This window comes from Cetorhinus maximus, chromosome 13, assembly GCF_964194155.1.
Source record: "Cetorhinus maximus chromosome 13, sCetMax3.hap1.1, whole genome shotgun sequence".
NCBI lineage: Eukaryota > Metazoa > Chordata > Chondrichthyes > Lamniformes > Cetorhinidae > Cetorhinus > Cetorhinus maximus.
The window spans coordinates 107,377,174-107,521,352 of NC_135891.1; the positions used below are offsets into that span (position 1 = coordinate 107,377,174).

The following is a 144,179-nucleotide window of genomic DNA, read 5'->3' on the forward strand; positions in this document are numbered from 1 at the left end:
ATTTTTAAAATAAGTCCAACTTCCAATCATCTTACAAATTAAACAAACCATTTCATTTGGCTTGGAAATTATTCTTAAATCTTTATTCTATCGTTGTTGGCTTAGTTAATTCATGATTAGCAAACTTCAACCAATAAGGATGCTACAAATAAAATGTATTGAAATGAATGCTCATTGTGTATGCTCATTACCAGCACAAAGTGGTGGCTGACTAATTTACAAATATTAGAAACTGTGAACTCAGTAGTAATGGAGAACTACCATTCTGAATGTTTTGAGACAGGGATTTACATCATTAGCTTCACTGCAAACTGATTCCTTAATTGAGCTGTTTTACACCAAGTATGAATAATTACAATAAAGTATACAGCTTAAATCCTCCAAATGAGGATTTCTTTCATTACCTATGGCCAACATCATACATTCTTCCATGTCACACATAAGCTGCCTATTGATTTAACATTTTTTTGTTAAGGTTTCTTCCCAGGCCAGATCCCATTGTTGAGAACCGTGAATGAATGGCATTCTATTTTTAATGTAGCACAGCTTATAACTAATAACAAGGCAGGTGGCAACATCTTATAGATTACTGAGGACAGTACCATAATGGCATTGTGTTACTGCACAAGTTGTGAAAGACTGTCAATTCCTAGTACTCTATGGAAGCACTAGAAGAAAGCTAAAACATTTATTGCATAAAAGCTCCTAAAAGTCAATTATAGGAAGGAGCATTTATGCTGCCAACAATACACCATTCTAAGGAAGGAAAGATGGCTGAAGCTTCATTTTCAAATATTGAGCAATCTTTGCCCATTTTCATTTATACATTCAACAAAAGTACCAGTTACTTTTTTCTACACTAAAGATATGGCTGCAATGATTATAGACTCTTTAGTTGAGAGAGATAAGCAAATATGATCATAATTTTTGATAAAAAATATAACTACATTTTCAATAAGGGCCATGATAGTTCGGCAAGATTACAAGCTACAATTTCTCAGTGTATTAAATCTCTCATCAGAAGCCAGGAATACCTAAATACTTCCCAGAAAGGTTTTATTTCCTTTCTGTTGGAAGGAAATTGTTCTGTTTTCCTTTCAAAGAAAGTAATTGATTCTGGATCTCATAAGCTCTTGAAGTATTGAAAGGTTTTTCCATGTTTTTTTTTAAAAATACTCCTAGTTCCTTTCGCACTATAAAGAATGTAATGAAGCACAACCAGAAACATCAAAATTTCTTAATACATATATTTATGATTAATAGATACACCCAAATGTTGTAATTTGGAGTAATTGCAATCCTCGATGAGCTAACTATGATGATGTTCATCTTGTCAAAAAAAAAAGAATTGATCAAACCTTACCAGAAATGATCTTAAAGGACTATACTGGACAACCAAAGCACATATCTATTTTCTAATGCTCCAAACACTGGGTATTTGAAGTGATAGTAACCCACCATTGCAGTTGTGCTCTGCATTTGACTCTAACTCTGTATAGAATGACAATGTCATACAAACTTTGCGATGCCAGTCACAAGCTTCATGGGAAGTATTTGTGAATTTAGTCAAAATTCTTATTGCAGTGATGTGTGCAATTCAACCAATAGATACAAAAGGGATGACTCAGCTAATTGATTCAGTTGCTACTATTGCGTGTTAAAGTAAGAGAAGATATCAAGTTATCATTAGTACTTGATGGTTATATCTCTCTTAAACCACAACTGACGGGATCAACAACATTAGCGCCCCATGGTCATCATGCACTCAATCAAGAAGGAAAATTTTGGTGGCTTGTAGAGTACAGGCTGCTCTTTAAAATCCACCATTGCAACTTTTTAATGTAGTTTCATGTAGAACTACTTTTGGTCCTGATGGTATATACATAATCTATGTTTCAGTGCCCAGTTCCAGTAACTAATCATTTCCATTTATAGTAACACTAGACAATGTTTTTAATTATATAGGAATCCATCCACTATTAAGATACTAATTATATTCAAAAATATTCAACAGAAAATGATTAGTTGATTTTGATTCCTATAGTCTGGGATAAACCAGCAGATTGCATTATTGTATAGTTCTGCTACATCACACAAGGAAAAGCATAGCGGAAACACTCCTCATTTTTTAGTATTAAAATAAAAACGTCTTCTAGCATAAACACCCTAAAAAAATGGAGGTTAAAAGCTGGTTGTTTCGTTGTTTTATGGTGTAGCAGCAATTTCTTAAGACATTAAAATCGTTTGCATTGGGTAACCATAGATGTCTAACGATACAATACATAACAACACGATCACACCAAATACCACAGTAAGATCTTTTTCTGAAGAAAATCACATATTGCGTTTAAATACTTCTAATGCATCTATTACAGACAAATTGATAAAAGAAATAAAAGCTGATAAGGTCAGCATCCTTTGATATAGTAGTGTACGTCTCCATTTGTCAGACATTTGACATTTGAACTCTTGCACAAGTTTGGAATTTCTGTAGATGGTAATTAAGGGCAGAATGTGCAGTTAATTTAGGATGTGCAGGAATCAGCAGCAATTCTTTTTTCGATCGCACAACCAACTATTGACTCTTCTTCAACTGTAATCCTCTTCTTATTTCCCACAAAAGAGCACAGTGCCCCAAATATCACAAGTTGGAGGAAAGCCTTGATTTGCCTGTGTCCGTATCTGTAACACATACAACAGAATCCTTCTTGGGAACACCCGTGTCCTGTTGTGCACCGGCCATTGCTGGCACTTGAAACATCGCACCTGTGGACATTTGGTGCGTCAGGGCCATCCTTGGTGGGACAGGTCCTCGGATCGAGCCTTGCAGACCTCCTGTACTTGGTTGCACAGACATCTGACCCCCTATTGATGATGTTGATTCTCTGGTTGATTGTGGTGGACTTGAGGTTACTGTCTGGGAAATATTATGAGGCAATGAGGGTTGTGAAGCAGACAGTGGTCTTGCCTCCTGGGATAAACTGCTAGTATGCAACGCCTGTGTACTCTTATGAGCTGCGGGACGCTGGGGAGGACTGGGTGCCTTTTGCTGTGTTAGTGACAGCTGCGAACCTGATTGAGCCTGCGATCCATATTGGAAAGTTCGGTTTGTTAGTGGGCTTTGGTTTGGAGGACTGGAAACAGCAGAAGGATATGGTGAAATAGAAGCCACTTGTTGTTGTGTCTGTGATTGTTGACCAGGGGACACTGAAAGTGGGCTTGCTGCACTCTGAACAGGCTGCAACCGCCTGACTGTCCTGGGTGATTGCACACCTACAGACCCAATAAAAAGGCCTGTAGATGGAGGACAGAAGCTCATAGCTACAGCCTGTTGGAGAGTAGCAATTGCCGAATTGTTAGCAAGTTGGCCTTGGGAATTGAACATGGGGCCTCCATGAAATGGAGGCGTGTGAGACATGGCAAGAGGCCTTTGAAGTTCCACTTGCTGAACCATCTCTCTATCATACTTCACAATCTCCTGTATAATCTCATTCTCACGGTTGTTGAAGACACCAGAGTTTAAATCATGCTGGACTTTGTGCAGCAAAATAGAGTTTTTCTTCCCTATAGAGAAACAACAAATTACATTTTAGAACAGTTTAACTGCACTAATTGTGGATAATCTAAAAGGTTTCTTATAAATTAATTAAGCTGAACAATACACCCTTATGCCAGACAGAACTTAAGTCGACTTCTGGGAAAACATAGGGAGTGGGGGGTGGGGGGTGGTGGGATGCGGTGGGGCTGAATTCCAACATCTGCCCAAAACTGATGCCAGGGTGGGAAAGCTGAACCATTTTCAAATTCAGGCACCATTGTCATAAGTTAGGCAAGCTGCCTTCAATAACAATTAGTACTTTACACTGAGGGGGGAAGTGGGGCAGGGGCTGGTGTGAAGCAGGACATCTGGCGGCAGTATGGGTGAGCTGAGCTATAAGTGATTAGTAAGATCAGAGAGAAGTGTCCCAGGAGTTGTGGACCGTAGCATCTGCAGGGCCAAGGGGAACATTCCCACCCTTCCTAGCCCAACAAAACCCATTCCCCCCCACCAGCCCCCACTCTCACCCGAAACATTTCTGAGAATTGTCATTAGGAGCCTCCAGTAGGCCACTTAGGATTAAGAAGGACCACCATTACACCACCCAACATCTACTACAAATGAGCAGCGTATGCTCATGAAAATTGCAAATTGGTCCTGCAACTAGCATAGGACGCTGACTATAAGTAGCTGCTTATCTTTTTCACACAACAATGCTCTATGTTCATTTAGAGGCCTGCCTGAAAATTGCAACAGTTGGACTTTGAGTGTCCAACTGGTGGCTAAATTGTCACGCCCCTTCCCCTCCCTTGCACCAGGTGAGAAAAGGGGTGGTCAGAAGTTGAAAATCACCTTGATTTTTTCTTAAGACAGGATATAGGAAAGTTCCTCTTGTCTGCCTTACTGTGTTGGGGATTGTAATAAATTGTAGAATTTTTTTTGGGTTATTTTTCATTTTCTTTATTTTAAAATGAACTTCGTACTTATGGAGGTGAGGGATGTTAGTGTTGGGAAATGGAATGTCTTCACCACACACTCCCAGGTCACCTACAATATAGTCAGCTGGAAACAATTACTTTGACCCAAATTCCAAAGAACAGCTCGGATGCAATGTGACATTTCCCAATTTCCCACACAGAGGCACAGGAGTAGGCAACTCAGTCCCTCGAGCCAGTTCCAGCATTCAATCATGGTTGACCTGTACCTAAACTTACCATACCTTAGGCCTCCCTGGATAAAATGACCAATTCAGCATTAACTGGGGCCAAATTATTTGCATTTTTCGCTGTTCCCACTAATAACTGGGTTAAGAATGCCCCAACTTAAGTTTCATAAGGCCCAGACATATAGAGGAAACTTTCAGCCCATTAGTATGACTTGATTCAAATCCAGGTTCCAGAGGTGGAAAAATCATTGAATTATCCAACTTTCAATTTTCAGTCACAAAAACAAAACATTGTAGATGATGGATATCTGAAATAAAAACGGAAAATGCTGGAAATACACAGCAAGTCAGGCAGAATCTGTGGGGAGAGAAGCAGGGTTAAGGTTTCAGGTCAATGACTTATCTTTCGTCGGTGTGTTCTCCCTGTAAGCTCAGCTGAGTATTCCAGCATTTTCTGTTTTTATTCTCATTTTCACTACAATTGGAAAGATTCAGGGCAAACTTAACAAAAAGTGATAATGGCATCTCTAAAAATATAGTCATCTGAAAGCAATGACCAGAATGCAAGGCTCTATTTTTCAGGCATACGGTGAATTATTCTGACATGAATATATAGATTCTGCAGTTTAAAAAAAAAACGCCACAGGAGTTTTTAATATTAGACCTCGGTTCTCTTGTGCAGTTGGACAAAAACAGAAACAAACTATAAAGTCAAGCAATCGTTAAGGGTACTTAATAACATTAACAGTGAATGGCTTTATAAATATTTTAGTGTAATAAACGTGTTTATAATGGGACAGAATTGGCTGGCCACATTAATATAATTGCATACATCATAAATATACCAAACTATGTTTCATCAGTGCCTTTCCTGTCACACAGCACAGAATTTAATGCTCCCCACCGGAGACAGGCTGGGAAGAAGGGAGGCTGTATAAACGGGCAGGAAAATGAGGGGCGGAGATCCCGTCGGCTTCCCGAATGCCCCACACCCTGATTAAGTCCAGGGAAGGGCTTTTCTACCTGGAGGCCAATTGAGGGCCACTTAAGGGCTTCATCCCATCGCCGTTGGTATTCAACCAGCTGAGCGTCTGATTGGCATTAAATCAGGTTGGGGAGGTTTGGAGTGGTCATAGCAGGATTGCCAGCAGCTCTCCAGCCAGTGGATGGTACCACGACTGTCACCATTAAAATCCACCTATAGTATGCACACTATATTATATCTACAATATGTTAAAAATATCCTTCACACACATGTTTCTTGTCTATTAAACCTTACTTGCAATTATCACTTTCTTGTTTCAACTTTTCTCATTGTAAGTTCTTAAGTCCACATTTAAAATGGAAAGTGCCTATGTAAACTTTTCACACTGTAATTACACCTTCCAAAGAATGCCCAGTAAATCCTGTCAGTTTTGTCAGCAGCCTCCTGGTGAGGGGGGAGGGGGGGGGGCCTCATTATTAGACATTCCTTATGGATGCGGGACCCAGCATCAGGAGAGATGGGCCACTGAAAGCCATTCCACTGCCCTTGCCTCCAACCCCACTGTAACCCCTGCCATGACTCCTACCCCATGATCCCCATCCCCCCCCCTCACTCACCTTTGGCCTGGGATCATATGGTGATCCTGGGCCTCTGGTGGATGCATTTTTGGCAGCAGTCACCCCTCCTGGTGGTGCTGACAGCAATGAAGAGCCGCCAGACTCTAATTGGCCGGCAGCCATCAGTGGGCGGGACTTCTACCTCCAGGGTCCTGAATCCCAGGGATGACCCAACAGTGGCCACTAAAATGCCTGAAGGGCACTTAATACCGTCAGGCTTCCCCCATGGAACTGATGGCGGTTCCCTGACTGCTGGGCAAGACCCCTGTCAGGCCAATTAACTCCTGCCCCAAATCTCTTGTAAAAATAAGGACAGATTGTATGAATTTAAAATGGGACTGGACTATGTATAAATACTCTGGTGCAATTATCTTGCCACCTTCAAACTAGCTTCTTCTGAGAATCCATTTAGGGCAGGATATTGCATTTTGAGTTGGTGCCCTGACACCAGGATCAAATGGGGCTCCAACCCTGCACTATGAGAGCAGCAGTCCCCAGGCAGTGATTTCCATTGATTGGATAGTTAATGGCTGGAGGGCATGCTCGCCATCCAAGTGTTAGTTCTCCAGAATGGTAGGAACTGCAGTCTGCCATTGTAGGTAAGGGAGAGAGAGGGCACCTCAGTCTCGGAGGTGCACTCTCAGCAACTTTAACAAATTTGAATTTTTAAATGGCCATAGCCGCCGAGCCACCATTGTGGAGGGGGAAAACGTCTCCATAGAGCGGCCTGTGGCCACAGCCATTGTCAGGTCGGCAGTGGGACCACAAAACCAACCTGGAGCGCTGACCACCCTGCCTGCTACCAGGAGGTTGCTCTCCAGGCAGCTGGCCTGTGCCCTCCACCAGTTGGCCTCTGACAATTGGCCTTAATTGATTTTTAACTGACCTCGAATGGCCACCCGTTGCTTGCGGGCAGGTAGCCCTGCAGCCCCTGATCCCACCACTGCGAGTAAGGTTCGGGGGCGGGTTGGTGCCAGCAAACCGGCAGGCCAGTGAAATAAGTATATCTATATTAAACAACCTCCCAGGGCACAACACAGGGGGAATCAAGGCCAAGGGGTATTGCCGGGTGAAGCAGGTTTAGTGGGTGGTGCACACTTGGACGGGGGTGTGCAGACATAATTCAGTCCCAGTTTGAAGTCAAACATTCTGTCATTTCTATTCACTATTTTGTCACAACTTACAACAATTTTGGAGAAGTAGGTTTTGGCAGAAGCACAGAAGTTTTTCAGGAGTACATACGAAGAACCTGGGAATTCGAAATTGATGTACTTCTACATCACAGCTGTTAGGAGGATACCATCACAATACAGCATGTTTCTATAATGGGTACCTTTCATTATAGATTTGACATAGGATTTTCTAATGCAAGTGCTAACTGATGCATATATATGAATATATATGCACATTTGTATCACCAATGATTCAAATATGTATTTCTTCAGGACTAGTTTCATTGGCTAAAGAGGAATTGTCCAGAATTTTCCCGCAGATTGACCTGGATTTTTGGTTTTTTTTTGCCCTGTCAGGAGATCACACGGTTTCAGGTAATTTGAAGAGTGTATACATTGTGATGCAGAAGCCAAGTACGATGGTATGGGTCAGGCTGTGTGGAGCCAAGGATCTTTTCCTTTTCATCATGAATGTCACAAGACTGCCAGGATTCTCCTACATCTCATGAGCAAATCAGTGATTATGGGCAACTCCACCACCACCACCATCTATGCTTCAAGACTATTTCCTGCTTTTGTTAAGAAACCACCAAGAAAAATTGGTCCTAGTCAATAGAGAGCAGGGCGCTGAACAAAGGAGAGCAGGGCGCTGAACAATAGAGAGCAGGGCGCTGAACAAGGGAGAGCAGGGCACTGAACAAGAGACAGCAGGGCGCTGAACAATGGAGTGCAGAGCGCTGAACAATGGAGTGCGGGACACTGCACAATGGAGAGCAGGGCGCTGAACAAGGGAGAGCAGGGCACTGAACAAGGGAGAGCAGGGCACTGAAGAAGAGAGAGCAGGGCGCTGAACAATGGAGACCAGGGCGCTGAACAAGGGAGAGCAGGGCACTGAACAAGAGACAGCAGGGCGCTGAACAATGGAGTGCAGGGCGCTGAACAATGGAGAGCGGGACACTGCACAATGGAGAGCAGGGCGCAGAACAAGGGAGAAAATGGCTTAAAATCACTTTGGCTACAAATTAATAAAATGACTTGTACCTTTTTGTAAACGTTCCCAGTTACCATGTTGAAGTTCAAAGATTTCTTTTAGCATAATGCAAAATAGTGTTGCATGTTTGCAGGTCATGTTGCCTCTCTGCACATGTATGATGCTATCTGGTCTTATTAAAGAAAATCTGAATCTAAATTAGCCTGAATTTCGCCTTTTCCGAACACCTGAATTTTTGCCTAGCTTGGGTTTGATGTTCATCTCTATTCTACACAATTTCAGATGCACGGTGATAACGTGGAGGCAGTTAAATACATTGGAAAACTTGTTAATGCCCTTTTATTAACCCCTTCTTAAACTTATATGAAAAATGATTTCCTGTTAACCCTCAGTAAAACAATCAAGTCAGAGGGAGTACAGCTGCAATAAGCTTCAAGGGAGTAAGGCAAGGCTGGATGGCCTCTACTTTAATGCCAGGAGTATTACAGGTAAAATGGATGAGTTAAGGGTGAGGATTGACATGTGGAATTGTGATATAATAGCCGTCACTGAGACGTGGTTGAGGGAAGGGCAGGATTGGCAGCTGAACATTCCAGCAATCTTCAGGCAAGACAGGGGAGGGGGTAAAAGAGGAGGAGGCGTTGCATTATTAGTTAAGGAGTCAGTTACTGCAGTAAGGAGAGATGATATCTTGGAGGAGGCATTGAAAGAAGCTTTGTGGGTAGAGCTTAGAAATAAAAAAGGGGCAACCACATTATTAGGTGTTTATTATAGACCTCCAGATAGTCAGCGGGAAATTGAGGAGCAAATATGTGCACAATTTGTGGAGGTGTGTAAAAACAATAACAATAGGGTAATTATATTAGGTGATTTCAACTTTCCCAGCATTAATTGGGATAGACATAGTGTTAAAGGCTTGGATGGAGTGGATTTCTTGAAATGTCTACAGGAGAACTTTTTAGGTCAATATGTAGAGAGTCTAACAAGGGACGGCGCAGTGCTGGACCTAATTCTGGGGAATGAAGCCGGACAGGTGGCTGAGGTGGTGGTGGGCGAGCATTTTAGTGAAAGCGACCACAACATGGTACAGTTTAAGTTTGTTATGGACAAAGAAATTGACAAGTCGCAAAAAAATGTTTTGGATTGGGGGAGAGTGGATTTTAGTAAAATAAGGCAGGATCTGGCCAAGGTAGACTGGGAACAGCTACTTGTGGGGAAATCTACAGAGGAAATCTACAGTGGGGGGTGGGGGGCGTTCAAAAAGGAAATGGGGAGGGTACGGGCTCAACATGTTCCCTCTAGGGTGATAGGAAGGAGTAACAAGCCCAGAGAACCATGGATGACCAGAAATATTCAGGTTGCGATGAGAAGGAAAAGAGAGGCTTTTAGCAGGTACAAGGGAAGCAAATCAGCAGAGGCATTAGTGGAGTACAGAAAGTGCAGGGTGGAGCTTAAGAAAGCAATTCGGAGAGCAAAGAGAAAGCTCCGGCTGGTAGAAGTAGGGAAAATCCCAAGATATTCTATAAGTATATCAATGGGAAGAGGATAACCAGGGAAAGAGTAGGGCCCATAGGGACCAAGGGGGCAATCTATGGGTGGAGCCAGAGGACATCACTAGATTGTTGAATGAATACTTCATGTCCGTCTTCACCCAAGAGAATGAGGATGAAGGTATCGAACTCGGGGAGAGAGACTGTGAGGTTCTTAAGCAAATTGATATAGGGAATGACAAGGTATTGGCAGACTTAAAAGTGGACAAATCTCCAGGTCCAGATGATTTGTGTCCCAGGCTGCTGAGGGAGGCAAGGGAGGAGATCGCAGGGGCTCTGACACAAATTTTTAATTCCTCTCTGGCCATGGGGGAGGTGCCAGAGGACTGGAGAACAGCTAATGTGGTTCCACTATTTAAGAAGGGTTGTAGAGATAAGCCAGGGAACTACAGGCCAGTGAGTCTCACGTCACTGGTAGGGAAATTCTGAAGGAGAGTATCTATCTCCACTTGGAGATGCAAGGTTTGATCAGGGATAGTCAGCATGGCTTTGTCAGAGGGAGGTTATGGCTAACAAATTTGATTGAATTTTTTGAGGAGGTGACCAGGTTTGTAGATGAGGGTAGTGCAGTTGATGTAGTTTATATGGATTTCAGCAAAGCCTTTGACAAGGTCCCACATGGGAGACTTATAAAGAAGGCAAAGGCACATGGGATACAGGGTAATTTGAGAAGGTGGATTCAAAATTGCCTTAGTTGTAGGAGACAGAGAGTGATGACAGAAGGATGCTTTAGTGACTGGGAGCCTGTGTCCAGTGGCGTACCACAGGGATCTGTGCTGGGTCCCCTATTATTTGTCATTTATATAAACGACATAGATGACTATGTGGGGGGTAGGATTAGTAAGTTTGCGGATGACACAAAGATTGGTCGGGTGGTTAACAGTGAGGTTGAGTGTCATGGGCTATAGGAAGATACAGACGGGATGGTCAAATGGGCAGATAAGTAGCAGATGGAATTTAACCCTGAAAAGTGTGAGGTGATACACTTTGGAAGGAGTAATTTGACAAGGAAGTATTCAATGAACGGCATGACACTAGGAGGTTCTGAGGAACAAAGGGACCTTGGCGTGTGTGTCCATAGATCTCTGAAGGCAGAGGGGCATGTTAGTGGGGTGGTGAATAAGGCATATGGGACACTTGCCTTTATCAATCGAGGCATAGATTACAAAAGTAGGGAGGTCATGTTGGAGTTGTATAGAACCTTGGTGAGGTCACAGCTGGGGTACTGTGTGCAGTTCTGGTCGCCACATTATAGGAAGGATGTGATTGCACTGGAGGGGGTGCAGAGGAGATTCACCAGGATGTTGCCTGGGATGAAACATTTAAGTTATGAAGGGAGGTTGGATAGACTTGGGTTGTTTTCGTTGGAAGAGAGAAGACTGAGGGGGCGACCTGATCGAGGTGTACAAGATTATGAGGGGCATGGACAGGATGGATAGGGAGCAGCTGTTGCCTTAGTTGAAGGGTCAGTCACAAAGGGGCATAAGTTCAAGGTGAGGGACAGGAGGTTTAGGGGGGGGGTGTGAGGAAAAACCTTTTTACCCAGAGGGTGATGACGGTCTGGAATGCACTGCCTGGGAGGGTGGTGGAGGTGGGTTGCCTCACATCCTTTAAAAAGTACCTGGATGAGCACTTGGCACGTCATAACATTCAAGGCTATGGGCCAAGTGCTGGCAAATGGGATTAGGTAGGTAGATAGGTCAGGTGTTTCTCACATGTCAGTGCAGGCTCGATGGGCCAAAGGGCCTCTTCTGCACTGTGATTCTGTGATCCCTCATCAACTCCATGCAGGGACATGCCTTGTCTCCCTGCTTGACACTTCATTTGACTAGCATGCTGGGATTGACAGCCTAGCCTGCAAACAAGTGAAGCACACCAACCTATCATTTTGTGTCACAGAAGCAACTCTGTTACAGTTTTATATTATTTTTCAAGTGATTGCCGATTGCCTAATTTGCACCCGTGACAGCTATATCCTCTCCACAATTAATCAATATTTTGCAGAGTACTGTCAGATTATAAAAGAGGATCCTATATTGAACCCTTCACAACCGCTGCACAGGACACTCTGTCCTGATCATTTCCTCAATATTTCTTGTCAGTTTATGACAAATCTCATGGAGAAAATATTAACAATTGTGGCACAAGGTCATGATGTAGGAATGTAAAGTAGGCTATAATCGCTTGCATACGGTTTGTGATATATACTCAGAATCCACTCAAACCATTTTAATTTTCCTGCTTTGTCATTCATCAGCCTGTGCAAAAGGCATGGGGCAGAATTTCATGCCTCGCGGGCGCGCGCCAGACCCGATCGGGCATAAAATAGCGCGAGATGATGTCGGGCGAAAGCCCCGACATCACCCCGCGGGCGCGCTTATCTTCAGGTCGGTGGGCATACGTGGGTGTCGGGGCCACACCCGCCATCAATTAAAAGGCCATTATAAACACAACTGAACACGATTTTGTTGCCCGTGCAATTTGGTGCTCGTCAAAAGGGCAAAACGGGCAGGCGGGCAGCCCGCATTTTGCAAAAACCTCATCCAAGGGCAGGATGAAAAGCGTCAGCAGCTTCGCCAGTGTGAGTAGCGGGGAGTTTAGGAGATAGCTGGCTGCTGGTTGCTTATTTTAACTTAGCAGCTTCATCTCAGTTCTGAGCTTTGTTCTTAGCATTTCCAGGCTTCATTTCAGGACTCATTGGCGTCTCCAAGGCCCCCGGAGGAGTTTGACCATGTGGACCCTTCCAGCTATCAGACAGCCTTCTGTTACCCTGGTAATGGGGATTGTGGTCTCCGCTGGTGGCACCTCCTCTGAGGAGGAAGAGAGGGGCAAAAGGGAGAGGAGGCCACATGTCCCAATGCAGCGTCCAGGGGAGAGACCTGTGGGAGGAGAGACGCAGGCACAAGGGGTCCAGGGTCAACAGGTAGTCTAAGGTGGAAGGAGCTGCAGAAGATGCCACTATCCTGCTGCCAGGGTTTACAGGCAATGATGCAGCTACCTTGATGTGTCCGAGGTGCAATGCTGAAGGAGTCTCCTCCTCCCCAGGGAGACCGTGACCTCCATCTGTCAGATGATTGGGCCTGAGATCAGCTCTGACTGTGTGGGTGGACACCCCATGCCAGTGGCTCCGAAGGTCACAGTGGCCCTCAACTTCTATGCCTCTGGCTCTTTCCAGGGGTCAGTGGGGGATCTTTGTGGAGTCTCCCAATCAGGACCACAGCAGCCACAGTTGCGTCAGGCTGGTGACTGATGCTCTGTTCAGGTGGGTAATGACATTTATCAATTTCCGTATGGACGAGGCCAGCTAGGCTGAGCGAGCCAGAGGGTCCTCAGCAATTGCTGGGTTCCCCGCATCCAGGATGCAATCAGCTACATGTGGCCATCAAGGTGCCAACGGTTCAGCCGGGTGCCTTCATGAGCATCCAGACAGTGTGTGACCACAGGATGCAAATTCTGCAAGTCTGTGCAAGGTACCCTGGCAGCTCCCATGACGCATATATCCTGAGACACTCCCAGGTGCTGAGGCTCTTCAGTGCTCCAGCCCGACTGGATGGGTGGCTGCTGGGTAACAAAGGCTATCCGTTGAAAAGGTGGCTTATGATGTCTCTCCGCCACCCAAGAACAGAGGCAAAGCAGCATTATAATAGAAGATAGGTCTCCACAAGGGCGGTGATAGAGAGGACCATAGGTCTTCCGAAGATGGGCTTCCGACGTCTGGGCCATTCAGGGGGAGAACTACAATACCCCCAGAGCGGGTGTCACTGATAGTGGTGGCATGCTGCACTCTCCACAGTCTGGCACTGGCAAGGGGGGACCCACTGGAGGAAGAGGATCTTGTCACAGCTCCACAGGCCACAGAGGATGAATCCAGTAGTGAGTCAGAAGGGTAGCACGGTGAGGAGAACATTGAGGGCGTGGAGGCAGACCTCTGGTTCCTTCAGGGAGGCAGGGACGCCAGGGACACCTTGCTCCAACGCTCTTTCAGCTAGGCTGCCAAAGATCTGCTTCCACCTCATGTTAGGGCTGCTACCTCCATCTCAGTTGTCTGAAATGACCCTTTCATTTGAACCCAAAGTCCCTTAAGTGCCTGTGCAATAAGGTTTAGAGCCCCTCACATCCAGCATTACATACTGGTGTACCCTGCACCAAAAAAATAAAAAGGTGAGGCAGACTGAGGCCATTATGACAAAAGCAAAATTGATGTCATTTTCACAATCCAAACAAATTAATATAACCTCCTCTAGTCTTAATTCCCAGACCAGTAATCACAAACAAAACATTGCAGAACTGAAGATCAGTGTGTGACCAGTCCCTCTTGTGCACGTGGTGCCTTAAACTTATGTTTGCGACTGATATCTTGGTGCCCCCCCACCCCTTGCTGGCATTGGAGGCAGCTGCTGACTCTGGTGTCTTGTGGGCCTTGATGACCTTGGCGGTTGTCCTCTGGCCAATGGAGCCTGTGCTGATCCTGCCTGGGAGGGAGCAGCCAGTGCCACGGCTGGTATCTCCCCAGGCATCGCAGCCTCATCAGATGCCACGGTCACTGGCAGAGGAGCTGCTGCCGTCATCCAGAGTGCCCTGAAAGGAGTCCGCAGAGATGACAAGCAGCCCATGCGCCACAGTGAGGTCGCTCTGGAACATCCTGCTCGTCATTGATGGACGGGCACCTAGCTGGCATACTGGGTGCCTCATCCATCTCCCAAACTGGAACTGACCACCTGAAGTTACTGCCTGTGTGAGGCCTTGCAGGTCCAAGTGCAACCCCAGGTACACCTGATTTTGTTCTTGGAGTAGCCTCTTCATGAGAATCGCCACTCTCTCAATGGAGCTCGGCCATGAGGGTCAACGCAGTGCTTATGCTTTGCATGGACTCTTCCACGACAGAGACCATGACACACGTACCCTCATGGATCTCTGCCAGATCCTCCCGCACATCCCACTGGACATCCAGCATCTGCCACCTAATGGACAACTCCAGAGGCTCATCCTCTGCCTTTGACTCAGCATTGTCGTGGTCTCCAGCAGTCCTCCGACTGCCGCTGCCCTGGGCGCACTCTGCCTCCGTCTGCTCCTCAAGCGAGTGTGAAGTGCCCTCACCAATGTGCACTGACATTCTAGCCGAAGATCTAACGCCCACTGAGGTGCTGCTATCTGCGCTGGTGCCTGCTTCAGGGTGCAGCTGAAGCCCAGCGGTCCTCGAGATTCAGGGGTGGCCCTTCGGGGTCCTGAGAATGAGTGCGTGTTGGCAAATCTAAGGGAGAACAACGACATATCATTAAAGTCATCACACTGTCACTGTGCATGCCAGGCACCCTGGTGAGTCAATGGAGATCTGCATCATGGTGCCATCGTCTTTCAATGATCCATGGGGAATCCAGTTTTGAGGCTCTCATCAATGGTGAGACTACACAAGAATGTTTGCACCATCCAAAACTCTCACCTTTGGTGTGCTGCACTCTTACCTTCGTCTGACACCCCCGCCTCTCCAGCTCCAAGGGGTCCCGCTCAAATCTTGTAAGGATTAGCTGCTTTAGGGTGTCTCCTCCTGTCCGAGACCCCTCTGATTGGTTATGGCTCGTCTTCTCTGGAAAGGACAGAGGAGCATTCTTCCACTTTCTACCTGCAGCGCCATCGCAGCCTGGCCGACCCCACCTGAGGAACACCTTGCAGGGCACATCCGAGTCGTGGCCCTCGAGCTGCAAGGCACTCAGTCCAAGCAGCCAGGGCTCACCCCCTTGGCCTGCTCCGGCATCAATGACAATCAGACTCTAACCAAAGCTCTATGGGAGGACGGCCAGACCGTAACACTTCAAGACACTGATCCATGCCAACATGGTACTCACCCTTGCCGAGCGCAGCAGGTCATTAAACGTTTTGTGGCACTGCGCCCATGTGCGCTGCACAATGTTGTGGCTGCTGACCTCAGCTGCCACCTCCTGCCAAGCTCTTTGTGTCAGATGCGGGGGACCACCCCCTGTCATCTCTGTGAATGAGTGTCTCTCCTGGCAGCCACCTCCTCCAGGAGTATGGCGAGGCACTCATCCGAAAAGGGAGGCGGGGGAGGAAAGGTGCCCACCCAACCTGCCCTCCCTCCTGGCGTCTCCAGCTGCATTTGAGGCCATAGCTTCAGTCTCCAGCACACAGACAACACGTTCTTCCCTGGCAGCCTTCAAGGAGCTGCCCGTGTTGTTTTGAAACCGTCCGCAGGGTCGCCATTGGACCCGGCACCTTACAGGCCCCCACCCGGCCCTTCCCAACCATTGGGTAGGCGTGTTTCACGCTGGGTGGGCCTTAATTGAAGCCGCGGTCCGGGGCCCGATCGTGAGCGGTGGCCCGCTTCCCGGCTGGTCCCACCAATCGCGCGCGCCCGCCAAGGGTAAAATTAAGGCTATGGTACATGTGTTGCCTGAATTGTAAGATTTTTTTTGTGACATTTCAAAAACCAAGCCTAAAATTGCTGATCAGAAATGACTCCTGGCCCCAGCTCACAATAGAGCCGCATCCCAAGGTTTGGAAATTCTTTCAGTTTGTCTCCCATTTAGATGATCCATGGCCCATAATGAGATTGGTTCTCACCTCAATCCTTCCCTCAGAAACGTTAGGGCAGAGAGAATCACTTTGACAACCACCTGAACTTCTGTTTACCTTAAACCGGTTCTTGCATAAGTTTTATCGTTATTTCAGCCAGGGTTCCATTGGTAACACTTCACCTCTGTGTTTGAAGGTTGTGGGTTCTAAGTCCCACTCCCCGACAGCAGCACAATTAAAACAAGGCTGACACTCCAGTGTAGTATTGAAGGAGTGTTGGAGGTGCTGTCTTTCAAGTGAGATGTTAAACCTGTCCGCCTTCTGAGGTGAATATAAGAGATCTCATGGCACTATTTTGAACAAGAGCAGAAGAGTTATCCCTAGTGTCCTGGTCAATATTTATCCATCAATCAATATCACCAATAAAAAAAAAACCTGGCCATTATCACACTTCTGTTCGTGGGAGCTTGCTGTGCACAAATTGGCTGCTGCATTTCCAACATTATAACAGTATCTACAATTCAAAAAAAAGTACTTTATTGGCTGTAAAACACTTTGGAATGCCCAGTGGCCATGCAAGGTGCTATAAAAATGTAAACCTTTTTATTCCATACCTCAAGTATCATTTTAGTATTTTTTATTTCAATGCTTATTTTTATTTCCAATGACAGGCCCATTGTTTATGCTGACATTTTGGAAACCGTGACGCATTTGCAATTATGCTTAACGGTTATAAGAATACCAGGTTTGCTGATCATTTTGAATAGAAGATAGTTAAAAAGGAGCCATTAATTTAAGAGAATGTTATGCAATATGTTTAAGGTTAGAGCTGACTGCAAGAAAGGGAATTATATCACACAAACCCCTCAAAACTCCTTGGGGTGCGTGTTTACACACAAAAACATTTGCTGGCCCTCTATTTAATAAATGGACTAAAATTCATTCTGATCATTTTTTTCATTTGATTTTGAAATGTAATAGAAAATAATGGAGTGCAGAAATGATCCTTTAAATGAATAACGAAGGAAAACAACCATTGCTGCTGTTAAGTGAAGAATACATTTTAGTTGGATTGTTGTTTCAGAAGGATAGTCAATTCAGGGCAACTCAGGGTTAAGGAAATCAATATGATTCTGTGGTTCTCAACTCCTTCAGCTGCTGTTCACAGTCATTAGGATGGTCCCATGCCCACTGCAGTTGCTAGGCATTGGCTTTGTCTTCACAGCAGTCTAACAAGCACAGATGTATTTCAACCCACAGACCAGCTAAAATCCTACTTAATTTCGCTGAGGTATGAGATCCCATATCCCAATCAGAAAAGCCGCATCTGGATACAATAGGTGGCGGGGATGGGTGGGGTGGGGGTGGTTGCTGAATTTAACACTAAAAATCAGGTGGGTTTGAGTCGGGTGGGGGGTTCAAATCATAAAAATCTGAAATTCAACCCCAAACCTGAACCTGCTCACTTCCAGTTTGAGGCTACATTGCCCCTATTTATGGGCCACTTCAGATTTAGCTCTGAATGGCCTGGATTCCTGGACCTTGGAAAATCCGGCGCCCAGAGCTGAGAACTTTTGGACCTGGCAGATAAGTGCCTTTCTACTTGCCTATTGGGTCGAACTTGCTGTCTCATCGACCCCTCGTGAGCAGACAAGCCCCTGCCAACCTTTTTGACCTCCCCTGATTCCCCGCAACGGAGCCTCCGATTCCCCCCAACACCACCCCCCCTGCCTCCCCCCCGCACCCCTCCGAAGAACTTCACCAGAAGCACTTACACAGGGCCATTCACGTCCTCACAATACCCCAAAGCACTTCAGCAGCCAGTGAATAATTTCATTCAAGTGCAGCCACTGCTGTTATGTAGAGTCAACTTGTGCACAGCAAGGTCCCACAAATGTTAACTGTCCAATTGGTCTACTTTCAATAGAGGGAGGAAAATTGGTTGAGACACTGGGAGAATTCACTGCTTTCTTCAAATAATGGCACCTCAACAGGTAGACAGGATGCCAGGTTAACATCTCAGGTGAAAACTGGCTGTCTGTTAATGCAGCACTTCCTCTGTACTCTTTAGCCTGTATTATATGTCCAAATCCTGGAGCGGAGCTGCAGTGCTACCACTTAACCAAGCTGACACCAGCTCATTAAAGCATTGATATGTAAATATAACACGGCTTGATTTCATCCTCTATGGTACAGACATTTTTCTAAGTATAAAACAGCTGTAATATAATATTTAAAAATCCATGTTAATAACCTTTTGTTTGCGAATGGATTTAAATGAGTGAACTATTTAAATGAATGCAATGCGTGCCAAATAAAATCACCTTGCATTGTAAATTAATAATCTTGATAAATAATGAGCCATTAACTAGACATCAGAAACAAGTGCAGAGATTTGGAGAGTCAATTAGTAACGAAATAGGCTAAAAAAGCTAACCTTACGCAAGATATCGTTGGCTAATCAATGAATATCACTATTTACTTTACCTTCTCTCTTTTATTTCTATGAAAAATAATTAAACTAATAGTTTTTTTCAATTTATCAGCAGTTCATATTGTATTAAATGGAAAAATATTCAGAACCAAAGTAATTACATGGGGCTCCCATCATGCAGTTTAATATTCAATGTTATGCAATACTGAATAATGTAGATAAATTCTATAATTTATTGAAAAATTATGTGGTATAAGAGGATTATTTCCTCGTAAAGAATTGTAATGTATTTATACAAGACTGTCTGTTGCTAGGATACATGGAATTTTGAAGGACATATTTGAGAACACATATTCAACTGTACCAAGTGATTACTTATCTTCCACTACAATATGAAAACATATTCTGTCACTTCAGGAAGAATTATATTTAGAAGGTAAGGGAGGAGACATTTAATAGTGTTATAAGGATATCATGTGGTACCTATCCTATCCAGTCTGTCGATGGCCACAGTCTCAAAGGCTCTTCGCATCATGGGGTATTCTTCTAACACCTCATTAAAATGATCCACAGAGAGGGAATACAGACGACAGTAGGTATCAGCACGCACGCTGGCAGTTCGCCTGCCTCTTGTCAACAAACAGATTTCTGCAAATTAGAAAGTTGTAAGTTGAGCACAGTTGTAGCTTGCAGATCCAACCATAACCCATTCATTGCCCAACTCTGTGTTACGAAAAGGTACAACAGTAAACTTTTTCGTAATTGTACCATTGTCCTTGGATGACCATTGATTACTGTTGGCAGTGTGATCTTGGGGACAAAGGAACAGGAATAAACCATTCAGCCCCTCAAGCTTGTTCAACCATTCAATTTGACCATGGTTGATCTGTATTTAAAATCCATCTGATTCTGATAAAGGAGGAGAAGGAATTATTTGCATTTATGTGGCAACATGATGTTCTGGTTGCATGCAGGTTGAGACCAAAGACAGACAATGCTCTTTTGTAAATTTTCTCTCTGTTAAGCAATCAGTAACAACCTTCCAGGAGTCACTGGTCTAGTGCTTGTGGCACCATTGTGACAAAGCTGACTCTTTATTTTTTTGGCAAACTCATCAGCCAAACGATAATATGAAAATGTATCAGCTTTGGCAAGATTTTCTATGCTTGTGAAATAGTTGTTTTCTTTTCAGCACCAGTAGATATAGGAAAGGGAAACTTCTTATTAGATTGTTTCAATTTATTTCATCTCAAATGGACGGGAAGCTGATCCTTTGAGAATTAACTTCAGTTTGTCAGCTACTGATGGACATACCACACGAGCTCTGATACAGCTGTTTATAACTAATCATGTCTGTTGATTTAAAATACGTGGGGCAGGATTTTATGGTCCCCCCTCCCCCCCCACAACCCCGCCAGTCATTTTGCAGATGGGGGGAGCCCGTACAATTCCTCAGATGGCCCTCCCACTGCCTTCCCGCCTGACCCGACCTTTCTATAATGTCACAGTGGGATGGGCGACTGGCCCACCTATACCATAATTGAGGCCCTTGAATGGGCAAGTAATGACAACTTAAGAGCCATTTCCCACCCAGCCTCAATTCTGAGGTGGGCAGGAGTCCAGCAGGAAGGTGGGAAGCCCAGAAAGTGACCTTGCTGAGGCCTCGGGTGGGTAGTGGGGGTAGCCTCCTTCAACGGCCTCCTTTCCACTGGGAACCGCTTCCCCAAACAAGGTCTTCCCCTGGCCTGTGCTCCGTCTCCCACCCCCAGCCTCTCCATCAAGACCCCCATGCCCTCTCGCCACCCCTTTGGGCCTCAACTCCCCTTCCCCACTGTGAGACCCCTTGTACTTACCTGGTCCTGGACTCCAGGACTTAGAATCTGGGGACGGCTCCAGTCCTGGCCACTGGCGCTGATGGGACTACTGAGCAACTGGTCAGCAACTCTCCGAGGTGGGTCTTCCACCTGAGTGAGGGATGGAAGTCCCATCTCCAGCCAATTAATGCTTCTTGGGAGCGTTAAATGGTCCCAAGCAACCAGTATCAGTGAAGATGCATCCCCTGCTGACTCTTTGGGTGGGGGGGGCAGAAAACTCTGCCATCCAAAAAAATTCAAACCCTAACTCAAAAGATTATTAAAATCTGAAACAAAAACAAAAATTACTGGAAAAACTCAGCAGGTCTGACAGCATCTGCGGAGAGGGATACAGTTAACGTTTCGAGTCCGTATGACTCTTCATCAGAACTAAAGAAATATAGAAATGAGGTGGAATATAAGCTGGTTGAGGGGGGGGGGGGGGTGGGACAGGTAGAGCTGGATAGAAGGCCAGTGATAGGTGGAAGCAAAGAAGAGATTGCCAAAGATGTCATAGACGTCATAAACAAAAGGACAAAGGGGTGTTGACGGTGGTGATATTAGCTAATGGATGTGCTAATGGTGACATTAAGGGTAGAAAGCAGGATGAGCAAGTGACAGATGGCCCTAGTGGGGATGGGGTGGAGGGAAGGGATCGAAATAGGCTAAAAGGTGGAGATAAAACGATAGATCGAAATAAATTTAAAAACAGGTGGGAAAAGAAAAATATATTAAAAAAATTATAAATTACTGGAAAAAAGGGGATCAGGAAGGGGGTGGGGATGGAGGACAGAGTTCATGGTCTGAAATTGTTGAACTCAATGTTAAGTCCAGAAGGCTGTAAAGTGCCTAGTCGGAAGATGAGGTGCTGTTCCTCCAGTTTGCGTTGAGCTTCACTGGAACATTGCAGCAGGCCAAGGACGGACATGTGGGCATGAGAGCAGGGTGGAGTGTTGAAATGGCAAGCGACAGGAAGGTCTGGATTATGTTTGCGGACAGACCGAAGGTGTTCCACAAAGTGGTCACCCAGTCTGCGTTTGGTCTCTCCAATGTAGAGGAGACCGCATTGGGAGCAACGAATGCAGTAGACTAAATTGAGGGAAGTGCAAGTGAAGTGCTGCTTCACTTGAAAGGAGTGTTTGGGCCCTTGGACGGTGAGGAGGGGGGAAGTAAAGGGGCAGGTGTTACACCTTCTGCGGTTGCATGTGAAGGTACCGTGGGAGGGGGTGATGGAGGAGTGGACCAGGGTGTCCCGGAGGGAACGATCCCTGTGGAATGCCGCCGGGGGGGGGGGGGGGTGGTGAAGGGAAGATGCGTTTGGTGGCATCATGCTGGAATTGGCGGAAATGGCGGAGGATGATCCTTTGAATGTGGAGGCTGGTGGGGTGATACGTGAGGACAAGGTGAACCCTATCATGTTTCTGGGAGGGAGAGGAAGGTGTGAGGGTGGATGTGCGGGAAATGGGCCAGTTGAGGGCCCTGTCAACCACCGTGGGTGGAAAACCTCGGTTGAGGAAGAAGGAAGACATGTCAGAGAAACTTTTTTGGAAAGTGGCACCAGCAGAACAGATGCGATGGAGGCGAAGGAACTGAGCGAATGGGATGGAGTCCTTACAGGAAGCGGGGTGTGAGGAGCTGTAGTCAAGGTAGCTGTGGGAGTCGGTGGGCTTGTAATGAATATTGGTGGACAGTCTATCACCAGAAATTGAGACAGAGAGGTCAAGGAAGGGGAGGCAAGTGTCAGTGATGGACCATGTGAAAATGATTGGGGGGTGGAAATTGGAAGCAAAATTAATAACTTTTTCCAGGTCCAGACGAGAGCATGAAGCAGCACCGAAGCAATCATCGATGTACCAGAGAAAGAGTTGTGGGAGGGTGCCTGAGTAGGACTGGAACAAGGAGTGTTCCACATACCCCATAAAAAGACAGGCATAACTGGGGCCCATACGGGTACCCATAGCCACACCTTTTATTTGGAGGAAGTGAGAGGAGTTTAAGGAGAAATTGTTCAGTGAGAGAACAAGTTCAGCCAGACGGAGGAGAGTAGTGGTGGATGGGGACTGTTTGGGCCTCTGTTCAAGGAAGAAGCGGAGACCCCTCAGACCATCCCGGTGGAGGATGGAGGTGTAGAGGGATTGGACGTCCATGGTGAAGAGGAGGCAGTTGGGGCCAGGGAACTGGAAATTGTTAATATGATATAGGGCATCAGAGGAATCGTGGATGTAGGTGGGAAGAGACTGGACAAGGGGAGAGAGAACAGAGTCAAGATAGGAAGAAATGAGTTCCGTGGGCAGGAACAGGCTGACACAATCGGTCTGCCGGGACAGTCCTGTTTGTGGATTTTGGGTAGGAAGTAGAAGCGGGCCGTCCGAGGTTGGGAGACTATGAGGTTGGAAGCTGTGGAGGGAAGATCACCAGAGGACAATGAGGTCAGTGACAGTCCTGGAAACAATGGCTTGATGTTCAGTGGGGGGGTCATGGTCCAGGGGGAGGTAGGAGGAAGTGTCCGCAAGTTGACGCTCAGCCTCTGCGAGGTAGAGGTCAGTGCGCCAGACAACAACAGCACCACCCTTGTCAGCAGGTTTGATGACAAAGTCAGGGTTGGAATTGAGAGAACGGAGTGCAGCAAGTTCAGAAAGAGACAGGTTAGAGTGGGTGAGAGGTGCAGAGAAATTGAGACGACTAATGTCACGCCGACAATTCTCAATGAAAAGATCAAGAGAAGGTAAGAATCCAGAGATGGGATCCAGGTGGAGGGAGAATATTGGAGGTGGGTAAAAGGATCCGTTGAACGGGGAGAGGACTCCTGCCCAAAGAAGTGAGCATGGAGATGAAGGCGGCGGAAGAAGAGTTCAGCATTGTGCCGAGCCCGAAATTCATTGAGATGAGGGCGTAAGGGTATGAAACTAAGTCCTTTGCTCAGCACTGAATGTTCAGCATTAGAGAGAGGAAGGTCAGGGGGTATGGTGAAAACACGGACAGGGCTGGGATTGGAAGACGGGGCGGGGTCAATGGGACGGGCAGGGGTGGAGGGTCCTGGATGGGCGCTCAGGTTAAAATCTGAATGTTGGTGTAATTCCATTGCACAATATTAGAATCTGAATGACATATGTTATTGTGGTTGGTGTATTAGAAAGAGTACAGTGATATTGGGCTTTCTTAATGGATCCAAAGGCAGCTGATATGGAATAGATGAAACCTGAATTGAGAGGTTACACTTATCAGGAAAGATTGGACAGACCGGAATTTGTTTCTCTAGAAGAGAGAAGACTGAGGAGTGATCTAATAGAGGTCTTGAGGAATACAGAAGAGTTTGATGGGGTAGACATAGAAAAGTTGTTTCCACTTGCAGGTAAGAACAAAACTAGGGGCCATAAATATAAGAGGCCCAGAATAAATCCAATATAGAATTCAGGAGAAACTTCTTTACCCAATGAGTGTCTAGGATGTGGAACTCACTACCACAGGGAGTAGTTGAGGCAAACAACTAAATGCATTTAAGAGGAAACTAGTTAGACACATGAGGGAGAAAGGAGTGGAAGGATATGCTGACAGGGTTAGTTAAAGAGGAGTGGGAATAGGCTTGTGTGGAGCATAAATACAAGCATGGGCCTGATGGATAGAATGGCTGTTTCACTGTTGTAAATACTTTGTACTTTGTAAAAAAAAGAGATGAATTATTATTAGCCTGAATGCAATACTGAATACTGTTCTTTATATGGAGGAAATTAATGAACTGGTAGCATACTTTGTACTGAAGTTATTAACCTGGCCTGGCAGTAGGATTATGAAATCGTACTGATTGGTATGCAAATTTAAACCAGCAAGTCAATAATCCTTAATACATCAATAACCATCAGTAGTTGCAATAACCATCAGTAGTTGAAACTAAATATGTAACGGTCTAATTCCACCTTTTGAATTTGAAGACACGGTTCTTTGTTTTCAGGCAGCGTATTGGAAGACTTGAGGAATTGGAAGTAGGTCACAAATAACAATGAGACATATTATTCCTCAGCTTCACTATGGGCATCAACACCTGATTTAGGGCAGTGAAAGTGGACAGCACCAAGTTACACTGCCCCACTAACCTGCGTCTCTACTCAGGGGAGAGCACAACTCTGCACGTGTACTGAAATCCTGTGCAAAGGCCTCCACATGAGCTGTATCATTTTCAAAATGAGTCAAATGGACTGTGAGGAATTTATTTATTACATTTTTAAAGTTGGAAATGTTGGCTTTGCTCCAATTACAACTATATGGTAGCCAGTGCCAAGCTGAATAAGGGGACAATCATAAAGCACAAGCTGACTGAACATGGGGGGCAGCTGCTTTTGCACTGTTTAATGTTGAGTGTGCATCGCTATACCAGGCATATGACTCATTTACTTGTCAGCGCTGGCTTGAGGCACCGACTTGGAATAAATCAAAATTTCTGACACCAACAAAAGTCAGATAAAATGTGCATGTTTCCAAAAAAGCATTGTAATTATCAGAAATACAGAGACTCATGTCTAACACCTTAAGAACCAAAGATGAATGTTTTTCACAAATGATTTTCACTGTATGGAGGTGATACGCAGAGTGCTTGATATGTCATGTTAAATTACTTTTGAAAGCTTTTTGACTTATTTTGCACTCACAGATTAGGTTTATTTTAAGCAATATTTTCGTCAGAACCGACACCCTCAGGCTGGATTGACAAAGTTGACGAAACAGTTCCTTTCAAAGCACTTTAGGCAGAATCTGCTTAAAAGTACCTGCAGTCACAAGGGGCACATGACCAGTGAGGAATTCAGTAAAACTTGAATTGCACTGCATCTCAGTCCCAATGAGAAAGAAACTTGAGCAACTAATTGAGGTAGGTCTCCTCTCTCACATTGGTACAAAAAATCCCTTAAAATGAAGTTGGTTAAGATTGCCCAATTGCAAAATTTGATTGGAACCAAAAAGTCAACCACAAAGAGTGGGACTAAGTACAGTCCAAGAAATTCATTAGTGCAGTGCAGTGCAGACACTGGCTTGCTCTGATCAGCATAGCCTAGTTTACATGGGATCCAACTGGCAGCCCTTAGAGACTATTAGAGGCTGCCACCAAAAATATTATATTCACTTCATGAGGAGCCAGGAGGACCAAGACCGTTCTTCTCAATTCTACAGCATAAAACCTATTCAAACTGTGCTCAGTTGGTTAAATTGCTTATTAATGGCCTTGTATTGATTTAGTATTTGGTGAATATTGAGTAATTATCCCAATTTTTCTCCTTGTCCATCATTAACAAGGAACCTGAATCCATTGTGTTCTTGTTTCTTTTTTGTCCCTTATTTCATATTTATTGATATTAAATTCCATCCCTACTTATTTGGACTACTGAATTTAATCAAATCCTTTTCAAATAGATCAAATTACCCTATAATGGTCAACTGGTCACACAGTTTGATGTAAAACCACATTTGGTATGCAGTGTTTAATTTCGTTACATTCACAAATTTCAAGTGCCAATATTGGCATTGTTTTGTTTCAGCAAGTTGGACAATCGCTAGTTTCTATGGATGATTATTTTTTCATCATTCGATATTATCATTTACCAGATTTGTCATTGTCGCTGGTCTATTCAAGATACATCAGAAATGAAAATGTCCCTGCTTGGTCTTTCACCAGTAACAAAACAAAAACCAATGGATTTATTGTCTTCACCACCTGAGCACAGGAAGAAAAATCCAAGACGATATATGTTAGGCTTCTGTAAACCTCCATGTCATATTTTCCTTCCTGTGCTCTACCGATGCAGTGCACAACACCCATGTGGTTAAGATGAAAGCCTAAACCACTGTAACTTAAAGAGTTTCAAAAGCCATTTCTGCTGCTGTTGAGAAGGAACAAAAAGAGAACATGATATAGGAATTATTCTCCGGTAAGTTCATGTTTTGGGGGGGATACATTTTGTTTAAGGGATTAAAAAAAACTCCAAAGAGATGTTCACAAGATGATTTTGTGTTTTCTTTAAGAAAATCCATGCTTTCCTTTACATAATGAAAATTTTGCTTCAACAATAAGTATTAGGCACTATTTAATTGGCCTAAACTTGCACCCTTTTTCTGTGAAATTGTAACACATGAAGTGATGGAAACATGGACAAATTATTGATTCAGTGCCATTTACGTGACTTAACCATTGAGCAACAGTGGAATACTGCCTGTGAGAACACAAGTTCACATCTGCATGTGACCAGGGCCGCCACCTTACATTATCACACCAATAACATATCGGTCAGCCGGCTGTCCGTAATGAGCATGAATTGAATTTAGACACAGACCTCCAAAGTATGAGCCATCCGAGAGTTTCATTTCCTTGTTGCCCTTCGTGTGGACACTAACGACCCCATGCTGGATAAAGTACATCTTTTTTCCTATTGTCCCCTCACGGATTATGTAATCTCCAGGCTGGAACACTTCAAACTTCAGTTTGGTCAGCATGGCAGTCACAAAAATTGGGTCCGCGTTGGCAAAAAGTGGCATTGAGGCTACCAGCTTCCGGCAGTTAAAATTCACTATTTCCTGAATTTAAAAATAAAGTACAATAAGTCTTACTGGTCCCAGCATAAGAATGGTGACAGTTAAATCAAAAGATCACGTGCTTGGTGTTCCACAGAAATAACATGAATACACAGAGAATCACCCCACCAATAGATCTACTCTATACTTGATGTTGTTTTTAATTTGTGCTGCTGTTCCCTGAGGAGGCACTGGCCTACATGTCCAACAGCCATCTTGATTAGCCTATGTTGCCTTGGAGATGGTCTATAGTAGTGAACAGATTAGCAGATAAGAGTTTACACACAAGCGCTGCAAACCATCCTCCATATTCTGTTTTTTTTTTAAATAGACATCACTTTTATTTAATTTAAACCTGACAATGAAAGTTTATTTTCTTGAGTGCATAGCATTGTTTTTATTCAGTCACACAGAATCTGCAACCCTCATGTTCTCAGTGTTTTTCTGAGTTTTGTCTTTGTGAAAGTCGTACATATGGTGGAGTTGATTTCCGTTAACATTGGTCAGGGCTCCCACGGGGACGCCTGGGAGGAAAGTTCTGTAGCTCCCATCGGGCAGTTAATTCCATGCTTTTGGCTCCACTCTGGTGGTCAAATAGCAATCCGGAGCTTGCCATGTTGAAAACCAATGGTGTAACACCACAACAACTCCTTGGTATGGTGATTTGGCATGATCATGCATTACACGACATGGGAACCAAATATTTGGTTCATTTAGCTTCAGGGTTTTAGAGTTTAACCTGAAAAAAGATTTCTGAATATTTTCACACCAAGCTTAAGGAGAACATCAATAATGACATATATTGTCATGCAAATAGTGTATCCACACAATTTCTCTTCATTGCAACTAAACCTACATACTGGGGTTTACTGAGGTGACTGATCATGTGTATTCATCGAGGTTGATTTTCCAGATATGTTATTTTAAAACAGTTCATCCATTATTCAATCAAATGCATCTTATTTTCTGTGGAATTTTGCTCACACTCATACTTAAACTTCTAGTTAAACAGTGAATATTGGAGAAATACACAGTAAGTCAATAAGTGCGTAGAGAAAAAAAATTAGGTTGACTTCTCTTCCTCTTTCAGATGTTGATCATCCATATGCATTTCCACCAAGCAAGTACAAACTTTCACCTCTCGTTTGTTATTATTACTTTTATGTCTGAAAAAAGAATGCTATTTTAACCTTCCTGATCATACTCGTGTAAAAGCTAGCACAGCTGGGAACATTGGATTGAGAACTAAAGGATCCTGCTCAGAATCTGGCAGAAATGGCTGAGTATTTTATGCTTCCTTGATAGATAAAAGTAGGAATATGTTGTGGGAGATTACAGAGAACAGGGGACCCCAGGGATCTTGCGCAGGTCTTGTTAAGTTGTCACAACCGCTATTTTAGAACATTCCTGACTGTCAGAATTTGAAATGAACAGCAGCACTGCCTCATGCTAGCACCTGGTCCTGATAGGGCAAGTTTCTTTCTCAATTTATCTGCAGATTGGTCTCATAAGAAACTTATACAATATTCAATTGAGCATGCTAACAGATTACAGTAATGAGCTGGCCCAAAATGAAAATACACAACATGTAGGCGCTTATAAGTTTCAACTTACCTCTCTAAGTGGTTCATTTAGCTCTCCCAGTATATTGTCCTCATCAAACATTTTCCCCTGGTAACGATGTTCGTAATAGTCATGAATTTTTTGCCGGAAATCAGCAGGTAACTTGTGAAAAGACATGTACTGCTCCACTTGCTTGTACTGTACAGAAAGAAAGCCTGTCATTGGATACAGCATAGTTTCAGTCAAGTAGAAAATAGCGCTAATTGGAAATGTAAAGTTACTGAGCATGAAACACTCTTACTGGGGACAAGTATGTATCAAATCAGGAATAAAGATGGCCTTATGACAGGAGTGATTTGCTGTCAGCAGATGTGTAATAAACAACTCACTTGCTAATATCTTGGAGAATATAAATCAAGGTCATAATTCAATATCAATACCAAACTATAATAATCTAATGCAGGTAATGCATTATTGTAGACAGAATAGAGGTAGTGAACACATTCATATTTAAGCATTTAGAATAATTCATCATAATTTACCTTTGATATATTAAGCATTTGTATACTGGAGTTCACTTTCCACGGTCCTGTCATAAATCACAATAGTTCTTTATGTTGGAAATTATTTCTGGACTGCAGGAGTCAACACTTACTCCAATATTATATTTCTGATGTGTATTGCACAACATTAAGTCCTAAGGCTCCTGTAATTTGCCCCAGCATGATTCCAATTAAATTTTTGCACTGGTATTTCCCATCTCTGTTGTTGTATTTTTCAAAGGGTGGCAGATTATTACCAACAAGATAATGTTATCATCCTCTGATAATCTCATGAAGTAATGGGCAAAACAAGGGTAATTTGCCAAGTCTATAGTGCCAGTAAGGGATCTTGACCACTGGACATGCCTAACTAGTAATGACTTTTCCAGTAAGGGTTTCTAATAGAAAACGCACCCCTACCCATAAATTGGCTCTAAACTTTATTCATAATGTAGATAACACAAATAGAGGAGCACACGAAAAATGTACCGGCATTCTGAAAATGGACTGAACTTCGGAATAATCATAAAACCCAGTTCTTGTAAAATGAGAAAGCTGTTTACTGTGATTTTCTATTATGCATCAGGAATTCAATATTGGTAAGAATTCTCTGCATATTTTTTCTTCCAAAATGTATGCATGTGTAACATATAATTTGGGTCTTGGTAACAGCAAAATTATGTGGAGAAAATGTCCAGTTAATCAGAATTTATAGCTAAATTATTCAGTTAATAGAAATGTATAAAATTGGTGTATGACTTTTAGCCAGGTAGCCCATGATAATCCGATCAGATGGGCAAATCTGAACAACTCAAACAGAGATTGATTGATTGACATTTTCGGACAAAGTTTGATAAGTAACATTCCAGGTATGGAGCCTCACCCAATAAGGCAGAAGATTGAACATTTAACAACTACAAAATTGAGTAGATGGGCCCCAAATCAAGTGTGCTGACTTCTGTATCTGATTTGCCAATCTGTCCTCCAATTGATGAAAAGGAAGGGTTAACAAACTCTGGTATCGCTGGGGGTATGCAAGACATCCCTGGGAGGTACACAGGAGAAATTATCTAATGTAGATTTTGCTTGTTATTTTATTTATTTATTGCATTTTTATAATAGGCTACTCAGACAAAGCTTTGAAACTTCCAGGATTTGTTATATAAAATAATTAATTTACTTCAAGGTGTACCAATCAGAACACAGACACAATGATGTACCCTCACCTCCGATCACCGTTCACTACAGCTTGATGTTAGTTGTCCAGCTACCATCTAGAGCTCAGATTTAAGTTGGGATTTTTTTTTGGTTGTATGTGTCATACTGTAACTATGTTTGCCAATATGTATCACATACCACTCCAACCATTATCAGCCTTTCTTGAACATTCTACCTCACAGGTCAGATCTCAGAATTGTCATGGCACACAAAGAGGCTATTCAGCCTATCATGTCTTCACCAGCTCTCTAAATGAGCATTATGCCTTAGTGCCATTTTCCCACCTTTTCTCTGTACCCTTGTACATTGTTTCTACCCAAATAATCATCTAAAGTCCTTGAATGCCTCGAATGAACCTGCCTCCACCACAATCCCAGGCACTGCATTCCAGACTTGAATTACTCGCTGTCTAAAAAAATTTTCTCTCACATCACATTTGCTTCTTTTGCACATCACTTTAAATCTGTCCCCTCTCATTCTCAATCCTTTACGAACGAGAACAGTTTCTCCCTCTCTACTCTATCCAGCAGCCCCCCACCATGATTTTGAACACCTCTATCAAATCTCCTCTTAGCCTTCTCCTCTCCAAGGAGAACAGTCCCAACCTATATTCATAGCTGAATTTTCTCATCCCTAGAACCATTCTTGTAAACCTCTTTTGCATTCTTTCCAATGTGTTCACTATAGTGTGGCACCCAGAATTGTACACAATGCCCCAATTGAGGTCTAACTGGTGTCTTACATAAGCTGAACATAACCTCCTTGCTCTTGTACTCCATGCCCCTATTAATAAAGCCCAGGATACTGTGTGCCTTATTAACTGCTTTCCCCACCTGTCCTGCACCTTCAATGGTCTATGCACATATACACCAGATCCCTCTGCTCCTGCGCCCCTTAAGAATTGTATCCCTATATAAAGCACAAGTCAGAAAATTAGACATTATTTCTATTCTTTCATATTTATTCAATTTTGCAATGAAGTTGAAATTCCAATTATAACAAAAAGAGCAAGGCTTTTTTTCTCCTCTATAATTAATGGCTGTCATTTAATCATTGGAACAATCAGCTTTCAAACCTGTGATTTTGTTAGCCTGGTGTTAATTATGAACAGAAGGGGATGTTCATCCTTCTTTGTTAAAGAAATTTCACGTGTACAGTGGAAGACGATCTCTCAGGCCTGCTTTTTGGTGAACATTTATTTCAGATGGTGTCACCCATGACTGCAAGTAGGACTTTTGCCTCTGGAGTTGGCTGGTCTTGGGTTCAAGCCCCACTCCAGGACTTGAGCACAGAATCTAAGTTGGCTCTACAGCGCAGTACAGAGGGAGTGCTGGATTGTTGGAGTTGTCATCTTGCACATGAGGCATTAAATAGAGTTCCCATCTGGTCTCTTGGGTGGATGCAAAATATCCCGCTGAACTGTTCAAAGAATGGCAGGGGAATTTTCCTGGTGTCTTGACCAACACTTATCCCCCAGCCAACACCATAACATGACCTGGGCATTTGTTTCAATGATTCTGGCTGGGGCCATGTCGTGTGCAAATTGGCTGGTTTGCGTTCCACATTACAACAGTGACTACACATCAGGAGTGCTTCATTGGCTGGTTAGCTCTCTAGGATGTCCTGAGACCATGAAAGGCGTTATATAAATGCAGCTTTCTTTCTTCATGGTGATAAGTACATGGGTCTTCTCTGGTAACATCAGGCATTGCTACCTTGCTGTCTATCCTTCAGTCCCAGGTAACAATGGCCGCCACTGTCCAGTTAAATCTCTTTCCATTTCAAAAGAAGTTTGGATCCCAATTACTGGTGCTATAGGTGGTGATAATGAAACTGTGCAGCAAAAACCATTTTTCATATGAATGGAGAATGGGGTGAGCACAGGCCCACAGCAGCCCTCAATATTGCAGTGGTGCCAGGAAGCTCCGCTTCAGCGAGCAAAGACGGCCAGGATTTTTCAGATGGCAGAGTTTCCCTTCCCGCCATCCGAGGAGTTGGCGGCGAATGCATTGCTGCCGACACTGGCTGCCCTGCAAGCCATTTAACGCTCCAAGTGTTAATTGGCTGGAGGCAGGACTTCAGCCCCCACATTCGGGAGGAAATCCCGCCTCAGAGCGCTACCGGCCAACCCGATTGGCTGGTAGCTCTCTAGTCCCAGCAGCGCCGGAAGCTGCTGTGGACTGGAGTGGGACTGCAAGCAGACCCCAGAGTCTAAGCCCAGGACCAGGTAAGTTTTGTAGGTCTCAGAGCAGGGAGAGAGGTGAGGCCTGGGGTGAGGTGGGCAGAAGGGTGCAGGGGTGTGGCTGGAGAAGCTGGGAGTTGGGGGGTGGGGTGGCGATTGGCAGGGAAAGGAAGAACCTTTTGCCAGACTTTTTGGGGCAGCGTCCAATGTTAACAGGAGGCCACTAATGGAGGTGCCCCCCCACCTCACTCCAACCCCCACCATCCTGCTCAAGGCCTGAACAGGGTCACTTTTTGGGCTTCCCGCCTGGCCCTAAACTCCTCCCACCAGCCTGAAAATTGAGGTTGGGTGGGAAATGGCCCTTAAGTGGTCATTAACTTGCCACTTAAGGGTCTCAACTGGGACAAGGACAGTCCCAGCCCTAGGCCTCACCCATCCCATCATAAAGTTGTGGAGGGGTCGGGGTGGGTGAGAACCCAGTGAGAAGGCCATCGGAAGAATTTTACGGCCACCCACTGCCTACAAACCTGCCGGAGGTGGAATGTAAAATTCTGACTCAGATAAGAATTTTCCACTGTGTGTTAGGGAGGTCACAGAGGAAACCTTGTTTTGTCACTCATGCTCTTGTGCTTCAGCAGGGTACTTACACAGCTAGAATTTTAGCAAATTACTCATTAACACAGAACATCATTTGACTGTACCTTTATAACCATTTGTATGTCTATCAATAATCCTAAATAGGAAGCAATATTCTTCGACTAACGTGTGCCAAAGGAGAAAAGGATACAAATCAACAGATGCTTCTCCAGGTATATGCTTTATGTTTTGATTTTAAAATGAGTAGGAAGGATATACCTCTGCCTCCTTGGAGATATGGTGCAGCCATGATGACAGTAGCCTAGTGGATCAACTCCTTGGTACAACTGGTTAGATGCTGATCTTTTCATCTCTGGAACCTGGTTGCTATGGAGAATGCCTACTCTGTTTGCTGGCTGTAATGAATGGCCTCATGTCTGAATTCAATACCTCATGGGTATGGGCCAACACAACAACACTCTCTAATTTGGCAGTAATTAGCAACCTCACTCAGAGGTGACAGATTGTCTGCTTTGGGGATGAAAAAAATGTCACACTAGTGCATTGTCTCAGGTTGGAGTTGAGGCATATTGTCAGAGGGAGGAGATGGGCCTTTACATCTGCTTGTGCTTACACAATGCTTAAACGTTTGAGAGTGCTTAAATGTTTGAGAATGCTTAATGCTGACACTGGCTGCTTAAAATGGGAAGAGCTCCACTAACATCCCTCACCTTGATGAGCCCAATAACCCAGTGGAGATCAAAGGATAGAAATGCAACTTGCTGTCCATTGTAAAACTGAATTTGCAGATTGGTCAATCGTCTAATATTTATTTCTATTACCTGTTCAATGGCATCGGCGGTCTGAAAATCTTACATTTATGGCTGACTCACACTGTCCTATTTCTATTTTCATAATGGTGAAAACCATGGGTCTACCAATATCATCACCTAGTGAGCTGACCTGGGCAATCAGGTCAGTTGCCCAATTGTATCTTCAACATCTCTGAAGATGAACCAAGGAAACACTGATGAGAGAATGTTTTCTGTAAGTACATGACTTGCTTTATTTCAAGGTAACACACAGAACGGCTGTTATAATTATTGTAAGATCCCACCGCTAAGACCATGTTGTATGTCAGTTGTGACTGGCTGAGGAACAATTGTAGAGATATTGATATGTCTGAACAATAACTGGTTTATTGGATGAACACAACTATTTACAGATATACAAGACTGCAGGTGTTACTCAGTCTAAGCCATAAGCCCTTCTACTTCGCACTTCCTAGCCATGAGTCTCTCTCTCTCTCACGTCATCATGTGGACAGTACTGTTTCTCCGGTCCCACGAATTAACCCTTACAGCCTTGAATATCCTAATAATACAATAATCAAACTCACTTAATTCAGACGGTACAACCTAACTTTTCATAATGATAGAAAATAAAGAACACCCTTGGCTTTCCTCATGGCTGAATAACCTTACTTGACAAATGAGATGACTTCTAGCTATACCTAAATAATTTCTGACCTCTTAGCCAAGACTTAGGAAACATCTTTGCAGCTCTCTCTTTAAAACTTCAATGGTCTGTGCAGCATCCTTGATCAAAGAGCTTCAGTGCCTACTTGTGTCCTGATCTCTGTTTTATATCACTCACTGCCATACCCACAATTAGAGATCAAAGCTTTTTTAATACAGTGGGTGCGAGGTGTTTAAGCAATTAATGAGCTAACATTAATCAAGCTAACTATTGCTTATTGTCTATGAGGAAACAACATCAAAGAAATACCATTAACCTTTTAACTATCTAATGTACTAGCTTTTAAGAACATTGTCCGGATTCCCCATGCTTTGAAAAAGTCCTCACTGTCGGAATTAAAACAGAAAATGCTGGAAATACTCAACAGGTCAGGCAGCATCTGTGGAGAGAGAAAGAAACTTAACAGGCTGAACTTTTCCGGCCCCTTGCTTGCAGGCTTGGAGATGGGGTGGGGGCTTGTGGCAATCTGAGGTGCAATACACCTTTAAGAGAATGTAAGTGGATTGATCATGTGACTGTATTACCCAATGGCTGTGTAGGGTGGTCTACAATGTTAAATCAGTAGTTTAGAATAGGGTCTGGTTGGAGAAGCACACATTGTGTTAGTGCTCTGTGACTTGTGTTAAACAAATAGCATGTGCTTCATCTGATATTGGTCTCTGCATCTGCTGTATATTGTTTGCCAACTCACCAACCAGTAGATAGGTGTGCAATTGCGTTTGCAAGCAAAGCGACCCGACAGAAGGAACACAGCAGGGCTGGAGAGGGGGAAAGGGTGCGGGAAAATAGTGTAGTCAGGGAATTTTCAGAGACAGCTTGGCAAATGGATCAACTGCCCACTGCATGGAAGAGGGCAGCAATTAACACGGTTAAGACCCCAAAACTGTTGCCTCACCAACATTTTGTCATTGTCAGAGTGGCCCCTCTAGCTCAACAGAAGTGGCCTCTGCATGATGCAGACTAGTGGGTCACTGGAACGGGAGGCTCCATGTCCCAATGATGGGGCTGTGGGCAGGAAAGGCCACACCAATGGCTCAAAAAAATCTAGCTGGAGGGGCCCCCTACCGGCTTCGCCCCTCTGAGTTATTTATTGACCTCTATTTGAGGCACCCTCATGGGCCCTGACCAGCCTCAGCTGCACCCACCTCTCCTGGTGGGGCTTCTGAAGCTCCAGTGCTGCTGGCCCTCTTATTGGGCTGGCAGCATTGGGAGCCTGCCCACCATCCTTATTTGGATGGTGTACTCTGAGGGGGCCAATTGGGAGGCAGTCTCCAGGATGACTGAGAAGCCAGCCTTGCTGCCAGAAAGTGCAGGCTTGGGTCCCTGGACCCAACGTCAAAGTCCCAAAGCCCGAGTCAAAATCCAGCCCAACCTTCCATACCGATGACCTTACGGAAGAATGTGCTGATGAAAGGATATCATCCTGAAACATTAACTTTATTTCTCTCTCTACAAATGTTACCTAACCTGGAGTATTTCTAGCATTTTCTGTCATTATTTCACTTTTCCAGCATTCACAGTATTTTGCTCTTGAATTAGCCCCTGTTGGAAACTGGCTAAGAAATTTCAAAATATATGATATCTTTGCTACACAGTAACTATTGTGCTGATCTGTCTTCTTCAGCAGAAATAACAACACAAAGCCACTAGTTTGCTCTGGTGGTGGTGCCTGGGAGATCGAGCCAATGTGGTTAGGACTGTGAGAACTGTTGTCAGTTTCATGTAATACCAGAAGGCAAGAGAATGACACAGGGTTCACACTGCATGCCGGTACAGATCTAACTCCTGCAGATCACTGCACAACATATTGATGAATAAATATAATCTGTGTCTAGATAGGATAATTCTGGTCCCATGCACTAGACACTCGTTTCATGTGAAATACTCAAAAGAACCATGAACACAGTGTCCAATGTGCCTGCACAGTAGCTGTCTGAGACAGAGCACACTGTTGTGTGCATTGAGCATAAACTGGCTGACATTAATGAAGGTGACATTACTGTCTCATGTAGGCCACACTAACCTAACAATAGCATTAAGAACACATAGGAGAAGTTGACCATATTGCCTCTCGGTCTGGATGATTTTTCTATCTTAACCGCACTTACCCACCAGCTCCCCATATCCCTCGATTCCCCGAGGGATCAAAAATATATCTTAGCCTTAAATATATTCAACCATGAAGGATCCACAGTTCTCTGTGGTAGGCAATTCTAAAGGTTCACAAGCCTCCAAGTGAAGAAATTTTCCCTAATCTCAGTCCTAAATAATTGACGCCGTATCCCGAGACTGTGTTCCAGATTTCCCAGCCGTGGGAAACAACCCCTCAGTGTCTACCCTGGCCCTTCAGAATCTTGTATGTTGCTATGAAATCACCTCTTATTCTTATAAACTCCAGTGAACATAGGCCAAGTTTACTCAGCCCACTTGGCACAGGAACCAACCTAGTGAATTAAAAAGCAAAACTCAAACAACAATTTTATGCGATCTGAGTTCATTGTCTGCACAGCAAAATCATTTGATCCTTGTAGGAGATCATTTCTGACTAGTTTTATTGACATTGAGCTACTTGTATCTTACTCTGTACAGAAAGGCAGCTTTTATAAATGCGTTCTTGGCACAGAGTTGCACCCACCCCAAGGGGATGTGGGGTATCTTGTCCCATCAGGTTAGCAGGGCCATGCGGGAATTTTCCATACATTAAAATGAACTGGTGGATAGCTGTGCCGGATACAACGACCATCAAGTGCTCCCAGTAAATGAAGCTCCTTGCTGTGGTCTTGAGTACATAAAATCTATCTATCTACACAGTTCAGGTTTGGAAAGTAAGATGATCTGATGTGGCCAGAATTTTTGCTCCCGATTCGAGAGCACAGGGCCAGGAAATTCCCAGCTCCGCAAATCCGATTCAGGAGAAAAAGTGCCCCCGACAGTCAGATTTTTGCTTGGGGGTAGGTATTAACTGGAGTTGGGCCCGTTGCCCCTGGAAAGAGTTCAGAGGGCTGCCGGGTGCAGAGGCGGTGGTGCTCTGAAACTTTGCCCTAGCTGTAAAAAAACACACAATCAAACAAAAAACAGTCCTCTAGCCCTCACACTCCTTCATCACTCCCCACACACTCCCCATGCCCCTTACATGCCAACCCATACCACCTCGTGCCCTTGTACCCATCTCCGTGGCTCCTCATACACTCCATGCCAATCTATGCCCCTCCACCCACCCCATGATCCTTTTTTAAAGCCTCTCTGCCAACAGTGCCAACTCATAACCCCCCCCCACCCACCACCCTTTTTTCTTTACACCGACCAAGCTAACTTACCCAATATCTACCATGTGCAGACGTCAGGATCCATGCTGAGAGGAAAGGAAATAAAATTATTTGTCTATTGATGAATGAATTCACTACTTAAAAAATACACTCGCATTGATATAAACCCATTCACTAGATTTAACTTCCTTCACTATTTAATACCTTAACAAGCATTTGTATTTATAGCCCCACTTTAAAAACTTTATAAGCACTTAGAGCTGCCAATCAAACTGTAAACTGACAGACACCCCACTCTGAAACTGATAGGTTGTGAAAATCTTATCATGATAGTCCTCAGGCTTATGCCAATAGACAGAGTGAAATAGCAAGCATTGATTTTTTAAACTGCAGACAATAATTTCAAAAGTCTAAAGGCCAAGAGATTTAAATGCCTTGACAACTTGACAGTTCCCTTGACAGCTTAACAGTTCCAATGAGTTTATCCACTTTCAAGTCTACTTTTAACAAACTCAAAGGGCACTTGACCTCTCCCAAAGGGCACCTGACCTCTCCCAAATTGCAAATTACCTCCCTCAAAGATGTCCCTGGACCTACCCAAAAGGATACCCCAACTCTTCAAAGAATACCAACAGCTTTAGGTCATCTCCAGAAAAGACTAAAGCCCACAAGTCATGTTTTGGGCATCCCACTAGCGAAAATTGGATCGGACTGACAACAGCTGCACTTTAACTTTTGTGAAATTTGTAGGTGCCAGGTTTGGGGGCAGGACTTCTGGCTTTGGGCCTCCAGCGCTATTTTGGACAAGCCAGAGATGCTGTCCGTCATGGTGAAAATTTAGGCCTATGTTTAAACAATACAGATCATTTTAACTTCATTCCCCCTTCCTCCCCCCAGCCCAGGCAGGAAACTGACAGGCTCATGGCCATTTTACACCTCACTTGATTTTGTTCTCCATTGAAGTCCATTGAAAGTAAAATCAGTTGGGATGTAAAGCAAACATCTGATCCAATCCTGATGGTTTCCCAATGGGTAGGACAGATTAAAATGACCCCTAATGACTGTAATCACTGCAGTAATATGATTGTACCTTTGTGCAATCACTTGCCTATATGACAATGTTCAATTGTCGTGAGATGTACAATAATACCAAAGTATCTTACTGCTCATGTCACTCTTCCCCATCTAATTAACAGTGAGGAAAAACAAGCACACCAGCATTAAAACACTCAACTAAATCGAAATTTGTTAAAAAAAAACCCTATATAAATTATTTTGTAATTGGGAGGATTAGGCACTTCCAGTCCAAATACGATCAGTTTCACCATTAACAATTTTTCTTTAAAGGTTTTCACTATCCACCTACCTTCAAACAAATGTGTGACTTAAAAACATTAATTTGCTACTGCAGTTATTCCAAATTAAAAGACTCAAAATACACAAAAGTCAGAAATATTAAATAATGTCAAAATTATTTCCATGATTCCTACATTTTTTTTAAGAGATAATTTTAAAACATATTTTTATGGGATATAGGCATCACTGGCAAGACCAATATTTGTTGTCCATCCCAAATTGCCCTTGAACTGGGAGGTTGGTTGGCCATTTCAGAGGGCAGCTACATTGCTATGGGTCTGGAGTTCACATGTAGGCCAGGCCAGGCAAGGATGACAGATTTCCTTCCTGGCGCGAAATAATATTATTTAGTTGTTGCAAAAACCCAGTCGATGATAGTTGTCATGGTCACCATTACTGAAGCTAGCGTTATATTCCAGATTTATGAATTGAATTTAAATTCCAATCAGCTGCTGTGGTGGGATTTGAACCCATATCTCTAGGGCACTAGCCTGAGCCTCTGGATTATTGGTGCAGTGACATTATTATTCAACACTCCAGTGAACAAAATGGATCTTGCCAATGAAAATCAAACTAAAAAATATATATTGGGCTGCAGTGTGAGCTTTCATAGTAAAAGTCAATAATCCACAATACAATTATTAAACCAAAATATTTCCTTCTTTTCCAACGTTTCTGCAACTGGTCATGTTGGTATCAAAGTCTCCCGTTCCAAAACCTTAGACACACTTACTGTCTTGACTTGATCGAGGGTAAAATCCTGCTTGGGTTTCCCTTTTTTAAATTAACCCTTGTGTGTTCTCTCTCAAATAAACACTAATGCACATTAATAATCAAGACTGTACCCCCTTCCCCACAATCACTTGAAATGCATTGTAGAATTTCTCCGTTAAAAAGCAAAAAAATCATCGCACAGCATAGACTATTTCTACACACACCAAGGAATAATGAAAATTAATCAAAATAACATCCCTTCAAGAGCCACTTTCAAACCCATTACTCATAATTCCTCATGCTTCAAATCTGCCTTGACTGCGTAATCATCACAAGCTGTGGAGCTCAATGAATTTTTTTCTTTGTTGAAGTTGTTTTTCCACATTTAGAAAAGCACGAAAATTAATTATTTGCTCACTGTTTGTACTGAACACCACACAAGAGACTCCAGCTGCGTTATATTGAATGGATTTCATATCACATCAGGACCTACATGGTACCCTCTATTTAGTCACACTTTTTTCTTATATGACAGCTGCTGTAGGGTTTGTATATTAACTGATTACTCTACATAATTAGGAAATTTTAGTCATATCATTTTGTGAACAACTATACCATCTACCCGCACTGATTGTTTTCTACAAATAACGACTCTAGAGATGTTACCGCTCTTCCCACGATAAACTACGGTGCCTGAAGACAAATTACGTTAGGTGTTATCAAATTTTCAATAGATAATCTTGCAGAGAAGGTAACCCTGAATGATAAGTGTGCTAGTACAACCAGGCTAATGCTAAAACCTCATCTGAAATATCCCAGTAACTGCTGCCAATATTGCACAGAATCTGATCTGCCTACTTTGCCCTCCAGGAAAAATATGCTTTGCTGCTGAAGTCCTTCAGATGCCAAACAAAGGAAATCAGCGAACAGTATAAAGATGATGCCATAACAGCACAGAGTAAATAGACAGTGGTTATTTTCCTGCATAAATGAATGCCACAATGCAGCGACTTGACAAATTAATTTCTCATTGAGTTCCACTACATTGAGAAATTAATCTCAGTGGTTCTGTTTATACCTCAGTTTGATATGTTTTTATCGCACCAAACAACCTTTGAATTTACACCGCTTTGGTCATCCCTAATCAAGTTATAACATACTTGCGGAGTGTAAAATGTGACCATTCTTCAGTAGATAATGCCTATGTCACGAATTGGATGATCAGTCACTATGCATTGAATGATTTAACTCAAACTGCATCTTTATTAATCTCCTTTATTCTGCAAATAAAAAAATTGTTTTCCTTCTTTATAGGATTTAACAATTTGACTGTAGGCATTTTTGTGAAACACAAAAGCATTGCCAGGAACAGCAGAAACCAGCCAATTATGAAACATGTGCAATAGTACTCATTTCACATTTCCCAAGAACTTAAATAGCCACTTAACAGAGATGGCTGATTAAAAAAGTAAATTTTGCAATCTACTGGCTATGTAAAATTTCCATAAAAATGACTCAGCCTTCCTGGAAAGTGAAATTCTAGACTAGAATACAAAGTTACAACATAGAAAGAAGCCAAGTGACCCAGCTAGCCCACGTTGATGTTTAACTTCCACATGAGAAAATTGTTCTAGTCACATCTACCTACCCATATCCCTTTATCCTTCAACCACCTAGACAACGTAATTTAGAATGTTGACATAGTACCTGTCTCAGTCACTAACCCAGGAGGTGAATTCCACAGCTTCACAACTTAATGTATCAAAGCTCCTCAGGCACTCTTTCGAAATCCCCTGCATGCAATTTGTATCTATGGTCCCCATTTGGAGACTGCTTGCATTCAACTGTTAGTCAAATTCCTTCCTTCTATAGTTTAGAAGGACACACTACAAGGTGCTTAATGGTGGAGTATATTGAACAGGTATCTAGTATAAATGAACAGCTCAACTAAACAGAAAAAATGACAATTTCTAGTTCTACCTTTCAAGCCCTTTGAAGAACGTACTCCTTTATAGAGCAGATTTTGCCTACATCAAAGGTATGTGTCACAGTAAAGATGTTATGACGTATCTATTCCCAAATCCTTTGAAGACAGTACATTAACGTAAACAGTTGTGGTTGTTTACTCCAAAGCTACTTCCCTCAAACAAGACTTCCTGACCTAACTATTCGCAAATCCTTTGAGTAGGAGTTTTATTAACTGTGATCTTTCTATACTTTGGTTAATGAATCCCTCTGCGTATTATTATTACACTAGCCACCAAGGTTATACTTTAATCATCCATGGTTGATGTAATTACTGTCTCTTAAATTATCGTGATCTTGAGCCTGATTGTTTCGAATACTGAAACAGGAATTAATGGTTTTAAAAGTGTCACTTAGATAGCGTTGGGCAGCATAGTGGGTTAAGATATTATCCTTTTACTCTTGGAATCAAGGGTAAGAATCCTGTCTAGTCTAGAAGGAAGGAAACGTTATCTACTTGTTACTATTGAAATGGGAAGAATTCTCTGCAGTGTCCTGAATAATATTTAACCCTCAGCCAACATCACTAAAATAGATTATCTGGTCATTATGGTATTGCTGCTTGAGGGATCTTCCTGCGCACAAATTAGTTGCCACATTTTCCTACATTACATCAGTGGCTACACTTCAAAAAGTATTTCATTGGCTTTAAAGTGCTTTGGGTCACCCTGAGGTCATGTAAGGTGCTACACAAATGCAAGTACTTTCTTTTCTTTGTTCTTTAATAAGCAGTTTTAGGTTGATGTAAATTTAGAGCTTCAAATTCCAAATAAATTAATACTAATTGTTATCTGAAAGGCAAGAATGTGCAGGGTTGCAGGGAGAAGGCGGGGTAATGGTACCAGGTGAGTTGCACTTTCGGAGAGCAGGTGCAGACACGATGGGCCAAATGGCCTCCTTCTACACTGTATCGATTCTGTGATTCTCTATAATCACCATTCTGTGATTATGCAATTGGTAAGCTGCAGCAATTTTCCAGGAATGATGTTTTCACGATTCAACTGGAAAGCTAGATTATTTAATTAATTGTTAGCATATTTTAAAAACCTATTTCAAAACATAAGTGCAAATGCAATGAAGGTAAAAAAAAAGACTGAGATTTTACTATCATCCAGAATTAATTTCATTCACAATGTTCTATCAAGATTACTTAAATCTCCACAGCAATTATTAATTTTGGACCATGATTATTAGCTGGAGAAATTATTCAGTGGGGTGAAACAATTAACCCTAATAACCCTCTCTCCATTGTGGTCTACCTGGGTACGATCCTGTCTGATTCAGAACTGGTTGGATTTAGTGAATCAAGGCAAACACATCCTAGAGATCGGCACCTCTGGGAGTCAAACACAAGGGAACCCCAGGCTAACAAGCACAGAAGCGGGAAACTCCAGCCGTATGACCTAGCTAGGAGCAATGTATCCATCCTTTGTAAACTGGTTGGAATTGTGGATTGTAACCTCTGGTGCCTGGATTAGAATTCAGTTCATATTGAAAGATATAAGTACTGGCAGCTCTTTTCCCGTGAACACAAAGAAACATTAATGCTGCTGTGTTTTGCAGCACAGAAGGCGGCCATATGGCCAATTATGTTTATGCCTGTTCTTTCCCAGAGTAAACTAGTTCCACTTGCCAGTACTGTTCCCACAAGACTTCTATCTTCCTCTGCTTCAAATAAGTATTTAAAGAAACAGTCAATTGTCATATTTAAACCATTGCCATTTTATTCTAAAGACTTATTCATTATTTACATTGTTCCCTATTTTGCTATTCCAAACAGGATGACCGACTTCCAGGGGGTAGATAAGGGATTCTTTGTTATCTGAGTCAGGGTAGAGGTTGGGGGGTGGGGTGGCACTGGTGATTCTGAGAGAACCAGAGTGGGAAGGAGCTGCTACTGATTCTGAGAGCGAAATGGGCTGGTGCTGGTGAACCTGTAAGTGGGGAGGGTTGTTTTTTTGGTGAAGATGTAAGGTAAGGTGTTAAGGGGGGAGTAGTTTGGCAAACCTGTAGCAGTGGGGTGGGTGGGGTGTGGGTAAGGACTACTGCTTATCCTGATTCTGAAGTACTCTTATCAGCGGGCAGGTTGATCATTTTCGGCCCAATAGCATTGTTGCTGTGTAACCAAGTTATGGGGGAATATGCAAGAATAAACTGAGAAAACTCAACCATATTTGAGGGACTCCTTCCTTCCCTACAGAGAAACAGTGGGTTAGACACTCAGCATCCACTCACTCAGACCCACCGCCATCCCGCCCCCTCCTCAGATAGCTCTTGATATTGAGACCTCATCTTTTAGGAATCGTGAATGTGAATCTGCTCTCTGCCAACCTAGCAGCCACAATTCAATACTTCCCAAATAAGCCAAATCAAGCCTCAAACATTTAGATTAACATTTTGTGGATAACAAAATTATAGGTTTTTGCAATTTCGATGCATTTTGTCAAAAATTAAGACGAAGGAAAATGACAAAGCACATTCAATAACCTTAGCAAACATGTCAATGTTTTATATAGAATTGTATACAACGTACAGCACTGAAACATGACCAACTAGGTTGTGCCAGTATCTATCCTCCACACGAATCACCTCCAACCTTGATCCATCTGACTCTATTTACAGCTTGTTAAAAAGCAATATCGCTTGTAGAAGTTCCATTTTATTCTAACTTCCTTAACATAAAAGTGACAGAGGTTTATACCTTTGAAAGCTATATTGTTAATAGCTTAAGGTCAGCTTGTCTCACTGATAACACACTTGTCTCACGATCCAACAAATTTGGGTTCAAACCCCACTTTTAGGACTTGAGCATAGAATAAATTCACATGCATTATGTAATACAGAGGAATAGTGTATTGTAGAGAGCGCCATAATTTGGATGGGATGTTAAATGAAACCACATGAATACTTTTGGTGTCTTGGCCAACAATTATTCTTCAAACAATAAACAAATTCTGATAAAGGTCACCCGATCTGAAACATTAACTCCGTTTCTCTCCACAAGATGCTGTCTGACCTGCTGACATTTTTTTTTGTTTTTATTACTGCAGAGCAAGTGGTCATTTACCTCATTACTGTTTATACAATCTTGCATAAATTAGTTGCTGCATTTGCCTACAAAATAATAGTACTATACTAAATCCACTGGCTGGGAAGCACCTTCAGATAGTCTTGAGGACATAAAATAAAGTATACAAATACAAATTAGCTAAATACAAACATAAATTTCTAAGTATAAAATCTATACAAATGTCTTATTCTTTAATTTAATTCGAAAGACACCATTTGCATAATACTACCTCACATGGACCTGATCCTAATTTTCAAAGGCAACCCCTGTATCCAGGTACTGAGTCAGTAGAAAGTAGGAATATAATAAAATAAGATTTATTATGAGTTACATATTATGCTTTAAGATCATCTATGCCTGCTGTCTATGATGCATTATTTCCAGTTTAGTAAGGAAGCCTGAACACATCTAGTATAGCTCAAAGTGATACCTAAAAATCGCTGTCACATGGATAGCCAGATCCCTATATATTCCTAAGAGCGTCCCACCACTATGACAACATCAGAATAATCAAAATCTTGTTCCATCAGGTTACTTAATTTCTTAAATGCTCAGATTTAATTGATGTGTTCAGGAGTTATTATTTCAGTACGTCTTTTTACTATTATGGGACAGATCTTGCTAGGCTGGGAGACCTCATAACATGCATTGTTATTTGGACTTCTAATTAAACATGTTTTTGCACCATAGCTCGCTGGAAACATGGGCTGAGCACAGCATAGTGAAGGCAACAGTGGATTTGGGAGATTAGTGAACAGTGGCACCAGTGTATCTCATTAACCAACTTGATTTAAGGATCGAGAAAGAGACAGGGCAGACAAAGTAGGATGATGAATTAGAGTCAAATCACATACCAAAAGAGAAGTAAAGAGAGGGGAAAAGGATTGGATTAAGAGATAGAAAAGAGACAAAGGAAAAATATGAATTTAATTTTTGCTTAAATAAAACTTTTGCTTAAATCTAACACCTTTTCAAAGTCTAACACCAATTTACTACAAGCAGGAATATAACTCCATAGTTTAAGCTGTTCCCTTCTGATTGATTGGCATTGTATTTACAATTACCACACTGTTAAAAGAGCACTTATGGTATTAGCCCTAACTTTAAAGTGAGTTTATTGGTCAATTGATGAGCAAATCCAACAAGCTCTTCAAAATAATGAGGCGGCCAAGGGCAAGATACCTTTGAATGAGGCAAACAGGAGCCTGCACAAATTGACCAATAAATTCTGGAGAATCACAACTCATTGTGAATTGTTTAATCTCCTGAGTTTGCTGGGTGATTTGCATATTAAAAACTGTGTGTGTTGTTAACATGTCATTATTTTTCCAGCAAGGTTTGGCTTTCTATATGGATATTGTGGTGACCTTGTGAGCAGTTTCAAGTACCTAGAATTAGTGGTGGCAGAAGAGGGCAGTATAGAAATGGAAATTAAACAGTGGGTTAGCTCTGTTTGGAGTAATTAGAAGTGCAGTGGAGTGTTGTGTGACAGGAAAGTATCGCTGAAGCTGGAAAGAAGAATCTATAAGACAGTTGTGTGATCGACCTTGTTATATAGTGCAGAAACTTGGGCAACATGAAGAGAGGGACAACTACTGGACACTAGTGAGATGCAGATGATGAGATAGCTCTGTGGAGTAATGAGAAAGGACAAAACCAGGAACCAGCGCATCAGGAGGGCCAGTGAAGATTATGGGAGCATTGAAGAAAGTAGCTAAGAGATTGAAATGATATGGTCATCTGCTGTATAGAGAGAGAGGGAGAGAGAGAGAGAGAGAGAGAGAGATGACATGTGGTGAGGCAAGTGATGGAGCTACTAGGAAGAAGGACAAGAGGAAGGCCTAAGACCAGATGTAAAGATGTGGTCGTGAAAGCAGGATATTCAACCTTGCATTGTAGTAATCCCAAATAAAATGGGAGAATAGTGAGGAGGAAGAGACATTAATACACCATTTTGAAAAAAATAATGAATAAAATTAATTCAAGAGCTGCTATAATTTTGGAAACGCTCCTAATACCTGACCTTTATCACTTGCTTCTGCATTATATGCAACAATAAATTATATTTCAATTCATTCTTGTAGATACTGTTGCAGTTATAAGATTGTTATGTTTTGGAACAATGTCTTTAATTCAAAGTAAAATGGTCAGGTGATCTGTTCTGAAGCCTGCTTGAGAACAGGCCAAGAGTGGTTAAAGATCAAAGGGAGGCCTAGACTGTGTTATTGGGGCAATGGTGTAAGGTGTTCTTGTTTGGAAACAATGGTGGCAGTCTGAGTTCATAATGGGTAGACTCTGAGTCTTCCAAAACCCTGGAAAAATGCTGAAAGTATCAGGTTGTAAACAGTTATGCTGTAAGCTGCCCATTTACTTCTAAGAAGAGTGTTTAGGACAAGAATAGCTAATCAGCATTTTTGCCTGGATGCAAGGCTAATGTGTTTCATGTTGCCATGGGGAAGAGAGCAAAGGAAGCCACTTTGAGATCAGGTTACAAGCTTTCCTACAAATCAGTGCACATCATAGACAGCAGTTAGGTGCAGTCGGCAGAAAGGAGAGACTGCCTGGCTTTGTGAACTACCCCAGCCAGCTGCGGTGGGAAATGGCCTCTAATTGACCCATCCCCACAGCCATCTCAGGATTCCAGGAGACTCATCCTGGTGTGGCCAGAGGAGAAGAACCATCAAGATAGGATTTACTGCTGGTGTTAGATTTAGGAAACTCTCTGAAAACTATGGGAAGAGCCTGGATGCAGTCACTTGAAGTCAGCGAAACTCAGGGAAATGGGGTAATGCAAAACCATTGGAAGCTGAGAGCAACTGTGGACTTTTTTGCTATAAAGACTGTAATTTTGTAAGGAGCACGATGTGTGATAGTATAAAAGGGGAATGTTCCTATCTGTAGTTTAATGTATAAGTTGCCTACAAAAAGAAAGTGGGGCTTAGTCAATAGTGTTTTTTAGTCATTTGTTACAGTAGAAGTTGTAAAATTTGAAATCTTGTCATTTTTTCAGTTATTAACTGGAAGTTCAAATCTTCTTTTCATGTATCAGTCTCTACAGAGATTAAAACAATGCCAATAGATAAATGCATATGTCAGTGCTCTGTAAAATGCCAAAGAAATCCTGCAGTTACAATAGAATACAAACTTCAACAGCTACACAAAATCCATTCTATACAGAATTATATATAGGTGAACTATTAAATACAATTGCATGGACTTGTAATCAACACATTGCAAAAAATTAGGTAAAAGGGATTGTACCACCATCAGCTGCTTTGCAAGTATGTTATAAACATCACATGCAGAAAAGGATGTATCAAACAATGATGGGTCACCTACCAAGGTGAAACGGACAAAAACATCTGCTAACCATTCTAAAACCATTTTATTCTAGGGAATACTGCATTGTAGTTGTGCTGTCTGGAAAGCAGCTTTTTTCAGTATCTCAGTTGTAAGTGCTCTTGAACACCAAATGCACTTAACATATGACGCCATTCCTGGCAGTGTCTCAACTATTTTAAAATGCAAAGCACGTTGGACAATGCAGCCCAGCATCTTAACCAGAGTTAAGTTCACTGGAGCCAAACTGCAAACAGAATCTCCTCAGGAGTCTTGCATATGAATGTATTCAACATGCACATGATTTTAAAATCATTTCTGAGATACTCAATGCATAAACACTAAGGTATCCTACAGGAACAACCAATCAGTTTGAACAAGAATAATGAGAGTTTTCCAAATGGCTTAGTGGGTAAAGACACACAGTGACTTAGTGCTGAGGCATAATGACCGGCAAGTGCTAGGTTCCATTCTTGGAGGAGAGGATTTTCTCCCTGTCAGGCGGGCCAGTTGGGAGCAGGCACGGGCGGGCACGGAGCTGATTGCCGCTCCTGATTGGCTGCTTGGCAAGTGGCCTTTTCACTTGTGATGAATGGCAAAGTATGAATGGCCGCCGAGCAGTAAGGAGCTATGAAAAGGGAAGTTTGGTTGTTTGCGGGTCTACTTTGTGTTTGTTTTACTGGGGGGGTGGAAGGTGGGGGGTGGGTGCAGGTGGGGGGTTGCAAGGAGTGTAAGTGGCTTTTGAATGTAATTATCAGGTGGGTGACTAGTCGATCTCAAGTAAACATTGCAATAACGAGGGCCTTATGGGCAGCTATAGGCACCGCTGCTGTTAGACCATAAGATGTAGGAGCAGAAGTAGGCCATTTGGCCCATCGAGCATGCTCCACCATTCAATGAGATCATAGCTGATCTGATAATCCTCAACTCCACTTCCCTGCCTTTTCCCCATAGCCCTTAATTCCCTTACTGATTAAAAATCTGTCTATCTCAGCCTTGAATATACTTAACGACCCAACTTCCACAGCCCTCTGTGGTAAAGAATTCCAGATTCACCACCCTCAGAGAAGAAATTCCTCCTCATCTCTGTCTTAAATGGGAGACCCCTTACTCTGAGATTATGCCCCCTGGTCCTAGACTCTCCCAGAACGGGAAAACAGCCTCTCAGAATCCGCCCTATCATCTGTTGCATTGGTCGCATCACATTCTGCTTCCTCTTTGGAGTCGTGTGAAGAAACTATGCTGTGTGCCTCACTTCTCCTGCACGTCCAATTCTCGCTGCTGTGCAATGTTGTGCAGAGTGCGCACACCGCGACCATTCTGGAGACCCTTCGCTATCAGTATTAAAGGGCATCTCCAGATCTATCCAATTACTGAAGCACCTCTCCAACTTGCTGAATGACACATTTGGTTGTCATACTGTTTTCATGGTATTGCTCCTGGGCCACATTGGTTGGGTTCCTCATGGGTGTCATCAGTTATGTCTTAAGTAAATATCTCTTGCCTCTGAGCTGCCAGGCAATCAGTCTGTTTTAAGGTGCAAAAGTGAACAGGGAGGGGAGGGCTGCCACAGGACGAAAGCATCATGGCAGATCACCTGGGAATCTATCAGTCACCTGCATAAAGCTGTACTGGGACTGCACGCCCCTAGCCAAGCTGTTCCAGTACAGCTACAAAATTGGCATCTACCCAGCAACGTGGAAAATTGCCCAGGTATGTCCTTTCCACAAAAAGCAGGACAAATCCAACACGGCTAATTACCGCCCCATCAGTCTACTCTCGATTATAATCAAAGTGATGCAAGTGCTCATCAGCATTGCTATCAAGTGGCACTTACTTGGCAATAACCTGCTCACTGATGCTCAGTTTGGGTTCTGCCTGGACCACTCAGCTCCTGACCTCATTATAGCCTTGCTCCAAAATGGACAAATGAGCTGAACTCGAGAGGCGATTAGAGAGTGACTGCCCTTGACATCAGGGCAGCATTTGACAGAGTGTGGGATCAAGTCAGCCGATCAAAACTGGAATGAATGGGAATCAGGGGAAAGCGCTCCGCTGGTTGGAGTTATACCTAGCACAAAGGAAGATGGTTGTGGTTGTTGGAGCTCAATTACCTCAGTCCCAGGACATTGCTGATATAGTTCCTCAGGGTAGTGTCTGAGGCCCAAGCACCTTCAGCTAGTTCATTGATGACCTTCCCTCCATCATAAGTTCAGAAGTGGGAATGTTTGCTGTTGATTGCACAATATTCAGCACCATTTGACAACATTCAGGCTTGGGCTGATAGGTGGCAAGTTACATTCATGCCACACAAGTGCCAGGCATTGACCATCTTCAACAAGAGAGAGACTCTAACCATCTCCCCTTCACATTCAATGACCAAATCCCTCACAATCAACATCATGGGGATTACCATTGACCAGAAACTGAACTAGACCAGCCATATAAATACTGTGGCTTCAACAGCAGGTCAGAGGCTGGGATTTCTGTGGTGAGTAACTCACCTCCTGACTCCCCAAAGCCTGTCCACCATCTACAAGGCACAAGTCAGGAGTGTGATGGAATACTTTCCACTTGCTTGGATGAGTGCAGCTCCAACACCACTTAATAAGCTGGACACCATCTAGGACAAAGCAGCCCACTTGATTGGCACCCCAGCCACCACCTTCAACATTTACTCTCTCCACCAACAACACACAGTGGCAACGGTGTGTACCATCTACAGGATGCACTGTAGCAACTCACCCAGGCTCCTTCGACAGCACCTTCAAAACCCACGACCTCTATCACCTCAAAGGAAAAGAGCAGCAGATTCATGGGAACACCACCGCCTCCAAGCCTCACATCATCCTGACTTGGAACTATTCCGTTCCCCAGCCGTTCCTTCACTGCTGCTGGGTCAAAATCCTGGAACTCCTTTGCTAAAAGCACTGTGGGTGTACCTACATCAAGGTGGCTCGTCACCACTTTCTCAAGTGCAATTAGAGATGGGCAATAAATGCTGACCTAGCCAGTGACACCCGCACTCCGTGAAAGGATTAAAAAAACCCATTTTTTTTGTGGTGGCAAACCAGCTGTGCATTGATGGAATGGAAACCCTAGCAATCCTGGGTGATCTGTGGGTGTTTTAATTGTCACATGCACACAGTCAATGACTCCCTGCATCTGTAGAAAGCCAGCCCGAGTTGCAAACCTGAACACCACAGGGCCATCTGAGCAGAATGATGCAAAAATCAACCAAGGGCTATCCTCACGGGTTACTTTCCAGGGGCTGATGTTGGAAATTAAGAAGTGTTTATGCAAGTTGAGGACAACACTGGCCTGGGCGTGAAAATTAGTGGTGGCCAAACTGCTGGCACTTGCTGCCAGCACTCATAAACGCAGAATGGTCACTTGGGGTGAGGGGGAAACAGAGATGGAGCCGTATTCGGTAGGAATTAGCACCTTCGAGAGCAAAAGAATGAAACAAATTTACACAGCTGTGATTCTGCAGTATCTACCAGGATACACTGTGTATTGACAAAGCTACATTGATCCTCTTTGTCAACTTGGCCAGCTGGTACCATTCTAGGATGTGACCAGGTCCAACCCAATGCAGTACTGAGGAGTGTTATATGCTTGGAGGCGTTGTCCTTAAGGTGAGCCATTAAACTGAGGTCTTGCCTGCCTGTTCAGGTGGACAGTAAATAACTACTGGCACTATTCAATGAAGGATGAGTACCTCACAGAGTCCTGGTTGATATGCCTCCCCCACGCCACTAAAAAAAACAGAATAACTGCTTCATTTAATTTGCTACTCATGAGATCTTGCTGTGTGCAAAAGACCTGCTCTATTTACCCACATAACATTAGTCACCATGGTTCTAACATAATCCATTGCATGTGAAGAATTCTGAGATGCTTTTGAGAAACTGCGACCCACTCCTGATCATTCAATAACTTTTGTGTTAAAAATTTGAACTAAACAATGTAAATAACAGCAAAGTAGGAATTCAATGCTGAAAAAATATTTCAAGTAGGCAGCACAGAAATAGGAGGAATGCACTATATACAAAAACAGAACAGGGATAGACAATTCAAACTCTCGAGCTTGTTGGATCATGGCTGATCTGTACCTCTGCTCCATTCACCTGCCTTCGCTTCATACCCATTGATACTCTTACCTCACAAAAATCAATCTCCGTCTTGAAAGCTCAAATTGATCCAACACCTGCAGCCTCATGGGGCAGAGAATTATAGGTTTTTTTTGTGTAATAACATGCTTCCTGCTTTCCCTTCTCAATGGCCCAACTCAAATTTTCAGATTATGTCCCTTTGTTTCTGATCACGCGCCAGAGAAAATAGTTTCTCTCCACATACCCATCAAATCTTTTTAAAGAAACAGAATGATGAAAGGTCACAGGTGCTGCCAGGCCTGCTGAGTATTTCCAGCATTTTCCATTTCTATAACAGAATGATGAGATCCGATATGATAACCCGATGGTCACTGCATGCGGCTCAGAATATGTATATTTTTCTGGAACAGATGATTTTTCTCCAGTTGGTAAATTAAGTCCATTTGGAGAAATAAAGACCACCTGAAGAGATAAGAATATGAAGAGAAAATATTTGCTGGAATACAGGAAAATGGGATTAGCTGAGCTGCTTTTGCAGAAAGCCGGCACCAGACAGGATAGGCCAAATAGCCTCTTTCTGTTCTGTAAACATTCTATAACAGGCAAAGGCATATGGAGGACAGGCACTAAGGAAATGCACAAGGGTAATTAGTTAGATTTTGTATACAATGTGGCATGATTCCATGTATAAATTTGATTTGGCGTATTCCAATGTGGTGGTTGTCAAGAAGATAAAATAATTCTCAAAATGTTATTGGAATTTATTGTAAAATAGAGTAATAGGGAGATGTGTCTGTATCTATATGTGTCTGTGTGTGTGACTTAATTGAATTAGTCTGAGTGCTTTGATCGAAGAAGAGTGGTTAGGTTTGAAATGTTAATTAGATAAAGATGGGGAAGTTTAGAAACATAGGTATCAAGGGAACATTTGCATTTTGAAATAAACCAGACTAGATTGTTTCCAAAGGAGGGTGAAATGTGTCACCTAGCCAGGTGAAGTTTAGAAACAGTGTGTTTATTTTTCCCAAAGATTACTGGTAAAACTTAGTGCTGTGAGAGAGTTTTATTATCAGGAAGACAAAGTCCAAAGGCAGAGTGAAACAATGGGTATTTGCACTCAAAGGGAAAAATGTGTGTAAAGGGGCAAAGACTGTGCGTCAGGGAAGGCATTGTAAGATCTTACAAGTGTGTGAAAAAACCTTCAGCATCTATGCCTCAAGCTGCTGTCCTCAAAGGGCTGAAGTGAAGAGAACTTACTTTGAACTAACATTGAGTTCAACAACTTCAGATCATGAGCTCTTTCCTCCATCCCCACCCCCTTTCTGATCCCCTTTTTTCTAATAATTATTATATATTTTTTAAATATATATTTTTTCCCACCTATTTCTATTATTATTTTTAAATTTATTTCCATCAATTGTTTTATCTCCACCTTTTCACCTATTTTCGATCCCAACCCCCACCCCACCGCACTAGGGCTATCTGTCACTTGCTCATCCTGCACATCCTTTAGCTAATACCACCTCCATCAACAACCCTTTGTCCTATTGTCTATGACATCTTTGGCAATCTCTCCTTTGCCTCCGCCTATCACTGGCCCTCTATACAGCTCCACCTGTCCCACCCCCCTTAAACAGCTTATATTTCACCTCATTTCTATTTCTCTTCAGTTCTGATGAGGAGTCATACAGACTCGAAACATTAACTCTGTCTTCCTCTCCACAGATGCTGTCAGACCTGCTGAGTTTTTCCAGCTATTTTTGTTTTTGTTTCAGATTTCCAACATCCGCAGTATTTTGCTTTTATTTTAGAACTTACTTTGAATTTGACTTTTTCAGGGTATCATGTTTCTTTGGCCTGGGCCTTTTAAAACCTGTGTGTCTTACTGTTGCCTTAACGTAAGTGTAACTGGGAGTTAGACAGGTTTAGAAGTTATCAAAGTAGTAATTTGTAGATCTATGTATTTAAAATAATTTACTAATAAATGTTTAATCTAGTTTTATAAAAACCTATAAGACTTGGTGGTCTAATTACTACTGAATTCAAGGCACGCATCTCGAAATTTATACAAATTGAAAATTAGTTGTGACAGTTGTTTCAAGTTTCCCTCTGGGATTTGAACAACTCAGCGTTTACCATCAGCTGTGTCGTAACTGTTTTTTTTTTGTATTATGGCCAAACCGACAGTGATGGTCAGTGGAGGGAAGATAAGATGTAGGACTGTTGGTGAATGGAGAATTCGGTTGTGGTTACTGGTACCACACTCGGATGAGCTCCTCATGGACAATCTGAGCCGAATGGAGCTGGCTGCATTGCAGCCTTCGTTCCTCTTTCTCCTCCTCCTCAGCTGCTCACCACATAGCTGGGGGGCAACGGCTATCCCCTTGTGTTGGCAAGTTTATGCAGCAGGTCGCAGACCACGAATCTTGACACCCACTCAGTTGAATACTTTAGGTCTCCTCCAGCATGGTGCAGACGATGGAAGCATTGTTTCAGCACACCAGTGGCCAGCTCTATCGTATCTCACATGGCAGCTAGCATTGTATGCATGCTGTGCCCATGTTGTGTGGGTTCCACACCGGAGTCATCAGCTATGTCGTCAGGGTATAGCCCTCATCACCCAATAGCCTTTGGCTTGCCATGATGACTGAGACGCAGCTGGCACACTAGACTGCCACAGGAAGAAGGTGTTGCCAGGATACTGAGCATTGACCTGAATTATTCACTGCATTGTGGTCACACAGCAACTGAACACTAAAGAACTGGAATCCCTTCCAATTCTGGTATACAGAAGAGTTCACTTATGGCACCTGCAAAGCGAGACACGTACAGTCAACTGCACCCTGCGCCACGGGGAGATCTGCAATTCCAATGAAGCCACACGCTCAGTCCACCTACTTCTCTTTGGTAAGAGAGAATGAAATAAAGCTATTTTTCTTTTAAGAGAGAGTGTCAGTGACGTCCCTCATGCAACAGTGGACGTGAGATGTTGCAAATATCTCCAATTCCAGTCTGGAATGAGGCAGGAGCGTAAAAGCTCATTGTCAGGGGTACCTTCTCAGCCACTGGTAATGTGATCCTTGCCCTGCTCTGAAGTGGCTGCACTTGTGACTGGAGCAGGTGCAAATACCAGTGAGAACCTTCTTAATACTTTGCATTCTTCCAGGAGACATTCACTGAATCTGGTCTAACAGCCTCAATCCAGCAGCATGATTCATCCAAGTGTGTGCGCGCCACAGTTGCCATTTTGGAGCTCCAAGGGCACTTGTAGCACTAAAAAAAAAAACAGGCAATAAGCCCAATGTCTTGCCCATGCTGTTTTCATTTTGTGTGGAATCTTGGGCCATCTTTCTGCTGGCAACAGCTCTCTATGTTGGTGACTTTTTGTTAGTATTCTATTATTGGCAGACAATGACATTCACACAAGGGTATTAGCAGCTGTGACATTGTTACTATAAATGCATTCAGATATAACTGGCAGTTAATTCGAGTGGATTTCTGTGTCTAAATTATGTCAAAGGATGCCTGTCCAAGAGGAGCTCTTAGACTGTTTGGCAATTCCAAAGTTTTGATATTCGAGTAAATTGGTCCCATTAACTGTACAGTCAATGTTTACATGATGCGAGTGTGCCAGAAAATAGCCAACTATTACTGTGCACGTAACGTAATCAAACCAAACAAAATGCTGAGATTAAATTATGTCTAGCATGACGATGGCCGTAAGTCAATAGATCAGCAAGATTTTACAGCATTTAGCTCTGGGCAAGGTTAATGTGCTTCACTCTGAATACAATACCGAACCTTCCAGATAAGCAGCCTTTAAGAATGACAGCCAAATGTCAGCTAACGAGACTAATTCAGTGCACTGCACTAAGGGATCTATTTTCATTCTTATCTCCACTTGGCTCAGTGCGAGTTAGTGAACACCAAATACAGGCTGTGAGACTGCACTGGCCAATTTACACACAAGTCCTGTTACCTTCTGAATCCAGAGTGCCACTGTGCACTATATTGATGGTTCTCGGTGTGCTTGGGATTTGCCTATCTCTAGCATGAGAAGACTGTTCCGACAAACTGGGCAGAAGAAATCGCTTGATTGATTCAATGGTCAAGGCGGCAGTCTAGCACAGTGCTGTGGAGAGTGAAGAGCACGACGAGGCACAAAAGATGTATAATCATCCACTGCAGCCGAAGAAGTCTTCAGTCAAAACAGCTCTCCGTGCCACTGAGCTCAGACTTCTCTGGCTGAGACAGTGGGATTTCTCCTGTGCAGCAGTTCTCCTACTTTAAAAGCATCCTCACGCAGGATTTTGTGCAAACTCATCTTTGTTTCTTTCTTCCAAGGTCCTGCGGCGATGGGGGCGTGGTGAAGTGACAGGTGGAGGTGAGTACCAGCAGTCGTAGTCCAAACCTGCATGTAGGTGGCTCTTCGACTAGTGGCTGCTTGACTCTGTACATGGGGTGACAGAGGAGTTTGGCAGTATCCAGGACAACTGAGCAGCCCTCTTTAGGGCAGCACTGCCACCCATTGTGAGGGAGGGGTTTAGAAAAGGTACCCCAAACATTGCCTGCCCTAAAAAATGTCTGGCTAGCTTACTACATCTGGCAGGTACAGATTAAGTGGTCGAATAACATCAAAATCAAAGAAGCAAAAATGATTTATCATTGGAACTTTTGGAATGTCCCGACTCTACTGGACAGAAACAACACAAGACCAGAAAGGAGAACAGCTCTTATACCCAAAGAACTGGCACTCTATCACATCGACATTGAGGCACTGAGTGAGACAAGGCTCACTGATGAGGGTTCACTAAAGGAAGATGGAGGTAGGTACAATTTTCTCTGGAAGGGAAAATGGAGAGTGAGGGCAGGATGCATGGTGTACGATTCGCAGTCAGGTCACTTCCTGTCAGGATCAACGAACGCCTCATGAAGTTACATATTCCACTTGACCGAGCACACTGCCTGGCCAACATCAGTGCCTAAGCAACAACACTGAGGACATGAAAGAAGAGTTCTACGAGGATCTGGATCCACTCATTAAGTCCACTTTTGTCAATGATAAGCTCATGGTCCTGGGAGATTCAATGCCCGTGTGGGGAAAGCCAAAGGTAACTGGAAAGGAATTCTGGATACTCACTGGGTTGGAAAAGTTAACAGCGATGGACTGTTATTCCAAAACATGCTGAGCACAATCTTTACATTATCAACACAACGTTCAGACAAGCTGAGAAGTATAAGACCTTCACTGCAAGGTCAAAACAGTGGTACATGATCGGCTATATCATTGTACATCAGAGGGATCTCTGGAAATTAAAATATACCCGTACAATGTGAAGTGCAGAATGTTTGACAGATCACAGACTAATCAGGGCAATTTTTAACTTGCGAAATACTCCAACTCAGTACCAGCAACCAAAAGTCGTCAGAACTCCTTTCAATGTGGCTAAACTGAGTAACATCACTTACTATAACCAGTTTCAGAACGCACGATCAAAAACTCAAAACCAGCATACCCCTGGTTGGAGGCTGCATCGTGAAGTGGAGCAAATTTAAACACGGTCACTCAAACAGCAAAGACTGCTCTTGGACCGAAGAAGCGAGTGCATCAGGATTGGTTTGATGAAAGTAATGAAAACATCTTTCAAATCCTGCAGGCCAAAAATAGAGCATAACGATCCAACCTCCACTTCCAAAAGAGGCAAGTTTCAATACCTGCAGAGCAAAGTTCAGAGCGAGCCTAGTGTGATGCAAGACAGATGGTAGGAAAGGAAAGCTGAAGAATTACAATATACAGACTCTCAACTCAAAAAAAGTTCTTCAGTTCTATCAAGTCTGTATATGGATCTTCTAGGACAGGCTCCATGCTGTTGATCTTGGCTGATGGTCCTTGATCAACAATCAGGCAGAAATAAGAGATGGGCGGAACACTTCAGTAGCCTGCTGTACAAGACTATCAACTGCCAACCCCACAGCCCTCAACCAGATTCCCCAGCGACCAGACCTTGATGAGCTTGACTTGTCTCCTTCTGTTGATGAGATCAGGAAAGCCACCAGGCAGATGAATTCAAGCAAGGCTCCAGGAAAAGATGGAATCCCAGCAGAGATTTTCAAAGCGGCAGGCCCTGACATAATAGAGGTCTTCCATGATTTCCTCTTGTGCATTTGGAATGAAGAAAAGATGCCAAATGACTTTCACAATGCAACAATTGTTGCCCTCTACAAAAACAAAGGCAGCAAAGCAGAGTGTGGCAGCCACAGAGGTACCTCACTTCTGTCCACAGCTGGAAAGATTTTTGCTCGCATCATCCTGAACAGACTTACCTTTGTGGCAGAAACAAATCTATCTGAGGCTCAGAGTGGCTTTTGGCCAGGTCACAGCACAGCGGATATGACGTTCACTGTGACCGGCCCATAGCACAGTGGTGTAGGATCGGAATCCCCTCCAACTGGGAAAATTACAGAATATGAAAATCCCAAAAACTCATGGACATAAGAACTGTAAAATAAAAGCAAAGCCTCAGCACAAACACACAGAGGAAGGCTATACAGTAAGGGGTTAATTCTAAACATCGCAACAGAACTGATACAATTAAGAGCCTGGAATGGAGAGCATTATCACAACAATGGTGCAAGGTAACTGCTTTTGCCTGATATAATTAAAGGACTGAATCATATACACTGGTACAAGACAGCTGCCATCACATAACCCAATTAAGAAATTGGGAATTTCATTAGCATAATTGACCCAGACAACGGCCATTACACAGCACCATTCACTCCTGGCAAGAAAGGAGGAAAAGCGTTGATATGTCCATCACCTTTGCAGCCAGAGATCCCGCACCATGGGGTGGGATCCATTGTTTCCTGTTGTGGAAATAACATGGGAACTGTGTATGTCTACAGCCCTGTCTAGATCAGGGCATGGAATAAACTAAAGGATTACAAGATGCTAAACACCGGGTGATTCAGCAGGACGGCAACAGGAGATGTGTCCGTGATATTTGCAATATAGATTATTATAAAAAGGAGGACAAAACTGGAGCAGGGTACTGTGGTCAGGAGAAAGGTCAGGATCAGTAAGCCTAGCTCAGGCCTACAATCAACACTGGACAGAGCAGCCGGGTCGGGGATTTCGAGTATTCCAGCCTATTCGTAGTGGTTTGACTCTGAGGTTTGTTTAAGGGTTTGGGACTAGGAGGTAGTGTTTTCCCCATAATTCTAGTGAGAATTTTAGCAAACTGTGGTGACTTTGCCGGGTGAACTAGGAGCTGAGGTCAAATCATAGAAAGGTCAGCTGGGAATTGGGGGCGTCCACCTCAGCTAATCGCAGAGGGGTTTGAACCAAGGCCAGTTAATTTTAATTTTATGTAACTTTGTGTGTGTTGTCTGAACTAGATTAGAGGTGTCTGTATTAGTGTGGTAATCTGATGTGTAATATACCTTTAAGAAGAATGTTATAATGGAAGATCACATGAACTTAGTGTCCAATAGCAAAGTAGTGTGGGCTACCTCTGAAGTTAGTAGCAGCAGAGTATAGAGATAGAGTTTGAAGTGTAAGCACACGTTTAGTTGCTGCTGAGTATCTTTGTAAATAAGCACAGAGTTTCTACCAATGAAGTGTCTGCTACTCAACTCTATCATTAGTACCAAATCGGCCACCCCTTACAACAAGTTTGCGAACAGGGTCCAACAAACTGGTGATTAGGATCCAACAATTATGGACTTAGTGCATTTAATAAAACATTAATCTTTGGTTGAGCCAAATTCTGTCTGTGTAATTTTGTTCTTTGTAAATCCTAAAGTCCAAGAACCATTTGTAAGGGGAACAGGAGCGGGAGCCTCTCACTGTGGATATGATGTTCACTGTGAGACAAATCTAAGCAAAATGCCTCGCTAAGGCCTTCGACCCAGTCAACAGGGAGGCCCTCTGGACAATCCTGGAATGGTGTGGTTGTCCAAAATAATGTGTCATGGTCATACAGCTGCTCCACAACAGAATGACTGGCCAGGTCCTCAAATGGTGAATCATCAGCTCCCTTTGAGATCTCGAATGGAGTGAAGCAGGGCTGCATTCTAGCATCAGTCCCCTCTAACATATTCTTCACCTGTGTCCTCAGCCATGCTGTCAAGGATCTTGAGCCAAGCACTAGGAAGGCTTTGTACCAGAGCCGTAAACCACCACAGCAGATGACTGTCCACAAAGCTCAAGATGTGCACCACTCTTGTTGTTACTTCCCTCCTCTATGGCTGAGAGCCCTGAACTTTATACCACAAACACATAAGGCAGTTGGAACAATTTCAAATGCGTACTCTTTGCTCCATCCTCAACATCCACTGGCGAGACCAGATAACAAACCTCGAAATCTTAATACTTGTTGGCTGTACTCGGTCTAAGACAATGCTCCTGAGAGCCCAACTGCACTGGAAAGGGCATGTAATTGGAATTGGAGGACCATCGCATTCCAAGACTGCTGCTGTACGGAGAGCTCGCGTCTGACATAAGAAATGAAGGTCAGCCACGCAAGAGCTACAAAGGCATGCTTAAGGGAAATCTGAAGAGGTGCGGCATCAAGCCTAATGAGCTGGATGAATTAGCGCGAGAAGGAACTCACTGGAGAGCCCTGATCGGCAGGACTTCTGTCACTTTTGAAAAGGGTCGACGTCAATGTCTCGTTGCTGCCCGTGAACAAAGCCATAGAGCAGCATCTGCCCATGTCACAGCATAAAGAGTTCCAATGTCCCAACCGTTTCTGACTCTGTGTCCAGACTGGGACAACATAACCATCTCTGTGTTCATCGTTGATGAGTCCGCACATCCATCGTCTTCTTCAACCTGGAAGGCCAGTCATCATCATGGGTGGCAGGATTCTTAAATTAAGCCTAATTTGTATTGTGTCTCTCCCAATTAACTACCTGTTACCTCCCATTAAGATCAAGTGGCAGATGAATGCAACAAGTATATTGTGAATCAAATACTATTTGAATTAGCCAAATTTCAGTTATTTAAAAAGTCAGATGATTTTTTTTCTCAAGTTGAATTGAAATGCCCCATGTTTAGAAAAATATTCATAAATAGAAGGTCCATTTCCACATATTTTCTGTACTTGATGTAGATTTGAAAACCAAAGCAAAAGAATTGCTGCCTGCTGCCACAAAATAGGAACAGAGTGACTGGCAATAAACAGTAGACAGCTTGTCTTTTCCTTGTCAAAGAGAGAATGAGGGCCACCCATGTGTGAGGTTTAATGGAATACAGCAATTCCTTGGCAGCCTAGAGATAAGTCTGTATTCCCACAGAGCCTGAGGCAGGCAAGTGTCCAAACTGTAGCTCATGGGACCAAACTCAGTCCCTATTTGTGTTTCTATTTCTGATTTGCATGGTTGGTCCTGTTGGAATTTTGTGGGTAAGGAGCTCGGTGCTGATGTCACATTGGTGCATGAATCCTAAATTAAAGCACCAAATCTGTTGCTACCAGCAACTTGACATATATCGAAATTAATGGCAACGTGGATTTAAACTTTATATTCATTCCCCCCCAAGGCTTCATGGTCTGTGACCCATTATGGATAGACGATTAACCAAAATGATGTGTGGCAAATGTCTATTACCAATTGAGCATTTGCAATCTGCGCACCATATATTGTCCGACAGCTTTCTTTTCTCACCTGATAATCGGGCACTGTGCAATTAAATTTCTAGGCCCCTAACTTCATTTGGCATTAGTGCATTAACTCATTTTTAATTTAGATTTGTAAGTGACATTGGAATAGAATATTTACTTCCACACAGCCTAAGGACACAAAGTTCATTAACAATTAGACTAGTCATTGAAACTGACAACAATCACAGAAGTATAAATGATATTTGCTGGATATTAATCACATAACAAGCATCTAAATTTATCCTGTTATTAAAAAGAGCCCCTGATGTGTCACCTGACTGATCTAATATTTACCATCCGGTACTTTAACACTGAACTGTGCTATTTCTCTCTCTCTCTCTCCAACTACCGTCACAAGTATAAGTAATTCAGATGCTTCTTGTGACAGCAGCCCTACTTCAAAGGGATCTTTGCATTTGTAGGCAGCGGTTTCTGAAACGAAAGGGAAGCTCACATTAAATAATGGTTGGCATCACTTTCTACTGAACTTTGCAAGAGGCGACCATTCGGATTGTCAAATCAATCCAAAATTAAACTCACTGACTGACATGCTCCTCCAGCCCTTGTGTCAATCCAAATTAATCCCACTTCCCCACATTCTCCCCATAGCTCTGTATCAATCACAAAGTACACCTATAGAACCATAGAAAAGTTACAGCACAGAAGGAAGTCATTCGGTCCATCTTGTTCATGCCAGCCCGAGGACACTCAGGTGCCCTTTCTAATCCCATTTTCTTGCACCCGGCCCATAGCCCTCCAGCTTACAGCACTTTAGGTGCAGATCCAGGTAGTTTTTAAAAGAGTTTAAAGTTTCTGCCTCTACCACCAACTTGGGCAGCGAATTCCAGACACCCACTATCCTCTGTGTAAAAAAATTCTTCCTCATGTCCCCCCTACACCTTCTGCCACTAATCTTGAATCTATGTCCTCTGGTTCTAGAATTCTCCACCAAGGGAAACAATTTTATCCTGTCCACTCTTATCTATTCCCCTCATAATTTTGTACACCTCAATCAAGTCACTTCTCAGCCTTCTTTGTTCTAAGGAAAATAACCCCAACCTATCCAATCTCTCCTCGTAGCTACACTTTTCTAACCCTGGCAACATTCTTGTAAACCTCCTCTGCACTCTCTCCAGAGCTATTACGTCCTTCCTGTAATGTGGTGACCAGAACTGCACACAATACTCCAGTTGTGGCCTCACCAGTGTTTTATACAATTCTAACATTATATCCTTACTTTTATATTCTATACCTCTGCCAATGAAGGAGTGCATTCCATATGCTTTCTTTACAACCTTGTCTACGTGAACTGCTGCCTTCAGGGACCTGTGTACTTGTACGCCAAGATCTCTCACTTCATCTACCCCTCTTAGTATATTCCCATTTATTGTGTAATCCCTGTGACTGTTTGACCTCCCTAAATGTATGACCTCACACTTCTCTACGTTAAAATCCATCTGCCACTTTATCGCCCAGTCCACCAACCCATCTATATCGTTTTGGAGATTATGGCTATCCTCTACACTATCCACTACTCGGCCAATCTTTGTGTCATCTGCAAATTTTCCAATCGCGCCCCCCACGTTCATGTCCAAATCGTTAATATATAACAAAAACAGCAAGGGTCCCAACACCAAGCCCTGTGGAACACCACTTGAGACAACTTTCCATTAGCAAGGACATCCATTGATTACCCTTTGTTTCCTATTACAAAGCCAACCTTTTATCCAGTTTGCCACATTACCCTGAATCCCATGGGCTTTTACTTTCCTGACCAATCTGCCATGTCGGACCTTGTCAAATGCCTTGCTAAAATCCATGTACACAACATCCACTGCACTACCTTCATCAACCCTTCTTGTCACTTCCTCAAAGAATTCAATCAAATTTGTGAGGCAAGACCTTCCTTTAACAAATTCATGCTGACCATCCCTGACTAGTCCACGCCTTCCCACATGACAGTTAATCCTATTTCTCAGGATTGATTCTATTAATTTGCTCACCACCGATGTAAGACTAACTGGCCTATAATTTCCTTTGATCCTTTTTAAACAATGGAACTACGTTTGCATTTGTCCAATCCTCCAGTACCTCCCCTGTATCTAAAATGATGGAAAATCATCCTCAGAGCCCTATTAAATAAATAAATAACCCCTATTAGTATACAATAAATTCTATCAATCCCACTTGTAGTAATCTCTATTAAAAGTAAATTTTAAATTTTGAAAAGTTAGTATTTTTAACATAATTTAATATCACTGTAATCCCATTCCTTGCCCTTTAATCAAATCTAGTGAGGATAAAGAACATAGCAGCCTTAAGGCACAGTTATTATCACACAGGGTGTCACTCTTTAAAAAAAAACATTATTAAGAGAGCTAGCATCATTCTCCAGCTGTTCTATTAAGATTACACAGAACATTATTCATGTAATCCAGGCACTAAAGAACGGCTCTGAGAAATCTAATCAATCAACTCATACTAACAGTCACATCTAAATTGTCTTAAGACATAGCAAACCTGGGTGGTATTTTATGAAATCTTAACTTTTACATTTCTCTGGGTAAGATTAACCCCTCATTATAGTGAATAAGGTGGAATTCTAGCACAGCAAATATTGTGATTCATCTTTTAAGGGCTGTTGTATATAACAATTTGTTTGTAACTTCTGCTTGTGCAGGAATCCTCCCAAACAGCAGTGTGGCCCTAAAGACCCCCTTTTCCCCATACAATTTCTGAAAAACCTGGAACAAACATACGTTAAAAGAAATGAATGTTAGAAAGAACTTATCGACCACTTCAAATCGTCCATTGTGATTTGCAGTTAATTAAGTACTTTTTGAAATACAGGGAATTTTTATCAGCCAATGTTTATACACAAATGGCAATGAGGTAAATGGCCAGGTCATCTGTTTCAGTCATGTTGATTGAGGCGTGTCCAAGACATCATCCCCGCTCTTCTTCATATGGGATCTTTTACATCTAGCTGAGAAGGCAGACTGGGCCTTAGTTTAATGTCTCATTCGAAAGACAGCCCTTCTGACAGTGCAGCACACCTTCAGTACTGCACTGAAAAACCAACCTGGATTATGTAACCAAATTTCTGGAGTTGGGGCTGGATTTTCCCAATCGAGGTGTGAATCGGGTCGTGAAATGCTGAACTTAGTGTTTTTTTTCCCCCTGGAAAGTTTTCATGTGGGTCAGGAAGGCCTGGAGTACAAAACACACACACACTTCTTCTGAGGTTAAGGTCTCTATCGCAGGCACCACAGGAAAATTGCATTGTCTCCCGTACATAATTTTCATGCACTGGTGTGGATTTTGGAAGACCTGAAAAAAAACACCTCCTTGAAGAGTTTTTGACCACTTGGGAAGCCTGCTGAGGAGCTTGGAACATTCTGAAAGGTAAGTGCAAAATGTTTTGACAACTTGAAATGTCACCATTAGATGCTGTATTATGATGTAGATGTGTTTTAATGCAATGATTCATCATAGGGAACAGTGCTGCAAAAAGGTAAGTTGACTCCTACATTGACCACCTTTATGTAAGTGTTGTCATGCATTAAAGTATATTTTTCAATGGAGGAAGTGTAACCTTTGCTGCTAAAAATAAATCTGCTTTTGAAGTTGAAAGAAATCCCAGCACCTGCTCCCCACCACTTATTGACATGGATTGACATAGATTTAAAGTGGAAATGGGACACCATTCTGTTCTGTCAGTTTCATGCAAGGTAGCTGGAAGCTTTTGTTATGACAGTGTAAGGAACATATCTTTTCATTTCTGTTGGACTGTGAATTAAAATTACACTGGCTGCAGTTTGAAAGACATGTCCACTGGAACAGGATGAGCTATATAGACAATGTTGCAGTCCTGGAACAGAGTGTGCCATGAAAGACAAGATGGTACCAGAGAGGAGCCCTGACCAAAGGACCAAAGGAGCTGTCTGACAACAGCAGTTTAATTGGCTCCTGACCAGGTGAAGAGCAGGGCAGCAAAAAGAACCTGGCCCACAAAGAGAAAACATCTAAAATCTCTTTTCCTCATATCTCTATAACCTAATCTCTCTCGGAGGAAACCCCTGTAAAAAGGAAAAGGGGAAAACCACTATTAGAGACATTGAAAAGCAAGTTTTCAACCAGTGAACTAAGTAATGAAAGTGCTGGAAGACGACCTTGTGTCAGCAACAAGAACTGAAAGGAATTTGGAAGACATTGATCAAAATCAACCCATTGAATCCTGTACTCCGGATTGGTGCTGTTGAACTGTTTTATCCCACCCTTAAAACCCATGTTTTACGTGGTGTGTGTGTGGGTGTGGGGATTTAAGTGTTAGAAGTTAGCAGTGTTAGAAGTTAGCAGTTCATATTTCTTTCTTTTACCACTAGTTAAAAGCAATTTGTTCAATAAACAGTTATTTACTTATTAAGTTTACAAACCTGGTGCTTGTATTCTGTTAACCTAAATTAAACAATTGGGTAGAATTGGGGCAATCTGGTGGTTTGGTCAAACTTTTCGCATTTGTCACAGCTCGGGGAACAGTGAGGCTTGATATTACAGCGCACTATCCCCAGTGAGTCGTGACAACAGCTATTGTGAATGCTTGGCTGTGTTTCAAAAGCTTGTCATAGCTTCTGTTCAGCTCAGCAGGTTGTCTATTGGTCCAAGAATGACTGAACTTTTTAACAGCCAGTAATAACAAAATAGTTCTCTGATGTGGTTTCTAAAATAATGTTGGGAGCTGGGCTGCTGTGTTGGAGAAACAAGGCATGCTTTCTAACTTGGCCTGCCACCACACCCACACTCCTCTCAAATTCCACCACAGCTCGTAAAATGCACTGCAAATCTGCCCCATTTGGAAAGACAAAAATCCCGGGAAAAGTCACATGGGTCAGGTGGGCAGTTTGGAAGATGTAAAAGTGCACAGTTCAGGCTTTCCTGAGCCTCCCGGAAAATCCAGCCCTTGGTCTTGAATCTACTCTCTAATAGGCAAGAGTGTTACCGCTTAGCTTTGCTTGACATCTTACCAATTTAATACTGAAAAATAAAGGCATTATATATTCTCAGGGATTCCATGAAATCTCTTTGAGAACCTCCCTTGCCAGGAACTACAGCTGCAGTTATTATGCAGCTAGAAAACAAATACAACACTGTTTGAACTTATTGGCACATTTAATAAATACCGCTTTAAATTTTTTTAATTAGAAAAACTTATATCTAGTCTCTGCTGAGAAGAAAATCAATCTTAAACACAACTAGATGACATCTAGGACTCTCAATCCTGCTTCTTTATTTTAATTAGTTATTTTTCCATTTAAGAAAACCTGGCACCAAAATTCAATTACTTTTTGAGTTCTGATCTTGTGTAGTTTATCGAACTAATGGAAATGTGATCACGACTTAGGCTCAGCTATTTGTTGCACAACTTGGCAGCCATTCATGACATCACAGTACAATTAAACTACTGAAGCTTCTAAGAGATTGGAGCTGTCTTCTTGGCTTCAATGAAGGGCAGATGCAATGACACACGGTGAATCAATAGCCTCCGTTCTAAAAGATATGTCGGATAATGGTTTCACTTTAGACTGATTCAGCAGTTTCAAAATTATAACAATTGCATTCAGCTTTGCTTCATTTTATTTTTTTTCCCCCTCTCTTCTTTTGCCTTCCTCTCCTGAGGGCACATATCCTGGGTAAACTTGTCATGTCTACCAGTATGCCTTGTGCTCATGGTGCCATTTCCCTCAGTCTGTGATCTTACAAAGCAATCTTAATCACTACCAGGCCGAAGGGAGCAACGACATGTTTGGCAGACTCAACAACATTTTCCGGAAAGATCCATTAGGCTATCACGTCACTAATTCATTGAGGGCATCGCAGCCATGAAGGATCTTGTACTTACAGCCTACACCTACCTCTTGTATTATGTTCTTATTCATCGCTTTTATAAATTTAATGTTTATACAACAGTTAATGGCCTCAAAATAGTGGCTGCAGAATGGGTTCCAGCCAAACAAACAGTGATGTCAAACATCTCTTCTGTAATTGTGTGGTTACACAAATGCAAGAGATTTGCCCAAGCAGTTTAAATTTAAATGGTTACAGTGTAATGTCAAAACTCTGGGACTATTTAAATTATCACAGAGGAATCAGAATGGTTACAACACAGAAGGAAAGCAAAGCATTCAGCCCGTCAGCTGAGCCAGCTCTTGCAAGAGCAACTCACCTATTCCCATTCCCCAACCACCCCTTTATCCTGTATCTCTGTAAACATTTTCCCTTCGGATAATTATTCAATTCTCTTTTCAAGACCTTGATTGAATCTGCTTCCAGCACACACTCAGTCAATGCATTCCAGATCCTAACCACTCACTGTCTAAAAGCATTTTTCCTCATGTCATCGTTGCTACTTTTGGCAACCACCTTCAATTGGTGTCCTCTGGTTTTCAATCCTTCCACAAATGTGGACAATTTCTTTGAATCTACTCCGTCCATACCCCTCATGATTTTGACGGCCCCTATAAAATCTCATCTTAATCTCTACTCTTAAAAGGAGAACAGACTCAGCTTCTCCAATATTTATTATTCGTTCATGGGATGTGGACGTCACTGGCTAGGCCAGCATTTATTGCCCATCCCTAATTGCCCTCGAGAAGGTGGTGGTGAGCTGCCTTCTTGAACTGCTACAGGTCACCTGTTGTAGGAACACCCACAGTGCTGTTAGGAAGCAAGTTCCAGGATTTTGACCCAGCGACAGTGAGGGAGTTTTCTTCATCCCTGGGACAATTCTTGTGTATCTTTCTTGTACCCTCTCTAATGCCACTAACTCCAGTTAGCTTAAAAAGTCTCCAAGGGAGACTGAGCATGTTTTGAGCCGAGTTTCATATACAATGAATCTGTGTACACTTCATGTGGTATCAGTCTCTCAGCAATTCAATTATCGCCTCCAGAGAGCCCCACTGACACTCTCCAAGGGTCAGATCAGGCTCCAGATTCTCACTACAAATTTAGTATCAGTGAATCACACAAACCGCTTGGCAACTATGCTAGTGTAACGTTAATGTGCCATTTTATATTTTGAACTTCTCCTCAGTTTTCTCTTTGAAAGACTGAAATGCTTTGGTTTCTCTAAATGTTCCCCATAACTAAATCCTCTGATATGAGTCAGTCATGTGGTTGTTTTCTCTAGACTGCTTCTGAATGTCTCCCTTGGGTCTTGGTAAACAGAAATGGATGCAATACTCTTACGTGGACTGACCAGTATACAACTTGCTCTGAAGCATGCTCTGCTGTCGTAGCTACATAGTTAAACATTTTATTTCTTCTCTTGGGTGTGCTGAACACCATTTTCTCTACAACTCTTTCAACTTCACCCCTATCAGTTTAGATACAAATCATGGAGCACTTCTGTTGCCTAACTTTTCTTAAGTGAAATACTTAACACTTCTCTGAATTTTATTTCATCGATTACTTACATCTTTTACTTAACTTGTTTTGAAGCACCCCTAATTGCCGCCTCATATAATTGTTCCTCTCCATCCCTTTAGCATTCTCTGTGAATTTGTAAACTTTGCATCAAGCTGAAGTTAAGACTCCAATATAATTTTAAAAAACAGTTAAGATCACAACACAAATCCATCCAGAATTTCCTCTGCTCCAATATAACACCCACAAATATTGACTGACCTTTTAGCCACTTTCTCATCTAATCCCAAGATTTTGCAAGAAGCTCAAACAGTTTAAGCAATAGGCTTTCATGCAGAAGCTTATCATAGGCAATTTTGGAGCCTAGATGCTCTTTGCATCATAGGACGTGCACTTTGGATACCACTTCCTGAGCATCAGGCCGGATCTTCACCCTATGGATCCATGTTGGTTGCTAATTACTAAGTCATCATACAAGGAACCTTGAACTTAATTCTGAATAATCAATTCCATAATTTCAGTTGGATTTGAGACTGTTGTGTCTGTATCATTTGCAAGTAAGCACCATTGTGTACTCATCAGTATCTTACGCATTGCCAATTCTTTCAGAGGCACTTGATGAAAAGGCAAGCTGAAACTTAATAGAAGCCAACGGCATGCTCTCACTATAGCACTCACACACATCCTTGATAAAACTTGTGTCATGATTAATGTTGTTCCATTGAGAATAGTACTGATCCCAACATCTAATGGACAATAATAAGTCACTATGAAATTACTACTCATTGAGATTGTTTATGTAAGTATCCTACCTTTTCTTGGTACTGACGGCGCGATGAATCCAAAGACTGGATCAAGGCAGTTGCATGACCAATAAACATGGCATAGCAGGTGGCACCCACTATCATGCTTAGCATTGTTAGCCAGATATCTGACATGCTTTCTGGAGCTTGACGACCATACCCTATGCAGAGCATGTGGCTCATTGCCTTAAACAGTGCAAAAGAGTAGAGCTCACTCCAGGAATCATTCTGTTGAATAAAGAAAAAGAAAATGGAAAATCAACAAAGTATTTAAAGACGTTGGTGAAGTATATTGTTCCCTTTTCCATATTTATGGAAAATCCCTTTATTTGAACCCTTTAACATTTGAAAATACAAAGCAGGCCAACTTTTCTTTTCTTAAAAAAGGGGAATTTGCTGTTTGAATGTGATATTGTAATAATTTCATTTTTTGGCTTTAGAGAGGAGTATTATATGCAAGTAAATAGAAACATAAATAGCATTTGCTTTGTAAATCACTGCACTTTGAGAGTTCAAAATAACCATATATTACAATGAATTTCTATCTTTAAAAGATTAAACATTTTGCAGATAGCAACACTTAATGTGCTTACAGAATAGTCAGGTAATATTACTGCCATCCTGCCTCAATTAAACACCTGGGAGATAATCTTAAACTGTAATGTATGCATACTTATGATTATACTTAACTTTCAGTTGAAGCTTCGTGCTACAGTGTCCTGCAGCTCCACTCGCTTCCTCATTTTAAAAGGAGCTTCTTCCGCTCTCTGATGTAGCCATCCACCTCCCTGTGCCTTACCTATGTGTACTTGCTGTTGTTTCAAGAACAACCGGCTGTCCTTGCTCTCTGAAACTGTCCCTGTTCTCTGAAACTGTCCCTGTGGTTGCTGGTGGTGAAGTTTCAGCCTGCCTGCTCCTCACTGCAGCCTCCTTCAGCCTTAGGGTCCATCTTTTGACCACCTGCTTTCACAGACCATCCACCTGCCATTCCCCTGTGAGCCTTAGGCCTCCACCCACTTGCCTGGCCTTAGGCCTCCTGCCTTGAGCCATCGCCACCATTTAACATCACACTTCCCTACACATCCCAAATCCTAACCTTGCGTCCCTCCAACATCAAGACCATCAATTCAGACATCACAACCACACCCCCTTGCACCCCCTATCTTGGAAAGGTGAGCTAGTCAAGCTATGCCTAGAGGCAAGGAATTAAGATTTTTCTTATACTGTTTCCTGGAACTTTGAATTTACCTAAACAACACCAGCAACAACTTGCATTTATATAGTATCCAAAATGTAGATAATGCCCGAAGGACACAATAATATATTTCACTGTGTCTTAGCACAAGTCTTACAGGATCATCTAAAAGTGGCCTGGAGCACACTAGCATTTAAAAAAACTTTAGAATTACTCAGCCTTTTGTGAAAATAAAGTTCTTTAAAGCTTTAAATGTGGCAATTTTATTTATTAGAAAAATGATCTTAAAAGCTCCACTTTACACAAGTACCCAATGATTTAATATTTAGTGGACATCAATAATTTTAATAAAACATCGCTTCAGAAAAGTTATATGAAAGATGAGCTCGGTGACAGTGAACTAAATGATAAAGCTTTTTAGATGGCCTCATGATGGCCAGATGCCTGGTTCATTTTCATATCCTCTTACCTTAATGTAGAAAACGGCATTCCAAGAATTATCGACTTGACCCAATATTGCAGTAGTAATGGTGGCAAAACTATCAGTGCTAGTCACCATTACTTCACTGCAAGTAAAAGCAACTTCTGGAGTCTGCACACATGCAATTAAACATAGAGATCCAGGAGTTGGTGTCAGTGACTCTATGTTTCTCCAGAGGATGGGCAGTTGAGTAGTCAAAAAAGACTGTACAACAAAAGTAAGACTAGATTAACTCAGGACAAAATATAGTTCATTGATCATAGAATCATGGATTATTACAGCACCGTCACAGGTCCTGTGACACCACGTCTGTGCCAATTTTTCTCCTCACACAAAATTACCTAGTTCAAACTCTACACTCCCACCATACCTTACAATACTGCTCTTGGTCAAGCAGCCACTTAATTCCTGTTCTATATGATTTTCCCCACTTTGCTTCAACCATATTGTGTAACTTCCTTTAATTCCTTCGCTAATTTTCTTAAATTGGTGTCCCCCCATTGCCATCTCATGAACAAGTGCGAACAATCTATCACAATTATTTATCATAACCCTTTATAAACTTGAAGACTTTTATCAAGTGGCCCCCACAAACCCAGCACCTCCAGAGTGCAATTAGTTACAAATTGGAGAATTAACGAAAGCTTCCACTTTTAGTCTTGCCAACCTGTGACAGACCCCGATTGAGTATTTTTTAAAGCCACAATGACTGTGGGAACAGGGCAGTAAGACATTGCTCAAGATTTCTGGGCACCATCACCCTGTTTGTACCGACTGAATGCCTCGAACGTCAGACCTATATTTTTATCGTTATTTGTACTGTATTGTGCTTACCTTAATACTTCTGAATAAGGTCATTAATATTTCACATATGCAAGAAGAAATTTTAGCATGATCAATTATTTGCCAGTTGCTATCAAGTGCCCGAGGTCCATGCAATTATGGAAAATAATAGAAATTCTACAGTAAAAGCAAAACATTTTTGTGATGTTATGAAACCAATGAATGTAGAACACAGAGGGATTCCTTTCAGTCCATTGTGCCTGTGCCAGAAGAAACTAATTTCTTCATAAAATAATGTTAAGTACAGTTTGAGCTGTAGGGTTGAATAAACTCTGCAAGTGATCATTTTCAAATTACTTTAATTATGGAGAGTTAAAACAGTTCTCAGCATTTTCAGCATGGGTGAAGGATATTTTTATTTCTTATTCGTCTCCTCAAAACATACCCGAAAGCAAATGTTAAAAATACTTGCAGCGTGACTGCTAAATTTATTTTTTAAGTTACAAACATACAGGCGTTCTGAGGTGCATTTTAATGAGAAATTTCCATTTGATGGACGGAGCACAGTCTAAATGGGAGGTTAGTGTCTTCCAACAGCGTGGCTGCTGCAAGAAATATACCAAGAATAAATGTGTCTATAATTAAGTTTGACAGAAATGTGTGACACATGATGGTTATGAAATGCGTTATTACAAATAGATACAGAGATGTATGAAACATTAATCTCCTCCCCACGTACACTTTCTATTCTTCAGAAAATGATGAAACATGAACAACTTATTAATAATTTACATTGAGAATAAGTTCCTTATTCCCAATAGGAAAAAGCTATGATATATTGATGAGGTAGTCAAAAAAGACTGTACAACAAAACTGAGACTAGATTAACTCAGGACAAAATATAATTCATTGCTCATAGAATCATGGATTATTACAGCACCGACACAGGTCATGTGACACTATGTGCCAATTTTTCTCTTCACACAAATTACCTAGTTCAAACTCTATTCTCCCACCATACCTTAAAATACTGCTCTTGCTCAAGCAGCTACTGAGTTCGTGCTCTAAATGATTTTCCCCACTTTGCTTCAACCATATTGTGTAACTTCCCTTTAATTCCTTCTATGATTGTCTTAAATTGGTGTCCCCCCCACCATTGCCATCTCATGAACAAGTGCAAACAATCTCACAATTAGTTATCATAACCCTTTATAAACTTGAAGACTTTTACCAAGTGGCCCCCTGCACCTCTGTTCCAGTGAGTAAAGCTTCTTAAGTCCTTCCTGTAACCAAGCACTTGTGGTAACATCTAGTAAAGTTAGCCTATACCTTTTCCATTGGTTTAAACCTTGCCTGTAATAGGGTGTTCCAAACTTTATGCAGTGCCTAAAATTTCCATTAAGTTTAACATTAATTTTGTTTTTGTATTTAATGTCTTTCAATATCAAACCAAAGATTTCATTTGACTCTCTTAATGGCCTTATTACACTGTTAATCTTGCATTTATATTTCTGGTCCCCTACCTCATTTAAAACCATAATATTTGATGTATAGTTTATTTGTTAATTGTAGTTGATGTGTAGTTTATTTTCCCGTTCTTATTTCCATGGTGTATCACTCCATATCAATGTTAGTGACAGAAATGAACTATATAGAACTGTAAGCTGCAGATAATATTTTGTTCCTTCCAACTTGAATGTTGTAGAGTTCAATAGTTTATAATGGAAGCAAATGAATAACCATTTCCAAACTAAAGAAACTGCATATTAATACATATCTTTTTTCATTGAATATTAATACAATAAACCATTTCTGTTTGAGGTACAGTTTAATCTTGACAAATTTAAAACCAAAGGACTATTAGGATTAGAACAAGAATTCCATACACTAGGGCTGGAATTTCCCAGCGCCCCAGCAGTGGGACCCCCACAGCGGAGTCGGCGCGCCACTGAAATCTCCATTCACATCGGCGGGACCAGAAGATCCCACCAGCACAAGGGGCTGGAAAATTCTGGCCGAGGAATTTGATAATATTTGTACATCATTCCTTTAATTCAGTAATTTGCTTGAATGAGAAACAAAATAGCTTAACAAAACATTTTTAATGGTAAAGCACTTAACTTTCATTCATAATGTATTCTTGTATCTAGACATGTCACAGTAACTGTACTGTGACTTTTAAATGAACAAATCATTATGTATTTAAGAACTTGCTTGTACTAAATATAAATGAAACAATGTATGCCTAATAAGTTACGCTTCTAATTTTAATATTAATTTATGTCCTGATGCACATTTAGATCAATACAGATCACATCAAAATTTAAGCACTCCCAGGAAAAATTCATTAGCAACTCCAACTTATTCTTTTCTTTACAAGAGTGCAGTCTGTTACTTGATCTAATACAGCACAATGTAGGCAAATTGATTTTGCCAGATGAAATGGCATTGATGGACTCTGGAATGGGGTCATAGCTAAAATTCTTCAAGAACGGAAATGCTTTAGCCAAGATTTTATATTACTTCACTTGATGTGGTATGTTATAGATCACTGGGAGTCTGAATTACATGAATGTTGTAATCTGGAGCTATGGGTAGAGCTGGCAAAGGCTCCCACTTTCTTTCCATCACATAGCTGACCAGGAATATTTCCCGCTCTTACCGCCTGCCATTGGCATGTGTTGGAAGGATTTGCAGGTTGATAAGCAACCGGTTTGTCAGCGTTATGAATGCATCTTCCTTGGCCATCAAGCCCTGAGGTGGGATTTGAACCCGGAGCTTCAGGCTCAGAGGTAGGCACGCTACCCACTGCACCACAAGACCTTGATTACTTCACATACACCAACCTAAATCAATCCTGACGTGTTTTGTCATGTTGGAAATTACATTATATGAAAGAAACGGCAGAAACCAAAATGTTATGTGACAATTAAAAAAAATGATAGGGAATACTGCCTTATAGTATAGAATTCTATTTTGGTACTTACCACCATATTATTTAAAGAAACCCAACAATCATTTGGAAAGTCTTGAAGCAATGGCACAAGAAACTGTAGGCATCCATCCCAGTGGCACAAGAGAAGCATCATTCCAATAAGATTAAATATTCTCATGACTGCACTGGCAAGGTCATAGGTCATATGAAAGATCTTTTGGCAAGAGAAAAGAATATAGTTATAATTACAGTCTTTGCTTTCATGTTTCAAGTCATTTATATAAATACAGATAATCAGAAAGCAGAATGCAAATGTGAAAAATTATGCAACTAGCACCAATAGGATAACTAACCTTAATATCTGGCGGTTATCAACAGAGCCCTGCAATTGTATAACTACTTAAATTAATGGGTGCTCTAAACTCCATTATTTTTTGAAATAATAATTAGCATTTAATGAGCTTAAAGCCAGATGTCCTTATGTTACACAAAATATCAAGCTTTACAAATGCTGTGCATGGTTACTTGGTCATATTAGAATCAATGGAGCAAAGGGGAATTTTTCAATACATACATAACAGATTTCTAATTACAACTTAAGAAAATACAATTATTTTATCTATAATTTAGCACTTAAGCAAAATGAACATGAATCTATTATGCTTATTGCAATGGTAATTATAAGTTGCTATAAAGTTGTTTCTGGGTATCACTTTCTTCTCTACACACGATTCAAAACAACCATTGCACTCTTGTCCATTCTGAAAGTGCCATCAAATTGTCTTAGTCCGCTGTTGTCTGACTCTAATAATGTCTCAGCCTGCTTAGCTTTATTAGACTCCTGGGTCGGAGTTTCAAGTGGCCCATGGGGAAATTTCAAAATCGCGGTCCCGGATTTCGGGCCAAATTTTCATGGAGTCGGGGAGAGTTCATGGAGGGGCTAAAAGGGTTCCCAACCAAATTCCGCTATTCCCGACCCCACTCTCGGGGTTTGCGATTTTTAGGAGTACCTTTTAAGGGTGCAGACTGATTCAGGTCGTCAGCCAGCACCCTGCACTTCTGACCTGGCTGGCTGCATTGTGGGTATAGGTATGTCCTAGTCCTCCACAATTTTCATGGAGTCAGGCCAACTTTTCAAAAAGTTGTGGTTCATGGCACCTCAGAGGTGTCATGAACCACAGTCTGCATGAGGGAACCTTTTGAAAAGTCAGTTCAAAAGATCCTCCTCATGCCCCATGCCAAGATATGCCCCTCACCAACCCCATATGGACCTTTAAACTCTCCATGCCAAGCTATGGTGCTTCTATGCCCATTCACCTATCATACACTGTATAGAACAAATGAATCCTTTGGTGACAATAGAATGTGGAAAAAAAGGCTTTTTAAAAAATCATCGATAACTTTCCACTTTCAAAAAACTTTCTACTATAGACCAATAAAAATGTCAATCATCCAGATCCTTTAAAGTATCAATAGCTGAAACTGCAGGCACTTGAAACCTCTTTATCTTGTGAAAATAAACATTGTACAATTAACATAGGAGACCAGAGAGCCAGAGCTGTTAATCAAGCAATGTTTTCCATGGGGCTCAGGTATTTAAGTACTCGAGTAGATTTCTGGGCTCTCAGCCAAACCTGATTATGCATTCTTGGCTGAGAGTCCAGACCTTGACCTGGGGGGCATGAGATGACACGGATGGGGCATGAGTGTGTGAGGTGTGAAGAGTGAAATGTGGAGGGCCTTATTTTTTTTAATTGTAACTAGAACAAAGTCCCACTCCACCAAGTGGTGGTGCAGCCCCCAATGGCATCCCGCAGCCCCTGTAGTTGCCTCTAAACTCTTTCTTGGGTCATTTGGCCCAACTGCAGCTCACACCTACCCCCCACAATGAAAATCCCGTCTTTCCTGGCACTTTCTCCCGAGGTGGTCAGGCTGAGTCAGGAGTTTTCCCAACTCCCGCTGCCAGCTGGATGAAAATCCGGCCCTTGGTCTCAGGATCCCGATGCCTCAGGGCTAGTTTGGAATTTTGCAAATGCTGGCATGAGTAGAGGGAATGGGAAACATGCTCACTGCCAAATAACAGTCTATCGAGCTCCTTAAGAAGTTTGTTAAGCAGCCTGTGCAGTTGGGAATGTGATTTTTAATTTTTATTCTGATGAACCTAAGGAGAACGGTGCATGTGAGTGCTCAGCTGTCAGGCTTACAACAGAGACATCGGAAAGTCTAAATTTGGAAAAACTGAAGCTTGATAAGCCAACTAGCTGCCAGGCACAGCACTGTGCCTTTTCTTTGTTTACATGACCAGTTTCTTCCATGTTCCAGCTCCTGGCCTTCTAAGGAGCTGCCTGCTCTAATCAACAAGGCAGCGGCAGGCCCCAACATGGCTGCAACCTGCCTTTGTCACTGGCACCAGAAGGGCAGCTCCCACCTCCTGGAGGTGCTCAACACCACTAATTGGGCACCCTGCTCGCCTCCTACTCAACTGGGGCATTTGAATTTAAAAAAAAAATAGCTTTGCAAGAGTGACATAGTTAAGGTCAGGACTCAGAATTTATCCTGATGTCAGATTCCAGATCCTGGTTTTGAAAGTCCAACCCTTTATCTCTGGTTATTTCTTGCGAAACCTAAATTCCTATAGTGCAATAAAGCCATCTGCCTAAATTCTTTATTTGAATGATATTTGCCTTATGGGTTTAATTATTACCCATTTGACCATATTACCATTGAGTCTGTTGATATGATTTACATCAAACCTCTTAAGAACACAAGAAATAGTAATAGGAGCAGCTCCTCAAAATTGCTCTGCCATTTAATACGACTACGGCTGACCTGTGACCCGCACCCCCGTATCCTAATTCAAAATTCTAAAGATTTACTACCCTTAGAATGAACAAATTTCTCCTCATCTCAGCCCTAAATGGCTAACTCTTTATTCTATTGGGCTCCCTAGTCCTAAATTCCCCAGCCATGGGAAACAGCCTCTAATTATTTCTCCTCTCAAGTCCTCTCAGAATCTTGTATGTTTCACTGTCACCTCTCTCAGCACTTTTGAACTCTTCTAAACAAAATAAAGTATAGGCCCATTCTACTCAATCTCTCCTCACAAGGCAACTCTCTCATCTCAAGGATCAACTTAGTGAATCTTTGTTATTCACCACTAAGAGGAGAATATCCTTCCTTACAGGTGCAGAGACCAAAACCGTACATGATATCCTAGGTGCGGTCTCACCAAGGCCCTGTGCAATTGCAGCAAAACTTACCTTATATTATACTTCAAACCCCTTGCAATAATGGTTAACACATCATTTGCCTTCTTAATTTTTTGTCTACATCTCCATGTTAACTAGAGAGTTTCTCTATTTATTTATGTCAGAGTCAGTATTTATTGCCCATCCCTAATTGCCTTTAAGCAAGTGGTGACGAGTCACCATCTTGAACTGCTGCAGTCCATATGATGTAGATACACCTGTAGTATTGTTAGTAATAATAGTGAAGGAACAGCAACACATTTCCAAGTCAGGATGATGTATCAATTTCAAGGGGAATTCATATACAAGGACACCCAAATAAATCCCTCTGAAGATTAACATTTAATAGTTTATCATTAAAAATATTCAATTTTTCTACTTTCCTACCAAGGTAGTTTGTTTTCATTTACTTTATACTATGGAATCCACTTAAAACACAATTTCAATAACTATTTTATTTTTATTTTTAAGATAAAAATGTGTCATACTACAAGTAAAATGCAATAATTTATATGATTTTCTTATTTTCTGTTCCTAATGTTAATCCAACCACAGAGATTGGAATGTAGAAGAGAATAGACAGCACTTTACGAGATGGAGCTCATTCACTAAACAAAGATAACATTCTAACATTCCTTCCAAATTCACAACCTCTACCACTTAGAAGAACAAGGATAGTAGGGGCATGGGAACACCATGACTAGCAAGTTTCCCTCCAAATCACAAATCTTCCCAATTTGTAACCTTTAAACCGTTCCTTCACCGTCGCTGGGCTAAAATCCTGGATCTCCCTCCCCAACAGCATTGTGGGTGTGTCTACATCACATGTGACATCAGAGGTTCAAGAAGGTGGCTTACCACTGCCTTCTCTCGGGCAGTAAAAGGAAGGGCAATAAATGCTGGTCTTGCCAGCAACATTCACATCCCAAGAATAAGTTTTTTAAAATTCAATTGAGTAAGAATAACCAGTTTAGGAATTACAGAGGTAGTGTTGTACATCAAGGTGCTGAGAAAACATACTCTGAACAATCCTAGTCATCATCAGAAGCAATTCCACATGGTTGTACACATCTTATTACATAATATTGTATGGAATTCAGTGAGTTGCTTACTGATTTTGACCATTAATAGAAATTTCATAGATAGAATAAAGATCAAGTATCAATTGGAAAAATCCAGCCTCAATACCATGGCATTCGCAAGCTGCAGGCATCAAAAGGGCACCTCGTTGCAGTTTGGGGTTGAGCTGGCTCAATATCAGGTGGTTGAGCTGGCCGAGAAGAAGACATTATGGTGTGGGGCGCAGCAATAGCGCATTCCTTGCCTCACATGTACAATTTTAAAGAGCTTTTCTTTTTGGGGGCAGCTTCCCATTAAAATTGGGCCGAATGTCCATAGTGCTTGCTCTGCCCAGTTTTCTGTCAAGATTGTAACCGGGGCCGCAGGACCAGGATTTGCATGCCAAAAGGGCACACCGCCTGAAGTAGACAGACTCTGGCTGTGCAACAGAATGGCACGGCTGAAGCACTGGCATAAAAGGGTTGGGGTAAACCATTTTCAGGCTTCTACCGCCCTGTCACACCAAGATGGGCCAAGTTAAAAGCTAAAAACAAAAAACTACTGCGGATGCTGGAAATCCAAAACAAAAACAGAATTACCTGGAAAAACTCAGCAGGTCTGGCAGCATCGGCGGAGAAGAAAAGAGTTGACGTTTCGAGTCCTCGTGACCCTTCAGCAGAACTGAGTATAATTAGTATAGAAAGTTAAAAGCTAGCCCATTGCATTAAAATTTTGTTTACCAGCCTCGGTTAGTCCCTTTTGCTAGATTATTGCTATACTGCTGTTTCTTCACAGAGAATCGTTAGAGCGTGGGTGGTTTTGCTACAGGGAATATTTGAGGCACAGATGTTGTGTTTTAAAGGAAAAGTCAATAAACATTTGAAGCAGGAAATGTTATACAGCTATAGAGACCAAGGTGAGCGAGTATGGTTTTGAATTGCTATTACAAAGAAATAGCACAGGCTTGAATTTTTGAGCATTTTAATGTAAAATACCATTGGTGCTTTTTCAGTGGAATACGTTCCTACATCCCTCTGACCTGTGCTTAGCTTGCTATCTGGAAAAATACAAATGGTAGTGCCATCTTAAGGGTTTAGATCCACCCGAAAGTAGACTCCCTCCCTATCTGCGAGAAAGAGAGAGAGTTTGCCAAAAGCAGTCCACTCTTAATCTGTTTAGCAGAGCCTGCCCACTCCCATCCCACCACCCCGTGAGATAGGTTCTTCACCTCAACACTTTACACTCTGCTGAGGAAGACTCTTGGCTGCTCTACCAAGAGATTTTGACACCTCTTCCACCTGCTGAGATTATCTGCCAGCCCTAGATCCTGCCCCAAGAAATAGTTTCCCTACCTTTGCTTTTCCCCCATGCCACTTACCATCTTCCACTCCTCATCCCAATCCTATTTCACTGTTCATCCATCCTCCTCCTCCATTGGTCTCCCTCCTCTTCTCCCTCACTTAGTCCCCGTCCCATCTCCTATCCCCCTCCTCATCTCCTACTGGCTTCCTCATCCTTCTAAATTTCTCCCTCTTTTTACCTCTTCGTCCGCCATCTATTCCCTCATTCACTCCCCCCCTGCGCTCCCCTGCTGTAAGTCCCGCCTTCCTTGGTCTTAAATCCTCTTATACAATATCATGCAAGATCTACTCGTAATTTAAAATATATCAAAATGGGACAAATCCTTTCATACTTTAACTCTTATTTCAAAATGCCAGCAGCACATACAAATTTATAGAAGCGAAGTTATAATTTCTGGAAGGTGGCAGTTAGTGAGCAGGCAGTGACGTTCATATCCAGAAATCCTGGAGCAGCAGTTTCTGTTGGGGTATAGCTTGTTTGGGAATGGTGGGATGCAGGAGATCTTGCTGACTTATGTCTGTGGTTAGCTGCTGAAGTTCTAGGTAGCTGTCACTCAGTCACAGTTTACTGTCATCGTGACACCTTTTATCCCCCCCATTCACTCACTGTCACCCACGTGCATGCTCAAGAAGCTCCCTTTATAAGAAGGGAACCTGAAGCCCAAATCCATGAGACATATTGCATGTAAGCACCATTTAATGGGGTTTTCCTGCCATTAGCATTATTACAAATTTTCCTCCCATTATTTTGCAGGTATGAACGAACGCCTAGCCAGTGATTCAGATTAAGCCAGTATCTCATGGTAGCAAAGCTAACAGTGCAGCTGTAAAAGATTCCTTCCTGATAAGTAATAACTTTATTGGCCTTTAACAATTGGTGAGCACCAAACAGGAAAGCAGGAATTGAGGGAACTCATTGTTACTTTAATTTAGCTTGGCAATGAAACTCTTGCACATTATTGTGTGTGTCAGGTCTTATCATGGGCTAACATCAGGTGCATAGCCAGATGGGAAGTTTTGGAATTAACAAACGTATGGACCGTCATGCCCAGTGCCTCTTCACTGGCAGGAATTCTGGGCTGCTGCTTTAAATCCAACCTACAGTCTGAGAAGATGAAGGTCACCTCCTGCTGACATTTATTAACTGTTACAAATGGATAGAGAACCCGAGCAGTCTCACTCCCGTAACCAGGACAGGCATATTTTTTTGTTCTTGGGTTGGAAATAATTCAAGTCCACCGTAGTTGTACCACCACAGACCTTGTAGGGTATCCAGCTATCAAGCAGAGAGCTGGATTCTTGTCTCACATCATATGTCGGATACGGAAGCCAAGCACCACTCCCACAAAGCTGTATTTATGCTGTGCCAATCTAAATGATGCCACTACACCAGTTGTGATAATGTGGGTGAATGGAAGTTATGCCAGAATAACAATAACATGGCTATTTGACATGCACAAGGCAAGTTGGAGTCTATAATGGGATTCTTCAAGCCTAAAAACTTTGTAGTATTAATGGCCCTGCAAGGACAAATCAGTATCAACATGACATCTATATTTTCATTCTCAGATTGAAATGGCTCAAAGCAATATGTCCAAGACTGTGTCCTGTTCAGCTATCTTACATTTGCTATGCTGTCAGACTCTTAACACATAGCGTGACTGACCAAATATATGGTAAGTGTAAGATGATATTTTCACTCCTGGCCAGTTACTTTTTTCCCCAATGGCAGCCAAAGGCACCGACCTGGAGAACTGCTTAATTAATGTGTATTTATTACAAACACTGCTTGTAGATCCATGGAGTGGGTTTTAAAAGGATAATTGCAGGAATTAGGTTGATTAGTGGTGTGGTAGTAATGAGTTTCTGATTGGTAATGGTACTTTTTCCTACCTGTCTGGTGATGATCAGATATTTGGGAAAATCAGTAGTTTAACTGAATAGACAACAGCTATTTAAGCTGTGGTCAAACAAATTTCACATCTCTGATGTGCATGTGACATCTGCTAGATCTATTTTTTTTCATAAAGACATTACAATTTATCCAGTAAAAGTAACATTAACATTACTTTGATTCAGAATATAATTTCAGCAAATGCTGTACAACACCGATATAGGAAACACCTTCATACATTAGATGCAGTCACGGCTGCCAAGGATGGGGCCATCGCAGTGTTGCTTGGATTGCTGCACATCATAAGAATGAGTAATGGACATCATGGCCAACTTCATGCTATCTGATGGGGACCGCTCGTTGTACTCACTTCTATGATACCACTGTGCAAATTGGCTGTTGCCCAGCATGCATGCTGAGGTCACAGAGCACACATCTGCTGAAGACTGTTGAATGTAAGTAATGGTGATCTATAATAATATTTCCAGGCGCCATTGAAGCATAGTAGTCAGGAGTGGGGGGGAGAAGCAGAACTGTTCCTTCTGGAGGTGCAGAATGTGTTGTGGGGTAAACACTCCAGGATGTGTTGCAGGGAAAGGAGGCTCTTTCAAGCTTAGGTTTAACTTGACTGGAGTTGGGGGTGCGGAAGTCAATGCAATTTCTGATATCATGGGCCATGAGTGCAAATGTACAAGAAACTTCTGGACATTCATATTTTTATAATGGGGAAACACAGGAGTAATACAACACACATGTACATCACAATATGTGAGAAAGGGACGAAATAGCTGCCTGTGCTTTGGGGAAACATAGGGTGATCTCTTGTGCTGTTGCCAGTTTTCAATGGGGAAAATAGATAAAAGGGTTATTGCTAGCAGACAAGGCAACAGCCACCTGCTTGATGCATGAATGGTAGAGCTGCCCCTGTCATGGAACTTGTCTTCAGAATGGTAAAAGCAGATGTTTCTGAGATTGCCTCCCTAGCGAAGCATAAGCAGTGAAGCAGGTATTCTCGGACAAGTCCAGGTAGGAATTTGCAATGGGCGTGACAAAACGGCACCTGGGTATAAATCTGCCTCCCTGTCATGCCGCCTCAGATCTTCTTCCTCCTCCAAAACCAGATGGAAATGCACATACATACAAATTCCCACCTTCAGAATGGTGTTTACACCTACTTAAAATTGTAGCTGCCTTTACAAGCAGGGTAGAGAATAGGAAGTTAGCATAAGCACCAACAAATGCAAGAAGTAGATTACAATTCCATATCAGTACTGAATATTGCAAAAGTATTAAATGAATTGAATCCAGCATTAAAATTCTACAGCTAATAATGGCTTCTCTTCAGTGGTTTATCTAAAATGGCTGAACTGCGTTCTAACCAGCATGTAACATGGTGCCAACTGGTACTTTGAATGAGCATTGTGATCAGCCACAACTGCTAAACTGTGACTGAGCTGCAGAACAATGCTTTGGGTAAACACAGGTCCTGATGATGTGCCCCTTGCTTGGCCGATCCCACAATTGGCCCTGATGCTTTCATTAATCCTGAAAATGTCACTATTAGCACAAAATTAATCACAAAGTGTGCTGACATTAAATAGATAGCTTATGAAATTCCTTTGCGCACAGTTATAATGCAGGTATTAACGCAATTATTTTAAGATTAGATCTAGCCCCTCTATTAAAATAGTCAAGGAAATTAGTGTTTGTACATTAATGCTAACAGAGCGTGACTTGAAGGCCATCAAGAACACTAGCTATGATTTTTTTTCCAAGTCAGTACGATCCAGTTAAGGAGTTATAAATGACACCGACAGTGCCTGAGACAATAAAAAATAACTACCAAATAACCAGTTACTCGGAACACAAAAAAATAATTGTGATGGGTTTGATGAAGGCTGTATATCCAACCATCTGTGCTCAATACAACACGCTTCCTTCCTGTCGCACCATCCCTAGCAATAAATATAGCAGCCAAAAAAAAAATCAGAACCAAGAGCACATCACACCGATTATTTCAAATAAAGCAATGAAGGTGCCTACAATTTTACCTTACAAATACTAAACATACCAGACAACTTTGAGCATGAGGATACTAGCGTAACTTATATAAAAGCGTGAAGAAAAAACATGAGCAGAAAAAGACTTGCATTTTGTAGCATCTTTCATGACCACAGGATGTCCCACAGTGCTTTACAGCCAATGAAGTGCCTTTGAGATTTAGTCACTGCTATAACATAGGAAATGTGGCAGCCAATTTCTGCACAGCATGCTCTCGCACATGGCAATGTGATAATGACTAGACAATATGTTTTTTTGAGTAATGTTGATTAAGGGATAAATTTTGGCCAGGATACCAGAGCTAACTCCTCTGCTCTTCTTCAAAGTAGTGTTGTGGAATCTTTTCACTTGGAATCTGAAAAGGCAGAGAGGGCCTCGATTTATTATTCATCCCAAAGGCGGCACCTCCGACAGTGTAGCACTCTCATTGCACTAGAGCGGAAGCCTTATTTTTTGTGCTCAAGTCTCGGATTGGGCCAAGAACCCCACAACCTTCTGACTCAGAGGGAAGAATGCTACCAATTGAGCCACAGCTGATGCAACTACCACTAAATGCAACATTTCACAATGAAAACAAAGAAACAGAGCACCTGATCAAAGTACCAACTCGTCAAAATAGCCGTCATGTTCAAAAATGAGAGTTTCATTTTTATAAATAAAAACACTGGTTTTTATTCATTGCACATTATTTGAGGTTTTTGTTTCTCAGTTTAACTGTGTCTTTATCACTGCTTTTCTGGTTGCTGTGATTAGGAAGCCAAAAAAGCACTAGTGTCTGAGATACCTCGGTGTCAATTCATTGTTTAAGCTTCTCTTAAAAGTCACTATTTGCTGTCATACATTGTGGTTCTGGCCTACTGTTTAGATAGGGCAATAGTATGCTAGATCATGTTGCAAGTCACTGACCAAAGGAAGATTCTGATGATAACCCCTGATGTAGGGAGACGAAGGAGTAATTTATTCGCCCTATGTTTATTTTGGGGTGCAATGCTCCCTCAACCTGAAAACTATTTCCTCTGCCTTGCACAAGGGTAGGTTCGTGCCGACCAGTCGCCAACCAGCAAACAGTTCATGGTTGGGGCAAGGGTTAAGGCTGTAGCTCCAGCTTTATCATGAGAATCTTTTGGGGCCTGAGACCCCAAATTTCCACAGACTGTCCAGCACATTCCCTCAGTAATTCAGACAGGATTGTAGCAGAAGGCCCGGAAATATATTGGGACCTGGATGTACCATCAGCCATGCTAGAGGAGGTCAAACCCCAACACAAACACCTAGTAGATCTTAGGCTGATATTGCTGGATCCTCAAGCCAATTTGCAAGTTCCCCCATTTAGCTTGATGGATATGTACGGCTAATGCAACAGCATCTTACACATTTTATATAGGTCTTTTCACATAATAAAATGTCACAAGGTGTAAAGATATAAAGGCCTTAGAACGTGCAGAGAGGACAGTCTGTGGAAATTTGGGGTCTCAGGCCCAAAGAGATTCTCATGAGCAAGCTGGAGCTACAGTCTTAAACCTTGCCCCAACCACAAACTGCGTGCTGGTTGGTGGCTGGTCGGCAATGAACCTACCCTGCGCAATGCAATGAGGGACTTCAATTATGCAGAAAGATTGGAAACATTAGGACTGTTCTCCTTGGAACAGAGGTTAGGAGTTGAACTAATAGAGGATTTAAAGTGAGAGGCTATTAAAGAAAAACTGTTCCATATGTGTGCCAATAACTAGAAGTAATAGATTCAAAATCATTGACAAAAGATGTCTCTATAGCAGTCCCTCGAAGGGAGAAGACGCTTGCCACAGGTCAGAACTGACCAGGAAACTCTCTTACTGCCGGTGATATTGAAGGATTTACAGGTCAACAATCAACATGCTTGGTCATGCCACGCATGCACCTTCCATGGCCATCAAATCCTGGGGTAGGACCCAAGCCCAGAGGTATGGACGCTCCCTGCTGCACCACAAGACCTCCGGCAAAAGATCTGGAGGTGAGTAGAAATGCTTTCACTCAGAGTTGCTTTATCTGAAAAGCAGGTGGAGGCTGATCCCAAGAATATTCTTAAAAGGCAGCTGGACAGCTTCAGGAACTTACAGGGCTATGAATAAAAAGTGAGGATGTGGGACTAAGCTCGACTAGTCTTTCCAAGAGCGACTGAAGACACAATGGGCCAGATGGCCTCCTTCAGTGCTGCAAATTTCTATGATTCTATGAAGGTACTTAACAAAGATGAGGACATAAGGCAAGTGCTGTACAAGGTTTTTGGTTATCTCTCCAAAATCATGTTGAAAAAGATAAGTTTAACGGTCTCTTCAACAGGGAAAAGTAGAAGTCGTAAAATGGAAGAAGTAGGGGTGGTGCAGCTAAAGAAATTAGGGCTGGAACAGTGGAAGGTTCTATCACTAGATGTAGAGTAAAATTAGGTATGATGGGTAGGAAGCTAGAATTAGAAGAACAAAGGTTGAAGACCAAGGAGTCAGGGCATAGGGCTGGAGAAAGTTGCAGACTGAGGGACAGTGAGACCATGGAGGCTCATTTTGAGAAACAAGCAGTTCTAATGGGTAGGAGAATGAAACATGATATAGGCAGAGTCTGAAACAAGTTGAAATTTGTGAAGAGTGGAACTTTTAAGCTCAACGAGGTCATTACAGGAGAATTCAAAACTAGAGATAACAAAAGTGTGGATAGGAGTCTCAGGAGGTGTAGCGGAGAATTAAAGAGAGAGGCAGGTGCTATTATGGAGGTGAATGTAGAGAGTCTTGGTGAGAGATAGGATGTAAAGCTTGAAGATAGCTGAGTGCAGCTCTCAGTTAAGAGCCATTTCTTGGTCAGTGCTTGAAAAAAGCAAAATCTGTTGAGGCAATAGGTTAAGGAACATGAGGGTTGTGGAAAATACAACCACTTCCCTGTCACCATTGTTGTGGTGATGTTTTACAGGTCAAAACTTTCTGCCTTTTGAAAATTGTCTAAACTATTTGCCGCTCTGAACTACAGTAACATGTCCATCTCTTACATTCATTTAAGTTTCTTTAACAGGCAAAAAGGATTGACCCATAATTTGCAGTTATAATGAAGGCAAAATTGTTAGCACTCACCATCATTACTCTATAAAACTAATAGCAACTTCTAGAGTCTGCCTATGCATAATCACTCAACAAAATCTAGAAGTTGCTGACAGAGATGCCTTGCTCCTCCACAGGCTATACTGTTGTAGTCTTGGCAGATGTAATCAACATAGCGATTAATGTGAACTTCAACCTTTTACATACTGCTCTTGCTGTAAAAACTATCGCAAATGTTATGTCTTGGTGAATGCGACGAGTTAATAACAAGTCATAATTACTTCTGAACAAGCTCTCTGTCCCTGGAAAGCAAACATTATAACTGTGGAGTTTTATTCCCTCAGAAGAACATTTAAAAATTACATAGCCTATAGAATAATAAAAAATTATGATATTTCAGATTCTACCTTAATCCCATGTTTAAGTCCCACTTTTCATTTTGCTTTCTGTAAAATGACCAAAGTGTGAATTAAAATACATGCTTTTTACTTCCTGCTTTGCTGGCTGTGAGACTCTTTCAAGTTGATTGGCTGATCAGCCTGCCTCCTGCTTGCACTTGTTAGGAGACACCAAGGATAGTGCCAAACTCAAAGTTGGGTTGCAATAAAGGAAATCCACACTCCAGAGCACAGAAAATCAATGAGAGCAGATTTTAAAGAGGTTAGAGGCAAGCACTTTTCCTTCATCACTGACCACAAAATCAGGGCCAATATGTTTCTTGAAAAGTCAAGTTTTTTTTGTGCCCATCCTGTACATAACTCAGAGTGATATTTTGCTGTCATTTTTTTCCTTAATGTTATTTAAAATTACACAGACGTATGAAAGGAAGAGTTCCTCTGTGTGTTACTTTTGATCTGTTTGTAAATCCTTTTATAAATGAAGAATTAGCAATTTGGTTACACCTAACACACAGAGGAAATTTTCCTGCTATGGTGACAAATATTTTATAAATAGGAAGTTAATTCTGGGATTAGTCAGAAAAATAATTGCTTTTGCACTGTTTTTCAATTTTAAAAATAAGTACAATGTGTAACTAATAGATCTCCCATGTTGTGGTCCAAGATCGACGGGCACTGTAGTTCTTATGGTTTCACAGCAAGCTGAACATGACAATCATTCATCCATCTCTGCACTGCGATACAATAAATGTATGGAACCAATCTGTCACCTGACAGGCACAAGATTAAAAAATGGCACCTGCCGGTGATAGTGAAAGAAACAGACAACGTTATATCTGTAATACAATTCACTTTGCAGAACGTGTTTAAGATACAAGCAACTATGGGGTGAAATCGTCTATACCAGGAGCACAAAATAAGCTTGCAGCAAATTGATAGCCAATTTTTTGCAACGCCCAAGCTTCTATCCCACTGAAGTTCACAAAACAATAGTTCAAATTCTTTTTGGAGACTCATTTGCTAATCTCACTGTCACTCTTGCTTGGTTTGAAATTAAAAGTCTTGATAATATTTTCAAAACCAATGGAAATTGAAAACTTTGTGGTGAAAAATGAGTCGCCAATTTGCTATGAGCTTGTTTTCACTGCCGGCCTAGATCAATTTCACCCTTTTTGTTCCTCTCTTCTCAGAGCATCTCATTCTCAGTTACTCACATTACACAATGTAATCTTCCCACAGTGCTTTTGCTCAACATTGGAGCATAGGAAATAGGACCAGGAGGAGGCCATTCGGCCCCTCAAGCTTGGTCCATCATTCAACCAGATCACAGTTGATCTTCTACCTCAATGCCATTTTTCCCACACTATCCCCATATCCCTTGATATCTTTACTATCGAGAAATCAATTGATCTCTGTCTCAAATACACTCAATGACTGAGCCTCTATAGCCCGCTAGGGTAGAGAATTCCAAAGATACATCACCCATCTCAGTCCAAAATGGCCTTCCTCTTGTTCTGAGGCTGTTTTCCCTGGTTCTAGACACCCCCCCAACCAAGGGAATCATCCTTCCTGCATCTATCCTGTTGAGCCCTGTAAGAATTATGTACGCAAATGATATCACTTCTCATTCTTCTAAACTGTAGAGCATACAGCCCCAGTCTCCTCAATCCCTCCACATAGGACAATCCCGCCATCCTAGGAATCAATCTGGTGAACCTTCGTTGCACTCCCTCTCTGGCAAGTAAAGATTCAGTCACTTATTTATTTGCTCTTTCTTTCCTCCCCTCTTCCCAATACCATTTTTGCTCAGTTATTTACACGATTATAAAAGTGTATTTTTCCCACCCTTTGTTTGCACGTCTACAGGGGTCAATTCTCACTTTCACTTCTCCAAGGACATTGAATAGGCCATCGTTTTCCATGATCTGGGCCTGGTTAACAAAAGACAGGCTTCGATCCTTGTGGCTGATTTTGTTATCAAGATACCTCACAAATATTCCCTTCAATTCCCCTCAGCAACACAAAAAGAAATCTAACCCTGAACAACGTCTTTAGTTAATACAAAAGCAAAATACAGCGGAGGCTGACACTAGTGAAAACAGAAAATGCTGGAAATACTCAGCATCTGTGGTGAGAGAAGAGTTGGTGGCTGGGATTTTACGAGCCTATTAGGGATGGGTGGAACTGAAGGCAATTTTTCAGGGCTGCTGGTAAAATGTCTGCAGTGGCACGCCCCCGCTCATCTTTTGGATAAGACGCTAAACCAAGGCTCCATCTGCCCTTTCAGACGAATGTAAAAGATCTCGTGGCCCCATTCGAGTAAGAAAAGAGAATTCACCTGGTCTCCCGGCAAATATTTGCCGCTCAATCAAAAATAGATTAACTGATTGTTCATCTCATTACTGTTTCAGAGACTCTGCTGTGTGCAAATTGGCTGCAGTGTTTATCTACAAAACAACACTGATTCCACAATAAAATTCATTCACTGGCTGCAAAGTCCTTTGGAATAGCTTGAGGATGTGAAATACATCCTGTAAATGCCAGTCTTCCAATTAATGTTAACATTCAATAGTTTACCCAAGAAAAATTAAAGTAAGTGGATGATGCACAGAAAACAGACCTCTGTTTTTGGAAAGGGGGCTCATAACAAATGCCAGCTATCTAGTTTTTGGCATACAACAGTAATTTTACTGATTATGGAGTTGTTAGAATAAATATAATAATGCAGATACCAGATAAAGTCTTGACTTGAAATGTTAACTCAGTTCCTAACTCCAGACCTGCTGAGTTTTTCCAGCATTTTTTGTTTTTATTTCAGATCTGCAGCATCCATAGTATTTTACTTTTAGTCTATAGAAGAGGTTGGAGGAACAAAACACAAAATATCACTGTATGGGATACATACTCAACACCAAATTGGGGAAAGAAAAGGGGAGTGGGACTAATTGCAAAGGTCTTACAAACAACTATACCAGCACAATGGCCTGAATGGCCTCCTTGTGTGCTAAATGATTCTATGCTCAACTTCTCCATAATGTTTGTTCCTCAGACAATACACTCACCAACACATTAACAAGCCCAATCTCTTGTACAATTAGGATTTGGTTTTAAATTTGGAGTAAAAGTAGACACTGAGTTTACTGTCCAACAATGAAAGAAAACTTTTACCCTACCCTGGCCAGCATACACTTAGACCTGGACAGATAAAACTAGCTACACATATCATTTCTGGGTAGGGAACACTTAATAAATAATCCTTTGTATTTTCAAAATGATACCAGTTGGTATCCCAGTGAACTATTGCAAATCTCTGAGATTTGCACCTCTGGGTTTAAGATTCTGAAGGGATTTTGTAGGATAGGCACAGAGGCTGCTTCTCCTGATTGTGGAATCTGGAATGTGGGATGCATTCTAAGGATACGGGGGCAATCATTTAGGATTGAGATTGAGAAATTTCTTCACTCAAAGGGTAGTGGATCTTAGGAATTCTCTCCTCCAGAGGCCTGTGGATGTTCCATTGTTGAATATTGAGATAGATTTTTGGTCTCTCAGAGAATAAAGGGGTATGTGGAGTGGGCAGGAAAGTGGAATTAAGGCCATTGATCAGGCATAAATCACTGAATGGCAGGGCAGACTATGAAACCATATGGTCTACTCCTGCTCCTATTTCTTATGTTTCTAAAGGGAGACCTGAAACCACAAATACTTCTTTTTATTCATTAATTGCCCATCCCTAGTTGCCCTTGAGAAGGTGCTGGTGAGCTGCCTTCTTGAACCGCTACAGTCCATGTGGCGTAGGTACACCCACAGTGCTGTTAAGGAGGGGGTTCCAGGATTTTGACTCAGCAACAGTGAAGGAACAGCGATATAGTTCCAAGTCAGGATGGTGTGTGGCTTGGAGGGGAACCTGAATGTGGTGGTGCTCCTATTTATCTGTTGCTCTTGCCTTTCTAGATGGTAGCAGTTATAGGTTTGGAAGTTGTTGACTAAAGGGCCCTGGTGAATTCCTACAGTACATCTTGTAGATGATACACAGTGCTGCCACTGTGTTTTGGTGGTGGAGTGAATGTTTGTGGATGTGTTGCCAATCAAGTGAGCTGCTTTGTCCTGGGTGATGTCGAGCTTCTGGAGTGTTGTTGCAACTGCACTCATCCAGGCAAGTGGAGAGTATTCCATCACACTCCTGACTTATCATTTGTAGATGGTGGACAGGTTTTGGGGAGTCAGGAGGCGAGTTACTCACCACAGGATTCCCAGCCTCTGACCTGCTCTTTTAGCCTTTTATATGGCTAGTCCAGTTCAGTTTCTGGTCAATGGTAGCCCCCAGGATGTTGATAGTGGAGGGTTCAATGATGGTAATGCCATTGAATGTCAAAGAGCATTGTGTGGCACTAATGTTACTTGCCACTTATCAGCCCAAGCCTAAATGTTATCCAGGTCTTGGGGCATATGGCTATGGACTGCCTCAGTGTCTGAGGAGTCAGAAATGGTGAACATCGTGCAATCATCAGTGAACATCCCCATTTCTGACCTTATGATGGAAGGAAGGTCATTGACGATGGAGCTGAAGATGATTTTGCTTAGGATATTACTTGAACTTCTTGGATATCCAAATCTACCGAAGCCTTGCTTTTATACACATTTGAAGGAAGTACTGTTTAGCAAAATAGGCTCAAAATCCAAGATAAAAACAGAAAATGCAACTGTGGAGAAAGAAACGGAGAGAACATTTCAGGCTGATGACGCTTCATCAACCTGAAATTTTAACTCTTTTCTTCTCTGCCGATGCTGCCAGACCTGCTGAGTTTTTCCAGGTGATTCTGTTTTTGTTTTGGATTTCCAGCATCCGCAGTAGTTTTTTGTTTTTATCTCTGTGTTTAATTGACTGCCACTCCCCTTCAAGAAATGCCTACCTTGAAGAAGTACTGCTCTGCACTCCGACAGGATTTCCGTATCTGTCTTCTGCCTTGTTCACCTTCATTGCTTTCCATTTCTCTCCTGGTGTTTGACAAGGTGTTTACTTTCACAGCCATATTTCCTTTCTCAGTGACTGTCTCCGTCTCCAACTTACCCCACGTGGATTTCAACTGAAATTCCATCCCTCTTGTTTCGAACCCACCCAGGATTACAGGTATCTCCGGGACATAAAACGTTTCTCGGACTGCTGTTCCCGTCGCATTCTGAGAACCACACTCAGTGCCATGCGCCGCCATATGAACACACTCGACCTCTCCCTCCAACATCACCGCCACACCCTTTTTCAAAGCTGCACGTGCACCCAGTTTCATTTCATTCTTCGTCTCATCCGACACTTCAACAAGAAGCTTTTTCTCTTTCTCTCAAGTGCTAAGGAACGCAAGCTCCAACAACTCATCGACACCAACACCCATCTAGGACCCTCCACCCCTGCCGGTCCCTCCGTCCCCACCCCATCTTCCAATCCCAGCCCCGGCCGTGTATTCACTATACCCCCTGACCTTCCCGTCTCCGATGCTGAACGTTCAGTGCTCAGCAAAGGACTTAGTTTCATACCCTTACGTCCTCATCTCAATGAATTTCGGGCTCGGCACGATGCTGAACTCTTCTTCCGCCGTCTTCGTCTCCGTGCTCACTTCTTTGGGCAGGAGTCCTCTCCCTGTTCAACGGATCCTTTTACCCACCTCCAATATTCTCCCTCCACATGGACCCCTCCCTCTGGATTCTTACCTTCTCTCGATCTTTTCATTGAGAACCGTCGGTGTGACATTAGTCGTCTCAATTTCTCTGCTCCTCTCACCCATTCTAAGCTGTTTCTCTCTGAACTTACTGCACTCCGTTCTCTCAGGTCCAACCCCAACATTGTCATCAAACCCGCTGACAAGGGTGGTGCTGTTGTTGTCTGGCGCACTGACCTCTACCTTGCGGAGGCTGAGCATCAACTCGCAGACACTTCCTCCTACCTTTCCCTGGACCATGACCCCACCACTGAACATCAAGTAATTGTTTCCAGGACTGTCACTGACCTCATCTCCTCTGGAGATCTTCCTCCCACAGCTTCCAACCTGATAGTCTCCCAACCTCGGACGGCCCGCTTCTACCACCTACCCAAAATCCACAAACAGGACTGTCCCGGCAGACCGATCGTGTCAGCCTGTTGCTGCCCCATGGAACTCATTTCTCATTATCTTGACTCCCTTCTCTCTCCCCTTGTCCAGTCCCTTCCCACCTACATCCGTGATTCCTCTGACACCTTACGTCACATCAACAATTTCCAGCTGGCCCGAACCGCTTCCTCTTCACCATGGACATCCAATCCCTCTACACCTCCATCCCACACCAGGATGGTCTGAGGGCCCTTAGCTTCTTCCTTGAACAGAGGCCCGAACAATCCCCATCCACCACTACTCTCCTCCGTTTGACTGAACTTGTTCTCACACTGAACAATTTCTCCTTTAACTCCTCTCACTTCCTCCAAATAAAAGGTGTGGCTATGGGTACCCGCATGGGCCCCAGCTATGCCTGTCTCTTTATGGGGTATGTGGAACATTCCTTGTTCCAGTCCTACTCCGGCCCCCTCCCACAACTCTTTCTCCGGTACATCGTTGATTACTTCGGTGCTGCTTCATGCTCTCGTCGGGACTTGGAAAAACGTATTATCCACCCCTCCATCATTTTCACATGGTCCATCTCTGACACTTCCCTTCCCTTCCGTGACCTCTCTGTCTCAATTTCTGATGATAGACTGTCCACCAATATCCATTACAAGCCTAACGACTCCCACAGCTACCTAGAATACAGCTCCTCACACCCCGCTTCCTGTAAGGACTCCATCCCATTCTCTCAGTTCCTTCGCCTCCGTTGCATCTGTTCTGATGACGCTACCTTCAAAAACAGTTCCTCTGACATGTCCTCCTTCTTCCTTAACCGAGGTTTTCCACCCACGGTGCTTGACAGGGCCCTGAACTGTGTCCGGCCCATCTCCCATGCATCCGCCATCACGCCTTCTCCTCCATCCCAGAAACATGATAGGGTCCCCCTTGTCCTCACTTATCACCCCACCAGCCTCCGCATTCAAAGGATCATCCTCCGCCATTTCCACCAACTCCAGCATGATGCCACCACCAAACACATCTTCCCTTCACCCACCCTGGCGGCATTCCGTAGGGATTGTTCCCTCTGGGACATCCTGGTCCACTCTTCCATCACCCCCGACTCCTCAACCCCCACCTATGGCACCTCCCCATGCCCACGCAGAAGATGCAACACCTGCCCCTTCACTTCCTCTCTCCTCACCGTCCAAGGACCCAAACACTCCTTTCAAGTGAAGCAGCATTTAACTTGTATTTCCCCTAACTTAGTCTACTGCATTCGTTGCTCCCAATGCGGTCTCCTCTACATTGGAGAGACCAAACGTAAACTGGGCGACCGCTTTGCAGAACACCTGCGGTCTGTCCACAAGAAAGACCCAAACCTCCCTGTCGCTTGCCATTTTAACACTCCACCCTGCTCTCTTGCCTACATGTCTGTCCTTGGCTTGCTGCATTGTTCCAGTGAAGCCCAACGCAAACTGGAGGAACAGTACCTCATCTTCCGACTAGGCACTTTACAGCCTTCCGGACTGAATATTGAATTCAACAACTTTAGATCTTGAACTCCCTCGTCCATCCCCACCCCCTTTCCGTTTCTCCCCCCTCCCTTTTGTTTTTTCCAATAATTTATATAGATTTTTCTTTTCCCACCTATTTCCATTATTTTTAACTCTATACCTGTAATGCCCTGTCAGTCTTTCCACCCCACCCCCACTAGAGCTGTACCTTGAGTGTCCTGCCATCCAATCTTAATTAGCATATTCTCTTAGATAATATCACCACCTTCAACACCTCTTTGTTCCTTTATCTGTGACATCTTTTGATTATCTGCTCCTATCACTGCTTGCTTGTCCCTACAACCACCCCCACCCCCCCAACTTCTCTCCCACACACCGCCCCCCCCCCCCCACCTTAAACCAGCTTATATTTCACCCCTCTCCTATTTTTACTTAGTTCTGTTGAAGGGTCATGAGGACTCGAAACGTCAACTCTTTTCTTCTCCGCCGATGTTGCCAGACCTGCTGAGTTTTTCCAGGTAATTCTGTTTTTGTTTTGAAATTTTAACTGTTTCTCTCTCTCTACAGATGCTATCAGACCTAACAATTAAATAGGTTTGCTAAAACAGCAGAGCTTTTTCCTGTTACAAATGATTGATGGCCCATAGCGTAGAAAGTCCTAATTAAATGTCAGTATTACATGAAGTATGGTAAAAGAGAATTTGCAATTCCTGCAATTTATATAGCACAAAAATACGGTCAATCTAACTTCAAATTTAACTTTAGTTCAAGTTACAATAACATAATTGGCTGACCTCCAAGATCTCTCCTTCTATAACAGTTCTCTAGCCCAAGATCGCAAGGACAATTGTAGGGCCTTTATTCCATCCAGCTGAAATTGGTTAACTTAACAGGGACAAATTGAACTTGGGAACTCCAGAGTATCTACAGATTACTGAATTAATCAATATTGAATCATGGAACCAAGCTTGTAAATTATGTTCATTAGAAAAACATTAGATCAATCCACTGACTGGTCTATCCACCTAGTGTCGCTATGACTATTGCCCAATACATTTCTAGTGAGCTTCATTTGGTGTGAAATTGAACAAAATTAAGTTGATTTCTTATGATAATGGCAAAATAAAGAGGGGCTACATGGATGTAGTCAACTTTGTATTTGTTTGTTGGGTTTGTTGAAGGCCTAGACTCAATGTAGGATAGCACCAAGGTTAAAAAGAGTGGCAGAGAAGATGAGGTAAAGGGGAGGCTAGGTTGGGTTGATTACAGGACTAAGGCAGAAAGGATAGGGAGGGGGAAAGATGAGACAGTAGAAAAGAAGCCCTGTGATTTCTCACTGATGCTGCTAAGTTCCACATAGATGTATCAGGGAACTATGCCACCCCTATTGAACTTAGCATTGTCTATGAAAGGTACCAAAGGTACTGCCCTAGGCAATTGGAAAGGATCAGCCACCTATTAAAGTTAACCCAAGTGATCACGTTTCACAATACATTCTAGCCAGATGCTAAATGCAGAATGAGATGCCCATGTATTTTCATAAGTAGTAACTGCAATTGCATATTCTATCTTCAGCTGAAATAATATTGTGCATTGTGTAAATCAAACCACCCGGAGGCTGGTGTTTTCTATGTAAATATTTCTTAAGCAAGATCTTTTCCCAGGTGGTTCTGTCAATATTTGTCCTCTCAAACCCTCTGATCTTTACAATCTGATCACTTTATATTGCACGTTCCCTTTAAATACTAAATGCCATCTACAATTGACCTTATACAAAAGTATGCAGCGCAGTTTATGATTTTCTGTGTTATGGTTCAGTAAGGATTGAATTTGGATGCAAATCAAGTTGCTGCAGATAATCAATTTTTCATTTTATTTTGTGTGTTATGCCTGAAAATTTAAGTATCTCAAAAATATATTGTGACTAAAATGTCCCATTGCATGTCATATCTCTTGAATTTTCTTTTCATATTTTGGTAAATGTTAAGAAAATAATGTAATAAGTTATTCAAGCATTCTACATTAAATGAAAATAATGCTGTTGGCAATGACATTTGGAGATTGGAAGGATGAAGAGAGAGCTTGTTGAACAACTGATGCAGCGGGACTTCATAACATCCTTTTACCTCTGGTACTTAGGTCTGGATCCAACCGAGACTGACAAGATGAAAGTCTCCTCTGCTTGCCAGCTATAAAAGTTTTATTTGAAGAGAGTTCGTTGACAGCCGCAGCATAGATTTTGGGCTTGGTTATGCAAAACAGGCCATAACTAAGCAATGCTGGCACTCTGAGATGCCACAAGCTTATTTGGTGTGGGAATTTGTCCGTAAGGGACACACTTCTGAAGTTACAATCCATGTGTATTGTTGCAGCATTGTGGAACCTTAACTCAACATCTAACTGAATCCACAGCTGCCATTGTATGGACAAGTTGAGAAAGGTCACTGTAACAATATCACCCACTTGGAAAAGTACAAAACTTACCATTTCATTTAAAAACATTAGACTTCATGTTCACCGGTCATGATTTCACATCAAAAAATCCATTTTGGTTTACCATCGTGCATTCAATTTACTTTACAAAGCCTTCTATCTGTAAAAGATAAATGTCTTCTATCGGTAAAATATTAGGCTGACTTGAAATTATACAGGTTTCATCTTGGCTAAATTTTGTGCTTGAACATGTATTACTTCTGTTATCACTGGAATCATTTTAATATTTAGAAAGACTATTACAGCTGAAATTACTTTTATGGACATTATTATATCAAAATGTTGGTATCAAATTCTCCTGTTCATTATTTTAAAGGAGGCATTATCCATTTAAAATAAATGAGTCAACAGCTTTATTGAAATAGCAGAAAGATGTATTTGCTTTAAGTGCACTGAACATTTATACAATTACATCAATTGTAATGATGTCTATGCTTATATCTTTGAGTTAAAAATGTATTTCCTAAATTGTCAAGCAAGTGAGGAACAGTGAATTAATCAGACCTTCATTTTAATTCTCCACCTCATTCCCACTCTCACATCTCCGTCCTTAACCTCCTACACTGTTCTAATGAAGCTCAATGTAAGCTTAAGAAATATCACCTCACCCTTTGACTATGCATTTGACAGCATTACAGCCTCAGCACTGAGTTCAACAATTTCAGATCATAACTTCTCCCATTTTTTCAAATGGCAGTTCTTGGCAATGATTCTGCTATTTCCCATTTACACCTCCTCCAGACTCATTGTTTGTTTCTTTTCTTGTCCCGTTACCATCTCCTTTTGGCTGGCACCAACATCCCTTCCACCACTTATTTCTTTCATGCCTTCACCCTAACACAGGTCTTCCCCTTTGTTCTTCCCCGCCTGCTTCTCCCTTTCCCAGACTCTGTAACTGCTTAAAACCTGTCATATCTCTAACTGTTTTCAGTTCTGTGAAAGGTCATTGACCTGAAACTTTAACTCACAGATGCTGCTTGACCTGCTGAGACCTCCTCTGTTTTTATTTCATATTTCCAGCAGTATTCTGCTCTTATTTTACTGAATTGTTTTCGTATTTTTATTACGCTGTTCTTGCCAAGAGCATGCTTTTAATATTGGAATGCAAGAGCTAAGAATGAGATCACAGTATGAATCTGGTGAGAAAAATGATACAGAAAAATTAAAAGCAATAATAATCTAGACTCCAGGCTACAGCAAAGTGGTTGACTCTTAAATGCCCTCTGAAATGGCCTAGCAAGACCAATCAGTTGTATCAAACTGTTACAAAAATCACAAAAAAGGAACGAAACCGGACAGAGCACCCAGCATCGGCTTAGGCACCAGGAACGACAATGACAGTCTCAGCCCTGTCGACCCTCCAAAGTCCTCCTTACTAACATCTGGGGCTAGTGCCAAAATTGGGAGAGCTGTCCCACAGGCAAGTCAAGCAACAGCCTGACATAGTCACCCTCACGGAGTCATATCTTACAGGCAATGTCCTGGACACCACCATCACCACTTCTGGGTATGTCCCGTCCCACCGGCAGGACAGACCCAGCAGAGGTGGAGGCACAGTGATGCACAGTTGGGAGGGAGCTGCCCTGGGAGTCCTCAACATCGACTCTGGACCCCATTAAGTCTCATGGCATCAGGTCAAACATGGGCAAGGAAACCTCCTGCTGATTACCACGTACCACCCTCCCTTAGCTGATAAATCAGTGCTCCGCCATGTTGAACACCAATTGGAGGAAGTACTGAGGGTGGAAAGGGTGCAGAGTATATTCTGGGTGGGGGACGTCAATGCCCATCATCAAGAGTGGCTCGGTAGCATCACTACTGACCGAGCTGGCTGAGTCCTAAATGACATAGCTGCTAGACTGGGGCTGCGGTAGGTGGTGAGGGAACCAACAAGAGGGATAAACATACTGGACCCCATCCTCACCAACCTGCCTGCCGCAGATGCATCTGTCGGTGGCAGTGTCGATAGGAGTGACCACCGCAAAGTCATTGTGGAGACGAAGTCCTGCCTTCACATTGAGGATACCCTCCATCATGTTGTGTGGCACTACCACCGTGCTAAATGGGATAGATTTTGAACAGATCTAGCAACTCAAGGCTTGACATCCATGAGGTGCTATGGGCCATTAACAGCAGCAGAATTGTACTCGAATACTATCTGTAACCTCATGGCCCGGCATTACCCCCATTCTACCAGTACCATTAAGCCTGGGGATCAACACTGGTTCGATGAAGAGTGCAGGAAGGAATGCCAGGAGCAGCACCAGGCATACCTAAAAATGAGGTGTCAACCTAGTGAAGCTACAATACAGGGCTACCTGTGAGCCAAACAGCATAAGCAACAAGTGATGGACAAAGCTAAGCGATCCCACAACCAACAGATCAGATGTAAGCTCTGCAGTCCTGCCACATCCAGGCTGAGTGGTGGTGGACAATTAAACAACTCACTGGAGGAGGCGGCTCCACAAATATCCCCATTTTCAATGATGGAGGAGCCGAGCACATCAGTGCAAAAGATCAGGTTGATGCATTTGCTACAATCTTCAAGCTAGAAGTGCTGAGTGGATGATCCATCTCTGCCTCCTCCGGAGGTCCCCAGCATCACAGACGATGATATCACATGATATCAAGAAACGGTTGAAGGCACTGGATACTGCAAAGGCTGTGGGCCCTGACAATATTCCGGCAATAGTACTGAAAGACTTGTGCTCCAGAACTTGCCGCGCCCCTAGCCAAGCTGTTTCAGCACAGCTACAACACTGGCATCTACCCGGCTATGTGGAAAATTGCCCAGGTATGTCCTATACACAAAAAGCAGGACAAACCCAACCCGGCCAATTACCGCCCCATCAGTCTACTCTCCATCATCTGAAAAGTAATGGAAGGGGGTCATCATCAATGATATCAAACGGAACTTGCTTTGCAGTAATCTGCTCACTGACGCCTAGGTTGGGTTCCGCCAGGGCCAGTCAGCCACCTCCTGACCTCATTACAGCCTTGGTTCAAATATGAACAAAAGAGCTGAACTCCCAAGGTGAGGTGAGGGTGACTGTCCTTGACATCAAGGCCGCATTTGACCAGGTGTGGCATCAAGGAGCCCTAGCAAAACTGAAGTCAATGGGAATCAGGGGGAAAACTCTCTGCTGGTTGGAGTCATACCTAGCACAAAGGAAGATGGTTGTGGTTGTTGGAAGTCAGTCATCTCAGCTCCAAGGCATCACTGCAGGAGTTCCTCAGGGTAGTGTCCTTGGCGCAAACATCTTCAGCTGCTTCATCAATGACCTTCCTTCCATCATAAGGTCAGAAGTGGGGATGTTCGCTGATGATTGCACAATGCTCAGCATCTTTCGCGACTCCTCAGATACTGAAGCAGTCCATGTTCACATGCAGCAGGCCCTGGACAATATCCAGGCTTGGGCATACAAGTAGCAAGTAACATTCGCACCACACAAGTGTCAGGCAATGACCATCTCCAACAAGAGAGAATCCAACCATCACCCCTTGATGTTCAATGGCATTACCATCACTGAATCCCCCACTATCAACATCCTGGGGGTTACCATCGACCGGAAACTGAACTGGACTAGCCATATAAAAACTGTGGCTACAAGAGCAGTTCAGAGGTGAGGAATCCTGTGGTGAGTAACTCGCCTCCTGACTCCCCAAAGACTGCCCACCATTTACAAGGCACAAGTCAGGAGTGTGATGGAATTCTCCCCACTTGCCTGGATGAGCGCAGCTCCCACAACACTCAAGAAGCTTGACGCCATCCAGGACAAAGCAGCCCATTTGATTGGGACCACGTCCTTAAACATTCACTCCCTCCACCACCGACTCACAGTAGCAGCAGTGTGTACATCTACAAGGTGCACTGCGGGAATTCACCAAGGCTCCTTTGACAGCACCTTTGAAACTCACAACCACTACCATCTTGGAAATATATTGCCATTCCTTCACTGTCATTGGGGCAAAATCCTGGAACTCCCTCCCTAACAGCACTGTGGGTGTACCTACACCACATGGACTGCAGTGGTTCAAGAATGCAGCTCACCACCACCTTCTCAAGGGCAACTAGGGATGGGCAATAAATGCTGGCCCAGCCAGCGACACCCACATCCTGTGAATGAATAAAAAATAAAATAGATTGTGTGATTCTAAAAGTTAATACAATTCTGTTTGGAAGTGAAGAATTTCAAAAATCTTCATCAATCCAGTTATACTGCATTCAATCTTATTCTTCTGGTCCAGTACCAGCATCTTTAGTATGAGTAGATCTGTACATGGGAGGCACCTTTACTATTTTAACCCTAATGTTTAAAAGAGTTTTAAGTTCTCCCTCTCTAAGTCTCCATTCTGAGCCAATATTGAAAACATCAAACTTGTCTCCGGGAATTAATTCAAAGGTGGTACAAGAGAAGACCAATGTGATTCATACTCCAATTTTCCATCCTCTCATTTTGAAAATCTGCTAACTTCTATTGAACGCCTTACCCTGAGGATCTGGTCGCAGTCTGGAGATTGCGATGGGAAACTCTAAGCCAGAGCTGAACACTACATCACACATTGTGGCCATGTTCCACCAGCTTCCTGAATTAATCTGGACAATATCTAGAGTTCACGTGCAAAATGCACTGGTAATTTGAAAACAATCATAGCTTTGAAATTTGCAGAATCCACTAAATGCCATGAATATAACAATAAAAACAGGGAAGTATTTTAGTATTATATAGTATTGCTTATGAGATAACTATAGGAGTCTTTTTCCCTTTTAAGGGCACTTTCAGAAGCCTAGTTTCATCTTATGCAAAGAATAAATATATTTTTACAGGATTGACAGTCATCAAAATGCAAAAAAAAATGTTTTTGTTACTGTTAACAGAGTTAATGATAAATATGAATGGAAAACTGAACATAGTTAACACAAATGTTTGTTTCCGAATAATTCAAAAATTACCTTGGTGATTTTCATTGAATTTTGGATTATGCATTGCTCATTGGCTGAATATTGTTTTCCCCATACTACTATTCTCAGGAAATTGAACCAATTTTAAAAAAGTGGTTACAAGTACACAGTACATTAATACTTAACGTAAGTAAGGCACAAATATGTATAATTATTGAAAGAAAGAACCTGCATTTATATAGCACCATTCATGATCTCAAGACATCCCAAATTGCTTGACAGCCAATGAAGTATGTTTTTTGAGTGTAGTCATTGTTGTGATGTAGGAACTGCAGCAGCCAAATTGCAGACAACAAGATCCCACACACAGCAACCTGATATTCACCAGATAATCGGTTTTGTTGGCGTTGGTTAAATATTGGCCAGGGTATCAGGGATCACTTCCTTGCTCTACTTTGAAAAGCACCATTGGATCATTCACATCCACCCGCGATGGAAAATAAGGTCTCAGTTTCACATTTCATCCAAAAGACTGCAACCATGCAGCACTCACTCAATACTGCACTGAAGTGTTAGCCTATCTCATTAGCTTAGGTCTCTGGAGTGGGACATGAACCTGCAACCCTGTAAGCAAGAGGCAAGAGAGCTATTTCTGAGTCAAGGCTGTAACTTTACATTACATGAACAGATTTCGGCATTTAGCATACATAGGGAAACAAATTACATGCTTTTAATTGATATTTTTTTTGGATAATTCTGTTACATATTTATCAAAATAATACTAATTGTAATGTAATACAGGGTATTTACTTTCATAATAAGCTATAAAACAGTTGAAATATATGAAATAAAACTCCAAATCACAGGAGCTCAAATCGCACAGCTCAATTCAAGAGTCATTGATGTTATATCTATTGATTGTGGGAGCCTGCCACCTATCACATTCCAACCAGACACCTACAGTTAAGAAAAAATAATGCAATAAAATCGTCCAACCTCTAAATATTGGACCAAAATTTTCTGTAGCAGGGCAATGACTTGCCCTGTTGATAATATTCTAGGCTGCAATATGCTGAAGGTCTGAGTTTGAAACAGCATGGTGCCCTCTACAGGGCATCTGGGATCTGAGTGAATAGTGCAAGCAACCATGTATCTCCTTAACCAATTAAACTGATGGATTGCAAAATGAGCATCAAGGATTAAGAAAAAAGTATAAACTAGAGTGGGTGAATTCAGTGCCAAATAAACAGAAAGAGAAATAAAGAGAGGGAAAGAAATATTGGATAGAGAGAGAGAGAGAAAATAGATTCAGAAAGAAAAAAGATTAAAAACTTTTCATTTTAAATTTACTTTATTTTTAAATCTCCAACAACAATTACAACCTGAAGAAATGAGACTCCATTCTTACAATGGTTAATTTTCAGTACTGGAGCGGTTGACAGGTTTTGCACAACCTCACCACATCTTTGTGGAGGTGTGGCCAGTAAAAATGCTGGATTATGCGGGCTTGGGTTTTTCATTTCCCGACTTGTCCAGCCATCAGGATTTATTGGGCAAGTTTCAATATTTCCCTCAGTACCTCAGCAGTACCATTAGCTGGTGGATCACTGTCCACTCCTTGTCTGAAGATCTGGGGAGAGGTGAGAGTGGTGGTTGGGGTCTCCAGTTCCTTATTTTTAAAATAACTCTTTGTGACTCCCCCCTCTTCAGCTTCAGTTTGGGCAGTCTGTGCTAACTATTTTAGCGCCAGGTCAGCTTGTTGAGTCATTACATCCTTAGAGCCTTCTAAACTTCTGAAAAAGGTTTTCAGAAAACCTGACGACAGGGTTATGCTTCTGCAATGCTGCTTTGGCCTCTTCTGACAGGGCTTGATTGGCCATAGACCACATTACCATACCTTCATGGAAAATGTCAGGGACTCTCTCTTGCAGCTGCTATGCCTCCCTGACCTCATTCAGCTTCTCTAAAACCACTGGGGAAGCTACCACTTTTGATCCTGCCTGGTCATTCCTGAGGAGCAGGTCGACCCTATCCAAATGTAAACTGGGGACAACTCCCATGGTCACTGGTCCTGAAATAAGGTTGCACTCCAGGTGCACCCTGTATAAAAGGCATGTAATTTCCCTTAATACCTTTACCAGCACTTTGGCCTGTACTACATTCTCTGGGAGAAAGGTCATACCACTTCCCAGCAGTAGAGATTGGCTAGCCCTAGTATCCCTCAGTATGACTGTGGGCTTACTTACCTCACTGTGGGGACATGGGGACACCTTCCCTTCTGACACAAAATCCTTGTAATTCTCAGGGACTTTACTAAACTCACCCTCACCCACAGGGGTGCACTTACAAGGGCTTGTTGCTGCAGTCATAGACACAGCCTGGTCTGCTATGTTCTCTGCCTGACTCTCTTTTTATGCACAAGGCCTACATGCCCCAGTAAATCCTACTGGCTTTTCCTGTAACTTCCAACAATCACCATGAAAGTATCTGGCCGTACGGCAATTGAAACACACAGGACTCTGAGCCTCACTCAGCACCATCCTTTCTGGTCTGAGGTTGGGTCCCTGTGTTTCCAGCCATCCCTTCTCTCCCATGGGTGTTTGGCTCCCTCTCACCTTCCCACCTATTCTTTTCAGATTGCTGCGGGTGATTAGGGAAGAGTTTCCTTTGGGATGAGGGCTTGTGGACAAGCTCATAATCATCAGCCAGAGTTGCTGCCTACCTGGCCCCTGCCACTTTCTGTTCCCATTTTTATAGGGGGGGGGGGGAGGTGGGGGTGAATTTTTGAACTCTTCCGAGGGCAGTATTTCTCAAAGGATTTCATCCATCACGTCGCCCTTAAGCGTTTGTATCCACCAATCAAACGCGAGCTGCTTACACCATTCAAATTCAATGTATGTCTGGTCCTGCCATTTTTGGAGGGTACGGAATTTCTGACAGTATGCCTCTGGCTCCAGTTCATACACACTTAAAATAGCCTTTTGACACCTCATAATTTGCCAACCTCTCATCAGACAACAGGGAGTAAAGTTTGTGAGCCTTGCCTGATAGCTTACTTGGCAGGATCAGGGTCCAGTTTTTGACTAGCCACCTCACTTGCTGAGCTACTCTCTCAAAAGAGATGATGGAGACTTCATTCTACTCTTCAAGCCTGCTCCACCATTCAATTTGATCATGGCTGATCCTCTTTCTCAACGCCATACTCCTGCTCTCTCCCCTTACCCCTTGACACCTTTAGAGTCCATAAATTTATTTCCTTCTTAAATATATTCAGTGACTTGGCCTCCACAGCCTTCTGTGGTAGAGAATTCCACAGGCACACCACCTTTAGTGAAACGCTTTCTCCTCATCTCAGTCCTAAATGGCTTACCCAGTATCCTGAGACTGTCACCCCTTGTTCAAGACCCCCCCCAGCCAGAGGAAACATCATCTCCGCTTCCAGTCTGTCCAATCCGGTCAGCATTTTACACGTTTCAATGAGGTCCCCTCTCATTCTTCTAAACTCCAGTGAATACAGGCTTAGTTGACCCAATCTCTCTTCAGCCGACAATCCTGCCATCCCAGGAGTCCGTCTGGTGAACCTTCAATGCACTCTGTCTATGTCAAGTATATCCTTTCTTGGGTAAGGAGAACAAAACTGCACACAATACTCCAGATGTGGTCTCACCAAGGCCCTGTACAGCTGCAGCAAGACATCCTAGCTCCTGTACCACAGTCCTTTCACACTGAAGGCCAACATGCCATTTGCCTTTTTAACAGCTTGCTGCACCTGCCTGCTTGCTTTCAGTGATTGGTGTACAAGGACACCAAGGTCCCTTTGTACATCAACATTTCCCAATCTGTCACCATTTAAATAATACTCTGCCATTCTGATTTCCCTACCGAAGTGGATATCTTCACTTATCCACATTATACTGCATCTGCCATGTATTTGCCCACTCACTCAACCTGTCTAAATCACCTTGAAGCGTTAACTTCCTCCTCAGCATTCACATTCCCTCCAAGTTTTGTGTCGTCAGCAAACCTGGAAATATTACATTTGTTTCCCTGTCCAAATCATTGATCTATATTGTGATTAGCTGGGGCCCAAGCACTGATCCCTGCAGTACCCCACTAAATATCAGCCATTGCCTATCCACTGTCATGGCTTTTAATGAAGATTCCCAATCTATCTTAGCTAACTCACAACTCATATCTTTGTAGTTCTCTCTGTTTAGAATTAGAACCCTAGTTTCAGGTCAGATTGCTTCACTTCCCATCCTCATGAAGAATTCTATGTTATGGTCACTGTTCCCTAAAGGATCCTGCACAACAAGATTATTAATTAACCCCTTCTCATTGCTCAATACCAAATCTAGGATATTCTGCTCCCTAGTTGGTTCCTCAATGTACTGGTCGAAAAAACCCATCTTATACACACATTCCAAGAATTCATCCACCACAGTATTATTGCTAATTTGGTTGGCCCCTCTTTTAGTAGATTAAAGTCACCCATGATTATTGTAGCACCCTTGTTACATGCATCACTAATTTTCTGTTTAATGCCATTCCTTACCTTGCCACTACTGTTTGGAGGCCCAAACAACTCCCACTGATGTCTTCCACCCCTTGTTGCTTCTTAGCTCCACCCAGACTGATTCTACATCTAGATTTTCTGAGCCAACATCCCCTCTCACAATTGCACTGATTTTATCCTTAACTAATAACGCCACCCCACTCCTTTTCCTTTTTGTTGTCCTTCCTAAATATCGAGTACCCTTAGATATTCAGTTCCCAGCTTTGGTCACCAGCCATGTATCCATAATCGCAATCATAGAGTTCCCATTTACATCTATTCACACTGTTATTTCATCTCTTATTGCAAATGCTCCATGCATTCAGGTACAGTGCATTTAGACTTGTCTTTTTAACATTTTTATGGTTTTAATCGTTTTATCTTAACTTGATTTAAAAAATTCAAATGATCAATTTACTAAACATCTTAATTCATCAAAATTCATTCCAAAATTGCTTTTCCACCAAAGCTATCCATCAAAGGCCAGTGTTCAATCTTGAGGAGGGAGAACATCCATATTGACACACCAGCACCAGTAATTATTATGGAAAAATATATCGCTAATTGTATTTGGATTAATTCATAAACACCAAAAATTTATGTTTACTTACAACTAATCTTGTGAATGGGTTCAGAATGGGAGTCCTGCACTCATTTCAGGCAATCACCAATGCAGTTGAATTTAGTCATGGCCAAGGCACATGCACAAATCGGACATGGGCCTTCCCAGTGCTATATTTAACATTGTTGTGACCATTTAACACCTGTAAAACTGGTGTATCAATGCTGAACTTTTAACTCATCATGTCTAAATTACTAGAAATATAAATATGCATCCAGATTATCAAAATAGGAGTAAAGGAAATTCATTTTAAAATAGTCTTACCTCTTCCCATTGATGAATATACCTAATCAATCTCGAGAGTCTCAATAACCGTAAAAGGCTGAGAATTTTTGTAAACCGCACAATTCGTAGTGCTCTGGCAGTTTTATAAACTTCTGAATCGATTCCTTTTTCTACTATCAAAAATATATAATCCACGGGGATTGAGGAGACAAAGTCTACAATAAACCAGCTCTTTAAATATGTCTTCTTAATTTTCTCTGGATCCAGTATGATCTCTGTGTTATCTTCTATGACAATTCCAGTTCTGAAGTTTAAGACTAAATCCATAAGGAAGAAAGTGTCAGACACAACATTAAAGATAATCCATGGAGTGGTGGTTTCTTCCTTGAAGAAGGTGATTCCTACCGGGATAATTATGAGATTTCCAACCATAAACAACAACATTGTGAAATCCCAGTAAAACCTGTAAAGAAAGATAACAATTTAATTAAAAGCTTTAAAAAATCTTTTCTACCATTCTTTCAATATCCAGGAGCTATGAATGGAGCGTTTGTAGGCATTCCTTTCAGAATCACTGAAACATTAGGTAGGCCAATTTAAACAAAAATATTTATTCAACACTACATAACTAGTAATGATTTGTTATAACATTTCACCTATTCTATGATTCTATTACAGCATTAAAATCCAGTATAAGAAAAGACTATTTTGCCAACAAGCTAATATCTTCAATATGCCAAATTTTCTAACTTGAATTTTGATCACCACTTTAATTCCATTAACCTGCCTGGTAGATCATTTAAAACATTTATCACTCTTTGAATAAATATATTCCTCCACCACTTCCCACCCCCCACTCCCACAGTCAAAGATCAGTGTTAACTTTTCACTAACTTAAATGTTGTACTCATATTCTGCTCACCTGGCTGACCTTAGAGCAATATTCTCTCTATCTTGTCTTTATCATTTAATGCTTTATGTATCTCAACAGGATCACCCTTTTGACCTTTTTCTTTCAGAACTGTTAAGGTTCGGTTTCTTTAGTCTTTCCTCATGGCTCAGCATAATTTACACTTGGGATCACTCTTCTCTTGGTTCTCTCATGGGCATCCCTTTTGAATTACAGTAAATTGTAATTGTGCACAGTATTCCAGATGAAATTTGTACAGCAGTATGTTTCAAAAATGATATATTGCACTTATATTATTAAAGATCAGCCTAATTTCTTTGAATTTATACACATGATGCTTGCTCTTTCTTCCAATATGAAATATTTTGCATTTGTTAGTAATAAGTCTCATTTTCTATTTATACCCCCAACTGTACAACAAATCTAATTCCTTCTGCAAAACCTTGAGTACATCTTCCATTCTGACTGGAAATTTAATATGCTCACAACAGGTTTATGCACCCCAATCTTTTATGTAGATGTGGAACCACGGAAATAAGCTCACTCTGTTAATTCAGACCATTATCCTAAATGAGGAAAGTGTTATTTGTGTACTCAGTCGATCTCTCTCAGGCAGCTCATTACCTTCTGTTAAGTTTTAGAAGTGCAGGTTACAGGCGTCATGGGAGCAGCCATTTTACATAGAAATCCTTGCTGTAATATCAAGAAATTTTACTTGTGATATGAATAAGGAGGGCTGCTAACATTTCAAGTGGTCTTTAATCAGCAATTCTAAATCATGGATACAAAGGAGATTGAGGCACACCAGTAAGTACAAAGGTTTATTAGGTCAGGTTTATGGTACAATTCAGTACACTGTGCATCTACCTTTATACTTGAAACTAGCACAAAATAATTTCAACAGATTTAGTACAGCAAGAAACTTATATATTGATTTTAAGACATATTGCTGTTTTAGAAAGTTAATTCATAGCTCAAGTAAAAATACACAGTCTGAGTAGCATATATAAAATTTCCCAGGGCACATACATGAACCTTGTGATCTATCAATTAAACTACAAAACCTCTGCAACAGCCAGGCCAGTCAATGAATTATTATCTACAGTGACACATGTTACTCCATGAACACCAGCCCCACAGAGAGAAATCATGTATGTGTGCCCTGGCTGTGAATTGGTTTTAAGCAAAGCTCTAAATAATATTCACTCTTTTAAGTTACTATCCTTCAATCGTTTATTGAAAGCCACAATTCACACATTTCTGTGTAATACTTGTTTCTGCTAGGTTCGTCTAATACGCACAATTTTCTTGCAGTCACTGTCAACACTGCAGGCCCCAGCCTGTTAATTGCTCATTTCCTGAAGGGTAGTTATTGTCCTTGAACCATCTATACTTCATTAAGCAGATATTACATTCTAAGCTCTTCAAGCAGTATACATCTTTCATTTTATTTCAACATAAAATATTTTCCAAATAAAGTAATTCAGACTCTGTCAGATGCTCTTTTCAAGTCCATGTCTGGTTCTTCTCAAAGGAATTAATTAAAAAATGATGAAAATAACTATTTTAAAAATGTGCACACTTTACATCCACTTGGTATGCTAGTCCTTGCTAAAGAACATAAGGCTACAAGATATGAAAGTACCCGTTGGCTAGATTGCATATCATTTAAGTTGTACATAGTTGATGTATTTAAGACTGCATTAAGATTTTATTTCAGTGCATGCCCTGTTAGAGTAGCAATTTGGCATCTCCAATCATTTTTAAAAGACTTTAAGTTGCATGGTAAACTACAAAAAGAGTAAATGTAATCTATTAGGAATATGAACACATTCACACACACATAAACATACAATCTGGAGTATTAAGCAGCAGCATATAAAGCCTTGGCTTGATAATATCAGTGAAGGCAAATTTAACAAGTTAATTACCACCTCAAACTAGAAAAGCATTACTAGCTTTGAATATGCTGCAAAATGTTATCCCGCATAAGGCATATTAAACTAACATTACATGTGGTTTTATAGTTTTATCTTATTAATGACAGTATGATGCAATGACTGACAGTTTCCCTTAACTGAATCACACGACTTCAACAGGAAAAAGATATTGTGCCATTTGTTTTGAACAGCAGTAATATGGGGAACCATCTTGATGCATGTAAAAAGGAAAAATATCACTGTTTGTATGTGTTATATCCCAACAGTAGCAGTAACATGCTGAGGCTATGTTGGTGAAATAATGCAGGGAAAACAGAACAGAAAAATATAAACCTGATCCAAAGATGTCAGAAGTATGATACTGTTGGAGGAACAACAACAGAAATAGAGAATAACACAGTGAGGAGAACATGGAGCAGTAGGCGAGTTTGGAGAAAAAGACCAGGCCAAGATATTATGAGCAGCCAGCTCAGAAAAATGGACAGATGTTAGAAAGTGCTTAAGACAAGTTCAGGAGCTCCCAGCATAAGAAAGGCAGAAAAGCAATATTGTTGCAGTATGGGTACTAGTTTTACAAATATGAGGCAAGAAATCTAACATTATACTGACAATTCCATGGTAACTCTTTAGCTAGGGGGAATGGAGTCCTTTCCAGCACTGCTTGAACACATTGCAGGACTCTGCTCATTTCAAGTGTTAGGTTTAAATGTGACAAGGGCTCAACTGCCTGGCAGAAACATGGGTAACAGTAAAACAATGAAAAACAAATTTTAAGCACAGGCCATCTGAGAACTTTTATACTTCAATTTTCACCAGCTGCAGTCAGACTGCAACCGGTTTGAAGCTGAATCCATGTGGAGGTTCTCACCTGAGGGTGACTTCTGGACAGAGATTGTCTGATTTCACATCCGTTGTGAGATTCACATCTGTGAGATTTATGCATTGATGTGAAATCAAAAATACTTTGCATTACACACACGGTGTAAGATAACTGTCCTAAAGATCACTGCGACCATGGGAGAAACAACAGAAATGATAAAAAAAACTGATTAATTTTCATTTTTATTCTATTTGTAATTTAAGAGGATCATGGAAGTAGAAAAATAATTAATTGTTGAGACAGTTAATCAGTGTGAAACAAGGAAAATGAGATAGGAATAGCTAGAACCTGATAGGAAGATTAAAAACCGGAATAGACATCTTGATATGTTCATCCCAATTCAAAGTCCATCAATTCAAGTTATTTGATAAATCATTTTTTTTCAGTTCGACATTCTGACTTTCCAATGTTGGTGACGTTTTTAATTCAATTTGTTGGGTAATTCAACTTTTTAAGCTCAAACGAACGGATTTGAATTGTCAGTGGTTATACTAGATAGGAGGGAATTGGATAGAAAAGTAAATGAGCAAGAGCGAGGGGAAAAGATGGGAAAAATGTATATAACATGGCATTTAGGTGAACGAATCGATTCCTTCATGATAAAGATGGAGTCAGTCGGCCCCACTGAAGGGATTCTCAGGTATTTCAATCGGTCCACAATCAGAAAAGTGATCATGAGATAGCGATGGAAATAACCTTAATTATGATCAGCAGATGTATGCAATGCCGAAACTGATGTTATGTGGCAGAACAGCTGCCATTTCCGACGGCAATTCCTAGCAGGTCGAGGCCAACAGCGTTGATTTCAGGTCACCAATACACTCAAGCCAATACAGATACACTGGGATCAGGTGATGGTGTCTCCTTGTCCGCAAGGTCGCCACAAGGAGAGACTGACTGCGGGTAAAGCTCACTTAGAAGGGTTAGACTAGTGGGACATCTGCAGGCTTCCTTTCGAAGAACATAAAAAAACCATTAACTATCGGCAGAAGGAGATAATGCATCACATGGGTATTGTATTCCGCTGGTGTGAATTAGCCAGAAAATAGTGTGCGTCTGTCTCTCATGTCAAACCAATGCTACTGAATCCTGCAATGATAAATATCCTCCTCCTGCTCGCGATGCCTAATCAGCAAGACAAAAATAAATCGATGATTAAAATAGCAAGGAGGCTTGAGCAGTAATTGCTGTATATAGGACGATAGAAAATAAAAGGTTAGCAATATGGTTTCGACTATTTTCCAAATTTCAGGCGTCAATGCTTTGAGTTGCGGTCCGATGTTCAAAGTGACACCGTTGGTTTTCTGCAATTATTGCACTACGGTTAGTCCCTGACATTGCTGCTATGTTTAAGAGTCAGGCACGTACACAGCAGACAAGACAATGGAAATCCCCAGGAAAAAAAACCCACAACGTTTCGCCATTGTGAAGTATTGGCAACCGTATCTGCAGCTTTTATGACTAAATGGATGATCCAGTATTCGGATTGGTGTTTATACTGCAGGGGCGGGGGGAAAATGCTACTGAAAGGGAAAAAAAAGTTTCCAGTGGATGGCACCTCATATTTCAGCACCACAAACAGCTCCATGCAGGCGCAGACTCCTCAAACCTCCCAGGATCTTGTAAGCAGACGCCAGCTGCCAACTCGTGCACCAGAAAGGGAGCTCGAATGGAGTGCTTACTGGGAAGACCCAAGTTCCCCAGTTAGATCAGACTATTCCCTGTGCAACTCCTGCGGGGAAACGTGTACAGAAACAAATAAAACAACAAGGAACACGATTATAAATCATTCCCAGATGGTTCACTGCTACCTGCTATGGAGGAAAACAAATATGTGGCAATAACCCACAACGCCAAAATCTCATTAACATGCATAATAGTTTCAAGCCTGTCTCCATTTGCAGCACTTTAAAAATACATATACATACATTATATGATCTTATGTTTGCTCAGCCTTTGTATCACAGTGGGAGACTTTGTACTTGAAGAGGTACAACGTTTTAACCTAGTCAGGAATAAAATTAGACAAAACACTGCAGAAAAAATGCTCAGCTCAGAAGCCAGAATGGGAAGGAGAGGTGAGTTCTATCCTCTAAGGGAGCCTTCTATATATGTTTTGTGAATTCCCAGCGAGGTGAAGAATGTTAGTGCTGGTGAACTGAATATTTTTCATTTCAGCACCAAGCCTCAGCATCAAACATTTTAGAATCAAGAAACTGCATGGTTAGATGGAAAAGTGGTTTTCTTTCCCTAACGCAAAGCCTAAACTGGAGTGAGCAAGCCTCACACGAGTATTACTTGCATGTCCATGCCAGCTATATTTTAGCCTCTCGGAGCAAGATCGCCATTTGCTGCAGGATTAGAAGATTTGTATTATGGGTGTATATCAACCAGAAACTGTATTCAAGCAACTCAAACTCGTCTCACATAGGATCACCACAGAAGAGATATTCATTCTGTAAATCAGATCTGTATTTGAACACACACACACACACAAAGGGGTGAAAGGTTGGTACCTAAGCCATCTACACCACCAGATCACACGATTTGAAGACATGTGATATATCCATGGGGTAACTTACTCACTAGTAATAATTTACTGTAACTGTGCAAAGGATGGATATTTTAAATAACACTATTATGATGCAATTTTTATTACCTTTTTAAATCACAAATCTGTGGTTCCATGGCACCCTGCTCTGACCAAACATGTCAATCTGCCATAATATAAACCCACAGCAACTTGAAAACATTTAAATATTTTCTTCTGGTCACACAAGCCCTTGTATAAATATTTGCTAACATTGTCCTTGGTACTTAGAATTAAATCCATACTATTATACTTTATGTATTAGATTTAAACTCAAACTACAAAAGAGCATTTTCATAGTATTGAACGGTAATTATGGTTTTAGAATGTTTATGATCTCTGCGAGATTAAGGTTAGCAGAAAGGCCTTGAAGGTTACTTTGAATAGTATGCAAGGTTATATACATATACAGTCAAATTATTAAAATGCTGTGCCCAATGCACGTTAATTCTGTAAGAGAACTGAAGTATATTTCCTATGCATGCTAAAACCACAATACTGCTCTCATAAGCATATTGACAACTTTGCTACACATAGCAAACAGGATATCCATCTTAACCTTTATTTACAATGAGAATCTACTGATTCAGTCACTGTTCTCCACATTTCACAGTCTCAGGCTACGTGCAGGTAATTGCTTATCTTACGCCCTAGATGGCTCTGTGTTGCGAATTGCTCATCAAGTTGGCTGAGATTGCTTAAAGTTAACCATTCACTTTGCTGTAGTACCCTGCCTACACTCATTTCCACTGACAAAATACTTTAGGGATTGGGAATTCAGTTGCGTGGGGAACTATATTTCAAGTCAAGATCCTACAACTGTATCACAGAATGGGTTCCAGCTTAACATTGCATGGCTACCAATGTTTGTAATCAAATTAAGTTTTACATATTATAGTTGAATTTCCTTCTACCAACATTAGGTGCAATGAAAAATACTAATGTTCCAATTAATTGAACATGCAACAGCTGTTATCATTAACATGTCTTTATAAGCTAATAAAAGACATTCACTGCTTAGCCCTTAAAAGCAACTAGAACATTATCTAGATCATTAGTGGTACAAGTGAAACAATTTATCCAGTTGGTTGCGTTGGCAGGGATAAATAAATTGCTAAATAGCCATTTATATATTAATAATGGTTATTAGTGGTGGAGTGTGGTTTTTTTGCTCCAATAGGGGGTTGCATTCTACATGTATAGCCTTTAATCATCTCTTAGCCCCCTATTTCAGCATTTTTTCATTTTATGCTGAAATATTCATCACTAGTATAATAGAAACTAATGCCACTAATAATAAAGCTTTTAATCTCAACGCATTTGCCAAATCCCCTGAGGGCACTCCCCTAAGTTAGAAATATCTTTGGAAGGGCTGTAGATTTTTTTTTTTAAATATCAAAATTTGGAGGTCATCATCATTAAATGTAATTTTTTTCTTGTCTTCTTTGCCTTGATCTGCTTCTGACTAAACTTCCATTTTAGATCTAATATGTTCTCTTTCTATCTCAAATCATCATTTTGCTGTGATATTATAATTTTATTACAAAAGGGTTCCACCATGCTTTTATTGGGCAATTTTTTTTATTCTTTCATGGGATGTGGGGGTCACTGGCAAGGCCAGCATTTGTTGACCATCCCTAATTGCCCTTGAACTGAATGGCTTGCTAGGCCATTTAAGAATCAACCATATTACGGTGGGTCTGGAGTCACATGTAGGCCAGACCAGGTAAGGACGGCAGATTTCCTTCCCTAAAGGGCATTAGTGAACCAGATGGGTTTTTACAATTGTTGATAGCTGCCATGGTACTGAGACTAGTTTTATATTTCAGATTTATTAATTGAATTTAAATTCCACCAACTGCCACTGGGAATTTGAACCTCTGTCCCCAGAGCGTTAGCCAGGATCTCTGGAGTATTAGTCCAGCAAAAGTACAACTATGTCACCTTCTCCCCCTAAATACAAGGAAGCAATTGAATTTTTAATGTCACTAAATATTTACTTATTCAACAATTTTGTACTTAGTCAATGATGCCCTTAGTTTTCCCATGGATTGATTCACTCTAGAACAACATGGTATAATAGGTCAACTTTAAATTTTGATTCACGGATAGACATATTTAATGACAAATGATGAAAAGTAACATCATGATAAATATATATGCCATCCTTGCAGCTATTTACCACACACCACATATATTGAACATTTAACAAATTATTACTTCTCAATGGCTTTGGTAAAATATTACTATTGCTACAGCATGCCACTGTCAAACATGCCAGCCACAGCTCCACCAAGATCTCACTAGGGCCTAAACTTACATTCAAGGTGCATCAATACTCTCTCTCTCTCCCCCTCTCTCTCTCACATAGTGCAAAACCTTCAATATTTATGAATGTTCCCTGCATCCATTATAATCAAAACAAGAATGGCAACAAGCAAATCATATTTGGTTAGAGCTATTGGGTATCAGAACAAAAAATAATATATGGAATAAATACCTTAAAGCTATACTAAAAGACACATTTCTAAAAAGGCTGACATCTTCATTGCTCATTTTCAGACTACTGCACATGCTTTAGTAATTACCATTTGTCCAACCCTCCCTCTTCAATTTTATCTAATCACCCTTGCTTTCTCTCACTTCATGAAACCAACTTTCCAATCAAACCATGACCACAGCACCAAACTCCTCCATTCAGCACCTAAATAACAATTTTTCCTTCAACCATCTTCTAAAGTCCAAACGAAGCATGAGTTGCAGGGTAGTTCCAAGTCAGAATGTGATTTAATGCTGAACTAGTGATAGATCTAAGCCTTAAAAGGATAATCAACTGAAACCTACCCAAATAATTTATAAAGGAATAATGCAAATAAAGTTTGTGAATTAATGAGGAAGGCAAATGAATAACCAAATGTTTGGAATCTGTAAATGACTGAATACGGTATTTGTTGAAAGCATAATTCTTGCATGGTCGCCTCAATAATCTTCAGATGGAAGAAGGAAAGAGGATAGCAGCCTGGAGAGCAATTTGCTTGTTATAAATTGGATACGTTAGAAATTATTAGGAAGAAGCCATGAGTTAAGGGAAGAAAACATATGCCTGGAGAATTCCTATAATTGAGCAAAACGTGTGAAATGTTTCAATAATACTCACAAATGGGAAGAAACATTGCAGTCAGGATTGCCTAGCATGTATTACGACCCAAAGAAAGCACGTGATATTTTCTGTAAACTAGGCAAAGGATTTTTGCTGGGATGTTAATGGATCAGATTGCACAAATTTGTTGATTTGTCATCCGCCTCCCATAAATTTGTTTGACTTTTACAAGACTTGTGGTGGTGTTTGGAGAGTGAACCACCAAAACAACTTTAATTCAATTAATTGAAGTGTTGACGATGATGCTTGGTCCAAAATTATTAACACTTGTGGTAACATCCATAAGCAATCCACAGTTTCAGATACAAGTGTTAGGTGAACAGATTTGTGTATCAGTGGATATTGAACTATGCCAAGAATGACAGCAAGGGGAAAGCAAAAATTATTTAGCTGTTGGACATGAAATTAAGGGTCTCATTCCACATCCAGGGGTGTTAGCAGTGACATTTATGATCACAACGAATGAGAAATTGCAAAACCTCTTTACACTTGTGGATATGTGTTCATTCTTTGAATGAGATCTATCAAACGCATCTGGTAAATTTAAACCAGAACGATTGAGAATTGACAGGTTTAAATGTTTGGTGCAATGGAAAAGTGGTGGTATAATTTCAGAGACTGTCAAGGCTCAGTGTAGAACCTTCTGGGAGGCCACTTCACGGCGGTTTGAGTTGTAATCCAGCCTTAGTCCGGGGACTGAGAGAGACTTATGTCCCCATTGGACTGAAACCGGTAAATGGTACTGGGGATTCAGGGAACAGGGCTGCAAAGACTATTTATCTTTAAAGAACCTGTAATGGTGATAACAGAAAGCACTTTAATCCTCCAGAACAGAGAAACACACATCATTCCCATTCCTCAGACTGTAGTGATAAAGGGTCGAGACGATGTGGGTGATAATGCCGCCAGTCACCACACCGCCCAAGGACACACTTGGAAACGCATCCATACCGAATACAATCTGTAGAGGTGACCCAGTGTATCTACAGTGCTTCACACCAGGTAACGATGGAAATATCCCTTCATACCTCTTTTGAGTTAATCCTGTATTAGTTAAGCACGGGTATATTAATTCAAACACATCTGTTAACAGGTAAAGGAAACGGATATATACGATTGCTGCGTGGCCCAGCGTTAACTTGTGATTTATTCCACCAATTATCGGCCCAAGAAGTTAAGTGAGCAATCTACCTGTCATTGGGACCACCTGCACTATCTGATAGCGCGGCAGAAACATAAACACGGAACAGAGGACAATTCCTGCTCACTGCAGCTCTGCGGCGTGTCTCATAGAACAAAACCAGACCCACTCTTTAAAAAAAAACACACACACAAAAACTCCAACTCAATACATAAGGGATTGGCTTCAGACGTGTGTGTCGAGATTTCTAGCTGGTGCTCTTTTACAGGTTACTTATTAAATAATCTCTAATTCCCGCATTGGGGGCCTGTTTGCAAAGAACCATTGTCAATGCGTGTTAATTTCAATCGACCTTCAATATTACAAGTTACAACTGACTCAATTGGTGTGGACTTGAGTGTGCTGCAGTCCTATATATATATATATACACACACACACACACACATATACGTGCCGGTGGCGTGTTTAATAGCTGAAGTTTAGTATCCTCAGTATTGGCAGCACTCACCGAAAGTCACTGTAAGGGTGGATAATCCATGCCCCGGCTGATTTGACTCTCTCCTGTTCCCTTTCCACAGCCTTCTGACTGCCAAACATACGCAAGGAAAACTTGTTAACTCCCGGCTGCAGCATAGCCCCAAACTGCCTCTGCATGAAGCTAGCCTGACTGCCATCCTGATCACCATCCTCGGGCAGTATCTGCTCAGCACCCTCCGATTTCAGAAGGCTCACAGAGTTCCTCCCCTGCTGCTGCTGCTGGGATGATTTTCTGCTGGGCGCCGCAGAGAACGCCACTTTGTTCTCTCTCTTCTCTTCGGGGCGGTAGGGACCCCCTCCCTCCATGGCCGCCTTCCCCTCTCCACCTTTCGGGTGGTCTGCCCTGCTGATGGAGGACTGGCTGCCCCGGGTCATCCTGCAGTCGCCGTTCGTGTTGCACTTCATGCTCACGACCGTCTCTGCCTCTCCCCGGTCCGGCTCCCCTCGCTTCTTGCCGTTGTTGCTGGATCCTCGGCCGGCTCCCCCCGCTGGGGGCGACGGCATCGCTTTCATCCTAATGCTCTTGCTGCCAGTGTCCTCCTCGTTCTCGTCGTCTTCATCCATGATGCTGGTTTTGGGACCGATGTGCTGGGGTAGGCTGTACAGCCTTTTTCGCATAGTAGGACGCACTTTGTCCAAGGATGCTCAAATGGTTGGAGAGGTAGGCTTTGACGTGTTCCGAGCTTCGTCTACGTGACATTTTTGCTTAAACGGCGTGTGGAACCAGGGACATGGTGTCCTAGTCCTCCCTGCCTTTTGGGAAAGGTTAACCGGTCCGCCCGAGCTGCGTTTTTGAGAGGGAGCTCCCAGAACGCGACCCCCTTTCCTTCCCTCCACCCCCTCCCCCTAACAAGATGCCCATTTAAGAAAATGTGTCAATATCGACAGGAAACCCCCCCACATCATTTTCTGTCTTTCAGGCGGTCGTCATTATTGCAAGTGCCGTCCTTGCACCATTCGAGTTTAAACCCCTCAAACACTTTACCAGGGAATATTTAAGTTTACCTGGGGGGGGGAATTAAAACCGAGGACTGCGTTTATCTGGCGCCCTCCTGCGCCTATTTGACATCGTTTGCCTTTTTAAATGCTTCTGCAAAGGAAACTACAGGTCATGCTTTTTGAACACTTCTTGTAAATGTATGAAATTAGCCCACAAGTCCAGGACTTCAAATGGCATAGAAAGGAAAGCTTAAAAAAAAATTGTGGCAGCCACCACCCAGCAACGAGAGGCGCTGCTAAAAACGGTGCACCCACATGGAATATTAGTATTACTGCAGCTTTTATACACACACACACACACACAGTACAAAGGGAACAAAATCTCAATTGCATATTACAGTTTCTTTGGGCTAAAAAGAAAGTTAGCAGGAGTGCTGTAATTTTCTAGGCGCAGAAGACTTGGGAAGGCACGTTAGGGGAAACTGGATTTAGAAAAGAAACGTATCGTGCAAGGTTACAAAATGGTCTCTGGAGAGCACCTATAACAGAGGACAAAGCACCAATGAGCGTAAAGGATCTTTCTGGGATCTGTGCCCACCAAAAAAAAATAAACCGATTTCTGAAATAGTCCAGCATTACACTTTTAGGGATAAATATAAAAGTTATAATTATCTTAACATGATATAATTTGCTTTAGTCATTTCCAAACTGAGTAATTGTTTCATGTTTCTGAGATGGAAGCAGCGCCCAGTTCTGTTAGTGTGCACTGCAGCAAGAGTCCAGCAGTATAGGAGCACCTGGCCTCTTTACTCTCAACGTGTTATTTATTACTTTCTGAATTCTCAAACTTGCCCACGCCTGTATCGAGGTTATATTTAGACCAGGTCGTGTTGTAACTTCAGCAGGTTGCAGCCTTTTCTGTTGAAAAGCAAAAAAGAAAACAGTCCCTAAATGCTCAGCCCGTTCTTCTGGCATTCAATCTTGAGGCTTTCTTGTTTCTCGTTTTGTTATGTTTAACTCTACTTTCTAGCTTCAAATCATATTAGTTGTTTACAGAATAAATTTTACATGCCCATGTTGACTGAAGAAAATGAGGGTCCCTCAAAAACGTCGTGCTTGAAAGCTAGGAGACCAGTGTCAATCAAAATAACCAAGCAGTTTAAGTCACCATATAATAAATTGGATTTTAGAGGATAATCATATTGTGTTTTTCAACAAAAGTCAAATCCATTAGTTACATTTGTGAAATGTATTAGTTCTGTAACTCTGTAAATGATGCATTATTATATCAAGGTTGCGTTACACCAGATAATGTTATACCTGTTCTAATACCCAACACATCTGTAGATACATAAGAATTTTATTCTTACATTCTCAATCTGTATTATTAAAAAGTGAAAATCTAAATTCACATGGAAGATTTTTTTTAAAAAAATCTATTTGTTGCATGCTATTGTAGAATAAACCATGTTCTGTGAAGTTCAAATACTATACTGAAAAATAATTATGGAATATAATAAAAAATTAATGACTATTTTAAAGTAGGATATTGTTTAGAATTTTTATTATCTTTAATACACCAAGAACCATTGTGATTTGAACTAAGCCAAAGTCTACATATATTTCCAACACTGCTCAGGATTGGGAATCCTGGCTAAGTTCACTAATTGTTCCCTGTAGCTTGGGCATTGAGCCAAATTGCCTCCACCTTTATACTGGCCGAGATCAATCAACTCGGTTCAGACTAGGAATAATTTACAAGCTGCCCTTTGGTGACATCATTTGTAGTTATGTAGTCAGATTTCACATTTATGCAGTGAACATCTAGATCAAATCCCCTGCTGCCACTTTTGACTCTTCAACCAACCAAGATGCTGTTTTTTGCTTATCCAACTTCTCAAGTCCTGGATGAGCAACAACATCTTTATACCATCCTGTTCAACTCTCATTGCAAACCCAGGACCTCAGCCCTGACGCCATTTCTCTCCCTTGCAGCTCATTCAGGCTAAGCCTTATGGAAGCAATTTTAGTGTCCTGTCTAATGTTGAGCTGCACTTCAAACTCAAAAACCTATGTGCCACCACCAAGACCCCCTATTTCCAATATCACAACATGGCTCATTTTGACCCTCCCACCACCCCTATCTCCCCACCTTATAAAATTCTGCATTGAACACTTTTGACATTGTATCTAGTCTATACTTAGATTGGACAGGTTTCTGCAATAATTGCTCTTTTTTTTTTCTTTAAAGGAGGATCGGCTTACAGGTAAATGCATCTTCTTCAGTCTTGTTTATATTCTTGATAACAACATTCAAGAGAATTATTTCTTAAGACTAACTGCGAAAAGAATTGCCCAGCATTTTTGACATGAAGACCATGCTCTTTCAATTCCTTAAGCAAGGCTAGACAGTAGATCTTTTCGTTGTAAGTGAGTTAAATAGACAGTCAATCTACATACTTTTCTAAATGTGAAAAGTTGAGTTCCTCATAAAATAATAGTTAACCCCACCTATTGCCTCAATGTAGATAAAGATAGATGGGCCAAAACCTTTGCAATCCTGCTCCGCTGGTGGAACTACAGCAGCACAGATGCAAATCAACTCCACTCCTGACCCTGCAGGAGTACCCAAGGTAACTTAACTTGATTATATGCAGTGGGTGTCCAAATCAATATGAGTGACTGGCAAAGGAGGAAAAGCAGCATTAGCGAGCTACTCAATAGTCAATAGATAAAAACTGAAAATGCTGGAAATACTCAGCAGGTCAGGCAGCATCTGTGGAGAGAGAAACAGTTGCTTCAAGATGATGGCTTCTGAGTTTTGACAAAAAGTCAACCTGTGGCCACCCTGCACTCCTGGATGGTTTATGATTTTCTGGGCCAGCAGAAATTCGGAGTCAGATTATTATTAAACTATCATTCACTGGAGTTATGCATACTTGCACTATGTTACAAGAGTGACAGAGTTGTAGTTTATATTACTTTGCAAGTGGCCTCAAGCTTAACCAGCTCTTGGACCACGTTTCATTGGGAGTATTCAAAATATATGGAATTATTTTGTTGAGCTCAATTAGTTTAATAAGAAAAATCTCCTCAACGTGTACTTTATTAACTGTCTGCTTGGTTCAGTTGATTGCCTTTTTTGCCTGAGTCAGAAGGTTCTGGATTGAAATCTCACTGCATAAATTGATTGCATAAATGAATGTAGTACTGAGAGAATGCTGCATTGTTTAAGGCACAGTCTGTTGAATGAGACATTATGCCAAAATCCTGCACAAGTTAATAATTCTGTAGTACTACAGAAAAGCTGCAAATTTCCTTTCATGGCTAATGTCATTCTTCATGTAACAATAGTTATAGCACTTCAAGGCAATTCATTATATATGAAGCATGTGATATGACTGGATGCCAGTCCTTTACTTACCAGTGTCTTTTGCAGAGTGAACAAGATTCACATAGATTCTATAAATAATTTTACTGACATGGCTTGCCAATATTTGGTTTCGTGTTATCCATATGAACATAAGAAATTGGAGCAGGGGTAGGCCACTCGGCCCCTCAAGCCTGCTCCGCATTCAATAAGATCATGGCTGATCTGAACCCCACATTCCTGCCTACCCCTGATAACATTTCACTCCCTTGTTAATAAAGAATCTATCCAGCTCTGCCTTAAAAATATTCAAAGACTCTGCTTCCACTGCCTCTTGAGGAAGAGAGTTCCAAAGACACTCAACCCTCTGAGAAAAAAAATTCTCCTAATCTTTTTCTTAAATGAGCGACACTTTATTTTTAAACAGTGACCCCTAGTTCTAGATTCTCCCACAAGAGGAAACATCCTCTCCACATCCAGCCTGTCAAGACCCCTCAGGATCTTAAAGGTTTCAATTAAGTCGCCTCTTACTCTTCTAAATTCCAGTGGATACAAGCCTAACCTGTCCAGCCTTTCCTCATAAGACAACTCACCCATTCCTGGTATTAGTCCAGTAAACATTCTCTGAATTGCTTCTAACACAAAATATTTAGTATACATGAACCTTTTTCTAAATAGTTTGCCTTTTGTTGGTGGTACTGTTTATGACAATCATTTCAAGTACAATATTACTGTGATCAGTTTATCCTAAAAAGACTCTAAAATTAAGGTTACTGCAAGCTTCATATTTATCCTATAGTAGTTCAACATTCAACATCATCAATCACTAGATTGGTCACAGAGTTGTTGCTGAAAGATTACTCAATATTTGGTGAGGGACAAGTATGAATTATGTATATAGCTAGTTCATATGTCAATGTTAAAGTGAAAAAGGTTCCATTTGATTCTTTCTTATTTGTAAAAACATTTTATTGTTCACAGTTCAGTATGGAAAAGGAATCAGTCAACGTGAAAAGTACATTTTGGAAGTAACAGGCTACCTAATTTGAAAATATGATGGTTATTCTCTGGGCCAAATACACTGCATAACAAAATCAGGTTGGAACTGGAGAGTTTTTATTTTTCAGCAGTTGCAGACTACAAGGATTATTAGATAATCTGTTCGGGAGTTCTCACTTCAGTGAAACATGTAAGGACCAGAAGAAGACTAAAAAGAATAGAAAGAAAATAGAATAGACAGAAAGTAAAGCGAAATACTAGAGCAAATACTTCAAATTTTGGAAATCTGAAATAAAAGCAGAAAATGCCTGAAATACTCAGCAGATCAGGCAGCATCTATGGAAAGAGAAATAAAATTAACATTTCATAGAAGTGAAAGAATAGGAGTAGGAATGACTAGATTCCTGCTCCTATTCTACTTCTACAGTAAACATTCCCACCCCAAGGCTTGAACCAAAGACTGTAGTGTGAAGATTATTTAGTTATTTTGTGTCTCCTTGACCTTAAACTGGAAGAAGTTAAGACTTCTTCAGGACTTGCTGTTGGACAAGCATCCAGACAATGGAGAGGAAGCTGAGGAAAGCGATGGAGAGCTAGAACTGTGTACTAGCAGCGTAGATTTGAAAGCCGAGCTCATGCCTGCTGATACGTGATTCCAGAGGCGATGGTGTGTATAGGGAAGGAAGAGAAGGCATTGTTAGAGACATTCTAGCTTCATTCAGAGAGGTAGAAATCAAACCGTGTAAGGGCAGTCCCATGGAACTGGATAACAAGAGGAGCGATACTGGGGTTGGATGACAAGATCACCCATATATAATACTATATAAGGCCCTGGGACGATTAGGAAGGATAACGCATCTAGGTCACATCATAGCCACAGGAATGTGATTTGTGACTGTGGCTAGGTCAGTTCTGATATTTTGAGAAGGCACAAGAGGTCAAAGTCACATCATTTATGAAGCAATATAGGACTAAACGAAATTACAGAATAGAGTAACGCAATGTCATGGAGAGGCTTATACACAAGGGCATGGATTCTGAATTGAATGCACTAACAGAGGCAGGTCTGGGGAATTTTGAAAAATAAATTTGGGATAGCTAAAATATGCTGGCCTTTCATTATCAGGGAAGTGGAAAGAATAATGATTTCTAGAGGGGACGTTAGATTGATTAATTTATTTTGCTTGACAAAAAGATGAAAGCCTATAGAAAGTTATGAAGTTTAGGAGAATGATAGAGAAAGTGGATGAATTTAGTGATATAAAGAAGGTGATTCACAGTCGTGTAGCAGGGACATCAACATGAACATGTAAATATCTTTTCAGTCAGAAATTGGTGTGTGAAGAATATATTTCTTCCCTCTCCTGAAGAAGCTGGGTTCTTGTTAGGATAAAGTCCCAAGCCATTGGGTGCTCTCTAGTTCCTCACCCAACCAGCCATTATTTACGTGTGGATCTTGACAGTGTGTATTGGCAAATTATTCGGCTGTAGAGGTCATCAGAGCTCAATTCGAATCTGCCCCCATCCAGCATCTAAAATGCACACTTTAAGCAGGAGTTACTGGATGGAAACCCTGATTAACTTTCCACTTTCTAATATGCAATTCCACTGGTGTTTTCCGCAGTCGATGGGATGGCAGCCCCTGTGAAAATTGTACCCCAAAAGTTTATGATGAAGGGTCATATGGACTCGAAACGTCAACTGTATCCCTCTCCGCAGATGCTGTCAGACCTGCTGAGTTTGTCCAGGTATTTTTGTTTTTGCTCTAGATTTCCAGCATCCGCAGTATTTTGCTTTTATCTTAATGTTAATGGGGGACCAGGGTTCGATCACCAAAGTGTTAATAACACTCAAGTAATTTTTAATAGCTGATAATGAAACGGTGAAATGTGTCTGTAATTCATTCAGTGAAATTTTCTTGAGTCTGGTTCATTTTTACCACTACACCACCATCTCCCCTTTATTTTCCTTGAGGGGTTATGTCGCCAGGCTATTAAGCCAGAGGCCCATGTTATGCCCTGGTGGCATATATTCAAATACCACATGGCCACTGGTGAATTTAAACTCAATTAATTAATAAATTTGGAATTGAAAGCTAGTCTCAGTAATTGTAACATATTACAATTGATTATCACTAAGAACCATCTGCTTCACTAATGCTCTTTAGGGAAGGAATCTGCCATCCTTAGCTGGCCTACATATGACTCCAGACCAACCGCAATGTGGTTGACTCTTAACTGTCCTCTAAAATGGCCTAGCAAGCCATTCAGTTGTACCAAACAGCTACAGAAAAGTAAAAAGGATAAATCCCAAGGGTTTATAGGTGGGAGGGAGTTTCCCTGGGAGTCCTCAACATTGACTCTGCACCCCATGAAGTCTTATGGCATCAGGTCAAACATGGGCAAGATAAAATGGCAGATTAGCACCTACCAGCCCTCAGCTGATGAATCAGTACTCCCCCATATTGAACACCACTTGGAGGAAGCACTGTGAGAGTGGCAAGGGCACAGAATGTACACTGGGCTGGGAACATCAAGAGTGGCTCAGTAGCACCACTACCAACGGAACTGGCTGAGTCATTGCAGGCATAGCTGCTAGATTAGGTATGCAGCATGTGGTGAGGGACCAACAAGAGTGAAAACTTACCAGGCCTGGTCCTCACCAATCTACCTGTTTCAGATACATTGGTCCATGACATTATTGGTAAGAGTGACCACTGCACAGTCCTTGTGAAGATGAAGTCCCATCTTCATATTGAGCATACCCTCCATCTTGTTCAGTGGCTCTGCCATTGTACCAATTGGGATAGATTCAGAACAGATCTAACAGCTCAAACCCATGAGGTGCTAATGGGCGATCAGCAACAGTAGAATTATGTTCAACCACAATCTGTAACCTCATGGCCTGGCATATCCCTCACTCTACCATTACCATCAAGCCAAGAGATCAACCCTGGTCCAATGAAGAATGCCGGGTGGGTTGGGTGGGGTGGGGGGGCGGGGGGCGCGATGGGGGCATGCCAGGAGCAGCACCAGGCATATCTTAAAATGATGTGTCAACCTGGTGAAGTTATAACACAGGACTATTGCATGCCAAAAGTGGAAGCAGCATGCGTTAGACAGAGCTAAGTTATCCCATAACCAACGGCTCAGATCAAAGTTCTGCAATCCTGAAACATCCAATCATGAATGGTGGTGGACAACTCTTCAGTGTAAAAGACAATTTGCAACCACCTTCAGCCAGAAGTGCCATGTGGATGATCCATCTCAGTCTCCTCTGGAGGTCCCCAGCATCACAGATGCCAATCTTCAGCCAATTTGAGCTACTCCATGTAATTATCAAGAAATGGCTGAAGGCACTGGAGATTGCAAAGGCATGAGACCTGACAACATCCTGCCAATAGTACCCCTAGTTGCACCCCTAGCCAAACTGTTCCAGTACAATACTGGTATCTACCCAAAGTATGGAAAATTGCCCAGGTATGTCCTGTCCACAAAAAGCAGGACAAATCCAATCAGGCCAATTACCGCCCCATCAGCCTGCTCTAGATCATCAGCAAAGTGATGGAAGGTGTCGTCGATAGTACTATCAAACAGCACTTGCACAGCAATAACCTGTTCACAGATGCTCAGTTTGGGTTCTGCCGGGGCCACTCAGTTCCTGAGCTCATTGCATCCTTGGTCCAAACATGGACAAAAGAGCTGAATTCGAGACGTGAGGTGAGAGTGACTGCCCTTGACATCTAGGCAACATTTGACCTAACACAAAGGAAGATAGATGTGCTTGTTGAAGGCCAATCCTCTCAGTCCCAGGACCTCACTGCAGGAGCTCCTCGGGATAGTGTCTGAGCTCCGTCCATCTTGAGCTGCTTCATCAATAACCTGCCCTCTATCATAAGGTCAGAAGTGAGGATGTTCGTGATGATGGCACAATGTTCAATAACATTTGCAACTCCTCAGATATTGAAGCAGCATGTGTCAATATGCAGCTAGATCTGGACAACATTGAGGCTTGAGTTAAAAAGTGGCAAGTGGCATTACCATCGCTGAATCTCCGACTATCAACATCCTGGGGTTATCACTGACCAGAAACCAAAATGCACCAAACATATAAATACTGTGGCTGTAAGAGCAGGTGAGAGGCTGGGAATTCTGAGGTGAGTAACTCACCTCCTGACTCCCTGCAGCCTGTCCACCATCTACAAGGCACAAGTCAGGAGTGTGATGGAACACGCTCCACTTGCCTGGATGAGTGTGGTTCCAACACACTCAAGAAGCTCGACACCATCCAGGACACAGCAGTCTGCTTGATCGGCACCCCATCCACCAAACTAAACATTTACTCCCATTCACCACTCATGCACAGTGGCAGCTGTGAATACAAGATGCACAACAGCAACTCACCAATGCTCCTTCGACAGTGCTTTCCAAACCCGTGACCTCTACGACCTAGAAGGACAAAGGCAGCAGATGCATGGGAACAACCTGCAAGTTCCCCTCCAAGCCACATCCATCCTGACTTGGAACTATATCGCTGTTCCTTCACTGTCGCTGAGTCAAAAAATCCTGGAGTTCTCTTCCTAACAGCATTGTAACACCACATGGTCTACAGCAGTTCAAGGAGGTGGCTCACTAACTCTCAAGGGCATCCGGAATGGAATACTGGTCTTGCCAGCAATGCCCACAGCCCATCAAGAATAAAAACTAACTGATGATCAAAAGTTATTCATTTAGTTAAAGCAAATAGGATACAAGTTTCAAATGTATTATGTCCCTTTAATTTTTTATATCCGGCAATCTACATTTAAAATTCCATTGCATGATCTACTGTTCTTAACTATCACTGTTAAATACATAATGATTCTTTTTTTTATTCTTTTATGGGTGTGACCATCTCTGGCAGGACCAAAATTTATTGTCCATCTCGAATTGCCCCTGTGAGGGTATAACATACTTAAAATTTTGCTTCTGCCCTAATGAGGATGTTTAGAATTGCCCATCATTTCCTAAGTCAGATGTGATCTGCATTTCAGAATATGCCTTTGTTTGCTCCAACCACCATCTCTCCTATTAAATTTCCCACTGATATTTAGTTAGATACCTTTCTTGCAAATCAGAAAGACCACAGTTATGCAAAACAGCCATCTTAATACTGAGAGATAAGGCTATTGTTACAGGCTATCCACTCAGAAGCAAGTTTAAATAGAGCATGCACTGCTGGACAGCAATCTGCTTGAACGAACATTAATCTTTTCCTCCATTCTTCTCACTGGCACTCATTTTCAGTTAAAAGTGATTTAAGCTTCCCTGATTGATCATATGACAAATATGCTGTTTGGTGTGGAATTAGCCCATGTGAAAGCAGGTTTGAATTGAACAAAAGAGTAAGCTATTCCTTTTTATTAAGAAGTTTGTTTGATTATGTTCAGTATACTTCAATGAGCTAAGCCTTTCGGTCCTATGTGTCAAATATGTAACTCAGCTGTTAAATAATGTTAACATTTATTGCTCTCTACTGTGTCTTTCAAGTTTCTTATCATACTAACAAATGGATTGAGAGTAATTTGTTACTATGTACAAAGCTTTAGATCACTACTAATGCCTCAATTATATGTTCCTGACAAAGTCAAATAGTACTTTGGAAAAAAAATTCATTATCTTTATGTATACCATGTATAAATCATGTTTTATATGGATGAATGTCACTATAATAGGAAAGCAGGAATGTACAGGCCTGGAAGAAGCCATTGAAGCACGCCTGATTGATTCCACAATTCAAAGAAATACAAGAAATTGAGTACACAATTGTTTTTGGGGGAAAGAAGCACATTCAAGTCTGTCTGGAGTTTAATGATTTTACTCACCTCCACTGTTCCTTGAATAGTTTGCTCCTCAGCATTTTTTTTTAAACAATCAAAGTATTACAATCAAATTTAATAGCCTTTCATTTTAAGCTCATTTGAAGGCAGGATTTTTAAGTTCGAAAGTGCTCTTAATATTGCCAAGGTTTTTGTTAAAGAAAATTGCTGTTCTCATGACAGAGCATTGCCAGCGCCACATTCATTGCCTAACCCTAGTTGCCGAGGGAAATGACTGTAGACCTTCTTCCTGACTAGCAATTGTTGGCAACTGAGTGGCTTGCTAGGTCGCTTCAGAGGGCGTGAATATCAATGACAGTTCGGGACTGATTGAGTTACATGTATATCAGACTGAGTAGGGGTGGCAGGCTTTCTCCCTTGAAGGATATTAGTGAGCCAGTTATGCTTTTAAAACAATCATCAGTTTTTGTAATCATTTTTTTCTAGTTTTAGACTATAAAATACCAGGTTTACTGACTTGAGGTATGTTAGTGAAGCCAAAAATGAGGTGCAGCTGAATTCATAAACACAGATGAAATGAGAAAGTATCTAAAGTAAAAACAGAAACAGAAATACCTGGAAAAACTCAGCAGGTCTGGCAGCATCAGCGGAGAAGAGCACTGTTGACGTTTCGAGTCCTCATGACCCTTCAACAGAACTAGTTGAAGGGTCATGAGGACTCGAAACGTCAACTGTGCTCTTCTCCGCCGATGCTGCCAGACCGGCTGAGTTTTTCCAGGTATTTCTGTTTCTGTTTTTGTTTTGGATTTCCAGCATCCGCAGTTTTTTGCTTTTAGCTAAGTATCTAAAGCACCCTGAGCTAATTGCAGCTGATGTAAATTCCACTCCCTTAATTTATCAATCTCCAAAATTGCACAAAGTAAGTACTCCTAGTTATGCAATCAACCTCAGCTTTAAAACAAATATTAAAAATTAACAGACATACACTAACTCAGTTGAAGCAGTCATCCATCCAAGAGTACTGTTGTTAGGCAGACGCAAACTCCTGATGTCACCTGAGCCAGAAGGAAGCCCCCATGTGATTAAAGTTTCATCTTACACCGTGTGTGTAATGCAAAGTATTTTTGATTTCACATCAATGCATAAATCTCACAGATGTGAATCTCACAACGGATGTGAAATCAGACAATCTCTGTCCAGAAGTCACCCTCAGGTGAGAACCTCCACATGGATTCAGCTTCAAACCGGTTGCAGTCTGACTGCAGCTGGTGAAAATTGAAGTATAAAAGTTCTCAGATGGCCTGTGCTTAAAATTTGTTTTTCATTGTTTTACTGTTACCCATGTTTCCGCCAGGCAGTTTGAGTCCTTGTCACATTTAAACCTAACACTTGAACTGAGCAGAGTCCTGCAATGTGTTCAAGCAGTGCTGCAAAGGATTCCATTCCCCCTAGCTAAAGAGTTACCATGGAATTGTCAGTATAATGTTAGATTTCTTGACTCACATTTGTAAAACTAGTACCTATACTGCAACAATATTGCTTTTCTGCCTTTCTTATGCTGGGAGGTCCTGGGCTTGTCTTAAGCACTTTCTAACATCTGTCCATTTTTCTGAGCTGGCTGCTCATAATATCTTGGCCTGGTCTTGTTCTCCAAACTCGCCTACTGCTCCATGTTCTCCTCACTGTGTTATTCTCTATTTCTGTTGTTGTTCCTCCAACAGTATCATACTTCTGACATCTTTGGATCAGGTTTATATTTTTCTGTTCTGTTTTCCCTGCATTATTTCACCAACATAGCCTCAGCATGTTACTGCTACTGTTGGGATATAACACATACAAACAATGATATTTTTTCCTTTTTACATGCATCAAGATGGTTCCCCATATTACTGCCGTTCAAAACAAATGGCACAATATCTTTTTCCTGTTGAAGTCGTGTGATTCAGTTAAGGGAAACTGTCAGTCATTGCATCACACTGTCATTAATAACATAAAACTATAAAACCGCAAGTAATGTTAGTTTAATATGCCTTATGCGGGATAACATTTTGCAGCATATTCAAAGCTAGTAATGCTTTTCTAGTTTGAGATGGTAATTATCTTGTTAAATTTGCCTTCACTGATTATATTATCAAGTCAAGCCTTTATATGTTGCTGCTTAATACTCCAGATTGTATGTTTATGTGTGTGTGAATGTGTTCATATTCCTAATAGATTACGTTTACTCTTTTTGTAGTTTACCATGCAACTTAAGTCTTTTAAAAATGATTAGAGATGCCAAATTGCTACTCTAACAGGGCATGCACTGAAACAAAATCTTAATGCAGTCTTAAATACATCAACTATGTACAACTTAAATAATATGCAATCTATCCAACGGGCACTTTCATATGCCTTATGTTCTTTAGCAAGGACTAGCATACCAAGTGGATGTAAAGTGTGCAAATTTTTAAAATAGTTATTTTCATCATTTTTTTAATTAATTCCTTTGAGAAGAACCTTACATGGACTTGAAAAGAGCGTCTGACAGAGACTGAATTACTTTATTTGGAAAATATTTTATGTTGAAATAAAATGAAAGATGTATACTGCTTGAAGAGCTTAGAATGTAATATCTGCTTAATGAAGTATAGGTGGTTCAAGGACAATAACTACCCTTCAGGAAATGAGCAATTAACAGGCTGGGGCCTGCAGTGTTGACAGTGACTGCAAAAAAATTGTGCGTATTAGACGAACCTAGCAGAAACAAGTGTTACACAGAAATGTGTGAATTGTGGCTTTCAATAAACGATTGAAGGATAGTAACTTAAAAGAGTGAATATTATTTAGAGCTTTGTTTAAAACCAATTCACAGCCAGGGCACACATACATGATTTCTCTCTGTGGGGCTGGTGTTCATGTAGTAACATGTAGATAATAATTCATTGACTGGCCTGGCTGTTGCAGAGGTTTTGTAGTTTAATTGATAGATCACAAGGTTCATGTATGTGCCCTGGGAAATTTTATATATGCTACTCAGACTGTGTATTTTCACTTGAGCTATGAATTAACTTTCTAAATCAGCAATATGTCTTAAAATCAATATATAAGTTTCTTGCTGTACTAAATCTGTTGAAATTATTTTGTGCTAGTTTCAAGTATAAAGGTAGATGCACAGTGTACTGAATTGTACCATAAACCTGACCTAATAAACCTTTGTACTTACTGGTGTGCCTCACTCTCCTTTGTATCCATGATTTAGAATTGCTGATTAAAGACCACTTGAAATGTTAGCAGCCCTCCTTATTCACATCACAAGTAAAATTTCTTGATATTACAGCAAGGGTTTCTATGTAAAATGGCTGCTCCCATGACGCCTGTAACCTGCACTTCTAAAACTTAACAGAAGGTAATGAGCTGCCTGAGAGAGATCGACTGAGTACACAAATAACACTTTTCTCATTTAGGATAATGGTCTGAATTAACAGTGTGAGCTTATTTCTGTGGTTCCACATCTACATAAATGACTGGGGTGCATAAACCTGTTGTGAGCATAATAAATTTGTAGTCAGAATGGAAGATGTACTCAAGGTTTTGCAGAAGGAATTAGATTTGTCGTACAGTTGGGCGTATAAATAGAAAATGAGACTTATTACTAACAAATGCAAAATATTTCATATTGGAAGAAAGAGCAAGCATCATATGTATAAATTCAAAGAAATTAGGCTGATTTTTAATAATATGATAAGTGCAATATATCATTTTTGAAACATATCGCTGTACAAATTTCATCTGGAATACTGTGCACAATTACAATTTACGTAATTCAAAAGGGATGCCCATGAGAGAGCCGAGAGAAGAGTGATCCCAAGTGTAAATTATGCTGAGCCATGAGGAAAGACTAAAGAAATCGAACCTTAACAGTTCTGAAAGAAAAAGGTTAAAAGGGTGATCCTGTTGAGATACATAAAGCATTAAATGATAAAGACAAGATAGACAGAATATTGCTCTAAGGTCAGTCAGGTGAGCAGAATATGAGTACAACATTTAAGTTAGTGAAAAGTTAACACTGATCTTTGACTGTGGGAGTGGGGGTAGGAAGTGGTGGAGGAATATATTTATTCAAAGAGTGATAAATTTTTTAAATGATCTACCAGGCAGGTTAATGGAATTAAAGTGGTGATCAAATTTCAAGTTAGAAAATTTGACATATTGAAGATATTAGCTTGATGGCAAAATAGTCTTTTCTTATACTGGATTTTAATGTTGTAATAGAATCATAGAATAGGTGAAATGTTATAACAAATCATTACTAGTTATGTAGTGTTGAATAAATATTTTTGTTTAAATTGGCCTACCTAATGTTTCAGTGATTCTGAAAGGAATGCCTACAAACGCTCCATTCATAGCTCTTGGATATTGAAAGAATGGTAGAAAAGATTTTTTAAAGCTTTTAATTAAATTGTTATCTTTCTTTACAGGTTTTACTGGGATTTCACAATGTTGTTGTTTATGGTTGGAAATCTCATAATTATCCCGGTAGGAATCACCTTCTTCAAGGAAGAAACCACCACTCCATGGATTATCTTTAATGTTGTGTCTGACACTTTCTTCCTTATGGATTTAGTCTTAAACTTCAGAACTGGAATTGTCATAGAAGATAACACAGAGATCATACTGGATCCAGAGAAAATTAAGAAGACATATTTAAAGAGCTGGTTTATTGTAGACTTTGTCTCCTCAATCCCCGTGGATTATATATTTTTGATAGTAGAAAAAGGAATCGATTCAGAAGTTTATAAAACTGCCAGAGCACTACGAATTGTGCGGTTTACAAAAATTCTCAGCCTTTTACGGTTATTGAGACTCTCGAGATTGATTAGGTATATTCATCAATGGGAAGAGGTAAGACTATTTTAAAATGAATTTCTTTTACTCCTATTTTGATAATCTGGATGCATATTTATATTTCTAGTAATTTAGACATGATGAGTTAAAAGTTCAGCATTGATACACCAGTTTTACAGGTGTTAAATGGTCACAACAATGTTAAATATAGCACTGGGAAGGCCCATGTCCGATTTGTGCATGTGCCTTGGACATGACTAAATTCGACTGCATTGGTGACTGCCTGAAATGAGTGCAGGACTCCCATTCTGAACCCATTCACAAGATTAGTTGTAAGTAAACATAAATTTTTGGTGTTTATGAATTAATCCAAATACAAGTTGCGATATATTTTTCCATAATAAATACTGGTGCTGGTGTGTCAATATGGATGTTCTCCCTCCTCAAGATTGAACACTGGCCTTTGATGGATAGCTTTGGTGGAAAAGCAATTTTGGAATGAATTTTGATGAATTAAGATGTTTAGTAAATTGATCATTTGAATTTTTTAAATCAAGTTAAGATAAAACGATTAAAACCATAAAAATGTTAAAAAGACAAGTCTAAATGCACTGTATCTGAATGCTTGGAGCATTTGCAATAAGAGATGAAATAACAGTGTGAATAGATGTAAATGGGAACTGTATGATTGCGATTATGGAGAGATGGCTACATGGCTGGTGACCAAGGCTGGGAACTGAATATCTAAGGGTACTCGATATTTAGGAAGGACAACAAAAAGGAAAAGGAGTGGGGTGGTGTTATTAGTTAAGGATGAAATCAGTGCAATTGTGAGAGGGGATGTTGGCTCAGAAAATCTAGATGTAGAATCAGTCTGGGAGGAGCTAAGAAGCAACAAGGGGTGGAAGACATTAGTGGGAGTTGTTTGGGCCTCCAAACAGTAGTGGCAAGGTAAGGAATGGCATTAAACAGAAAATTAGTGATGCATGTAACAAGGGTGCTACAATAATCATGGGTGACTTTAATCTACTAAAAGAGGGGCCAACCAAATTAGCAATAATACTGTGGTGGATGAATTCTTGGAGTGTGTGTATAAGATGGGTTTTTTAGACCAGTACGTTGAGGAGCCAACTAGGGAGCAGAATATCCTAGATTTGGTATTGAGCAATGAGAAGGGGTTAATTAATAATCTTGTTGTGCAGGATCCTTTAGGGAACAGTGACCATAACATAGAATTCTTCATGAGGATGGGAAGTGAAGCAATCTGATCTGAAACTAGGGTTCTAATTCTAAACAGAGAGAACTACAAAAATATGAGGTGTGAGTTAGCTAAGATAGATTGGGGATCTTCATTAAAAGCCATGACAGTGGATAGGCAATGGCTGATATTTAAGGAATGGGTGTTTGCATTGCAACAGTTATACATTCCTCTCTGGTGCAAAAACACAACAGGAAAAGCAGCCCAACCATAGCGAACAAAATAAATTAAGGATAGTATTAGATCCAAAGAGGAATCACATAAAGTTGCTAGAAAATGTAGCAAGCCTGAGGATTAGGAGCAGTTTAGAATTCAGCAAAGGAGGACCAAGAGATTGATTAAGAGGGGAAAATTAGAGTATGAGAGTAACCTTGTAGGAACATATAGAAGCTTTTACCGTCCGCTTTTAAGTATGTAAAAGGAAAAAGGTTATTGAAGTCAAATGTAGGTTCCTTACAGACCGAGATGGGAGAATTTAGAATAGAGAATAAAGAACTGGAAGAATAATTAAACAACTACTTTAAATCTGTCTTCACAGAGGAAGGCGCAAATAATTTCCCTGAAATACTAGGGAACCAAAGGGTCTAGTGAAAAGGAGGAATTGAAGGAAATTAGTATTACACAAAAAAAAAGTGCTGGAGAAATTGTGACTGAAAGCTGATAAATCCGCAGGGCCTGATAATCTACATCCCAGGGTACTAAAGGAGGTGGCCAGGGAAATAATGGATGCACTGGCCGTCATCTTCCAAAATTCTGTAGATTCTGGAACAGTCCTGGCCGACTGGAGGGCGGCAGACGTAACTCCACTATTTAAAAAGGAGGGAGGGAAAAAAACAGGGAATTACAGACTGGTTAGCCTAACCTCAGTAGTAGGGAAAATGCAAGAGTCTATTATAAAGGATATAACAACAGGACATCAGTGGGATTAGACAAAGTCAACATGGATTTATGAAAGGGAAATCATGTTTGACAAATCTACTGGAGTTTTTTTGAGGATGTAACTAGGAGAATAGAGAAGGGAGAACCAGTGGATGTGGTGGATTTGGATTTTCAGAAAGCTTTTGATGAAGCCCCACATAAAAAGTTAGTATGTAAAATTAAAGTACATGGAATTGGGGGTAATATATCAGCATGGATTGAAAATTTATTAGACAGGAAGCAAAGTGTGGGAATAAATGGGTCTTTTTTGGAGTGGCAGGCGGTGACTAGTGGGGTATCGCTGGGATCAGTGCTTGGGCCCCAGCTAATCACAATATAGATCAATGATTTGGACAGGGAAACAAATGTAATATTTCCAGGTTTGCTGACAACACAAAACTTGGTGGGAATGTGAGTGCTGAGGAGGTAGTTAACGCTTCAAGGTGATTTAGACAGGTTGAGTGAGTGGGCAAATACATGGCAGATGCAGTATAATGTGGATAAGTGAAGATATCCACTTCGGTAGGAAAAACAGAATGGCAGAGTATTATTTAAATGGTGACAGATTGGGAAATGTTGATGTACAAAGGGACCTTGGTGTCCTTGTACACCAATCACTGAAAGCAAGCATTCAGGTGCAGCAAGCTGTTAAAAAGGCAAATGGCATGTTGGCCTTCAGTGTGAGAGGACTTGGGTACAGGAGCTAGGATGTCTTGCTGCAGCTGTACAGGGCCTTGGTGAGACCACATCTGGAGTATTTTGTGCAGTTTTGTTCTCCTTACCCAAGAAAGGATATACTTGACATAGAGGGAGTGCATTGAAGGTTCACCAGACTGATTCCTGGGATGGCAGGATTGTCGGCTGAGGAGAGATTGGGTCAACTAAGCCTGTATTCACTGGAGTTTAGAAGAACGAGAGGGGACCTCATTGAAACGTATAAAATGCTGACCGGATTGGACAGACTGGAAGCAGAGATGATGTTTCCTCTGGCTGGGGGTCGGGGGGTGGTCTAGTACAAGGGGTGACAGTCTCAGGATACTGGGTAAGCCATTTAGGACAGAAATGAGGAGAAAGCTTTTCACTCAATGTGGTGTGCCTGTGGAATTCTCTACCACAGAAGGCTGTGGAGGCCAAGTCACTGAATAAATTTAAGAAGGAAATAGATTTATGGACTCTAAAGGTGTCAAGGAGTAAGGGGAGAGAGCAGGAGTATGGCGTTGAGAAAGAGGATCAGCCATGATCAAATTGAATGGTGGAGCAGGCTTGAAGGCCCAAATGACTTACTCCTCCTATGTTCTGCATCATTCACCTGTGCCTTGGTCTCTCCCTGACCTGAGGCCTTGGTTGTGTGCAGTACCAGCAGCAGCCTCTGCCTCCCTGATGGTGCTGCTGAGTAAAGAAGAGTTGCTGGCCTCTGATTGGCTGGCAGCTCTTGGCAAGCAGGACTTACACCCCCAGGGCCTTTGATCCCAGTGAGTGGAAGGCCCATCGCAGGTTTGTCAAGTGCCAGAGTGGCATAAAATGTGACGGGCCTTCCGTAAAACAGGTGACATGGAGGTCTTGCTAGCTTTCCAGCTGGTGGCAGAGACCCTTGTTGCTTCCACAAGATTCCACGCAATTTGTTGGCATTTCCCAAGGAGTGTTTTTTTTCTGGCTGGATTTTTAATAAACTGTAATCCCATTAAGACAGTTGAAAGACTGCCAGTCAGCTGAATATAAAACTTGCATTCCGCCCCTAAGTGGAATGAAAAGGAAAGACTCTCAACCTCCCTCCCTCCACCCCAGGGAGCATGAAAGATATCGTATGTTGCTGACTTTTACACTATTGCTTTTCAAAAGTTCCTGAGATGAGACATCAAAAAATGTAATTGCCTGTTGTACAACACACTGACTACAGCAGACATGGTAATAAAATTCCTCTGGAATATACAACCAGTAAGGCTTTTTAAGAACTAGTTTTTTAATCAAGTCAGAGCAGAGATTGGAAGGATATGCTGAAAGGCTACAAAAGCCAGATCCTCTCTCTCCCTCTTGGAAGTATTGAGTATGGACATTGCAGTGTAACCATCTTGGGAAGAGGAATTTACTGCAAACCAAGGTCCTTTAGGGATAAAATATCAAAATCTGCTCTATACAGCTACACCCAGGAAGACAACTGAACAATGGCAGTAACGTGGAATCACCACATCAAGACCAGCCAAAGTACAGTTAACCATATATTTCTTTATCTTCTTTACAAACTGTAAAATATCATTAAGTCTACCCTCTTATGCCATCTTACCATCTGTGTGAGTGTGAGTGTGAGTGTGAGTGTGAGTGTGAGTGTGAGTGTGAGTGTGAGTGTGAGTGTGAGTGTGAGTGTGAGTGTGAGTGTGAGTGTGAGTGTGAGTGTGACATTTGAATGGTGGTTGCGGTCCACCTAGTTTTTTATTAATTCAGGAAATAGCTCCAATAAACTTAACTTTTTCTTTCATTTAAACTCAGAAAACCTGTCTGATTAATTCTTTATAGTCTGAAAGCGTACAAAGTGGGACTCAGAAACATAGAAAATAGGAGCAGGAGTAAGACATTCTACTCTTCAAGCCTACTGTGCCATTCAATATGATCATGGCTGATCCTCTATCTCAATGCCATATTCCCACTCTCTCCTCATAGCCCTTGACTCCTTTAGTGTCTAGAAATTTATTTATTTCTTAAATATATTCAGTGCCTTGGTCTTCACAGCCTTCTGTGGTAGAGAATTCCATAGGTTCACCACCTTCTGAGTGAAGAAATTTCTCCTTATCTCAGTCTTAAATGGCCTACCCCATATCCTGAGACTGTCGCCTCTTGTTCCAGACACCTCAGCCAGGGCAAAAATCGTCCCTGCATCCAGTCTGTCCAACCTTGTCAGAATTTTATACGTTTTAATGAGATCCCCTCTCGTTCTTCTAAACTCCAATGAATACAAGCCAAGTCAACCCAATCTCTCCTCATAACGACAATGCTGCCATCCCAGGAATCAGTCTGGTGAGCTTCCACTGCACTCCCTCTATGTCAAATATATCAGTTCTTGGGTGAGGAGACCAAAACTGCACACACTACTCCAGGTGTGGTCTCACCAAGGCCCTGTACAGCTGCAGCAAGACATCCTAGCTCCTGTACCGAAGTCCCCTCACACTGAAGGCCAACAATCAATTTGCCATCCTAATTTCTTGCTGCATCTGCATGCTCACTTTCAGTAATTGGTGTACAAGGACACCAAGGTCCCTTTGTATATCAACGTTTCCCAATCTATCACCATTTAAATAATACTCTGCCATTCTGTTTTTCCTACTGAAGTGGATAACTCCACACTTACCCACATTAAACTGCATCTGCCATGTATTTGCCCACTCGCTCAACTTGTCTAAATTGCCTTGAAGCCTCTTCACATTCTCCTCACCACTCACATTCCCACCTAATTTTGTGACGTCAGAAAACATGCAAATATTACATTCAGTCCCTTCATCCAAATCATTGGTATATATTATGAATAGCTGGCGCCCAAGCACGGATCCCTGCGGTACCCCACTAGTCACTGCATGTTGGTCTGAAAAAGACCCATTTATTCCTAATATAATAAAAACAAAAAATGCTGGTAAACTGAGCAGGTCTGGCAGCATCTGTGGAGAGAGAAATAGAGTTAATATTTCAAGCCCAATATGGCTCTTCAGAGCTCTAAAGAAGAATCATACAGACTTGAAACATTAACTCTGTTTCTCTCTCCACAGATGCTGCCAGACCTGCTGAGTTTTTGCAGTTTTTTTTTGTTTTTATTTCAGATTTCCAGCATCCGCAGTATTTAGCTTTTATCTTAGCATTTATTCCTACTCTCCGTTTCCTGTCTGTTAACCAATTCTCAATCCATGCCAATATGTTACCCCCAATCCTATGTGCTTTAAATATATACACTAACCTCCTAGGTGACTCCTGCATTAGTGACAAAGCACATCCTCACTAAATTCACAATAAAACCCTGTTACACCCAGACCTGGAGTGGTAAATTAGGGAAGTCAATTTTTGCCCCCCACCCCTCCTCATGTGGCCGTAACAGAAATTTGGGGGCTTGTCCAGGATTAGATCCCTCAGACAACAAGAGAACTGGAGTTGGGAAAGTAAATTGCTCCCTTGGAGCAAATTTTCTTTTAAATAAAACAATTGCCACAGATTTTTTTGAGTTTTCAATACTAAAGTGGAAAATGTCTACCTTCGAAGCCTGTACCTTTCTAGAACAGATGGAAATTACTTTTGATAATTTAGAAGTTCTGCGTCTCAAAGAGCTGAAAAGTGTGGTGAAGGAGTTGGAGTTAGAATTTTGTTCAACAGCCAGGAAATTTGAAATGTTAAAACTAGTGGTGAGAAAATTAGATTGCAAACCTGAAGAGGTTGTAACAGACATCCTAACTTTAGTGAGATTACAGATGGAATTCCCAGCTCTAGCCATCTCTGTTCTAGCTAGAGAAAGTGAGAGAAGAAGTAAAGAGAGAGAAAAAGTGAGAGAGGAAAGGGAGAGAGAATGAGCTTTCCAAAGAGAGAGGGAGATAAGCATACATGAACTTTGTAGGGACAGGTCTCCTCTGCCCACTGAAGGTACCCCCTAACTCAGGTCTGAGTACTGAGTTATTCGGGTTTGCCCATTTAATCCCTAAATTTAATGATGAAGAAGTGGAAGCCTCCATCATCTCTTTTGAGAGAGGAGCTCAGCAAGTGAGGTGGCTAGTCGAAAACTGGACCCTGATCCTGCAAAGGCAAGGCTCACAAACTTTACTCCCTGTTGTCTGATGAGAGGTTGGCAAATTATGAGGTGACAAAAGGCTATTTTAATTGTGTATGAACTGGAGCCAGAGGCATACTGTCAGAAATTCCGTACCCTCCAAAAATGGCAGGACCAGACATACATTGAATTTGAATGGCGTAAACAGCTCGCGTTTGATTGGTGGATACAAACGCTTAAAGTCGACGTGATGGATGAAAACCTTTGAGAAATACTGCTCCTCGGAAGAGTTCAAAAATTCACCCCCCCTCTCCCCCCCCCCCCCAACACCCGCCCCCCTTATAAACATGGGAACAGAAAGTGGCAGGGGCCAGGCAGGCAGCAACTCTGGCTGATGATTATGAGCTTGTCCACAAGCCCTCATCCCAAAGGAGAGTCTACTCTAATCGCCCCCAGCAATCTGAAAAGAATAGGTGGGAAGGTGAGAGGGAGCCAAACACCCATGGGAGAGAAG

The 144,179-nt window shown here is 41.7% G+C and overlaps 1 protein-coding gene across 1 annotated transcript; it reads right to left on the minus strand.

Annotated features, from left to right (window-relative positions):
* Window positions 1-1,232: 1,232 nt before the first annotated feature.
* On the minus strand, window positions 1,233-121,434 carry hcn2b (hyperpolarization activated cyclic nucleotide-gated potassium channel 2b). The gene is made up of 8 exons (XM_078555950.1): window positions 120,773-121,434; window positions 109,683-110,106; window positions 76,230-76,391; window positions 70,793-71,011; window positions 29,003-29,149; window positions 27,151-27,391; window positions 19,464-19,628; window positions 1,233-3,564 (listed from the first exon to the last, which is right to left on the minus strand). The coding sequence occupies exons 1-8, from the start codon at window positions 121,417-121,419 to the stop codon at window positions 2,642-2,644; spliced, it is 2,928 nt and encodes a 975-aa protein (XP_078412076.1). The 5' UTR covers window positions 121,420-121,434; the 3' UTR covers window positions 1,233-2,641.
* Window positions 121,435-144,179: the final 22,745 nt, after the last annotated feature.

Bases quoted from the DNA above. Each gene is read 5' to 3' on its own strand.
- hcn2b (XM_078555950.1), bottom strand. From the start codon at position 121,419: ATGCGAAAAAGGCTGTACAGCCTACCCCAGCACATCGGTCCCAAAACC. The intron at 76,392-109,682 runs GTAAGACTATTT...TCTTGCCAAAAG, and splicing joins ATATTCATCAATGGGAAGAG to ATCTTTCATATGACCTATGA. The intron at 29,150-70,792 runs GTAGGATACTTA...CTTTCTGTACAG, and splicing joins GCCGTCAGTACCAAGAAAAG to TACAAGCAAGTGGAGCAGTA.